The sequence below is a fragment of the Lonchura striata genome, chromosome 2 (genome assembly GCF_050655825.1).
Source record: "Lonchura striata isolate lonStrDom1 chromosome 2, ASM5065582v1, whole genome shotgun sequence".
In the NCBI taxonomy this organism is placed as follows: Eukaryota; Metazoa; Chordata; class Aves; order Passeriformes; family Estrildidae; genus Lonchura; species Lonchura striata.
The window spans coordinates 52,074,070-52,197,333 of record NC_140704.1 but is presented as its reverse complement, the minus strand read 5'-3'; the positions used below and the strand labels follow the sequence as shown (position 1 = coordinate 52,197,333).

Here is a 123,264-nt window from a genome sequence, read left to right as displayed (position 1 = left end):
GTGCACTCACCGCTTGCCCAAGGAATCCGGGGCCACTGTTACCCGCTGGGGCCTTTTTGTACCTGCCCCCACTGTGACACGTCCCCCACGATGTCACAACTGCCGCAGCACATCACAACCCAGCCAAGTCGATTCTTTGTCCCCAGCCCAGCTCAGCCCCTCCGAGTAGCCCTGGTGTAATGGTTAAGGGTGCTTTTGAGTGAACCTTCTTCAAAGAGCTTCCCTTGGTCTTTCTTTGGTCTTTCTTACCAGCTGCCTCCATCGGCAGTCTCATAGATATCCATGGTGGAAGGCACCCTTGGGATCACTGAGTCCAAGCCTTGACTCCACCCTGGTTGAATTACCCTTAAATCTCTGCATCTCCGAGGTTGAAAAAGTCCTTGAAGATCATACAGTTCTACTACAAACTTAACACTGCCTACTCCACCAATCAGCCAGGTCTCCAAATGCCACATGCCCAGGACTTCTAAAGCTTTCTGAGGGTGGTGACTCAGCCGTTGCCCTAGGCAGCCTGTTCCCAAGCTTGATATCCGTTTTGTTGAAGGAATATTTCCTGCAGATCCAATCTAAATCTCCTGTGGCACAGCTGGAGAAACTTTCCTCTGGTCATATTGTTTCTTCCCTGGGCGAACAGAATTCATCAATGGATCTGCTTGCTAGCACTTGTAACACTTGTGACACTGGTGGAATTGCGGAAGGTGAGAGTAGGCAGAAACAGTATGGAAAGACAATCAGCAGAACAAAAGGACATGCAGATATGACCAAAAAAGAGACAATGAGATAGAGAGAACAAAAAAAGGAGTGAAAGGCCCAGCCTCTTACACTCCTAAGAAGCCCTGTTAAGAGATTGTTTTCTATGCAAAGCTAGAGCGTTTTTTAATTCTTTCTCTCCTCCTACCTTTCCCTACTGGCCCTTCTTTGTGGAAATCAGTTGCTGCCTTTACTTTCAGGGTGCTTTGATTCCTACCTATCTAATTACTCTCTGAAAAAAATCTATTTCATACATGTCAGACCTGAAGAAAGATTCTGGGCCAGAAACTTGTCCTCCGTTCTCAGCTGTGCCTGTGTTGGCCTACCTACCCCTGCTGTCCCTTCTTCCTGGTAATTTTGCAAGAACCAAAGCTGTGCAATACCCATCCAACACTGGTGAAGCTTTATCGGTTCTGAAAGGTGCTTATTATTCATAGAGATCCCCTCTGCTATTTCCCCATGGAAGGAGAGACAGCCAGCATAAGACACCAGTATTACTATGGCCATGCAGGGGGGGCTATTGGTTGTTGCTTCTTGCTGGGCTGGCACTTTCCTCTGCACACTTGTCAGCACCCTAGGGGCCCAAGGCAGGCTGGCCACGCTTCTCACAGCCACCAAAGACTCTGGCCCCAGAGCAGTTTGCCCCTCAGGGTGGCCCGGGGCTGGCTGCCTGTCCCCGGCCAGCTGCGCCTGGGCCGCTGCCTCAGCCGTGAGGGATGCAGAGCCGCGAGAGCCCGTGGCTCTCTGCTGGGCCGCACAGCTGAGCTCCCAGCTCCAGCTGGCAGGGCCTCAGCACCCAGCCTGTGCCCTCCCGCCCCGACAGCCATGCCAGGCCCTGCTTGCTGCCCTGATGGTGGCACTCCCGGCCCCCAGCGCTCTCCAAGGGCTTCTCCTGGGGCACCTTCCTGCAGCCTCTCAGAGCCTGCACAAAACCCAGCAGAGGCCTGCGCTAGGGCTGCTTACAAGGGCCTGGAGGGACAGCACCAGGGGCAGCGGCTTCCCACTGACAGAGGGCAGGGTTAGGCTGGAGATGTGCAAGAAAGTGTGCCTCTGAGGCTGGTGACAACCTGGGCCACGCTGCCCATGGAAGCTGTGGCTGCCCAGTCCCTGGCAGTGTTCCAGGTCAGGTTGCATGGGGCTTGCTGCAATGTGGCCTGGTGGTGCAAGGTGTCCCTGCCCTTGGCAGCAGGCTTGCAACAAGACGGTGTCTAGGGACCCTTCCAAGCGGAGCCATGCTGTGATTCTGGGATCAGAGGGGGGTCAGGGGCACGTGGCCTTAATTGCTGATTAGAACCAATTCAGCACTGTTAGTTTGGTTGAGTTCGCAGAGACTGTTCACAAGCCCAGATTCCCATCGGGTGACTTCTACCAATACTATAGGTGTGGCTGAGATCAAGAAAGTCTCGCATGCTCCAGATTCTGCAAAAGTGCCTTTTATTGAAACAAGAGCACAGCAGATCCTTGCTTGCTCGTCATGCATGCGCTAACTATGGAGCATTACTACGCATCCAAACAGATCTATTAAATACTCAATTTATATTGTTCCATTGTCATATTCGTCATGATGATTTTTTAATTATATAACATTCCACATATTTAATAAACATTTAATTCTAAACATATTGTATAAAATTACTGTTTTGTAGTAAATACAATATGTGTGTGTATAATACATATTGTATACATATAACTGTACTATCAAAATCTTGCCTCCGAAAAATTCAGTAACTACAGAGTATGAATATGTGTCACAAGAGCCACAAATGACTCTGACATAATAGTGACATCATATACTTGCTATTTCTTTTTATAAAATAATATGATAATTTTAAAGATATTGTATTAAATTACTGTTTTGTAGTAAATACAATATGTGTATGTATAATACATATTTTATAAATATATCTGCATCATCAAAATCTCGCCTCTGATAAATGCAGTAACCACAGAGGATTAATATGTGTCACAACAGCCACAAATAACTGTGGCATAATAGTGACATCCTCTACTTGCTATTTCTTTTTTTAAGATAACGTGATCATTTCTAAACTATCGCTATAATATGTATCTATTAAAACACATCTGTTAGTAAAAATATTTGTATCAATATATACACACTATAGTTATATAGACAGATATCTATCTGTCCATGCATCCCATTCATTCCTGTCTTTGTCATGGAGCTACAAGCTGGTTCTCTGCCACCAGCTGCAAGCCCCGCGAGCACACGCATCCAAAGGAGGCCAGCAAGGCTGGTGAAGGCTTGGGAGCACAAGCGCTGTGAGGAACAGAGCTGGAGTTGTTTAGCCTGGAGAAATGGAGACTCAGAGACAACCTTGTCACTCCCTCCAACTGCGGGAAAGGTGGTTGTAGTGAGGTGGGGGTTGGTGTCTCTCTCCAGGCAGCAAGTGACAGAACAAGAGGACACAGTCTTTAGCTGTGCCAAGGGGAATTTAGGTTGGACGTTAGGAAAAATATTCTTACTGGAAGAGTGGTAAAGTACTGGAATCGTTTGCCTGGGGGAACTGGTGGAGTCACCATCCCTGGATGTGTTTAAAAAAAGGTTGGATATGGCACGCAGGGTCATGGTAATAGCTAAGGTGGTGTTAGGCCATGGGTTGGACTCGATGGTCTTAAATGTCCCTTCCAACCTAGTGATTCTGTGATTCTCTAATGCTGTGATTCTACGTGCCCCGCTAGCAGCGGCCAGAGGCCGGCACTCTTGCCAGGCGACGGCACAGATCAAGGCCTAGGGGTGGGCAGCCAGATCCTGTGGCAGGCCGTGGAACAGGTTGGATGGCCTAGCCCTTTGTGTATCTGGGGGCAAGCGGAACTCCTCCGGAAGCCTCTGGTTGCCCACTGTAAAATGCTCCAGGGGTTTGCCTTCCAGAGATAAGTGCAGCTGCTCCAGAGCATCCGACAGCTGCAGCAGGAAATGTCTCCTGTGCCTCTGCGACGCCGGTACGGTGCTCAGCAGGCGCGTGACATTGGTCTTGATGGAAGGGATGGAAAGGGCCTTGCGCGCAAGAACACGGGCAAGGAGCTGCAGGCATTTAAGGTGTGAGTCGTCCTGGGGAGCCGGCCTGGCCATGCGCCTCAAGAACTTTGTCTCTGCCACGCTGTAGGTCTCGGGCCACGTTGTGCTTGGGGTGTGGGCCCCTCGATGCTGGCTGCTGATAAAGATGTCTGAGGCGTGTTGCTGCACCCCAAACAGCACCTTAACCTGGAAGCTTTCTTGGCTGTTGCTCAGCCTGAGCTTGCAAGAGCGTTTGGAGGGCAGCAGCTCTAAACGCCAACTGCGTGACTGGGGCAAAAGCCGCCAGTTTTCTTCCACCAGCGCGCAGAACCACTGGACAGTTTTCTCCACGTCGAGGTAGGAGCCGGTGCACAGCGTGTCTAGGAGGTTGGGCTGGCGAGTCCTCCTCCTAATCACGTCAGGGTGGTGCTGGAAGCACAGCATGTTCGTGCCCTGGTAATCCCTGGGGCAGCTGCACTCCAGCTCCACAAGGACACGGAAATTCCTGCCAGGCTTCTGCTGGTCAGTGTCACGCTCCAGGTGGAAGATGTGGCCTTGGGGAGGAGTCAGGGGTACAAGCACCCGGTACACAACTTCCTCCTCACGGGCGGCCCAACCTTCAAAGGCACTGCCAAAACCAATGGCTTGTTGCAGCACCGGGTAGAAAGTCCCACTCAAGGCACGCCCGAGGACAGTTGTGAAATTGTCTATCAGGGCCACTGTCCTGTTGCAGCCTGTCTGCAGGTCCTCTACAGGCCCCTGTATGTGCTCCTCTAGAAGCCATCTCACATCATACACGCATGTCTCGCCCTCTACCTCCTTCTCCTGTTCCGTCTCCTCCTTGCCACCGAACTCTGCCCCACGACTTCTTGTCCTCCGCATAAACCATGCTGCCAAGAGAAGAACCAAGAGCCCAGCAAATGCCCAGACCTGCCAGGGCTGCAAGGCAGACCAGAGCAGGTCTCTCCAGGATGCGCCACTCTGCATCAGCGCCAGCTGCTCCACCTCCCGCTCCAGCCGAATCCTCTCCTCTTCCTGGAACTTTGCACGCAGCTCCATTTCCCGATGCGTCACCTCATCCAAAACATCACCCACGGGCTGCGGGTGCTGGACTACACGCAGCAAGAGCAGGAGCCACAACACGCAGAAATCCATGGTCTGCAGGAGGATGGAGAGAAGGCCTTGATGGGGAGTGGGGAGGGAGGAGGCTGCCAGTGGGAGCAGCAGGGACACGAATCCCAGTGATCTGAGGGCAGCAAGAACAGGGCCCCAGACAGCTGGGGGCAGGAAGGCCTGTCCCACTGGCCCAGCAGCAGCAGCAGCAGCAGCAGCACTGTACCGTGGCCAAGGCTCTGCCATGAGGGGCTCTCCCTCCATGCAGAGGGAGAACCCAGCCAGGGGTGCAGCGTTTCTAACCCCGCCCCTTGTCCCCAGCACGGCCTCCCTGCCACGCGTGTGCACTCACCGCTTGCCCAAGGAATCCGGGGCCACTGTTACCTGCTGGGGCCTTTTTGTACCTGCCCCCACTGTGACACGTCCCCCACGATGTCACAACTGCCGCAGCACATCACAACCCAGCCAACTCGATGCTTTGTCCCCAGCCCAGCTCAGCCCCTCCGAGTAGCCCTGGTGTAATGGTTAAGGGTGCTTTTGAGTGAACCTTCTTCAAAGAGCTTCCCTTGGGCTTTCTTTGGTCTTTCTTACCAGCTGCCTCCATCGGCAGTCTCCTAGATATGCATGGTGGAAGGCACCCTTGGGATCACTGAGTCCAAGCCTTGACTCCACCCTGGTTGAATTACCCTTAAATCTCTGCATCTCCGAGGTTGAAAAAGTCCTTGAAGATCATACAGTTCTACTACAAACTTAACACTGCCTACTCCACCAATCAGCCAGGTCTCCAAATGCCACATGCCCAGGACTTCTAAAGCTTTCTGAGGGTGGTGACTCAGCCGTTGCCCTAGGCAGCCTGTTCCCAAGCTTGATATCCGTTTTGTTGAAGGAATATTTCCTGCAGATCCAATCTAAATCTCCTGTGGCACAGCTGGAGAAACTTTCCTCTGGTCATATTGTTTCTTCCCTGGGCGAACAGAATTCATCAATGGATCTGCTTGCTAGCACTTGTAACACTTGTGACACTGGTGGAATTGCGGAAGGTGAGAGTAGGCAGAAACAGTATGGAAAGACAATCAGCAGAACAAAAGGACATGCAGATATGACCAAAAAAGAGACAATGAGATAGAGAGACCAAAAAAAGGAGTGAAAGGCCCAGCCTCTTACACTCCTAAGAAGCCCTGTTAAGAGATTGTTTTCTATGCAAAGCTAGAGCGTTTTTTAATTCTTTCTCTCCTCCTACCTTTCCCTACTGGCCCTTCTTTGTGGAAATCAGTTGCTGCCTTTACTTTCAGGGTGCTTTGATTCCTACCTATCTAATTACTCTCTGAAAAAAATCTATTTCATACATGTCAGACCTGAAGAAAGATTCTGGGCCAGAAACTTGTCCTCCGTTCTCAGCTGTGCCTGTGTTGGCCTACCTACCCCTGCTGTCCCTTCTTCCTGGTAATTTTGCAAGAACCAAAGCTGTGCAATACCCATCCAACACTGGTGAAGCTTTATCGGTTCTGAAAGGTGCTTATTATTCATAGAGATCCCCTCTGCTATTTCCACATGGAAGGAGAGACAGCCAGCATAAGACACCAGTATTACTATGGCCATGCAGGGGGGGCTATTGGTTGTTGCTTCTTGCTGGGCTGGCACTTTCCTCTGCACACTTGTCAGCACCCTAGGGGCCCAAGGCAGGCTGGCCACGCTTCTCACAGCCACCAAAGACTCTGGCCCCAGAGCAGTTTGCCCCTCAGGGTGGCCCGGGGCTGGCTGCCTGTCCCCGGCCAGCTGCACCTGGGCCGCTGCCTCAGCCGTGAGGGATGCAGAGCCGCGAGAGCCCGTGGCTCTCTGCTGGGCCGCACAGCTGAGCTCCCAGCTCCAGCTGGCAGGGCCTCAGCGCCCAGCCTGTGCCCTCCCGCCCCGACGGCCATGCCAGGCCCTGCTTGCTGCCCTGATGGTGGCACTCCCGGCCCCCAGCGCTCTCCAAGGGCTTCTCCTGGGGCACCTTCCTGCAGCCTCTCAGAGCCTGCACAAAACCCAGCAGAGGCCTGCGCTAGGGCTGCTTACAAGGGCCTGGAGGGTCAGCACCAGGGGCAGCGGCTTCCCACTGACAGAGGGCAGGGTTAGGCTGGAGATGTGCAAGAAAGTGTGCCTCTGAGGCTGGTTGTGAGAACCCCAGCCTTGCTCTGGGGTCTCATAAGGTGGTGAAATTCCTCCTCCAACCCGTGCTTCCAAAGAAGAACTCCTCAGGCTTTTGCTGTTCGGTCTCGAGGCAATTTATTGCTAGTTATCTAACAGATTATGTTCTTGGACTGCGGCTATTTGATCAGCGGCCTGGGTAGAGGCACACACACACACTGATATCCTCTCTATCTGCTGTCTTCTTCGTCTCTCCCCCTGCCCAGGGCTGCTGCTATCTTTTATATGATATATTACGTATTACATGTTTATAGTCTTCCCCCAATACCTACTACCTATATTACAAAGTGCTTTTCTACTCTAAACCAATCTGTGAGTGCCAAAATCACCAGGGTCATGGAGGCAAGGAAAAAGAAGGAAGAAGAACAGGGTCAGCCCACTTTCCTCCATCTTAGAACTCCTGACTCCCATGTACAAAGTAAAAACCCCCCTGTACATGTGCTAAAAAAATTTCCCCTCTACTTTGTAATTACTTTTACTATACTATGTAACCTTTTGTGACTGCTTGTTCCACCTCCAAAGTTGGTAACTCATTCCATGGCTCAAACTCAAGATCACAGCTGTTTCCAGCTGTCTGCCAGGGTCTAAAATGCTTCTGACCAAGGCCTGGAACCTCTAAAAATGTCTGAGAGACATTTTGAGTTCCCACAGCTGGTGACAACCTGGGCCACGCTGCCCATGGAAGCTGTGGCTGCCCAGTCCCTGGCAGTGTTCCAGGTCAGGTTGCATGGGGCTTGCTGCAGTGTGGCCTGGTGCTGCAAGGTGTCCCTGCCCTTGGCAGCAGGCTTGCAACAAGACGGTGTCTAGGGACCCTTCCAAGCGGAGCCATGCTGTGATTCTGGGATCAGAGGGGGGTCAGGGGCACGTGGCCTTAATTGCTGATTAGAACCAATTCAGCACTGTTAGTTTGGTTGAGTTCGCAGAGACTGTTCACAAGCCCAGATTCCCATCGGGTGACTTTTACCAATACTATAGGTGTGGCTGAGATCAAGAAAGTCTCGCATGCTCCAGATTCTGCAAAAGTGCCTTTTATTGAAACAAGAGCACAGCAGATCCTTGCTTGCTCGTCATGCATGCGCTAACTATGGAGCATTACTACGCATCCAAACAGATCTATTAAATACTCAATTTATATTGTTCCATTGTCATATTCGTCATGATGATTTTTTAATTATATAACATTCCACATATTTGATAAACATTTAATTCTAAACATATTGTATAAAATTACTGTTTTGTAGTAAATACAATATGTGTGTGTATAATACATATTGTATACATATAACTGTACTATCAAAATCTTGCCTCCGAAAAATTCAGTAACTACAGAGTATGAATAGGTGTCACAAGAGCCACAAATGACTCTGACATAATAGTGACATCATATACTTGCTATTTCTTTTTATAAAATAATATGATAATTTTAAAGATATTGTATTAAATTACTGTTTTGTAGTAAATACAATATGTGTATGTATAATACATATTTTATAAATATATCTGCATCATCAAAATCTCGCCTCTGATAAATGCAGTAACCACAGAGGATTAATATGTGTCACAACAGCCACAAATAACTGTGGCATAATAGTGACATCCTCTACTTGCTATTTCTTTTTTTAAGATAACGTGATCATTTCTAAACTATCGCTATAATATGTATCTATTAAAACACATCTGTTAGTAAAAATATTTGTATCAATATATACACACTATAGTTATATAGACAGATATCTATCTGTCCATGCATCCCATTCATTCCTGTCTTTGTCATGGAGCTACAAGCTGGTTCTCTGCCACCAGCTGCAAGCCCCGCGAGCACACGCATCCAAAGGAGGCCAGCAAGGCTGGTGAAGGCTTGGGAGCACAAGCGCTGTGAGGAACAGAGCTGGAGTTGTTTAGCCTGGAGAAATGGAGACTCAGAGACAACCTTGTCACTCCCTCCAACTACGGGAAAGGTGGTTGTAGTGAGGTGGGGGTTGGTGTCTCTCTCCAGGCAGCAAGTGACAGAACAAGAGGACACAGTCTTTAGCTGTGCCAAGGGGAATTTAGGTTGGACGTTAGGAAAAATATTCTTACTGGAAGAGTGGTAAAGTACTGGAATCGTTTGCCTGGGGGAACTGGTGGAGTCACCATCCCTGGATGTGTTTAAAAAAAGGTTGGATATGGCACGCAGGGTCATGGTAATAGCTAAGGTGGTGTTAGGCCATGGGTTGGACTCGATGGTCTTAAATGTCCCTTCCAACCTAGTGATTCTGTGATTCTCTAATGCTGTGATTCTACGTGCCCCGCTAGCAGCGGCCAGAGGCCGGCACTCTTGCCAGGCGACGGCACAGATCAAGGCCTAGGGGTGGGCAGCCAGATCCTGTGGCAGGCCGTGGAACAGGTTGGATGGCCTAGCCCTTTGTACATCTGGGGGCAAGCGGAACTCCTCCGGAAGCCTCTGGTTGCCCACTGTAAAATGCTCCAGGGGTTTGCCTTCCAGAGATAAGTGCAGCTGCTCCAGAGCATCCGACAGCTGCAGCAGGAAATGTCTCCTGTGCCTCTGCGACGCCGGTACGGTGCTCAGCAGGCGCGTGACATTGGTCTTGATGGAAGGGATGGAAAGGGCCTTGCGCGCAAGAACACGGGCAAGGAGCTGCAGGCATTTAAGGTGTGAGTCGTCCTGGGGAGCCGGCCTGGCCATGCCCCTCAAGAACTTTGTCTCTGCCATGCTGTAGGTCTCGGGCCACGTTGTGCTTGGGGTGTGGGCCCCTCGATGCTGGCTGCTGATAAAGATGTCTGAGGCGTGTTGCTGCACCCCAAACAGCACCTTAACCTGGAAGCTTTCTTGGCTGTTGCTCAGCCTGAGCTTGCAAGAGCGTTTGGAGGGCAGCAGCTCTAAACGCCAACTGCGTGACTGGGGCAAAAGCCGCCAGTTTTCTTCCACCAGTGCGCAGAACCACTGGACAGTTTTCTCCACGTCGAGGTAGGAGCCGGTGCACAGCGTGTCTAGGAGGTTGGGCTGGCGAGTCCTCCTCCTAATCACGTCAGGGTGGTGCTGGAAGCACAGCATGTTCGTGCCCTGGTAATCCCTGGGGCAGCTGCACTCCAGCTCCACAAGGACACGGAAATTCCTGCCAGGCTTCTGCTGGTCGGTGTCACGCTCCAGGTGGAAGATGTGGCCTTGGGGAGGAGTCAGGGGTACAAGCACCCGGTACACAACTTCCTCCTCACGGGCGGCCCAACCTTCAAAGGCACTGCCAAAACCAATGGCTTGTTGCAGCACCGGGTAGAAAGTCCCACGCAAGGCACGCCCGAGGACAGTTGTGAAATTGTCTATCAGGGCCACTGTCCTGTTGCAGCCTGTCTGCAGGTCCTCTACAGGCCCCTGTATGTGCTCCTCTAGAAGCCATCTCACATCATACACGCATGTCTCGTCCTCTACCTCCTTCTCCTGTTCCGTCTCCTCCTTGCCACCGAACTCTGCCCCACGACTTCTTGTCCTCCGCATAAACCATGCTGCCAAGAGAAGAACCAAGAGCCCAGCAAATGCCCAGACCTGCCAGGGCTGCAAGGCAGACCAGAGCAGGTCTCTCCAGGATGCGCCACTCTGCATCAGCGCCAGCTGCTCCACCTCCCGCTCCAGCCGAATCCTCTCCTCTTCCTGGAACTTTGCACGCAGCTCCATTTCCCGATGCGTCACCTCATCCAAAACATCACCCACGGGCTGCGGGTGCTGGACTACATGCAGCAAGAGCAGGAGCCACAACACGCAGAAATCCATGGTCTGCAGGAGGATGGAGAGAAGGCCTTGATGGGGAGTGGGGAGGGAGGAGGCTGCCAGTGGGAGCAGCAGGGACACGAATCCCAGTGATCTGAGGGCAGCAAGAACAGGGCCCCAGACAGCTGGGGGCAGGAAGGCCTGTCCCACTGGCCCAGCAGCAGCAGCAGCAGCAGCACTGTACCGTGGCCAAGGCTCTGCCATGAGGGGCTCTCCCTCCATGCAGAGGGAGAACCCAGCCAGGGGTGCAGCGTTTCTAACCCCGCCCCTTGTCCCCAGCACGGCCTCCCTGCCACGCGTGTGCACTCACCGCTTGCCCAAGGAATCCGGGGCCACTGTTACCCGCTGGGGCCTTTTTGTACCTGCCCCCACTGTGACACGTCCCCCACGATGTCACAACTGCCGCAGCACATCACAACCCAGCCAAGTCGATTCTTTGTCCCCAGCCCAGCTCAGCCCCTCCGAGTAGCCCTGGTGTAATGGTTAAGGGTGCTTTTGAGTGAACCTTCTTCAAAGAGCTTCCCTTGGTCTTTCTTTGGTCTTTCTTACCAGCTGCCTCCATCGGCAGTCTCATAGATATCCATGGTGGAAGGCACCCTTGGGATCACTGAGTCCAAGCCTTGACTCCACCCTGGTTGAATTACCCTTAAATCTCTGCATCTCCGAGGTTGAAAAAGTCCTTGAAGATCATACAGTTCTACTACAAACTTAACACTGCCTACTCCACCAATCAGCCAGGTCTCCAAATGCCACATGCCCAGGACTTCTAAAGCTTTCTGAGGGTGGTGACTCAGCCGTTGCCCTAGGCAGCCTGTTCCCAAGCTTGATATCCGTTTTGTTGAAGGAATATTTCCTGCAGATCCAATCTAAATCTCCTGTGGCACAGCTGGAGAAACTTTCCTCTGGTCATATTGTTTCTTCCCTGGGCGAACAGAATTCATCAATGGATCTGCTTGCTAGCACTTGTAACACTTGTGACACTGGTGGAATTGCGGAAGGTGAGAGTAGGCAGAAACAGTATGGAAAGACAATCAGCAGAACAAAAGGACATGCAGATATGACCAAAAAAGAGACAATGAGATAGAGAGAACAAAAAAAGGAGTGAAAGGCCCAGCCTCTTACACTCCTAAGAAGCCCTGTTAAGAGATTGTTTTCTATGCAAAGCTAGAGCGTTTTTTAATTCTTTCTCTCCTCCTACCTTTCCCTACTGGCCCTTCTTTGTGGAAATCAGTTGCTGCCTTTACTTTCAGGGTGCTTTGATTCCTACCTATCTAATTACTCTCTGAAAAAAATCTATTTCATACATGTCAGACCTGAAGAAAGATTCTGGGCCAGAAACTTGTCCTCCGTTCTCAGCTGTGCCTGTGTTGGCCTACCTACCCCTGCTGTCCCTTCTTCCTGGTAATTTTGCAAGAACCAAAGCTGTGCAATACCCATCCAACACTGGTGAAGCTTTATCGGTTCTGAAAGGTGCTTATTATTCATAGAGATCCCCTCTGCTATTTCCACATGGAAGGAGAGACAGCCAGCATAAGACACCAGTATTACTATGGCCATGCAGGGGGGGCTATTGGTTGTTGCTTCTTGCTGGGCTGGCACTTTCCTCTGCACACTTGTCAGCACCCTAGGGGCCCAAGGCAGGCTGGCCACGCTTCTCACAGCCACCAAAGACTCTGGCCCCAGAGCAGTTTGCCCCTCAGGGTGGCCCGGGGCTGGCTGCCTGTCCCCGGCCAGCTGCGCCTGGGCCGCTGCCTCAGCCGTGAGGGATGCAGAGCCGCGAGAGCCCGTGGCTCTCTGCTGGGCCGCACAGCTGAGCTCCCAGCTCCAGCTGGCAGGGCCTCAGCGCCCAGCCTGTGCCCTCCCGCCCCGACGGCCATGCCAGGCCCTGCTTGCTGCCCTGATGGTGGCACTCCCGGCCCCCAGCGCTCTCCAAGGGCTTCTCCTGGGGCACCTTCCTGCAGCCTCTCAGAGCCTGCACAAAACCCAGCAGAGGCCTGCGCTAGGGCTGCTTACAAGGGCCTGGAGGGACAGCACCAGGGGCAGCGGCTTCCCACTGACAGAGGGCAGGGTTAGGCTGGAGATGTGCAAGAAAGTGTGCCTCTGAGGCTGGTTGTGAGAACCCCAGCCTTGCTCTGGGGTCTCATAAGGTGGTGAAATTCCTCCTCCAACCCGTGCTTCCAAAGAAGAACTCCTCAGGCTTTTGCTGTTCGGTCTCGAGGCAATTTATTGCTAGTTATCTAACAGATTATGTTCTTGGACTGCGGCTATTTGATCAGCGGCCTGGGTAGAGGCACACACACACACTGATATCCTCTCTATCTGCTGTCTTCTTCGTCTCTCCCCCTGCCCAGGGCTGCTGCTATCTTTTATATGATATATTACGTATTACATGTTTATAGTCTTCCCCCAATACCTACTACCTATATTACAAAGTGCTTTTCTACTCTAAACCAATCTGTGAGTGCCAACATCACCAGGGTCATGGAGGCAAGGAAAAAGAAGGAAGAAGAACAGGGTCAGCCCACTTTCCTCCATCTTAGAACTCCTGACTGCCATGTACAAAGTAAAAACCCCCCTGTACATGTGCTAAAAAAATTTCCCCTCTACTTTGTAATTACTTTTACTATACTATGTAACCTTTTGTGACTGCTTGTTCCACCTCCAAAGTTGGTAACTCATTCCATGGCTCAAACTCAAGATCACAGCTGTTTCCAGCTGTCTGCCAGGGTCTAAAATGCTTCTGACCAAGGCCTGGAACCTCTAAAAATGTCTGAGAGACATTTTGAGTTCCCACAGCTGGTGACAACCTGGGCCACGCTGCCCATGGAAGCTGTGGCTGCCCAGTCCCTGGCAGTGTTCCAGGTCAGGTTGCATGGGGCTTGCTGCAGTGTGGCCTGGTGCTGCAAGGTGTCCCTGCCCTTGGCAGCAGGCTTGCAACAAGACGGTGTCTAGGGACCCTTCCAAGCGGAGCCATGCTGTGATTCTGGGATCAGAGGGGGGTCAGGGGCACGTGGCCTTAATTGCTGATTAGAACCAATTCAGCACTGTTAGTTTGGTTGAGTTCGCAGAGACTGTTCACAAGCCCAGATTCCCATCGGGTGACTTTTACCAATACTATAGGTGTGGCTGAGATCAAGAAAGTCTCGCATGCTCCAGATTCTGCAAAAGTGCCTTTTATTGAAACAAGAGCACAGCAGATCCTTGCTTGCTCGTCATGCATGCGCTAACTATGGAGCATTACTACGCATCCAAACAGATCTATTAAATACTCAATTTATATTGTTCCATTGTCATATTCGTCATGATGATTTTTTAATTATATAACATTCCACATATTTGATAAACATTTAATTCTAAACATATTGTATAAAATTACTGTTTTGTAGTAAATACAATATGTGTGTGTATAATACATATTGTATACATATAACTGTACTATCAAAATCTTGCCTCCGAAAAATTCAGTAACTACAGAGTATGAATAGGTGTCACAAGAGCCACAAATGACTCTGACATAATAGTGACATCATATACTTGCTATTTCTTTTTATAAAATAATATGATAATTTTAAAGATATTGTATTAAATTACTGTTTTGTAGTAAATACAATATGTGTATGTATAATACATATTTTATAAATATATCTGCATCATCAAAATCTCGCCTCTGATAAATGCAGTAACCACAGAGGATTAATATGTGTCACAACAGCCACAAATAACTGTGGCATAATAGTGACATCCTCTACTTGCTATTTCTTTTTTTAAGATAACGTGATCATTTCTAAACTATCGCTATAATATGTATCTATTAAAACACATCTGTTAGTAAAAATATTTGTATCAATATATACACACTATAGTTATATAGACAGATATCTATCTGTCCATGCATCCCATTCATTCCTGTCTTTGTCATGGAGCTACAAGCTGGTTCTCTGCCACCAGCTGCAAGCCCCGCGAGCACACGCATCCAAAGGAGGCCAGCAAGGCTGGTGAAGGCTTGGGAGCACAAGCGCTGTGAGGAACAGAGCTGGAGTTGTTTAGCCTGGAGAAATGGAGACTCAGAGACAACCTTGTCACTCCCTCCAACTACGGGAAAGGTGGTTGTAGTGAGGTGGGGGTTGGTGTCTCTCTCCAGGCAGCAAGTGACAGAACAAGAGGACACAGTCTTTAGCTGTGCCAAGGGGAATTTAGGTTGGACGTTAGGAAAAATATTCTTACTGGAAGAGTGGTAAAGTACTGGAATCGTTTGCCTGGGGGAACTGGTGGAGTCACCATCCCTGGATGTGTTTAAAAAAAGGTTGGATATGGCACGCAGGGTCATGGTAATAGCTAAGGTGGTGTTAGGCCATGGGTTGGACTCGATGGTCTTAAATGTCCCTTCCAACCTAGTGATTCTGTGATTCTCTAATGCTGTGATTCTACGTGCCCCGCTAGCAGCGGCCAGAGGCCGGCACTCTTGCCAGGCGACGGCACAGATCAAGGCCTAGGGGTGGGCAGCCAGATCCTGTGGCAGGCCGTGGAACAGGTTGGATGGCCTAGCCCTTTGTACATCTGGGGGCAAGCGGAACTCCTCCGGAAGCCTCTGGTTGCCCACTGTAAAATGCTCCAGGGGTTTGCCTTCCAGAGATAAGTGCAGCTGCTCCAGAGCATCCGACAGCTGCAGCAGGAAATGTCTCCTGTGCCTCTGCGACGCCGGTACGGTGCTCAGCAGGCGCGTGACATTGGTCTTGATGGAAGGGATGGAAAGGGCCTTGCGCGCAAGAACACGGGCAAGGAGCTGCAGGCATTTAAGGTGTGAGTCGTCCTGGGGAGCCGGCCTGGCCATGCCCCTCAAGAACTTTGTCTCTGCCATGCTGTAGGTCTCGGGCCACGTTGTGCTTGGGGTGTGGGCCCCTCGATGCTGGCTGCTGATAAAGATGTCTGAGGCGTGTTGCTGCACCCCAAACAGCACCTTAACCTGGAAGCTTTCTTGGCTGTTGCTCAGCCTGAGCTTGCAAGAGCGTTTGGAGGGCAGCAGCTCTAAACGCCAACTGCGTGACTGGGGCAAAAGCCGCCAGTTTTCTTCCACCAGTGCGCAGAACCACTGGACAGTTTTCTCCACGTCGAGGTAGGAGCCGGTGCACAGCGTGTCTAGGAGGTTGGGCTGGCGAGTCCTCCTCCTAATCACGTCAGGGTGGTGCTGGAAGCACAGCATGTTCGTGCCCTGGTAATCCCTGGGGCAGCTGCACTCCAGCTCCACAAGGACACGGAAATTCCTGCCAGGCTTCTGCTGGTCGGTGTCACGCTCCAGGTGGAAGATGTGGCCTTGGGGAGGAGTCAGGGGTACAAGCACCCGGTACACAACTTCCTCCTCACGGGCGGCCCAACCTTCAAAGGCACTGCCAAAACCAATGGCTTGTTGCAGCACCGGGTAGAAAGTCCCACGCAAGGCACGCCCGAGGACAGTTGTGAAATTGTCTATCAGGGCCACTGTCCTGTTGCAGCCTGTCTGCAGGTCCTCTACAGGCCCCTGTATGTGCTCCTCTAGAAGCCATCTCACATCATACACGCATGTCTCGTCCTCTACCTCCTTCTCCTGTTCCGTCTCCTCCTTGCCACCGAACTCTGCCCCACGACTTCTTGTCCTCCGCATAAACCATGCTGCCAAGAGAAGAACCAAGAGCCCAGCAAATGCCCAGACCTGCCAGGGCTGCAAGGCAGACCAGAGCAGGTCTCTCCAGGATGCGCCACTCTGCATCAGCGCCAGCTGCTCCACCTCCCGCTCCAGCCGAATCCTCTCCTCTTCCTGGAACTTTGCACGCAGCTCCATTTCCCGATGCGTCACCTCATCCAAAACATCACCCACGGGCTGCGGGTGCTGGACTACATGCAGCAAGAGCAGGAGCCACAACACGCAGAAATCCATGGTCTGCAGGAGGATGGAGAGAAGGCCTTGATGGGGAGTGGGGAGGGAGGAGGCTGCCAGTGGGAGCAGCAGGGACACGAATCCCAGTGATCTGAGGGCAGCAAGAACAGGGCCCCAGACAGCTGGGGGCAGGAAGGCCTGTCCCACTGGCCCAGCAGCAGCAGCAGCAGCAGCACTGTACCGTGGCCAAGGCTCTGCCATGAGGGGCTCTCCCTCCATGCAGAGGGAGAACCCAGCCAGGGGTGCAGCATTTCTAACCCCGCCCCTTGTCCCCAGCACGGCCTCCCTGCCACGCGTGTGCACTCACCGCTTGCCCAAGGAATCCGGGGCCACTGTTACCCGCTGGGGCCTTTTTGTACCTGCCCCCACTGTGACACGTCCCCCACGATGTCACAACTGCCGCAGCACATCACAACCCAGCCAAGTCGATTCTTTGTCCCCAGCCCAGCTCAGCCCCTCCGAGTAGCCCTGGTGTAATGGTTAAGGGTGCTTTTGAGTGAACCTTCTTCAAAGAGCTTCCCTTGGTCTTTCTTTGGTCTTTCTTACCAGCTGCCTCCATCGGCAGTCTCATAGATATCCATGGTGGAAGGCACCCTTGGGATCACTGAGTCCAAGCCTTGACTCCACCCTGGTTGAATTACCCTTAAATCTCTGCATCTCCGAGGTTGAAAAAGTCCTTGAAGATCATACAGTTCTACTACAAACTTAACACTGCCTACTCCACCAATCAGCCAGGTCTCCAAATGCCACATGCCCAGGACTTCTAAAGCTTTCTGAGGGTGGTGACTCAGCCGTTGCCCTAGGCAGCCTGTTCCCAAGCTTGATATCCGTTTTGTTGAAGGAATATTTCCTGCAGATCCAATCTAAATCTCCTGTGGCACAGCTGGAGAAACTTTCCTCTGGTCATATTGTTTCTTCCCTGGGCGAACAGAATTCATCAATGGATCTGCTTGCTAGCACTTGTAACACTTGTGACACTGGTGGAATTGCGGAAGGTGAGAGTAGGCAGAAACAGTATGGAAAGACAATCAGCAGAACAAAAGGACATGCAGATATGACCAAAAAAGAGACAATGAGATAGAGAGAACAAAAAAAGGAGTGAAAGGCCCAGCCTCTTACACTCCTAAGAAGCCCTGTTAAGAGATTGTTTTCTATGCAAAGCTAGAGCGTTTTTTAATTCTTTCTCTCCTCCTACCTTTCCCTACTGGCCCTTCTTTGTGGAAATCAGTTGCTGCCTTTACTTTCAGGGTGCTTTGATTCCTACCTATCTAATTACTCTCTGAAAAAAATCTATTTCATACATGTCAGACCTGAAGAAAGATTCTGGGCCAGAAACTTGTCCTCCGTTCTCAGCTGTGCCTGTGTTGGCCTACCTACCCCTGCTGTCCCTTCTTCCTGGTAATTTTGCAAGAACCAAAGCTGTGCAATACCCATCCAACACTGGTGAAGCTTTATCGGTTCTGAAAGGTGCTTATTATTCATAGAGATCCCCTCTGCTATTTCCACATGGAAGGAGAGACAGCCAGCATAAGACACCAGTATTACTATGGCCATGCAGGGGGGGCTATTGGTTGTTGCTTCTTGCTGGGCTGGCACTTTCCTCTGCACACTTGTCAGCACCCTAGGGGCCCAAGGCAGGCTGGCCACGCTTCTCACAGCCACCAAAGACTCTGGCCCCAGAGCAGTTTGCCCCTCAGGGTGGCCCGGGGCTGGCTGCCTGTCCCCGGCCAGCTGCGCCTGGGCCGCTGCCTCAGCCGTGAGGGATGCAGAGCCGCGAGAGCCCGTGGCTCTCTGCTGGGCCGCACAGCTGAGCTCCCAGCTCCAGCTGGCAGGGCCTCAGCGCCCAGCCTGTGCCCTCCCGCCCCGACGGCCATGCCAGGCCCTGCTTGCTGCCCTGATGGTGGCACTCCCGGCCCCCAGCGCTCTCCAAGGGCTTCTCCTGGGGCACCTTCCTGCAGCCTCTCAGAGCCTGCACAAAACCCAGCAGAGGCCTGCGCTAGGGCTGCTTACAAGGGCCTGGAGGGACAGCACCAGGGGCAGCGGCTTCCCACTGACAGAGGGCAGGGTTAGGCTGGAGATGTGCAAGAAAGTGTGCCTCTGAGGCTGGTTGTGAGAACCCCAGCCTTGCTCTGGGGTCTCATAAGGTGGTGAAATTCCTCCTCCAACCCGTGCTTCCAAAGAAGAACTCCTCAGGCTTTTGCTGTTCGGTCTCGAGGCAATTTATTGCTAGTTATCTAACAGATTATGTTCTTGGACTGCGGCTATTTGATCAGCGGCCTGGGTAGAGGCACACACACACACTGATATCCTCTCTATCTGCTGTCTTCTTCGTCTCTCCCCCTGCCCAGGGCTGCTGCTATCTTTTATATGATATATTACGTATTACATGTTTATAGTCTTCCCCCAATACCTACTACCTATATTACAAAGTGCTTTTCTACTCTAAACCAATCTGTGAGTGCCAACATCACCAGGGTCATGGAGGCAAGGAAAAAGAAGGAAGAAGAACAGGGTCAGCCCACTTTCCTCCATCTTAGAACTCCTGACTGCCATGTACAAAGTAAAAACCCCCCTGTACATGTGCTAAAAAAATTTCCCCTCTACTTTGTAATTACTTTTACTATACTATGTAACCTTTTGTGACTGCTTGTTCCACCTCCAAAGTTGGTAACTCATTCCATGGCTCAAACTCAAGATCACAGCTGTTTCCAGCTGTCTGCCAGGGTCTAAAATGCTTCTGACCAAGGCCTGGAACCTCTAAAAATGTCTGAGAGACATTTTGAGTTCCCACAGCTGGTGACAACCTGGGCCACGCTGCCCATGGAAGCTGTGGCTGCCCAGTCCCTGGCAGTGTTCCAGGTCAGGTTGCATGGGGCTTGCTGCAATGTGGCCTGGTGCTGCAAGGTGTCCCTGCCCTTGGCAGCAGGCTTGCAACAAGACGGTGTCTAGGGACCCTTCCAAGCGGAGCCATGCTGTGATTCTGGGATCAGAGGGGGGTCAGGGGCACGTGGCCTTAATTGCTGATTAGAACCAATTCAGCACTGTTAGTTTGGTTGAGTTCGCAGAGACTGTTCACAAGCCCAGATTCCCATCGGGTGACTTTTACCAATACTATAGGTGTGGCTGAGATCAAGAAAGTCTCGCATGCTCCAGATTCTGCAAAAGTGCCTTTTATTGAAACAAGAGCACAGCAGATCCTTGCTTGCTCGTCATGCATGCGCTAACTATGGAGCATTACTACGCATCCAAACAGATCTATTAAATACTCAATTTATATTGTTCCATTGTCATATTCGTCATGATGATTTTTTAATTATATAACATTCCACATATTTAATAAACATTTAATTCTAAACATATTGTATAAAATTACTGTTTTGTAGTAAATACAATATGTGTGTGTATAATACATATTGTATACATATAACTGTACTATCAAAATCTTGCCTCCGAAAAATTCAGTAACTACAGAGTATGAATATGTGTCACAAGAGCCACAAATGACTCTGACATAATAGTGACATCATATACTTGCTATTTCTTTTTATAAAATAATATGATAATTTTAAAGATATTGTATTAAATTACTGTTTTGTAGTAAATACAATATGTGTATGTATAATACATATTTTATAAATATATCTGCATCATCAAAATCTCGCCTCTGATAAATGCAGTAACCACAGAGGATTAATATGTGTCACAACAGCCACAAATAACTGTGGCATAATAGTGACATCCTCTACTTGCTATTTCTTTTTTTAAGATAACGTGATCATTTCTAAACTATCGCTATAATATGTATCTATTAAAACACATCTGTTAGTAAAAATATTTGTATCAATATATACACACTATAGTTATATAGACAGATATCTATCTGTCCATGCATCCCATTCATTCCTGTCTTTGTCATGGAGCTACAAGCTGGTTCTCTGCCACCAGCTGCAAGCCCCGCGAGCACACGCATCCAAAGGAGGCCAGCAAGGCTGGTGAAGGCTTGGGAACACAAGCCCTGTGAGGAACAGAGCTGGAGTTGTTTAGCCTGGAGAAATGGAGACTCAGAGACAACCTTGTCACTCCCTCCAACTACGGGAAAGGTGGTTGTAGTGAGGTGGGGGTTGGTGTCTCTCTCCAGGCAGCAAGTGACAGAACAAGAGGACACAGTCTTTAGCTGTGCCAAGGGGAATTTAGGTTGGACGTTAGGAAAAATATTCTTACTGGAAGAGTGGTAAAGTACTGGAATCGTTTGCCTGGGGGAACTGGTGGAGTCACCATCCCTGGATGTGTTTAAAAAAAGGTTGGATATGGCACGCAGGGTCATGGTAATAGCTAAGGTGGTGTTAGGCCATGGGTTGGACTCGATGGTCTTAAATGTCCCTTCCAACCTAGTGATTCTGTGATTCTCTAATGCTGTGATTCTACGTGCCCCGCTAGCAGCGGCCAGAGGCCGGCACTCTTGCCAGGCGATGGCACAGATCAAGGCCTAGGGGTGGGCAGCCAGATCCTGTGGCAGGCCGTGGAACAGGTTGGATGGCCTAGCCCTTTGTGTATCTGGGGGCAAGCGGAACTCCTCCGGAAGCCTCTGGTTGCCCACTGTAAAATGCTCCAGGGGTTTGCCTTCCAGAGATAAGTGCAGCTGCTCCAGAGCATCCGACAGCTGCAGCAGGAAATGTCTCCTGTGCCTCTGCGACGCCGGTACGGTGCTCAGCAGGCGCGTGACATTGGTCTTGATGGAAGGGATGGAAAGGGCCTTGCGCGCAAGAACACGGGCAAGGAGCTGCAGGCATTTAAGGTGTGAGTCGTCCTGGGGAGCCGGCCTGGCCATGCGCCTCAAGAACTTTGTCTCTGCCACGCTGTAGGTCTCGGGCCACGTTGTGCTTGGGGTGTGGGCCCCTCGATGCTGGCTGCTGATAAAGATGTCTGAGGCATGTTGCTGCACCCCAAACAGCACCTTAACCTGGAAGCTTTCTTGGCTGTTGCTCAGCCTGAGCTTGCAAGAGCGTTTGGAGGGCAGCAGCTCTAAACGCCAACTGCGTGACTGGGGCAAAAGCCGCCAGTTTTCTTCCACCAGTGCGCAGAACCACTGGACAGTTTTCTCCACGTCGAGGTAGGAGCCGGTGCACAGCGTGTCTAGGAGGTTGGGCTGGTGAGTCCTCCTCCTAATCACGTCAGGGTGGTGCTGGAAGCACAGCATGTTCGTGCCCTGGTAATCCCTGGGGCAGCTGCACTCCAGCTCCACAAGGACACGGAAATTCCTGCCAGGCTTCTGCTGGTCGGTGTCACGCTCCAGGTGGAAGATGTGGCCTTGGGGAGGAGTCAGGGGTACAAGCACCCGGTACACAACTTCCTCCTCACGGGCGGCCCAACCTTCAAAGGCACTGCCAAAACCAATGGCTTGTTGCAGCACCGGGTAGAAAGTCCCACTCAAGGCACGCCCGAGGACAGTTGTGAAATTGTCTATCAGGGCCACTGTCCTGTTGCAGCCTGTCTGCAGGTCCTCTACAGGCCCCTGTATGTGCTCCTCTAGAAGCCATCTCACATCATACACGCATGTCTCGTCCTCTACCTCCTTCTCCTGTTCCGTCTCCTCCTTGCCACCGAACTCTGCCCCACGACTTCTTGTCCTCCGCATAAACCATGCTGCCAAGAAAAGAGCCAAGAGCCCAGCAAATGCCCAGACCTGCCAGGGCTGCAAGGCAGACCAGAGCAGGTCTCTCCAGGATGCGCCACTCTGCATCAGCGCCAGCTGCTCCACCTCCCGCTCCAGCCGAATCCTCTCCTCTTCCTGGAACTTTGCACGCAGCTCCATTTCCCGATGCGTCACCTCATCCAAAACATCACCCACGGGCTGCGGGTGCTGGACTACACGCAGCAAGAGCAGGAGCCACAACACGCAGAAATCCATGGTCTGCAGGAGGATGGAGAGAAGGCCTTGATGGGGAGTGGGGAGGCAGGCGGCTGCCAGTGGGAGCAGCAGGGACACGAATCCCAGTGATTTGAGGGCAGCAAGAACAGGGCCCCAGACAGCTGGGGGCAGGAAGGCCTGTCCCACTGGCCCAGCAGCAGCAGCAGCAGCTGCAGCACTGTACCGTGGCCAAGGCTCTGCCATGAGGGGCTCTCCCTCCATGCAGAGGGAGAACCCAGCCAGGGGTGCAGCGTTTCTAACCCCGCCCCTTGTCCCCAGCACGGCCTCCCTGCCACGCGTGTGCACTCACCGCTTGCCCAAGGAATCCAGGGCCACTGTTACCCGCTGGGGCCTTTTTGTACCTGCGCCCACTGTGACACGTCCCCCACGATGTCACAACTGCCGCAGCACATCACAACCCAGCCAAGTCGATTCTTTGTCCCCAGCCCAGCTCAGCCCCTCCGAGTAGCCCTGGTGTAATGGTTAAGGGTGCTTTTGAGTGAACCTTCTTCAAAGAGCTTCCCTTGGTCTTTCTTTGGTCTTTCTTACCAGCTGCCTCCATCGGCAGTCTCATAGATATCCATGGTGGAAGGCACCCTTGGGATCACTGAGTCCAAGCCTTGACTCCACCCTGGTTGAATTACCCTTAAATCTCTGCATCTCCGAGGTTGAAAAAGTCCTTGAAGATCATACAGTTCTACTACAAACTTAACACTGCCTACTCCACCAATCAGCCAGGTCTCCAAATGCCACATGCCCAGGACTTCTAAAGCTTTCTGAGGGTGGTGACTCAGCCGTTGCCCTAGGCAGCCTGTTCCCAAGCTTGATATCCGTTTTGTTGAAGGAATATTTCCTGCAGATCCAATCTAAATCTCCTGTGGCACAGCTGGAGAAACTTTCCTCTGGTCATATTGTTTCTTCCCTGGGCGAATAGAATTCATTAATGGATCTGCTTGCTAGCACTTGTAACACTTGTGACACTGGTGGAATTGCGGAAGGTGAGAGTAGGCAGAAACAGTATGGAAAGACAATCAGCAGAACAAAAGGACATGCAGATATGACCAAAAAAGAGACAATGAGATAGAGAGAACAAAAAAAGGAGTGAAAGGCCCAGCCTCTTACACTCCTAAGAAGCCCTGTTAAGAGATTGTTTTCTATGCAAAGCTAGAGCGTTTTTTAATTCTTTCTCTCCTCCTACCTTTCCCTACTGGCCCTTCTTTGTGGAAATCAGTTGCTGCCTTTACTTTCAGGGTGCTTTGATTCCTACCTATCTAATTACTCTCTGAAAAAAATCTATTTCATACATGTCAGACCTGAAGAAAGATTTTGGGCCAGAAACTTGTCCTCCGTTCTCAGCTGTGCCTGTGTTGGCCTACCTACCCCTGCTGTCCCTTCTTCCTGGTAATTTTGCAAGAACCAAAGCTGTGCAATACCCGTCCAACACTGGTGAAGCTTTATCGGTTCTGAAAGGTGCTTATTATTCATAGAGATCCCCTCTGCTATTTCCACATGGAAGGAGAGACAGCCAGCGTAAGACACCAGTATTACTATGGCCATGCAGGGGGGGCTATTGGTTGCTGCTTCTTGCTGGGCTGGCACTTTCCTCTGCACACTTGTCAGCACCCTAGGGGCCCAAGGCAGGCTGGCCACGCTTCTCACAGCCACCAAAGACTCTGGCCCCAGAGCAGTTTGCCCCTCAGGGTGGCCCGGGGCTGGCTGCCTGTCCCCGGCCAGCTGCGCCTGGGCCGCTGCCTCAGCCGTGAGGGATGCAGAGCCGCGAGAGCCCGTGGCTCTCTGCTGGGCCGCACAGCTGAGCTCCCAGCTCCAGCTGGCAGGGCCTCAGCGCCCAGCCTGTGCCCTCCCGCCCCGACGGCCATGCCAGGCCCTGCTTGCTGCCCTGATGGTGGCACTCCCGGCCCCCAGCGCTCTCCAAGGGCTTCTCCTGGGGCACCTTCCTGCAGCCTCTCAGAGCCTGCACAAAACCCAGCAGAGGCCTGCGCTAGGGCTGCTTACAAGGGCCTGGAGGGACAGCACCAGGGGCAGCGGCTTCCCACTGACAGAGGGCAGGGTTAGGCTGGAGATGTGCAAGAAAGTGTGCCTCTGAGGCTGGTTGTGAGAACCCCAGCCTTGCTCTGGGGTCTCATAAGGTGGTGAAATTCCTCCTCCAACCCGTGCTTCCAAAGAAGAACTCCTCAGGCTTTTGCTGTTCGGTCTCGAGGCAATTTATTGCTAGTTATCTAACAGATTATGTTCTTGGACTGCGGCTATTTGATCAGCGGCCTGGGTAGAGGCACACACACACACTGATATCCTCTCTATCTGCTGTCTTCTTCGTCTCTCCCCCTGCCCAGGGCTGCTGCTATCTTTTATATGATATATTACGTATTACATGTTTATAGTCTTCCCCCAATACCTACTACCTATATTACAAAGTGCTTTTCTACTCTAAACCAATCTGTGAGTGCCAACATCACCAGGGTCATGGAGGCAAGGAAAAAGAAGGAAGAAGAACAGGGTCAGCCCACTTTCCTCCATCTTAGAACTCCTGACTCCCATGTACAAAGTAAAAACCCCCCTGTACATGTGCTAAAAAAAATTCCCCTCTACTTTGTAATTACTTTTACTATACTATGTAACCTTTTGTGACTGCTTGTTCCACCTCCAAAGTTGGTAACTCATTCCATGGCTCAAACTCAAAATCACAGCTGTTTCCAGCTGTCTGCCAGGGTCTAAAATGCTTCTGACCAAGGCCTGGAACCTCTAAAAATGTCTGAGAGACATTTTGAGTTCCCACAGCTGGTGACAACCTGGGCCACGCTGCCCATGGAAGCTGTGGCTGCCCAGTCCCTGGCAGTGTTCCAGGTCAGGTTGCATGGGGCTTGCTGCAATGTGGCCTGGTGGTGCAAGGTGTCCCTGCCCTTGGCAGCAGGCTTGCAACAAGACGGTGTCTAGGGACCCTTCCAAGCGGAGCCATGCTGTGATTCTGGGATCAGAGGGGGGTCAGGGGCACGTGGCCTTAATTGCTGATTAGAACCAATTCAGCACTGTTAGTTTGGTTGAGTTCGCAGAGACTGTTCACAAGCCCAGATTCCCATCGGGTGACTTTTACCAATACTATAGGTGTGGCTGAGATCAAGAAAGTCTCGCATGCTCCAGATTCTGCAAAAGTGCCTTTTATTGAAACAAGAGCACAGCAGATCCTTGCTTGCTCGTCATGCATGCGCTAACTATGGAGCATTACTACGCATCCAAACAGATCTATTAAATACTCAATTTATATTGTTCCATTGTCATATTCGTCATGATGATTTTTTAATTATATAACATTCCACATATTTAATAAACATTTAATTCTAAACATATTGTATAAAATTACTGTTTTGTAGTAAATACAATATGTGTGTGTATAATACATATTGTATACATATAACTGTACTATCAAAATCTTGCCTCCGAAAAATTCAGTAACTACAGAGTATGAATATGTGTCACAAGAGCCACAAATGACTCTGACATAATAGTGACATCATATACTTGCTATTTCTTTTTATAAAATAATATGATAATTTTAAAGATATTGTATTAAATTACTGTTTTGTAGTAAATACAATATGTGTATGTATAATACATATTTTATAAATATATCTGCATCATCAAAATCTCGCCTCTGATAAATGCAGTAACCACAGAGGATTAATATGTGTCACAACAGCCACAAATAACTGTGGCATAATAGTGACATCCTCTACTTGCTATTTCTTTTTTTAAGATAACGTGATCATTTCTAAACTATCGCTATAATATGTATCTATTAAAACACATCTGTTAGTAAAAATATTTGTATCAATATATACACACTATAGTTATATAGACAGATATCTATCTGTCCATGCATCCCATTCATTCCTGTCTTTGTCATGGAGCTACAAGCTGGTTCTCTGCCACCAGCTGCAAGCCCCGCGAGCACACGCATCCAAAGGAGGCCAGCAAGGCTGGTGAAGGCTTGGGAGCACAAGCGCTGTGAGGAACAGAGCTGGAGTTGTTTAGCCTGGAGAAATGGAGACTCAGAGACAACCTTGTCACTCCCTCCAACTACGGGAAAGGTGGTTGTAGTCAGGTGGGGGTTGGTGTCTCTCTCCAGGCAGCAAGTGACAGAACAAGAGGACACAGTCTTTAGCTGTGCCAAGGGAAATTTAGGTTGGACGTTAGGAAAAATATTCTTACTGGAAGAGTGGTAAAGTACTGGAATCGTTTGCCTGGGGGAACTGGTGGAGTCACCATCCCTGGATGTGTTTAAAAAAAGGTTGGATATGGCACGCAGGGTCATGGTAATAGCTAAGGTGGTGTTAGGCCATGGGTTGGACTCGATGGTCTTAAATGTCCCTTCCAACCTAGTGATTCTGTGATTCTCTAATGCTGTGATTCTACGTGCCCCGCTAGCAGCGGCCAGAGGCCGGCACTCTTGCCAGGCGACGGCACAGATCAAGGCCTAGGGGTGGGCAGCCAGATCCTGTGGCAGGCCGTGGAACAGGTTGGATGGCCTAGCCCTTTGTGTATCTGGGGGCAAGCGGAACTCCTCCGGAAGCCTCTGGTTGCCCACTGTAAAATGCTCCAGGGGTTTGCCTTCCAGAGATAAGTGCAGCTGCTCCAGAGCATCCGACAGCTGCAGCAGGAAATGTCTCCTGTGCCTCTGCGACGCCGGTACGGTGCTCAGCAGGCGCGTGACATTGGTCTTGATGGAAGGGATGGAAAGGGCCTTGCGCGCAAGAACACGGGCAAGGAGCTGCAGGCATTTAAGGTGTGAGTCGTCCTGGGGAGCCGGCCTGGCCATGCGCCTCAAGAACTTTGTCTCTGCCACGCTGTAGGTCTCGGGCCACGTTGTGCTTGGGGTGTGGGCCCCTCGATGCTGGCTGCTGATAAAGATGTCTGAGGCGTGTTGCTGCACCCCAAACAGCACCTTAACCTGGAAGCTTTCTTGGCTGTTGCTCAGCCTGAGCTTGCAAGAGCGTTTGGAGGGCAGCAGCTCTAAACGCCAACTGCGTGACTGGGGCAAAAGACGCCAGTTTTCTTCCACCAGCGCGCAGAACCACTGGACAGTTTTCTCCACGTCGAGGTAGGAGCCGGTGCACAGCGTGTCTAGGAGGTTGGGCTGGCGAGTCCTCCTCCTAATCACGTCAGGGTGGTGCTGGAAGCACAGCATGTTCGTGCCCTGGTAATCCCTGGGGCAGCTGCACTCCAGCTCCACAAGGACACGGAAATTCCTGCCAGGCTTCTGCTGGTCGGTGTCACGCTCCAGGTGGAAGATGTGGCCTTGGGGAGGAGTCAGGGGTACAAGCACCCGGTACACAACTTCCTCCTCACGGGCGGCCCAACCTTCAAAGGCACTGCCAAAACCAATGGCTTGTTGCAGCACCGGGTAGAAAGTCCCACTCAAGGCACGCCCGAGGACAGTTGTGAAATTGTCTATCAGGTCCACTGTCCTGTTGCAGCCTGTCTGCAGGTCCTCTACAGGCCCCTGTATGTGCTCCTCTAGAAGCCATCTCACATCATACACGCATGTCTCGTCCTCTACCTCCTTCTCCTGTTCCGTCTCCTCCTTGCCACCGAACTCTGCCCCACGACTTCTTGTCCTCCGCATAAACCATGCTGCCAAGAGAAGAACCAAGAGCCCAGCAAATGCCCAGACCTGCCAGGGCTGCAAGGCAGACCAGAGCAGGTCTCTCCAGGATGCGCCACTCTGCATCAGCGCCAGCTGCTCCACCTCCCGCTCCAGCCAAATCCTCTCCTCTTCCTGGAACTTTGCACGCAGCTCCATTTCCCGATGCGTCTCCTCATCCAAAACATCACCCACGGGCTGCGGGTGCTGGACTACACGCAGCAAGAGCAGGAGCCACAACACGCAGAAATCCATGGTCTGCAGGAGGATGGAGAGAAGGCCTTGATGGGGAGTGGGGAGGGAGGCGGCTGCCAGTGGGAGCAGCAGGGACACGAATCCCAGTGATCTGAGGGCAGCAAGAACAGGGCCCCAGACAGCTGGGGGCAGGAAGGCCTGTCCCACTGGCCCAGCAGCAGCAGCAGCAGCAGCAGCACTGTACCGTGGCCAAGGCTCTGCCATGAGGGGCTCTCTCCCTCCATGCAGAGGGAGAACCCAGCCAGGGGTGCAGCGTTTCTAACCCCGCCCCTTGTCCCCAGCACGGCCTCCCTGCCACGCGTGTGCACTCACCGCTTGCCCAAGGAATCCGGGGCCACTGTTACCCGCTGGGGCCTTTTTGTACCTACGCCCACTGTGACACGTCCCCCACGATGTCACAACTGCCGCAGCACATCACAACCCAGCCAAGTCGATTCTTTGTCCCCAGCCCAGCTCAGCCCCTCTAAGTAGCCCTGGTGTAATGGTTAAGGGTGCTTTTGAGTGAACCTTCTTCAAAGAGCTTCCCTTGGTCTTTCTTTGGTCTTTCTTACCAGCTGCCTCCATCGGCAGTCTCATAGATATCCATGGTGGAAGGCACCCTTGGGATCACTGAGTCCAAGCCTCGACTCCACCCTGGTTGAATTACCCTTAAATCTCTGCATCTCCGAGGTTGAAAAAGTCCTTGAAGATCATACAGTTCTACTACAAACTTAACACTGCCTACTCCACCAATCAGCCAGGTCTCCAAATGCCACATGCCCAGGACTTCTAAAGCTTTCTGAGGGTGGTGACTCAGCCGTTGCCCTAGGCAGCCTGTTCCCAAGCTTGATATCCGTTTTGTTGAAGGAATATTTCCTGCAGATCCAATCTAAATCTCCTGTGGCACAGCTGGAGAAACTTTCCTCTGGTCATATTGTTTCTTCCCTGGGCGAACAGAATTCATCAATGGATCTGCTTGCTAGCACTTGTAACACTTGTGACACTGGTGGAATTGCGGAAGGTGAGAGTAGGCAGAAACAGTATGGAAAGACAATCAGCAGAACAAAAGGACATGCAGATATGACCAAAAAAGAGACAATGAGATAGAGAGAACAAAAAAAGGAGTGAAAGGCCCAGCCTCTTACACTCCTAAGAAGCCCCGTTAAGAGATTGTTTTCTATGCAAAGCTAGAGCGTTTTTTAATTCTTCCTCTCATCCTACCTTTCCCTACTGGCCCTTCTTTGTGGAAATCAGTTGCTGCCTTTACTTTCAGGGTGCTTTGATTCCTACCTATCTAATTACTCTCTGAAAAAAATCTATTTCATACATGTCAGACCTGAAGAAAGATTCTGGGCCAGAAACTTGTCCTCCGTTCTCAGCTGTGCCTGTGTTAGCCTACCTACCCCTGCTGTCCCTTTTTCCCGGTAATTTTGCAAGAACCAAAGCTGTGCAATACCCGTCCAACACTGCTGAAGCTTTATCGGTTCTGAAAGGTGCTTATTATTCATAGAGATCCCCTCTGCTATTTCCACATGGAAGGAGAGACAGCCAGCATAAGACACCAGTATTACTATGGCCATGCAGGGGGGGCTATTGGTTGTTGCTTCTTGCTGGGCTGGCACTTTCCTCTGCACACTTGTCAGCACCCTAGGGGCCCAAGGCAGGCTGGCCACGCTTCTCACAGCCACCAAAGACTCTGGCCCCAGAGCAGTTTGCCCCTCAGGGTGGCCCGGGGCTGGCTGCCTGTCCCCGGCCAGCTGCGCCTGGGCCGCTGCCTCAGCCGTGAGGGATGCAGAGCCGCGAGAGCCCGTGGCTCTCTGCTGGGCCGCACAGCTGAGCTCCCAGCTCCAGCTGGCAGGGCCTCAGCGCCCAGCCTGTGCCCTCCCGCCCCGACGGCCATGCCAGGCCCTGCTTGCTGCCCTGATGGTGGCACTCCCGGCCCCCAGCGCTCTCCAAGGGCTTCTCCTGGGGCACCTTCCTGCAGCCTCTCAGAGCCTGCACAAAACCCAGCAGAGGCCTGCGCTAGGGCTGCTTACAAGGGCCTGGAGGGACAGCACCAGGGGCAGCGGCTTCCCACTGACAGAGGGCAGGGTTAGGCTGGAGATGTGCAAGAAAGTGTGCCTCTGAGGCTGGTTGTGAGAACCCCAGCCTTGCTCTGGGGTCTCATAAGGTGGTGAAATTCCTCCTCCAACCCGTGCTTCCAAAGAAGAACTCCTCAGGCTTTTGCTGTTCGGTCTCGAGGCAATTTATTGCTAGTTATCTAACAGATTATGTTCTTGGACTGCGGCTATTTGATCAGCGGCCTGGGTAGAGGCACACACACACACTGATATCCTCTCTATCTGCTGTCTTCTTCGTCTCTCCCCCTGCCCAGGGCTGCTGCTATCTTTTATATGATATATTACGTATTACATGTTTATAGTCTTCCCCCAATACCTACTACCTATATTACAAAGTGCTTTTCTACTCTAAACCAATCTGTGAGTGCCAACATCACCAGGGTCATGGAGGCAAGGAAAAAGAAGGAAGAAGAACAGGGTCAGCCCACTTTCCTCCATCTTAGAACTCCTGACTGCCATGTACAAAGTAAAAACCCCCCTGTACATGTGCTAAAAAAATTTCCCCTCTACTTTGTAATTACTTTTACTATACTATGTAACCTTTTGTGACTGCTTGTTCCACCTCCAAAGTTGGTAACTCATTCCATGGCTCAAACTCAAAATCACAGCTGTTTCCAGCTGTCTGCCAGGGTCTAAAATGCTTCTGACCAAGGCCTGGAACCTCTAAAAATGTCTGAGAGACATTTTGAGTTCCCACAGCTGGTGACAACCTGGGCCACGCTGCCCATGGAAGCTGTGGCTGCCCAGTCCCTGGCAGTGTTCCAGGTCAGGTTGCATGGGGCTTGCTGCAATGTGGCCTGGTGGTGCAAGGTGTCCCTGCCCTTGGCAGCAGGCTTGCAACAAGACGGTGTCTAGGGACCCTTCCAAGCGGAGCCATGCTGTGATTCTGGGATCAGAGGGGCGTCAGGGGCACGTGGCCTTAATTGCTGATTAGAACCAATTCAGCACTGTTAGTTTGGTTGAGTTCGCAGAGACTGTTCACAAGCCCAGATTCCCATCGGGTGACTTTTACCAATACTATAGGTGTGGCTGAGATCAAGAAAGTCTCGCATGCTCCAGATTCTGCAAAAGTGCCTTTTATTGAAACAAGAGCACAGCAGATCCTTGCTTGCTCGTCATGCATGCGCTAACTATGGAGCATTACTACGCATCCAAACAGATCTATTAAATACTCAATTTATATTGTTCCATTGTCATATTCGTCATGATGATTTTTTAATTATATAACATTCCACATATTTAATAAACATTTAATTCTAAACATATTGTATAAAATTACTGTTTTGTAGTAAATACAATATGTGTGTGTATAATACATATTGTATACATATAACTGTACTATCAAAATCTTGCCTCCGAAAAATTCAGTAACTACAGAGTATGAATATGTGTCACAAGAGCCACAAATGACTCTGACATAATAGTGACATCATATACTTGCTATTTCTTTTTATAAAATAATATGATAATTTTAAAGATATTGTATTAAATTACTGTTTTGTAGTAAATACAATATGTGTATGTATAATACATATTTTATAAATATATCTGCATCATCAAAATCTCGCCTCTGATAAATGCAGTAACCACAGAGGATTAATATGTGTCACAACAGCCACAAATAACTGTGGCATAATAGTGACATCCTCTACTTGCTATTTCTTTTTTTAAGATAACGTGATCATTTCTAAACTATCGCTATAATATGTATCTATTAAAACACATGTGTTAGTAAAAATATTTGTATCAATATATACACACTATAGTTATATAGACAGATATCTATCTGTCCATGCATCCCATTCATTCCTGTCTTTGTCATGGAGCTACAAGCTGGTTCTCTGCCACCAGCTGCAAGCCCCGCGAGCACACGCATCCAAAGGAGGCCAGCAAGGCTGGTGAAGGCTTGGGAACACAAGCCCTGTGAGGAACAGAGCTGGAGTTGTTTAGCCTGGAGAAATGGAGACTCAGAGACAACCTTGTCACTCCCTCCAACTACGGGAAAGGTGGTTGTAGTCAGGTGGGGGTTGGTGTCTCTCTCCAGGCAGCAAGTGACAGAACAAGAGGACACAGTCTTTAGCTGTGCCAAGGGAAATTTAGGTTGGACGTTAGGAAAAATATTCTTACTGGAAGAGTGGTAAAGTACTGGAATCGTTTGCCTGGGGGAACTGGTGGAGTCACCATCCCTGGATGTGTTTAAAAAAAGGTTGGATATGGCACGCAGGGTCATGGTAATAGCTAAGGTGGTGTTAGGCCATGGGTTGGACTCGATGGTCTTAAATGTCCCTTCCAACCTAGTGATTCTGTGATTCTCTAATGCTGTGATTCTACGTGCCCCGCTAGCAGCGGCCAGAGGCCGGCACTCTTGCCAGGCGACGGCACAGATCAAGGCCTAGGGGTGGGCAGCCAGATCCTGTGGCAGGCCGTGGAACAGGTTGGATGGCCTAGCCCTTTGTGTATCTGGGGGCAAGCGGAACTCCTCCGGAAGCCTCTGGTTGCCCACTGTAAAATGCTCCAGGGGTTTGCCTTCCAGAGATAAGTGCAGCTGCTCCAGAGCATCCGACAGCTGCAGCAGGAAATGTCTCCTGTGCCTCTGCGACGCCGGTACGGTGCTCAGCAGGCGCGTGACATTGGTCTTGATGGAAGGGATGGAAAGGGCCTTGCGCGCAAGAACACGGGCAAGGAGCTGCAGGCATTTAAGGTGTGAGTCGTCCTGGGGAGCCGGCCTGGCCATGCGCCTCAAGAACTTTGTCTCTGCCACGCTGTAGGTCTCGGGCCACGTTGTGCTTGGGGTGTGGGCCCCTCGATGCTGGCTGCTGATAAAGATGTCTGAGGCGTGTTGCTGCACCCCAAACAGCACCTTAACCTGGAAGCTTTCTTGGCTGTTGCTCAGCCTGAGCTTGCAAGAGCGTTTGGAGGGCAGCAGCTCTAAACGCCAACTGCGTGACTGGGGCAAAAGACGCCAGTTTTCTTCCACCAGCGCGCAGAACCACTGGACAGTTTTCTCCACGTCGAGGTAGGAGCCGGTGCACAGCGTGTCTAGGAGGTTGGGCTGGCGAGTCCTCCTCCTAATCACGTCAGGGTGGTGCTGGAAGCACAGCATGTTCGTGCCCTGGTAATCCCTGGGGCAGCTGCACTCCAGCTCCACAAGGACACGGAAATTCCTGCCAGGCTTCTGCTGGTCGGTGTCACGCTCCAGGTGGAAGATGTGGCCTTGGGGAGGAGTCAGGGGTACAAGCACCCGGTACACAACTTCCTCCTCACGGGCGGCCCAACCTTCAAAGGCACTGCCAAAACCAATGGCTTGTTGCAGCACCGGGTAGAAAGTCCCACTCAAGGCACGCCCGAGGACAGTTGTGAAATTGTCTATCAGGGCCACTGTCCTGTTGCAGCCTGTCTGCAGGTCCTCTACAGGCCCCTGTATGTGCTCCTCTAGAAGCCATCTCACATCATACACGCATGTCTCGTCCTCTACCTCCTTCTCCTGTTCCGTCTCCTCCTTGCCACCGAACTCTGCCCCACGACTTCTTGTCCTCCGCATAAACCATGCTGCCAAGAGAAGAACCAAGAGCCCAGCAAATGCCCAGACCTGCCAGGGCTGCAAGGCAGACCAGAGCAGGTCTCTCCAGGATGCGCCACTCTGCATCAGCGCCAGCTGCTCCACCTCCCGCTCCAGCCGAATCCTCTCCTCTTCCTGGAACTTTGCACGCAGCTCCATTTCCCGATGCGTCTCCTCATCCAAAACATCACCCACGGGCTGCGGGTGCTGGACTACACGCAGCAAGAGCAGGAGCCACAACACGCAGAAATCCATGGTCTGCAGGAGGATGGAGAGAAGGCCTTGATGGGGAGTGGGGAGGGAGGCGGCTGCCAGTGGGAGCAGCAGGGACACGAATCCCAGTGATCTGAGGGCAGCAAGAACAGGGCCCCAGACAGCTGGGGGCAGGAAGGCCTGTCCCACTGGCCCAGCAGCAGCAGCAGCAGCAGCAGCACTGTACCGTGGCCAAGGCTCTGCCATGAGGGGCTCTCCCTCCATGCAGAGGGAGAACCCAGCCAGGGGTGCAGCGTTTCTAACCCCGCCCCTTGTCCCCAGCACGGCCTCCCTGCCACGCGTGTGCACTCACCGCTTGCCCAAGGAATCCGGGGCCACTGTTACCCGCTGGGGCCTTTTTGTACCTGCCCCCACTGTGACACGTCCCCCACGATGTCACAACTGCCGCAGCACATCACAACCCAGCCAAGTCGATTCTTTGTCCCCAGCCCAGCTCAGCCCCTCCGAGTAGCCCTGGTGTAATGGTTAAGGGTGCTTTTGAGTGAACCTTCTTCAAAGAGCTTCCCTTGGTCTTTCTTTGGTCTTTCTTACCAGCTGCCTCCATCGGCAGTCTCATAGATATCCATGGTGGAAGGCACCCTTGGGATCACTGAGTCCAAGCCTCGACTCCACCCTGGTTGAATTACCCTTAAATCTCTGCATCTCCGAGGTTGAAAAAGTCCTTGAAGATCATACAGTTCTACTACAAACTTAACACTGCCTACTCCACCAATCAGCCAGGTCTCCAAATGCCACATGCCCAGGACTTCTAAAGCTTTCTGAGGGTGGTGACTCAGCCGTTGCCCTAGGCAGCCTGTTCCCAAGCTTGATATCCGTTTTGTTGAAGGAATATTTCCTGCAGATCCAATCTAAACCTCCTGTGGCACAGCTGGAGAAACTTTCCTCTGGTCATATTGTTTCTTCCCTGGGCGAACAGAATTCATCAATGGATCTGCTTGCTAGCACTTGTAACACTTGTGACACTGGTGGAATTGCGGAAGGTGAGAGTAGGCAGAAACAGTATGGAAAGACAATCAGCAGAACAAAAGGACATGCAGATATGACCAAAAAAGAGACAATGAGATAGAGAGAACAAAAAAAGGAGTGAAAGGCCCAGCCTCTTACACTCCTAAGAAGCCCTGTTAAGAGATTGTTTTCTATGCAAAGCTAGAGCGTTTTTTAATTCTTTCTCTCCTCCTACCTTTCCCTACTGGCCCTTCTTTGTGGAAATCAGTTGCTGCCTTTACTTTCAGGGTGCTTTGATTCCTACCTATCTAATTACTCTCTGAAAAAAATCTATTTCATACATGTCAGACCTGAAGAAAGATTCTGGGCCAGAAACTTGTCCTCCGTTCTCAGCTGTGCCTGTGTTGGCCTACCTACCCCTGCTGTCCCTTCTTCCTGGTAATTTTGCAAGAACCAAAGCTGTGCAATACCCGTCCAACACTGGTGAAGCTTTATCGGTTCTGAAAGGTGCTTATTATTCATAGAGATCCCCTCTGCTATTTCCACATGGAATGAGAGACAGCCAGCATAAGACACCAGTATTACTATGGCCATGCAGGGGGGGCTATTGGTTGTTGCTTCTTGCTGGGCTGGCACTTTCCTCTGCACACTTGTCAGCACCCTAGGGGCCCAAGGCAGGCTGGCCACGCTTCTCACAGCCACCAAAGACTCTGGCCCCAGAGCAGTTTGCCCCTCAGGGTGGCCCGGGGCTGGCTGCCTGTCCCCGGCCAGCTGCGCCTGGGCCGCTGCCTCAGCCGTGAGGGATGCAGAGCCGCGAGAGCCCGTGGCTCTCTGCTGGGCCGCACAGCTGAGCTCCCAGCTCCAGCTGGCAGGGCCTCAGCGCCCAGCCTGTGCCCTCCCGCCCCGACGGCCATGCCAGGCCCTGCTTGCTGCCCTGATGGTGGCACTCCCGGCCCCCAGCGCTCTCCAAGGGCTTCTCCTGGGGCACCTTCCTGCAGCCTCTCAGAGCCTGCACAAAACCCAGCAGAGGCCTGCGCTAGGGCTGCTTACAAGGGCCTGGAGGGACAGCACCAGGGGCAGCGGCTTCCCACTGACAGAGGGCAGGGTTAGGCTGGAGATGTGCAAGAAAGTGTGCCTCTGAGGCTGGTTGTGAGAACCCCAGCCTTGCTCTGGGGTCTCATAAGGTGGTGAAATTCCTCCTCCAACCCGTGCTTCCAAAGAAGAACTCCTCAGGCTTTTGCTGTTCGGTCTCGAGGCAATTTATTGCTAGTTATCTAACAGATTATGTTCTTGGACTGCGGCTATTTGATCAGCGGCCTGGGTAGAGGCACACACACACACTGATATCCTCTCTATCTGCTGTCTTCTTCGTCTCTCCCCCTGCCCAGGGCTGCTGCTATCTTTTATATGATATATTACGTATTACATGTTTATAGTCTTCCCCCAATACCTACTACCTATATTACAAAGTGCTTTTCTACTCTAAACCAATCTGTGAGTGCCAACATCACCAAGGTCATGGAGGCAAGGAAAAAGAAGGAAGAAGAACAGGGTCAGCCCACTTTCCTCCATCTTAGAACTCCTGACTCCCATGTACAAAGTAAAAACCCCCCTGTGCATGTGCTAAAAAAATTTCCCCTCTACTTTGTAATTACTTTTACTATACTATGTAACCTTTTGTGACTGCTTGTTCCACCTCCAAAGTTGGTAACTCATTCCATGGCTCAAACTCAAGATCACAGCTGTTTCCAGCTGTCTGCCAGGGTCTAAAATGCTTCTGACCAAGGCCTGGAACCTCTAAAAATGTCTGAGAGACATTTTGAGTTCCCACAGCTGGTGACAACCTGGGCCACGCTGCCCATGGAAGCTGTGGCTGCCCAGTCCCTGGCAGTGTTCCAGGTCAGGTTGCATGGGGCTTGCTGCAATGTGGCCTGGTGCTGCAAGGTGTCCCTGCCCTTGGCAGCAGGCTTGCAACAAGACGGTGTCTAGGGACCCTTCCAAGCGGAGCCATGCTGTGATTCTGGGATCAGAGGGGGGTCAGGGGCACGTGGCCTTAATTGCTGATTAGAACCAATTCAGCACTGTTAGTTTGGTTGAGTTCGCAGAGACTGTTCACAAGCCCAGATTCCCATCGGGTGACTTTTACCAATACTATAGGTGTGGCTGAGATCAAGAAAGTCTCGCATGCTCCAGATTCTGCAAAAGTGCCTTTTATTGAAACAAGAGCACAGCAGATCCTTGCTTGCTCGTCATGCATGCGCTAACTATGGAGCATTACTACGCATCCAAACAGATCTATTAAATACTCAATTTATATTGTTCCATTGTCATATTCGTCATGATGATTTTTTAATTATATAACATTCCACATATTTAATAAACATTTAATTCTAAACATATTGTATAAAATTACTGTTTTGTAGTAAATACAATATGTGTGTGTATAATACATATTGTATACATATAACTGTACTATCAAAATCTTGCCTCCGAAAAATTCAGTAACTACAGAGTATGAATATGTGTCACAAGAGCCACAAATGACTCTGACATAATAGTGACATCATATACTTGCTATTTCTTTTTATAAAATAATATGATAATTTTAAAGATATTGTATTAAATTACTGTTTTGTAGTAAATACAATATGTGTATGTATAATACATATTTTATAAATATATCTGCATCATCAAAATCTCGCCTCTGATAAATGCAGTAACCACAGAGGATTAATATGTGTCACAACAGCCACAAATAACTGTGGCATAATAGTGACATCCTATACTTGCTATTTCTTTTTTTAAGATAACGTGATCATTTCTAAACTATCGCTATAATATGTATCTATTAAAACACATCTGTTAGTAAAAATATTTGTATCAATATATACACACTATAGTTATATAGACAGATATCTATCTGTCCATGCATCCCATTCATTCCTGTCTTTGTCATGGAGCTACAAGCTGGTTCTCTGCCACCAGCTGCAAGCCCCGCAAGCACACGCATCCAAAGGAGGCCAGCAAGGCTGGTGAAGGCTTGGGAACACAAGCCCTGTGAGGAACAGAGCTGGAGTTGCTTAGCCTGGAGAAATGGAGACTCAGAGACAACCTTGTCACTCCCTCCAACTACGGGAAAGGTGGTTGTAGTCAGGTGGGGGTTGGTGTCTCTCTCCAGGCAGCAAGTGACAGAACAAGAGGACACAGTCTTTAGCTGTGCCAAGGGGAATTTAGGTTGGACGTTAGGAAAAATATTCTTACTGGAAGAGTGGTAAAGTACTGGAATCGTTTGCCTGGGGGAACTGGTGGAGTCACCATCCCTGGATGTGTTTAAAAAAAGGTTGGATATGGCACGCAGGGTCATGGTAATAGCTAAGGTGGTGTTAGGCCATGGGTTGGACTCGATGGTCTTAAATGTCCCTTCCAACCTAGTGATTCTGTGATTCTCTAATGCTGTGATTCTACGTGCCCCGCTAGCAGCGGCCAGAGGCCGGCACTCTTGCCAGGCGACGGCACAGATCAAGGCCTAGGGGTGGGCAGCCAGATCCTGTGGCAGGCCGTGGAACAGGTTGGATGGCCTAGCCCTTTGTGTATCTGGGGGCAAGCGGAACTCCTCCGGAAGCCTCTGGTTGCCCACTGTAAAATGCTCCAGGGGTTTGCCTTCCAGAGATAAGTGCAGCTGCTCCAGAGCATCCGACAGCTGCAGCAGGAAATGTCTCCTGTGCCTCTGCGACGCCGGTACGGTGCTCAGCAGGCGCGTGACATTGGTCTTGATGGAAGGGATGGAAAGGGCCTTGCGCGCAAGAACACGGGCAAGGAGCTGCAGGCATTTAAGGTGTGAGTCGTCCTGGGGAGCCGGCCTGGCCATGCGCCTCAAGAACTTTGTCTCTGCCACGCTGTAGGTCTCGGGCCACGTTGTGCTTGGGGTGTGGGCCCCTCGATGCTGGCTGCTGATAAAGATGTCTGAGGCGTGTTGCTGCACCCCAAACAGCACCTTAACCTGGAAGCTTTCTTGGCTGTTGCTCAGCCTGAGCTTGCAAGAGCGTTTGGAGGGCAGCAGCTCTAAACGCCAACTGCGTGACTGGGGCAAAAGACGCCAGTTTTCTTCCACCAGCGCGCAGAACCACTGGACAGTTTTCTCCACGTCGAGGTAGGAGCCGGTGCACAGCGTGTCTAGGAGGTTGGGCTGGCGAGTCCTCCTCCTAATCACGTCAGGGTGGTGCTGGAAGCACAGCATGTTCGTGCCCTGGTAATCCCTGGGGCAGCTGCACTCCAGCTCCACAAGGACACGGAAATTCCTGCCAGGCTTCTGCTGGTCGGTGTCACGCTCCAGGTGGAAGATGTGGCCTTGGGGAGGAGTCAGGGGTACAAGCACCCGGTACACAACTTCCTCCTCACGGGCGGCCCAACCTTCAAAGGCACTGCCAAAACCAATGGCTTGTTGCAGCACCGGGTAGAAAGTCCCACTCAAGGCACGCCCGAGGACAGTTGTGAAATTGTCTATCAGGGCCACTGTCCTGTTGCAGCCTGTCTGCAGGTCCTCTACAGGCCCCTGTATGTGCTCCTCTAGAAGCCATCTCACATCATACACGCATGTCTCGTCCTCTACCTCCTTCTCCTGTTCCGTCTCCTCCTTGCCACCGAACTCTGCCCCACGACTTCTTGTCCTCCGCATAAACCATGCTGCCAAGAGAAGAACCAAGAGCCCAGCAAATGCCCAGACCTGCCAGGGCTGCAAGGCAGACCAGAGCAGGTCTCTCCAGGATGCGCCACTCTGCATCAGCGCCAGCAGCTCCACCTCCCGCTCCAGCCGAATCCTCTCCTCTTCCTGGAACTTTGCACGCAGCTCCATTTCCCGATGCGTCTCCTCATCCAAAACATCACCCACAGGCTGCGGGTGCTGGACTACACGCAGCAAGAGCAGGAGCCACAACACGCAGAAATCCATGGTCTGCAGGAGGATGGAGAGAAGGCCTTGATGGGGAGTGGGGAGGGAGGCGGCTGCCAGTGGGAGCAGCAGGGACACGAATCCCAGTGATCTGAGGGCAGCAAGAACAGGGCCCCAGACAGCTGGGGGCAGGAAGGCCTGTCCCACTGGCCCAGCAGCAGCAGCAGCAGCAGCAGCACTGTACCGTGGCCAAGGCTCTGCCATGAGGGGCTCTCCCTCCATGCAGAGGGAGAACCCAGCCAGGGGTGCAGCGTTTCTAACCCCGCCCCTTGTCCCCAGCACGGCCTCCCTGCCACGCGTGTGCACTCACCGCTTGCCCAAGGAATCCAGGGCCACTGTTACCCGCTGGGGCCTTTTTGTACCTACGCCCACTGTGACACGTCCCCCACGATGTCACAACTGCCGCAGCACATCACAACCCAGCCAAGTCGATTCTTTGTCCCCAGCCCAGCTCAGCCCCTCCGAGTAGCCCTGGTGTAATGGTTAAGGGTGCTTTTGAGTGAACCTTCTTCAAAGAGCTTCCCTTGGTCTTTCTTTGGTCTTTCTTACCAGCTGCCTCCATCGGCAGTCTCATAGATATCCATGGTGGAAGGCACCCTTGGGATCACTGAGTCCAAGCCTCGACTCCACCCTGGTTGAATTACCCTTAAATCTCTGCATCTCCGAGGTTGAAAAAGTCCTTGAAGATCATACAGTTCTACTACAAACTTAACACTGCCTACTCCACCAATCAGCCAGGTCTCCAAATGCCACATGCCCAGGACTTCTAAAGCTTTCTGAGGGTGGTGACTCAGCCGTTGCCCTAGGCAGCCTGTTCCCAAGCTTGATATCCGTTTTGTTGAAGGAATATTTCCTGCAGATCCAATCTAAATCTCCTGTGGCACAGCTGGAGAAACTTTCCTCTGGTCATATTGTTTCTTCCCTGGGCGAACAGAATTCATCAATGGATCTGCCTGCTAGCACTTGTAACACTTGTGACACTGGTGGAATTGCGGAAGGTGAGAGTAGGCAGAAACAGTATGGAAAGACAATCAGCAGAACAAAAGGACATGCAGATATGACCAAAAAAGAGACAATGAGATAGAGAGAACAAAAAAAGGAGTGAAAGGCCCAGCCTCTTACACTCCTAAGAAGCCCTGTTAAGAGATTGTTTTCTATGCAAAGCTAGAGCGTTTTTTAATTCTTTCTCTCCTCCTACCTTTCCCTACTGGCCCTTCTTTGTGGAAATCAGTTGCTGCCTTTACTTTCAGGGTGCTTTGATTCCTACCTATCTAATTACTCTCTGAAAAAAATCTATTTCATACATGTCAGACCTGAAGAAAGATTCTGGGCCAGAAACTTGTCCTCCGTTCTCAGCTGTGCCTGTGTTGGCCTACCTACCCCTGCTGTCCCTTCTTCCTGGTAATTTTGCAAGAACCAAAGCTGTGCAATACCCGTCCAACACTGGTGAAGCTTTATCGGTTCTGAAAGGTGCTTATTATTCATAGAGATCCCCTCTGCTATTTCCACATGGAATGAGAGACAGCCAGCATAAGACACCAGTATTACTATGGCCATGCAGGGGGGGCTATTGGTTGTTGCTTCTTGCTGGGCTGGCACTTTCCTCTGCACACTTGTCAGCACCCTAGGGGCCCAAGGCAGGCTGGCCACGCTTCTCACAGCCACCAAAGACTCTGGCCCCAGAGCAGTTTGCCCCTCAGGGTGGCCCGGGGCTGGCTGCCTGTCCCCGGCCAGCTGCGCCTGGGCCGCTGCCTCAGCCGTGAGGGATGCAGAGCCGCGAGAGCCCGTGGCTCTCTGCTGGGCCGCACAGCTGAGCTCCCAGCTCCAGCTGGCAGGGCCTCAGCGCCCAGCCTGTGCCCTCCCGCCCCGACGGCCATGCCAGGCCCTGCTTGCTGCCCTGATGGTGGCACTCCCGGCCCCCAGCGCTCTCCAAGGGCTTCTCCTGGGGCACCTTCCTGCAGCCTCTCAGAGCCTGCACAAAACCCAGCAGAGGCCTGCGCTAGGGCTGCTTACAAGGGCCTGGAGGGACAGCACCAGGGGCAGCGGCTTCCCACTGACAGAGCGCAGGGTTAGGCTGGAGATGTGCAAGAAAGTGTGCCTCTGAGGCTGGTTGTGAGAACCCCAGCCTTGCTCTGGGGTCTCATAAGGTGGTGAAATTCCTCCTCCAACCCGTGCTTCCAAAGAAGAACTCCTCAGGCTTTTGCTGTTCGGTCTCGAGGCAATTTATTGCTAGTTATCTAACAGATTATGTTCTTGGACTGCGGCTATTTGATCAGCGGCCTGGGTAGAGGCACACACACACACTGATATCCTCTCTATCTGCTGTCTTCTTCGTCTCTCCCCCTGCCCAGGGCTGCTGCTATCTTTTATATGATATATTACGTATTACATGTTTATAGTCTTCCCCCAATACCTACTACCTATATTACAAAGTGCTTTTCTACTCTAAACCAATCTGTGAGTGCCAACATCACCAAGGTCATGGAGGCAAGGAAAAAGAAGGAAGAAGAACAGGGTCAGCCCACTTTCCTCCATCTTAGAACTCCTGACTCCCATGTACAAAGTAAAAACCCCCCTGTGCATGTGCTAAAAAAATTTCCCCTCTACTTTGTAATTACTTTTACTATACTATGTAACCTTTTGTGACTGCTTGTTCCACCTCCAAAGTTGGTAACTCATTCCATGGCTCAAACTCAAGATCACAGCTGTTTCCAGCTGTCTGCCAGGGTCTAAAATGCTTCTGACCAAGGCCTGGAACCTCTAAAAATGTCTGAGAGACATTTTGAGTTCCCACAGCTGGTGACAACCTGGGCCACGCTGCCCATGGAAGCTGTGGCTGCCCAGTCCCTGGCAGTGTTCCAGGTCAGGTTGCATGGGGCTTGCTGCAATGTGGCCTGGTGCTGCAAGGTGTCCCTGCCCTTGGCAGCAGGCTTGCAACAAGACGGTGTCTAGGGACCCTTCCAAGCGGAGCCATGCTGTGATTCTGGGATCAGAGGGGGGTCAGGGGCACGTGGCCTTAATTGCTGATTAGAACCAATTCAGCACTGTTAGTTTGGTTGAGTTCGCAGAGACTGTTCACAAGCCCAGATTCCCATCGGGTGACTTTTACCAATACTATAGGTGTGGCTGAGATCAAGAAAGTCTCGCATGCTCCAGATTCTGCAAAAGTGCCTTTTATTGAAACAAGAGCACAGCAGATCCTTGCTTGCTCGTCATGCATGCGCTAACTATGGAGCATTACTACGCATCCAAACAGATCTATTAAATACTCAATTTATATTGTTCCATTGTCATATTCGTCATGATGATTTTTTAATTATATAACATTCCACATATTTAATAAACATTTAATTCTAAACATATTGTATAAAATTACTGTTTTGTAGTAAATACAATATGTGTGTGTATAATACATATTGTATACATATAACTGTACTATCAAAATCTTGCCTCCGAAAAATTCAGTAACTACAGAGTATGAATATGTGTCACAAGAGCCACAAATGACTCTGACATAATAGTGACATCATATACTTGCTATTTCTTTTTATAAAATAATATGATAATTTTAAAGATATTGTATTAAATTACTGTTTTGTAGTAAATACAATATGTGTATGTATAATACATATTTTATAAATATATCTGCATCATCAAAATCTCGCCTCTGATAAATGCAGTAACCACAGAGGATTAATATGTGTCACAACAGCCACAAATAACTGTGGCATAATAGTGACATCCTATACTTGCTATTTCTTTTTTTAAGATAACGTGATCATTTCTAAACTATCGCTATAATATGTATCTATTAAAACACATCTGTTAGTAAAAATATTTGTATCAATATATACACACTATAGTTATATAGACAGATATCTATCTGTCCATGCATCCCATTCATTCCTGTCTTTGTCATGGAGCTACAAGCTGGTTCTCTGCCACCAGCTGCAAGCCCCGCAAGCACACGCATCCAAAGGAGGCCAGCAAGGCTGGTGAAGGCTTGGGAGCACAAGCGCTGTGAGGAACAGAGCTGGAGTTGTTTAGCCTGGAGAAATGGAGACTCAGAGACAACCTTGTCACTCCCTCCAACTACGGGAAAGGTGGTTGTAGTCAGGTGGGGGTTGGTGTCTCTCTCCAGGCAGCAAGTGACAGAACAAGAGGACACAGTCTTTAGCTGTGCCAAGGGGAATTTAGGTTGGACGTTAGGAAAAATATTCTTACTGGAAGAGTGGTAAAGTACTGGAATCGTTTGCCTGGGGGAACTGGTGGAGTCACCATCCCTGGATGTGTTTAAAAAAAGGTTGGATATGGCACGCAGGGTCATGGTAATAGCTAAGGTGGTGTTAGGCCATGGGTTGGACTCGATGGTCTTAAATGTCCCTTCCAACCTAGTGATTCTGTGATTTTCTAATGCTGTGATTCTACGTGCCCCGCTAGCAGCGGCCAGAGGCCGGCACTCTTGCCAGGCGACGGCACAGATCAAGGCCTAGGGGTGGGCAGCCAGATCCTGTGGCAGGCCGTGGAACAGGTTGGATGGCCTAGCCCTTTGTACATCTGGGGGCAAGCGGAACTCCTCCGGAAGCCTCTGGTTGCCCACTGTAAAATGCTCCAGGGGTTTGCCTTCCAGAGATAAGTGCAGCTGCTCCAGAGCATCCGACAGCTGCAGCAGGAAATGTCTCCTGTGCCTCTGCGACGCCGGTACGGTGCTCAGCAGGCGCGTGACATTGGTCTTGATGGAAGGGATGGAAAGGGCCTTGCGCGCAAGAACACGGGCAAGGAGCTGCAGGCATTTAAGGTGTGAGTCGTCCTGGCGAGCCGGCCTGGCCATGCGCCTCAAGAACTTTGTCTCTGCCACGCTGTAGGTCTCGGGCCACGTTGTGCTTGGGGTGTGGGCCCCTCGATGCTGGCTGCTGATAAAGATGTCTGAGGCGTGTTGCTGCACCCCAAACAGCACCTTAACCTGGAAGCTTTCTTGGCTGTTGCTCAGCCTGAGCTTGCAAGAGCGTTTGGAGGGCAGCAGCTCTAAACGCCAACTGCGTGACTGGGGCAAAAGACGCCAGTTTTCTTCCACCAGCGCGCAGAACCACTGGACAGTTTTCTCCACGTCGAGGTAGGAGCCGGTGCACAGCGTGTCTAGGAGGTTGGGCTGGCGAGTCCTCCTCCTAATCACGTCAGGGTGGTGCTGGAAGCACAGCATGTTCGTGCCCTGGTAATCCCTGGGGCAGCTGCACTCCAGCTCCACAAGGACACGGAAATTCCTGCCAGGCTTCTGCTGGTCGGTGTCACGCTCCAGGTGGAAGATGTGGCCTTGGGGAGGAGTCAGGGGTACAAGCACCCGGTACACAACTTCCTCCTCACGGGCGGCCCAACCTTCAAAGGCACTGCCAAAACCAATGGCTTGTTGCAGCACCGGGTAGAAAGTCCCACTCAAGGCACGCCCGAGGACAGTTGTGAAATTGTCTATCAGGGCCACTGTCCTGTTGCAGCCTGTCTGCAGGTCCTCTACAGGCCCCTGTATGTGCTCCTCTAGAAGCCATCTCACATCATACACGCATGTCTCGTCCTCTACCTCCTTCTCCTGTTCCGTCTCCTCCTTGCCACCGAACTCTGCCCCACGACTTCTTGTCCTCCGCATAAACCATGCTGCCAAGAGAAGAACCAAGAGCCCAGCAAATGCCCAGACCTGCCAGGGCTGCAAGGCAGACCAGAGCAGGTCTCTCCAGGATGCGCCACTCTGCATCAGCGCCAGCTGCTCCACCTCCCGCTCCAGCCGAATCCTCTCCTCTTCCTGGAACTTTGCACGCAGCTCCATTTCCCGATGCGTCTCCTCATCCAAAACATCACCCACGGGCTGCGGGTGCTGGACTACACGCAGCAAGAGCAGGAGCCACAACACGCAGAAATCCATGGTCTGCAGGAGGATGGAGAGAAGGCCTTGATGGGGAGTGGGGAGGGAGGCGGCTGCCAGTGGGAGCAGCAGGGACACGAATCCCAGTGATCTGAGGGCAGCAAGAACAGGGCCCCAGACAGCTGGGGGCAGGAAGGCCTGTCCCACTGGCCCAGCAGCAGCAGCAGCAGCAGCAGCACTGTACCGTGGCCAAGGCTCTGCCATGAGGGGCTCTCCCTCCATGCAGAGGGAGAACCCAGCCAGGGGTGCAGCGTTTCTAACCCCGCCCCTTGTCCCCAGCACGGCCTCCCTGCCACGCGTGTGCACTCACCGCTTGCCCAAGGAATCCGGGGCCACTGTTACCCGCTGGGGCCTTTTTGTACCTGCCCCCACTGTGACACGTCCCCCACGATGTCACAACTGCCGCAGCACATCACAACCCAGCCAAGTCGATTCTTTGTCCCCAGCCCAGCTCAGCCCCTCCGAGTAGCCCTGGTGTAATGGTTAAGGGTGCTTTTGAGTGAACCTTCTTCAAAGAGCTTCCCTTGGTCTTTCTTTGGTCTTTCTTACCAGCTGCCTCCATCGGCAGTCTCATAGATATCCATGGTGGAAGGCACCCTTGGGATCACTGAGTCCAAGCCTCGACTCCACCCTGGTTGAATTACCCTTAAATCTCTGCATCTCCGAGGTTGAAAAAGTCCTTGAAGATCATACAGTTCTACTACAAACTTAACACTGCCTACTCCACCAATCAGCCAGGTCTCCAAATGCCACATGCCCAGGACTTCTAAAGCTTTCTGAGGGTGGTGACTCAGCCATTGCCCTAGGCAGCCTGTTCCCAAGCTTGATATCCGTTTTGTTGAAGGAATATTTCCTGCAGATCCAATCTAAATCTCCTGTGGCACAGCTGGAGAAACTTTCCTCTGGTCATATTGTTTCTTCCCTGGGCGAACAGAATTCATCAATGGATCTGCTTGCTAGCACTTGTAACACTTGTGACACTGGTGGAATTGCGGAAGGTGAGAGTAGGCAGAAACAGTATGGAAAGACAATCAGCAGAACAAAAGGACATGCAGATATGACCAAAAAAGAGACAATGAGATAGAGAGAACAAAAAAAGGAGTGAAAGGCCCAGCCTCTTACACTCCTAAGAAGCCCTGTTAAGAGATTGTTTTCTATGCAAAGCTAGAGCGTTTTTTAATTCTTTCTCTCCTCCTACCTTTCCCTACTGGCCCTTCTTTGTGGAAATCAGTTGCTGCCTTTACTTTCAGGGTGCTTTGATTCCTACCTATCTAATTACTCTCTGAAAAAAATCTATTTCATACATGTCAGACCTGAAGAAAGATTCTGGGCCAGAAACTTGTCCTCCGTTCTCAGCTGTGCCTGTGTTGGCCTACCTACCCCTGCTGTCCCTTCTTCCTGGTAATTTTGCAAGAACCAAAGCTGTGCAATACCCGTCCAACACTGCTGAAGCTTTATCGGTTCTGAAAGGTGCTTATTATTCATAGAGATCCCCTCTGCTATTTCCACATGGAAGGAGAGACAGCCAGCATAAGACACCAGTATTACTATGGCCATGCAGGGGGGGCTATTGGTTGTTGCTTCTTGCTGGGCTGGCACTTTCCTCTGCACACTTGTCAGCACCCTAGGGGCCCAAGGCAGGCTGGCCACGCTTCTCACAGCCACCAAAGACTCTGGCCCCAGAGCAGTTTGCCCCTCAGGGTGGCCCGGGGCTGGCTGCCTGTCCCCGGCCAGCTGCGCCTGGGCCGCTGCCTCAGCCGTGAGGGATGCAGAGCCGCGAGAGCCCGTGGCTCTCTGCTGGGCCGCACAGCTGAGCTCCCAGCTCCAGCTGGCAGGGCCTCAGCGCCCAGCCTGTGCCCTCCCGCCCCGACGGCCATGCCAGGCCCTGCTTGCTGCCCTGATGGTGGCACTCCCGGCCCCCAGCGCTCTCCAAGGGCTTCTCCTGGGGCACCTTCCTGCAGCCTCTCAGAGCCTGCACAAAACCCAGCAGAGGCCTGCGCTAGGGCTGCTTACAAGGGCCTGGAGGGACAGCACCAGGGGCAGCGGCTTCCCACTGACAGAGGGCAGGGTTAGGCTGGAGATGTGCAAGAAAGTGTGCCTCTGAGGCTGGTTGTGAGAACCCCAGCCTTGCTCTGGGGTCTCATAAGGTGGTGAAATTCCTCCTCCAACCCGTGCTTCCAAAGAAGAACTCCTCAGGCTTTTGCTGTTCGGTCTCGAGGCAATTTATTGCTAGTTATCTAACAGATTATGTTCTTGGACTGCGGCTATTTGATCAGCGGCCTGGGTAGAGGCACACACACACACTGATATCCTCTCTATCTGCTGTCTTCTTCGTCTCTCCCCCTGCCCAGGGCTGCTGCTATCTTTTATATGATATATTACGTATTACATGTTTATAGTCTTCCCCCAATACCTACTACCTATATTACAAAGTGCTTTTCTACTCTAAACCAATCTGTGAGTGCCAACATCACCAAGGTCATGGAGGCAAGGAAAAAGAAGGAAGAAGAACAGGGTCAGCCCACTTTCCTCCATCTTAGAACTCCTGACTCCCATGTACAAAGTAAAAACCCCCCTGTGCATGTGCTAAAAAAATTTCCCCTCTACTTTGTAATTACTTTTACTATACTATGTAACCTTTTGTGACTGCTTGTTCCACCTCCAAAGTTGGTAACTCATTCCATGGCTCAAACTCAAGATCACAGCTGTTTCCAGCTGTCTGCCAGGGTCTAAAATGCTTCTGACCAAGGCCTGGAACCTCTAAAAATGTCTGAGAGACATTTTGAGTTCCCACAGCTGGTGACAACCTGGGCCACGCTGCCCATGGAAGCTGTGGCTGCCCAGTCCCTGGCAGTGTTCCAGGTCAGGTTGCATGGGGCTTGCTGCAATGTGGCCTGGTGCTGCAAGGTGTCCCTGCCCTTGGCAGCAGGCTTGCAACAAGACGGTGTCTAGGGACCCTTCCAAGCGGAGCCATGCTGTGATTCTGGGATCAGAGGGGGGTCAGGGGCACGTGGCCTTAATTGCTGATTAGAACCAATTCAGCACTGTTAGTTTGGTTGAGTTCGCAGAGACTGTTCACAAGCCCAGATTCCCATCGGGTGACATTTACCAATACTATAGGTGTGGCTGAGATCAAGAAAGTCTCGCATGCTCCAGATTCTGCAAAAGTGCCTTTTATTGAAACAAGAGCACAGCAGATCCTTGCTTGCTCGTCATGCATGCGCTAACTATGGAGCATTACTACGCATCCAAACAGATCTATTAAATACTCAATTTATATTGTTCCATTGTCATATTCGTCATGATGATTTTTTAATTATATAACATTCCACATATTTAATAAACATTTAATTCTAAACATATTGTATAAAATTACTGTTTTGTAGTAAATACAATATGTGTGTGTATAATACATATTGTATACATATAACTGTACTATCAAAATCTTGCCTCCGAAAAATTCAGTAACTACAGAGTATGAATATGTGTCACAAGAGCCACAAATGACTCTGACATAATAGTGACATCATATACTTGCTATTTCTTTTTATAAAATAATATGATAATTTTAAAGATATTGTATTAAATTACTGTTTTGTAGTAAATACAATATGTGTATGTATAATACATATTTTATAAATATATCTGCATCATCAAAATCTCGCCTCTGATAAATGCAGTAACCACAGAGGATTAATATGTGTCACAACAGCCACAAATAACTGTGGCATAATAGTGACATCCTATACTTGCTATTTCTTTTTTTAAGATAACGTGATCATTTCTAAACTATCGCTATAATATGTATCTATTAAAACACATCTGTTAGTAAAAATATTTGTATCAATATATACACACTATAGTTATATAGACAGATATCTATCTGTCCATGCATCCCATTCATTCCTGTCTTTGTCATGGAGCTACAAGCTGGTTCTCTGCCACCAGCTGCAAGCCCCGCGAGCACACGCATCCAAAGGAGGCCAGCAAGGATGGTGAAGGCTTGGGAGCACAAGCGCTGTGAGGAACAGAGCTGGAGTTGTTTAGCCTGGAGAAATGGAGACTCAGAGACAACCTTGTCACTCCCTCCAACTACGGGAAAGGTGGTTGTAGTGAGGTGGGGGTTGGTGTCTCTCTCCAGGCAGCAAGTGACAGAACAAGAGGACACAGTCTTTAGCTGTGCCAAGGGGAATTTAGGTTGGACGTTAGGAAAAATATTCTTACTGGAAGAGTGGTAAAGTACTGGAATGGTTTGCCTGGGGGAACTGGTGGAGTCACCATCCCTGGATGTGTTTAAAAAAAGGTTGGATATGGCACGCAGGGTCATGGTAATAGCTAAGGTGGTGTTAGGCCATGGGTTGGACTCGATGGTCTTAAATGTCCCTTCCAACCTAGTGATTCTGTGATTCTCTAATGCTGTGATTCTACGTTCCCCGCTAGCAGCGGCCAGAGGCCGGCACTCTTGCCAGGCGATGGCACAGATCAAGGCCTAGGGGTGGGCAGCCAGATCCTGTGGCAGGCCGTGGAACAGGTTGGATGGCCTAGCCCTTTGTGTATCTGGGGGCAAGCGGAACTCCTCCGGAAGCCTCTGGTTGCCCACTGTAAAATGCTCCAGGGGTTTGCCTTCCAGAGATAAGTGCAGCTGCTCCAGAGCATCCGACAGCTGCAGCAGGAAATGTCTCCTGTGCCTCTGCGACGCCGGTACGGTGCTCAGCAGGCGCGTGACATTGGTCTTGATGGAAGGGATGGAAAGGGCCTTGCGCGCAAGAACACGGGCAAGGAGCTGCAGGCATTTAAGGTGTGAGTCGTCCTGGGGAGCCGGCCTGGCCATGCGCCTCAAGAACTTTGTCTCTGCCACGCTGTAGGTCTCGGGCCACGTTGTGCTTGGGGTGTGGGCCCCTCGATGCTGGCTGCTGATAAAGATGTCTGAGGTGTGTTGCTGCACCCCAAACAGCACCTTAACCTGGAAGCTTTCTTGGCTGTTGCTCAGCCTGAGCTTGCAAGAGCGTTTGGAGGGCAGCAGCTCTAAACGCCAACTGCGTGACTGGGGCAAAAGCCGCCAGTTTTCTTCCACCAGTGCGCAGAACCACTGGACGGTTTTCTCCACGTCGAGGTAGGAGCCGGTGCACAGCGTGTCTAGGAGGTTGGGCTGGCGAGTCCTGCTCCTAATCACGTCAGGGTGGTGCTGGAAGCACAGCATGTTCGTGCCCTGGTAATCCCTGGGGCAGCTGCACTCCAGCTCCACAAGGACACGGAAATTCCTGCCAGGCTTCTGCTGGTCGGTGTCACGCTCCAGGTGGAAGATGTGGCCTTGGGGAGGAGCCAGGGGTACAAGCACCCGGTACACAACTTCCTCCTCACGGGCGGCCCAACCTTCAAAGGCACTGCCAAAACCAATGGCTTGTTGCAGCACCGGGTAGAAAGTCCCACTCAAGGCACGCCCGAGGACAGTTGTGAAATTGTCTATCAGGGCCACTGTCCTGTTGCAGCCTGTCTGCAGGTCCTCTACAGGCCCCTGTATGTGCTCCTCTAGAAGCCATCTCACATCATACACGCATGTCTCGTCCTCTACCTCCTTCTCCTGTTCCGTCTCCTCCTTGCCACCGAACTCTGCCCCACGACTTCTTGTCCTCCGCATAAACCATGCTGCCAAGAAAAGAACCAAGAGCCCAGCAAATGCCCAGACCTGCCAGGGCTGCAAGGCAGACCAGAGCAGGTCTCTCCAGGATGCGCCACTCTGCATCAGCGCCAGCAGCTCCACCTCCCGCTCCAGCCGAATCCTCTCCTCTTCCTGGAACTTTGCACGCAGCTCCATTTCCCGATGCGTCACCTCATCCAAAACATCACCCACGGGCTGCGGGTGCTGGACTACACGCAGCAAGAGCAGGAGCCACAACACGCAGAAATCCATGGTCTGCAGGAGGATGGAGAGAAGGCCTTGATGGGGAGTGGGGAGGGAGGCGGCTGCCAGTGGGAGCAGCAGGGACACGAATCCCAGTGATCTGAGGGCAGCAAGAACAGGGCCCCAGACAGCTGGGGGCAGGAAGGCCTGTCCCACTGGCCCAGCAGCAGCAGCAGCAGCAGCAGCACTGTACCGTGGCCAAGGCTCTGCCATGAGGGGCACTCCCTCCATGCAGAGGGAGAACCCAGCCAGGGGTGCAGCATTTCTAACCCCGCCCCTTGTCCCCAGCACGGCCTCCCTGCCACGCGTGTGCACTCACCGCTTGCCCAAGGAATCCAGGGCCACTGTTACCCGCTGGGGCCTTTTTGTACCTGCCCCCACTGTGACACGTCCCCCACGATGTCACAACTGCCGCAGCACATCACAACCCAGCCAAGTCGATTCTTTGTCCCCAGCCCAGCTCAGCCCCTCCGAGTAGCCCTGGTGTAATGGTTAAGGGTGCTTTTGAGTGAACCTTCTTCAAAGAGCTTCCCTTGGTCTTTCTTTGGTCTTTCTTACCAGCTGCCTCCATCGGCAGTCTCATAGATATCCATGGTGGAAGGCACCCTTGGGATCACTGAGTCCAAGCCTCGACTCCACCCTGGTTGAATTACCCTTAAATCTCTGCATCTCCGAGGTTGAAAAAGTCCTTGAAGATCATACAGTTCTACTACAAACTTAACACTGCCTACTCCACCAATCAGCCAGGTCTCCAAATGCCACATGCCCAGGACTTCTAAAGCTTTCTGAGGGTGGTGACTCAGCCGTTGCCCTAGGCAGCCTGTTCCCAAGCTTGATATCCGTTTTGTTGAAGGAATATTTCCTGCAGATCCAATCTAAATCTCCTGTGGCACAGCTGGAGAAACTTTCCTCTGGTCATATTGTTTCTTCCCTGGGCGAATAGAATTCATCAATGGATCTGCTTGCTAGCACTTGTAACACTTGTGACACTGGTGGAATTGCGGAAGGTGAGAGTAGGCAGAAACAGTATGGAAAGACAATCAGCAGAACAAAAGGACATGCAGATATGACCAAAAACGAGACAATGAGATAGAGAGAACAAAAAAAGGAGTGAAAGGCCCAGCCTCTTACACTCCTAAGAAGCCCTGTTAAGAGATTGTTTTCTATGCAAAGCTAGAGCGTTTTTTAATTCTTTCTCTCCTCCTGCCTTTCCCTACTGGCCCTTCTTTGTGGAAATCAGTTGCTGCCTTTACTTTCAGGGTGCTTTGATTCCTACCTATCTAATTACTCTCTGAAAAAAATCTATTTCATACATGTCAGACCTGAAGAAAGATTCTGGGCCAGAAACTTGTCCTCCGTTCTCAGCTGTGCCTGTGTTGGCCTACCTACCCCTGCTGTCCCTTCTTCCTGGTAATTTTGCAAGAACCAAAGCTGTGCAATACCCGTCCAACACTGGTGAAGCTTTATCGGTTCTGAAAGGTGCTTATTATTCATAGAGACCCCCTCTGCTATTTCCACATGGAAGGAGAGACAGCCAGCATAAGACACCAGTATTACTATGGCCATGCAGGGGGGGCTATTGGTTGTTGCTTCTTGCTGGGCTGGCACTTTCCTCTGCACACTTGTCAGCACCCTAGGGGCCCAAGGCAGGCTGGCCACGCTTCTCACAGCCACCAAAGACTCTGGCCCCAGAGCAGTTTGCCCCTCAGGGTGGCCCGGGGCTGGCTGCCTGTCCCCGGCCAGCTGCGCCTGGGCCGCTGCCTCAGCCGTGAGGGATGCAGAGCCGCGAGAGCCCGTGGCTCTCTGCTGGGCCGCACAGCTGAGCTCCCAGCTCCAGCTGGCAGGGCCTCAGCGCCCAGCCTGTGCCCTCCCGCCCCGACGGCCATGCCAGGCCCTGCTTGCTGCCCTGATGGTGGCACTCCCGGCCCCCAGCGCTCTCCAAGGGCTTCTCCTGGGGCACCTTCCTGCAGCCTCTCAGAGCCTGCACAAAACCCAGCAGAGGCCTGCGCTAGGGCTGCTTACAAGGGCCTGGAGGGACAGCACCAGGGGCAGCGGCTTCCCACTGACAGAGGGCAGGGTTAGGCTGGAGATGTGCAAGAAAGTGTGCCTCTGAGGCTGGTTGTGAGAACCCCAGCCTTGCTCTGGGGTCTCATAAGGTGGTGAAATTCCTCCTCCAACCCGTGCTTCCAAAGAAGAACTCCTCAGGCTTTTGCTGTTCGGTCTCGAGGCAATTTATTGCTAGTTATCTAACAGATTATGTTCTTGGACTGCGGCTATTTGATCAGCGGCCTGGGTAGAGGCACACACACACACTGATATCCTCTCTATCTGCTGTCTTCTTCGTCTCTCCCCCTGCCCAGGGCTGCTGCTATCTTTTATATGATATATTACGTATTACATGTTTATAGTCTTCCCCCAATACCTACTACCTATATTACAAAGTGCTTTTCTACTCTAAACCAATCTGTGAGTGCCAACATCACCAAGGTCATGGAGGCAAGGAAAAAGAAGGAAGAAGAACAGGGTCAGCCCACTTTCCTCCATCTTAGAACTCCTGACTCCCATGTACAAAGTAAAAACCCCCCTGTGCATGTGCTAAAAAAATTTCCCCTCTACTTTGTAATTACTTTTACTATACTATGTAACCTTTTGTGACTGCTTGTTCCACCTCCAAAGTTGGTAACTCATTCCATGGCTCAAACTCAAAATCACAGCTGCTTCCAGCTGTCTGCCAGGGTCTAAAATGCTTCTGACCAAGGCCTGGAACCTCTAAAAATGTCTGAGAGACATTTTGAGTTCCCACAGCTGGTGACAACCTGGGCCACGCTGCCCATGGAAGCTGTGGCTGCCCAGTCCCTGGCAGTGTTCCAGGTCAGGTTGCATGGGGCTTGCTGCAATGTGGCCTGGTGGTGCAAGGTGTCCCTGCCCTTGGCAGCAGGCTTGCAACAAGACAATGTCTAGGGGCCCTTCCAAGCGGAGCCATGCTGTGATTCTGGGATCAGAGGGGGGTCATGGGCACGTGGCCTTAATTGCTGATTAGAACCAATTCAGCACTGTTAGTTTGGTTGAGTTCGCAGAGACTGTTCACAAGCCCAGATTCCCATCGGGTGACTTTTACCAATACTATAGGTGTGGCTGAGAGCAAGAAAGTCTCGCATGCTCCAGATTCTGCAAAAGTGCCTTTTATTGAAACAAGAGCACAGCAGATCCTTGCTTGCTCGTCATGCATGCGCTAACTATGGAGCATTACTACGCATCCAAACAGATCTATTAAATACTCAATTTATATTGTTCCATTGTCATATTCGTCATGATGATTTTTTAATTATATAACATTCCACATATTTAATAAACATTTAATTCTAAACATATTGTATAAAATTACTGTTTTGTAGTAAATACAATATGTGTGTGTATAATACATATTGTATACATATAACTGTACTATCAAAATCTTGCCTCCGAAAAATTCAGTAACTACAAAGTATGAATATGTGTCACAAGAGCCACAAATGACTCTGACATAATAGTGACATCATATACTTGCTATTTCTTTTTATAAAATAATATGATAATTTTAAAGATATTGTATTAAATTACTGTTTTGCAGTAAATACAATATGTGTATGTATAATACATATTTTATAAATATATCTGCATCATCAAAATCTTGCCTCTGATAAATGCAGTAACCACAGAGGATTAATATGTGTCACAACAGCCACAAATAACTGTGGCATAATAGTGACATCCTATACTTGCTATTTTTTTTTTTAAGATAACATGATCATTTCTGAATTATCGCTATAATATGTATCTATTAAAACACATCTGTTAGTAAAAATATTTGTATCAATATATACACACTATAGTTATATAGACAGATATCTATCTGTCTATGCATCCCATCCATTCCTGTCTTTGTCATGGAGCTACAAGCTGGTTCTCTGCCACCAGCTGCAAGCCCCGCGAGCACACGCATCCAAAGGAGGCCAGCAAGGCTGGTGAAGGCTTGGGAGCACAAGCGCTGTGAGGAACAGAGCTGGAGTTGTTTAGCCTGGAGAAATGGAGACTCAGAGACAACCTTGTCACTCCCTCCAACTACGGGAAAGGTGGTTGTAGTCAGGTGGGGGTTGGTGTCTCTCTCCAGGCAGCAAGTGACAGAACAAGAGGACACAGTCTTTAGCTGTGCCAAGGGAAATTTAGGTTGGACGTTAGGAAAAATATTCTTACTGAAAGAGTGGTAAAGTACTGGAATCGTTTGCCTGGGGGAACTGGTGGAGTCACCATGCCTGGATGTGTTTAAAAAAAGGTTGGATATGGCACGCAGGGTCATGGTAATAGCTAAGGTGGTGTTAGGCCATGGGTGGGACTCGATGGTCTTAAATGTCCCTTCCAACCTAGTGATTCTGTGATTCTCTAATGCTGTGATTCTACGTGCCCCGCTAGCAGCGGCCAGAGGCCGGCACTCTTGCCAGGCGACGGCACAGATCAAGGCCTAGGGGTGGGCAGCCAGATCCTGTGGCAGGCCGTGGAACAGGTTGGATGGCCTAGCCCTTTGTGTATCTGGGGGCAAGCGGAACTCCTCCGGAAGCCTCTGGTTGCCCACTGTAAAAGGCTCCAGGGGTTTGCCTTCCAGAGATAAGTGCAGCTGCTCCAGAGCATCCGACAGCTGCAGCAGGAAATGTCTCCTGTGCCTCTGCGACGCCGGTACGGTGCTCAGCAGGCGCGTGACATTGGTCTTGATGGAAGGGATGGAAAGGGCCTTGCGCGCAAGAACACGGGCAAGGAGCTGCAGGCATTTAAGGTGTGAGTCGTCCTGGGGAGCCGGCCTGGCCATGCGCCTCAAGAACTTTGTCTCTGCCACGCTGTAGGTCTCGGGCCACGTTGTGCTTGGGGTGTGGGCCCCTCGATGCTGGCTGCTGATAAAGATGTCTGAGGCGTGTTGCTGCACCCCAAACAGCACCTTAACCTGGAAGCTTTCTTGGCTGTTGCTCAGCCTGAGCTTGCAAGAGCGTTTGGAGGGCAGCAGCTCTAAACGCCAACTGCGTGACTGGGGCAAAAGACGCCAGTTTTCTTCCACCAGCGCGCAGAACCACTGGACAGTTTTCTCCACGTCGAGGTAGGAGCCGGTGCACAGCGTGTCTAGGAGGTTGGGCTGGCGAGTCCTCCTCCTAATCACGTCAGGGTGGTGCTGGAAGCACAGCATGTTCGTGCCCTGGTAATCCCTGGGGCAGCTGCACTCCAGCTCCACAAGGACACGGAAATTCCTGCCAGGCTTCTGCTGGTCGGTGTCACGCTCCAGGTGGAAGATGTGGCCTTGGGGAGGAGTCAGGGGTACAAGCACCCGGTACACAACTTCCTCCTCACGGGCGGCCCAACCTTCAAAGGCACTGCCAAAACCAATGGCTTGTTGCAGCACCGGGTAGAAAGTCCCAATCAAGGCACGCCCGAGGACAGTTGTGAAATTGTCTATCAGGGCCACCGTCCTGTTGCAGCCTGTCTGCAGGTCCTCTACAGGCCCCTGTATGTGCTCCTCTAGAAGCCATCTCACATCATACACGCATGTCTTGTCCTCTACCTCCTTCTCCTGTTCCGTCTCCTCCTTGCCACCGAACTCTGCCCCACGACTTCTTGTCCTCCGCATAAACCATGCTGCCAAGAGAAGAACCAAGAGCCCAGCAAATGCCCAGACCTGCCAGGGCTGCAAGGCAGACCAGAGCAGGTCTCTCCAGGATGCGCCACTCTGCATCAGCGCCAGCAGCTCCACCTCCCGCTCCAGCCGAATCCTCTCCTCTTCCTGGAACTTTGCACGCAGCTCCATTTCCCGATGCGTCACCTCATCCAAAACATCACCCACGGGCTGCGGGTGCTGGACTACATGCAGCAAGAGCAGGAGCCACAACACGCAGAAATCCATGGTCTGCAGGAGGATGGAGAGAAGGCCTTGATGGGGAGTGGGGAGGCAGGCGGCTGCCAGTGGGAGCAGCAGGGACACGAATCCCAGTGATCTGAAGGCAGGAAGAACAGGGCCCCAGACAGCTGGGGGCAGGAAGGCCTGTCCCACTGGCCCAGCAGCAGCAGCAGCAGCTGCAGCACTGTACCGTGGCCAGGGCTCTGCCATGAGGGGCTCTCCCTCCATGCAGAGGGAGAACCCAGCCAGGGGTGCAGCGTTTCTAACCCCGCCCCTTGTCCCCAGCACGGCCTCCCTGCCACGCGTGTGCACTCACCGCTTGCCCAAGGAATCCGGGGCCACTGTTACCCGCTGGGGCCTTTTTGTACCTGCCCCCACTGTGACACGTCCCCCACGATGTCACAACTGCCGCAGCACATCACAACCCAGCCAACTCGATTCTTTGTCCCCAGCCCAGCTCAGCCCCTCCAAGTAGCCCTGGTGTAATGGTTAAGGGTGCTTTTGAGTGAACCTTCTTCAAAGAGCTTCCCTTGGTCTTTCTTTGGTCTTTCTTACCAGCTGCCTCCATCGGCAGTCTCACAGATATCCATGGTGGAAGGCACCCTTGGGATCACTGCGTCTAAGCCTTGACTCCACCCTGGTTGAATTACCCTTAAATCTCTGCATCTCCGAGGTTGAAAAAGTCCTTGAAGATCATACAGTTCTACTACAAACTTAACACTGCCTACTCCACCAATCAGCCAGGTCTCCAAATGCCACATGCCCAGGACTTCTAAAGCTTTCTGAGGGTGGTGACTCAGCCGTTGTCCTAGGCAGCCTGTTCCCAAGCTTGATATCCGTTTTGTTGAAGGAATATTTCCTGCAGATCCAATCTAAATCTCCTGTGGCACAGCTGGAGAAACTTTCCTCTGGTCATATTGTTTCTTCCCTGGGCGAATAGAATTCATTAATGGATCTGCTTGCTAGCACTTGTAACACTTGTGACACTGGTGGAATTGCGGAAGGTGAGAGTAGGCAGAAACAGTATGGAAAGACAATCAGCAGAACAAAAGGACATGCAGATATGACCAAAAAAGAGACAATGAGATAGAGAGAACAAAAAAAGGAGTGAAAGGCCCAGCCTCTTACACTCCTAAGAAGCCCCGTTAAGAGATTGTTTTCTATGCAAAGCTGCAGCGTTTTTTAATTCTTCCTCTCATCCTACCTTTCCCTACTGACCCTTCTTTGTGGAAATCAGTTGCTGCCTTTACTTTCAGGGTGCTTTGATTCCTACCTATCTAATTACTCTCTGAAAAAAAATCTATTTCATACATGTCAGACCTGAAGAAAGATTTTGAGCCAGAAACTTGTCCTCCGTTCTCAGCTGTGCCTGTGTTGGCCTACCTACCCCTGCTGTCCCTTTTTCCCGGTAATTTTGCAAGAACCAAAGCTGTGCAATGCCCGTCCAACACTGGTGAAGCTGTATCGGTTCTGAAAGGTGCTTATTATTCATAGAGACCCCCTCTGCTATTTCCCCATGGAAGGAGAGACAGCCAGCGTAAGAACCCAGTATTACTATGGCCATGCAGGGGGGGCTATTGGTTGTTGCTTCTTGCTGGGCTGGCACTTTCCTCTGCACACTTGTCAGCACCCTAGGGGCCCAAGGCAGGCTGGCCACGCTTCTCACAGCCACCAAAGACTCTGGCCCCAGAGCAGTTTGCCCCTCAGGGTGGCCCGGGGCTGGCTGCCTGTCCCCGGCCAGCTGCGCCTGGGCCGCTGCCTCAGCCGTGAGGGATGCAGAGCCGCGAGAGCCCGTGGCTCTCTGCTGGGCCGCACAGCTGAGCTCCCAGCTCCAGCTGGCAGGGCCTCAGCGCCCAGCCTGTGCCCTCCCGCCCCGACGGCCATGCCAGGCCCTGCTTGCTGCCCTGATGGTGGCACTCCCGGCCCCCAGCGCTCTCCAAGGGCTTCTCCTGGGGCACCTTCCTGCAGCCTCTCAGAGCCTGCACAAAACCCAGCAGAGGCCTGCGCTAGGGCTGCTTACAAGGGCCTGGAGGGACAGCACCAGGGGCAGCGGCTTCCCACTGACAGAGGGCAGGGTTAGGCTGGAGATGTGCAAGAAAGTGTGCCTCTGAGGCTGGTGACAACCTGGGCCACGCTGCCCATGGAAGCTGTGGCTGCCCAGTCCCTGGCAGTGTTCCAGGTCAGGTTGCATGGGGCTTGCTGCAATGTGGCCTGGTGCTGCAAGGTGTCCCTGCCCTTGGCAGCAGGCTTGCAACAAGACGGTGTCTAGGGACCCTTCCAAGCGGAGCCATGCTGTGATTCTGGGATCAGAGGGGGGTCAGGGGCACGTGGCCTTAATTGCTGATTAGAACCAATTCAGCACTGTTAGTTTGGTTGAGTTCGCAGAGACTGTTCACAAGCCCAGATTCCCATTGGGTGACATTTACCAATACTATAGGTGTGGCTGAGAGCAAGAAAGTCTCGCATGCTCCAGATTCTGCAAAAGTGCCTTTTATTGAAACAAGAGCACAGCAGATCCTTGCTTGCTCGTCATGCATGCGCTAACTATGGAGCATTACTACGCATCCAAACAGATCTATTAAATACTCAATTTATATTGTTCCACTGTCATATTCGTCATGATGATTTTTTCATTCTATAGCATTCCACATATTTAATAAACATTTAATTCTAAACATATTGTATAAAATTACTGTTTTGTAGTAAATACAATATGTGTGTGTATAATACATATTGTATACATATAACTGTACTATCAAAATCTTGCCTCCGAAAAATTCAGTAACTACAAAGTATGAATATGTGTCACAAGAGCCACAAATGACTCTGACATAATAGTGACATCATATACTTGCTATTTCTTTTTATAAAATAATATGATAATTTTAAAGATATTGTATTAAATTACTGTTTTGCAGTAAATACAATATGTGTATGTATAATACATATTTTATAAATATATCTGCATCATCAAAATCTTGCCTCTGATAAATGCAGTAACCACAGAGGATTAATATGTGTCACAACAGCCACAAATAACTGTGGCATAATAGTGACATCCTATACTTGCTATTTTTTTTTTTAAGATAACATGATCATTTCTGAATTATCGCTATAATATGTATCTATTAAAACACATCTGTTAGTAAAAATATTTGTATCAATATATACACACTATAGTTATATAGACAGATATCTATCTGTCTATGCATCCCATTCATTCCTGTCTTTGTCATGGAGCTACAAGCTGGTTCTCTGCCACCAGCTGCAAGCCCCGCGAGCACACGCATCCAAAGGAGGCCAGCAAGGCTGGTGAAGGCTTGGGAGCACAAGCGCTGTGAGGAACAGAGCTGGAGTTGTTTAGCCTGGAGAAATGGAGACTCAGAGACAACCTTGTCACTCCCTCCAACTACGGGAAAGGTGGTTGTAGTCAGGTGGGGGTTGGTGTCTCTCTCCAGGCAGCAAGTGACAGAACAAGAGGACACAGTCTTTAGCTGTGCCAAGGGAAATTTAGGTTGGACGTTAGGAAAAATATTCTTACTGGAAGAGTGGTAAAGTACTGGAATCGTTTGCCTGGGGGAACTGGTGGAGTCACCATGCCTGGATGTGTTTAAAAAAAGGTTGGATATGGCACGCAGGGTCATGGTAATAGCTAAGGTGGTGTTAGGCCATGGGTGGGACTCGATGGTCTTAAATGTCCCTTCCAACCTAGTGATTCTGTGATTCTCTAATGCTGTGATTCTACGTGCCCCGCTAGCAGCGGCCAGAGGCCGGCACTCTTGCCAGGCGACGGCACAGATCAAGGCCTAGGGGTGGGCAGCCAGATCCTGTGGCAGGCCGTGGAACAGGTTGGATGGCCTAGCCCTTTGTGTATCTGGGGGCAAGCGGAACTCCTCCGGAAGCCTCTGGTTGCCCACTGTAAAAGGCTCCAGGGGTTTGCCTTCCAGAGATAAGTGCAGCTGCTCCAGAGCATCCGACAGCTGCAGCAGGAAATGTCTCCTGTGCCTCTGCGACGCCGGTACGGTGCTCAGCAGGCGCGTGACATTGGTCTTGATGGAAGGGATGGAAAGGGCCTTGCGCGCAAGAACACGGGTAAGGAGCTGCAGGCATTTAAGGTGTGAGTCATCCTGGGGAGCCGGCCTGGCCATGCGCCTCAAGAACTTTGTCTCTGCCACGCTGTAGGTCTCGGGCCACGTTGTGCTTGGGGTGCGGGCCCCTCGATGCTGGCTGCTGATAAAGATGTCTGAGGCGTGTTGCTGCACCCCAAACAGCACCTTAACCTGGAAGCTTTCTTGGCTGTTGCTCAGCCTGAGCTTGCAAGAGCGTTTGGAGGGCAGCAGCTCTAAACGCCAACTGCGTGACTGGGGTAAAAGCCGCCAGTTTTCTTCCACCAGTGCGCAGAACCACTGGACAGTTTTCTCCACGTCGAGGTAGGAGCCGGTGCACAGCGTGTCTAGGAGGTTGGGCTGGCGAGTCCTCCTCCTAATCACGTCAGGGTGGTGCTGGAAGCACAGCATGTTCGTGCCCTGGTAATCCCTGGGGCAGCTGCACTCCAGCTCCACAAGGACACGGAAATTCCTGCCAGGCTTCTGCTGGTCGGTGTCACGCTCCAGGTGGAAGATGTGGCCTTGGGGAGGAGTCAGGGGTACAAGCACCCGGTACACAACTTCCTCCTCACGGGCGGCCCAACCTTCAAAGGCACTGCCAAAACCAATGGCTTGTTGCAGCACCGGGTAGAAAGTCCCATTCAAGGCACGCCCGAGGACAGTTGTGAAATTGTCTATCAGGGCCACCGTCCTGTTGCAGCCTGTCTGCAGGTCCTCTACAGGCCCCTGTATGTGCTCCTCTAGAAGCCATCTCACATCATACACGCATGTCTCGTCCTCTACCTCCTTCTCCTGTTCCGTCTCCTCCTTGCCACCGAACTCTGCCCCACGACTTCTTGTCCTCCGCATAAACCATGCTGCCAAGAGAAGAACCAAGAGCCCAGCAAATGCCCAGACCTGCCAGGGCTGCAAGGCAGACCAGAGCAGGTCTCTCCAGGATGCGCCACTCTGCATCAGCGCCAGCAGCTCCACCTCCCGCTCCAGCCGAATCCTCTCCTCTTCCTGGAACTTTGCACACAGCTCCATTTCCCGATGCGTCACCTCATCCAAAACATCACCCACGGGCTGCGGGTGCTGGACTACACGCAGCAAGAGCAGGAGCCACAACACGCAGAAATCCATGGTCTGCAGGAGGATGGAGAGAAGGCCTTGATGGGGAGTGGGGAGGGAGGCGGCTGCCAGTGGGAGCAGCAGGGACACGAATCCCAGTGATCTGAGGGCAGCAAGAACAGGGCCCCAGACAGCTGGGGGCAGGAAGGCCTGTCCCACTGGCCCAGCAGCAGCAGCAGCAGCAGCACTGTACCGTGGCCAAGGCTCTGCCATGAGGGGCTCTCTCCCTCCATGCAGAGGGAGAACCCAGCCAGGGGTGCAGCGTTTCTAACCCCGCCCCTTGTCCCCAGCACGGCCTCCCTGCCACGCGTGTGCACTCACCGCTTGCCCAAGGAATCCGGGGCCACTGTTACCCGCTGGGGCCTTTTTGTACCTGCCCCCACTGTGACACGTCCCCCACGATGTCACAACTGCCGCAGCACATCACAACCCAGCCAAGTCGATTCTTTGTCCCCAGCCCAGCTCAGCCCCTCCGAGTAGCCCTGGTGTAATGGTTAAGGGTGCTTTTGAGTGAACCTTCTTCAAAGAGCTTCCCTTGGTCTTTCTTTGGTCTTTCTTACCAGCTGCCTCCATCGGCAGTCTCATAGATATCCATGGTGGAAGGCACCCTTGGGATCACTGCGTCTAAGCCTTGACTCCACCCTGGTTGAATTACCCTTAAATCTCTGCATCTCCGAGGTTGAAAAAGTCCTTGAAGATCATACAGTTCTACTACAAACTTAACACTGCCTACTCCACCAATCAGCCAGGTCTCCAAATGCCACATGCCCAGGACTTCTAAAGCTTTCTGAGGGTGGTGACTCAGCCGTTGCCCTAGGCAGCCTGTTCCCAAGCTTGATATCCGTTTTGTTGAAGGAATATTTCCTGCAGATCCAATCTAAATCTCCTGTGGCACAGCTGGAGAAACTTTCCTCTGGTCATATTGTTTCTTCCCTGGGCGAACAGAATTCATCAATGGATCTGCTTGCTAGCACTTGTAACACTTGTGACACTGGTGGAATTGCGGAAGGTGAGAGTAGGCAGAAACAGTATGGAAAGACAATCAGCAGAACAAAAGGACATGCAGATATGACCAAAAAAGAGACAATGAGATAGAGAGAACAAAAAAAGGAGTGAAAGGTCCAGCCTCTTACACTCCTAAGAAGCCCTGTTAAGAGATTGTTTTCTATGCAAAGCTAGAGCGTTTTTTAATTCTTTCTCTCCTCCTACATTTCCCTACTGGCCCTTCTTTGTGGAAATCAGTTGCTGCCTTTACTTTCAGGGTGCTTTGATTCCTACCTATCTAATTACTCTCTGAAAAAAATCTATTTCATACATGTCAGACCTGAAGAAAGATTCTGGGCCAGAAACTTGTCCTCCATTCTCAGCTGTGCCTGTGTTGGCCTACCTACCCCTGCTGTCCCTTTTTCCCGGTAATTTTGCAAGAACCAAAGCTGTGCAATACCCGTCCAACACTGGTGAAGCTTTATCGGTTCTGAAAGGTGCTTATTATTCATAGAGACCCCCTCTGCTATTTCCACATGGAAGGAGAGACAGCCAGCATAAGACACCAGTATTACTATGGCCATGCAGGGGGGGCTATTGGTTGTTGCTTCTTGCTGGGCTGGCACTTTCCTCTGCACACTTGTCAGCACCCTAGGGGCCCAAGGCAGGCTGGCCACGCTTCTCACAGCCACCAAAGACTCTGGCCCCAGAGCAGTTTGCCCCTCAGGGTGGCCCGGGGCTGGCTGCCTGTCCCCGGCCAGCTGCGCCTGGGCCGCTGCCTCAGCCGTGAGGGATGCAGAGCCGCGAGAGCCCGTGGCTCTCTGCTGGGCCGCACAGCTGAGCTCCCAGCTCCAGCTGGCAGGGCCTCAGCGCCCAGCCTGTGCCCTCCCGCCCCGACGGCCATGCCAGGCCCTGCTTGCTGCCCTGATGGTGGCACTCCCGGCCCCCAGCGCTCTCCAAGGGCTTCTCCTGGGGCACCTTCCTGCAGCCTCTCAGAGCCTGCACAAAACCCAGCAGAGGCCTGCGCTAGGGCTGCTTACAAGGGCCTGGAGGGACAGCACCAGGGGCAGCGGCTTCCCACTGACAGAGGGCAGGGTTAGGCTGGAGATGTGCAAGAAAGTGTGCCTCTGAGGCTGGTTGTGAGAACCCCAGCCTTGCTCTGGGGTCTCATAAGGTGGTGAAATTCCTCCTCCAACCCGTGCTTCCAAAGAAGAACTCCTCAGGCTTTTGCTGTTCGGTCTCGAGGCAATTTATTGCTAGTTATCTAACAGATTATGTTCTTGGACTGCGGCTATTTGATCAGCGGCCTGGGTAGAGGCACACACACACACTGATATCCTCTCTATCTGCTGTCTTCTTCGTCTCTCCCCCTGCCCAGGGCTGCTGCTATCTTTTATATGATATATTACGTATTACATGTTTATAGTCTTCCCCCAATACCTACTACCTATATTACAAAGTGCTTTTCTACTCTAAACCAATCTGTGAGTGCCAACATCACCAAGGTCATGGAGGCAAGGAAAAAGAAGGAAGAAGAACAGGGTCAGCCCACTTTCCTCCATCTTAGAACTCCTGACTCCCATGTACAAAGTAAAAACCCCCCTGTGCATGTGCTAAAAAAATTTCCCCTCTACTTTGTAATTACTTTTACTATACTATGTAACCTTTTGTGACTGCTTGTTCCACCTCCAAAGTTGGTAACTCATTCCATGGCTCAAACTCAAAATCACAGCTGTTTCCAGCTGTCTGCCAGGGTCTAAAATGCTTCTGACCAAGGCCTGGAACCTCTAAAAATGTCTGAGAGACATTTTGAGTTCCCACAGCTGGTGACAACCTGGGCCACGCTGCCCATGGAAGCTGTGGCTGCCCAGTCCCTGGCAGTGTTCCAGGTCAGGTTGCATGGGGCTTGCTGCAATGTGGCCTGGTGCTGCAAGGTGTCCCTGCCCTTGGCAGCAGGCTTGCAACAAGACGGTGTCTAGGGACCCTTCCAAGCGGAGCCATGCTGTGATTCTGGGATCAGAGGGGGGTCAGGGGCACGTGGCCTTAATTGCTGATTAGAACCAATTCAGCACTGTTAGTTTGGTTGAGTTCGCAGAGACTGTTCACAAGCCCAGATTCCCATCGGGTGACTTTTACCAATACTATAGGTGTGGCTGAGATCAAGAAAGTCTCGCATGCTCCAGATTCTGCAAAAGTGCCTTTTATTGAAACAAGAGCACAGCAGATCCTTGCTTGCTCGTCATGCATGCGCTAACTATGGAGCATTACTACGCATCCAAACAGATCTATTAAATACTCAATTTATATTGTTCCATTGTCATATTCGTCATGATGATTTTTTAATTATATAACATTCCACATATTTAATAAACATTTAATTCTAAACATATTGTATAAAATTACTGTTTTGTAGTAAATACAATATGTGTGTGTATAATACATATTGTATACATATAACTGTACTATCAAAATCTTGCCTCCGAAAAATTCAGTAACTACAGAGTATGAATATGTGTCACAAGAGCCACAAATGACTCTGACATAATAGTGACATCATATACTTGCTATTTCTTTTTATAAAATAATATGATAATTTTAAAGATATTGTATTAAATTACTGTTTTGTAGTAAATACAATATGTGTATGTATAATACATATTTTATAAATATATCTGCATCATCAAAATCTCGCCTCTGATAAATGCAGTAACCACAGAGGATTAATATGTGTCACAACAGCCACAAATAACTGTGGCATAATAGTGACATCCTCTACTTGCTATTTCTTTTTTTAAGATAACGTGATCATTTCTAAACTATCGCTATAATATGTATCTATTAAAACACATCTGTTAGTAAAAATATTTGTATCAATATATACACACTATAGTAATATAGACAGATATCTATCTGTCTATGCATCCCATTCAATCCTGTCTTTGTCATGGAGCTACAAGCTGGTTCTCTGCCACCAGCTGCAAGCCCCGCGAGCACACGCATCCAAAGGAGGCCAGCAAGGCTGGTGAAGGCTTGGGAACACAAGCCCTGTGAGGAACAGAGCTGGAGTTGTTTAGCCTGGAGAAATGGAGACTCAGAGACAACCTTGTCACTCCCTCCAACTACGGGAAAGGTGGTTGTAGTGAGGTGGGGGTTGGTGTCTCTCTCCAGGCAGCAAGTGACAGAACAAGAGGACACAGTCTTTAGCTGTGCCAAGGGGAATTTAGGTTGGATGTTAGGAAAAATATTCTTACTGGAAGAGTGGTAAAGTACTGGAATCGTTTGCCTGGGGGAACTGGTGGAGTCACCATGCCTGGATGTGTTTAAAAAAAGGTTGGATATGGCACGCAGGGTCATGGTAATAGCTAAGGTGGTGTTAGGCCATGGGTTGGACTCGATGGTCTTAAATGTCCCTTCCAACCTAGTGATTCTGTGATTCTCTAATGCTGTGATTCTACGTGCCCCGCTAGCAGCGGCCAGAGGCCGGCACTCTTGCCAGGCGACGGCACAGATCAAGGCCTAGGGGTGGGCAGCCAGATCCTGTGGCAGGCCGTGGAACAGGTTGGATGGCCTAGCCCTTTGTGTATCTGGGGGCAAGCGGAACTCCTCCGGAAGCCTCTGGTTGCCCACTGTAAAATGCTCCAGGGGTTTGCCTTCCAGAGATAAGTGCAGCTGCTCCAGAGCATCCGACAGCTGCAGCAGGAAATGTCTCCTGTGCCTCTGCGACGCCGGTACGGTGCTCAGCAGGCGCGTGACATTGGTCTTGATGGAAGGGATGGAAAGGGCCTTGCGCGCAAGAACACGGGCAAGGAGCTGCAGGCATTTAAGGTGTGAGTCGTCCTGGGGAGCCGGCCTGGCCATGCGTCTCAAGAACTTTGTCTCTGCCACGCTGTAGGTCTCGGGCCACGTTGTGCTTGGGGTGTGGGCCCCTCGATGCTGGCTGCTGATAAAGATGTCTGAGGCGTGTTGCTGCACCCCAAACAGCACCTTAACCTGGAAGCTTTCCTGGCTGTTGCTCAGCCTGAGCTTGCAAGAGCGTTTGGAGGGCAGCAGCTCTAAACGCCAACTGCGTGACTGGGGCAAAAGACGCCAGTTTTCTTCCACCAGCGCGCAGAACCACTGGACAGTTTTCTCCACGTCGAGGTAGGAGCCGGTGCACAGCGTGTCTAGGAGGTTGGGCTGGCGAGTCCTCCTCCTAATCACGTCAGGGTGGTGCTGGAAGCACAGCATGTTCGTGCCCTGGTAATCCCTGGGGCAGCTGCACTCCAGCTCCACAAGGACACGGAAATTCCTGCCAGGCTTCTGCTGGTCGGTGTCACGCTCCAGGTGGAAGATGTGGCCTTGGGGAGGAGTCAGGGGTACAAGCACCCGGTACACAACTTCCTCCTCACGGGCGGCCCAACCTTCAAAGGCACTGCCAAAACCAATGGCTTGTTGCAGCACCGGGTAGAAAGTCCCACTCAAGGCACGCCCGAGGACAGTTGTGAAATTGTCTATCAGGGCCACTGTCCTGTTGCAGCCTGTCTGCAGGTCCTCTACAGGCCCCTGTATGTGCTCCTCTAGAAGCCATCTCACATCATACACGCATGTCTCGTCCTCTACCTCCTTCTCCTGTTCCGTCTCCTCCTTGCCACCGAACTCTGCCCCACGACTTCTTGTCCTCCGCATAAACCATGCTGCCAAGAGAAGAACCAAGAGCCCAGCAAATGCCCAGACCTGCCAGGGCTGCAAGGCAGACCAGAGCAGGTCTCTCCAGGATGCGCCACTCTGCATCAGCGCCAGCTGCTCCACCTCCCGCTCCAGCCGAATCCTCTCCTCTTCCTGGAACTTTGCACGCAGCTCCATTTCCCGATGCGTCACCTCATCCAAAACATCACCCACGGGCTGCGGGTACTGGACTACACGCAGCAAGAGCAGGAGCCACAACACGCAGAAATCCATGGTCTGCAGGAGGATGGAGAGAAGGCCTTGATGGGGAGTGGGGAGGGAGGCGGCTGCCAGTGGGAGCAGCAGGGACACGAATCCCAGTGATCTGAGGGCAGCAAGAACAGGGCCCCAGACAGCTGGGGGCAGGAAGGCCTGTCCCACTGGCCCAGCAGCAGCAGCAGCAGCAGCACTGTACCGTGGCCAAGGCTCTGCCATGAGGGGCTCTCTCCCTCCATGCAGAGGGAGAACCCAGCCAGGGGTGCAGCGTTTCTAACCCCGCCCCTTGTCCCCAGCACGGCCTCCCTGCCACGCGTGTGCACTCACCGCTTGCCCAAGGAATCCGGGGCCACTGTTACCCGCTGGGGCCTTTTTGTACCTGCCCCCACTGTGACACGTCCCCCACGATGTCACAACTGCCGCAGCACATCACAACCCAGCCAACTCGATTCTTTGTCCCCAGCCCAGCTCAGCCCCTCCGAGTAGCCCTGGTGTAATGGTTAAGGGTGCTTTTGAGTGAACCTTCTTCAAAGAGCTTCCCTTGGTCTTTCTTTGGTCTTTCTTACCAGCTGCCTCCATCGGCAGTCTCATAGATATCCATGGTGGAAGGCACCCTTGGGATCACTGCGTCTAAGCCTTGACTCCACCCTGGTTGAATTACCCTTAAATCTCTGCATCTCCGAGGTTGAAAAAGTCCTTGAAGATCATACAGTTCTACTACAAACTTAACACTGCCTACTCCACCAATCAGCCAGGTCTCCAAATGCCACATGCCCAGGACTTCTAAAGCTTTCTGAGGGTGGTGACTCAGCCGTTGCCCTAGGCAGCCTGTTCCCAAGCTTGATATCCGTTTTGTTGAAGGAATATTTCCTGCAGATCCAATCTAAATCTCCTGTGGCACAGCTGGAGAAACTTTCCTCTGGTCATATTGTTTCTTCCCTGGGCGAATAGAATTCATCAATGGATCTGCTTGCTAGCACTTGTAACACTTGTGACACTGGTGGAATTGCGGAAGGTGAGAGTAGGCAGAAACAGTATGGAAAGACAATCAGCAGAACAAAAGGACATGCAGATATGACCAAAAAAGAGACAATGAGATAGAGAGAACAAAAAAAGGAGTGAAAGGCCCAGCCTCTTACACTCCTAAGAAGCCCTGTTAAGAGATTGTTTTCTATGCAAAGCTAGAGAGTTTTTTAATTCTTTCTCTCCTCCTACCTTTCCCTACTGGCCCTTCTTTGTGGAAATCAGTTGCTGCCTTTACTTTCAGGGTGCTTTGATTCCTACCTATCTAATTACTCTCTGAAAAAAATCTATTTCATACATGTCAGACCTGAAGAAAGATTCTGGGCCAGAAACTTGTCCTCCATTCTCAGCTGTGCCTGTGTTGGCCTACCTACCCCTGCTGTCCCTTTTTCCCGGTAATTTTGCAAGAACCAAAGCTGTGCAATACCCGTCCAACACTGGTGAAGCTTTATCGGTTCTGAAAGGTGCTTATTATTCATAGAGATCCCCTCTGCTATTTCCACATGGAAGGAGAGACAGCCAGCATAAGACACCAGTATTACTATGGCCATGCAGGGGGGGCTATTGGTTGTTGCTTCTTGCTGGGCTGGCACTTTCCTCTGCACACTTGTCAGCACCCTAGGGGCCCAAGGCAGGCTGGCCACGCTTCTCACAGCCACCAAAGACTCTGGCCCCAGAGCAGTTTGCCCCTCAGGGTGGCCCGGGGCTGGCTGCCTGTCCCCGGCCAGCTGCGCCTGGGCCGCTGCCTCAGCCGTGAGGGATGCAGAGCCGCGAGAGCCCGTGGCTCTCTGCTGGGCCGCACAGCTGAGCTCCCAGCTCCAGCTGGCAGGGCCTCAGCGCCCAGCCTGTGCCCTCCCGCCCCGACGGCCATGCCAGGCCCTGCTTGCTGCCCTGATGGTGGCACTCCCGGCCCCCAGCGCTCTCCAAGGGCTTCTCCTGGGGCACCTTCCTGCAGCCTCTCAGAGCCTGCACAAAACCCAGCAGAGGCCTGCGCTAGGGCTGCTTACAAGGGCCTGGAGGGACAGCACCAGGGGCAGCGGCTTCCCACTGACAGAGGGCAGGGTTAGGCTGGAGATGTGCAAGAAAGTGTGCCTCTGAGGCTGGTGACAACCTGGGCCACGCTGCCCATGGAAGCTGTGGCTGCCCAGTCCCTGGCAGTGTTCCAGGTCAGGTTGCATGGGGCTTGCTGCAATGTGGCCTGGTGGTGCAAGGTGTCCCTGCCCTTGGCAGCAGGCTTGCAACAAGTGTATTGTATAGGGACAGGCGAACTGAAGATTTCTGGATGTGAGGGACCGTAAGACCCTTCCCCGTCACCCTGTAATACGTGATCTATTACCCTCAAGACACGCAACCTCACCTAAGCCAGTAGTTTTCCACTCCTTAGTAATCCCAGGAGAGCCTACCTTTTTCCTTTGACGTAGTAAAGTCCTCCTTGACTATTTAACCCCATGAGATAACATAATAAACGCCATTTGACCATCCACCACATTGGTGTCTGTGCATGTCTGTGGCCCGAGTGGCCTCGGCCAGGCCAGGCTGCCATGCTGTTCCTTGCAACCAGGTCGCCTTGGCTTTCCCTGAAGGCAACAAACAAGGAATCATGTAAGCCAAGAAATGCTCTCCTTTTCTGGGGCTTCCATGGTACTGGCAGCACAACTAAGAGCCCTTCCTCAGCCTCTGCCTTCAGCAAGCCCCCAGTTTGGACAAAGTCTGAATTCCCTAGCTCTCTTGCTCATGACCCCAGGTTTGCCAAAGCTGTTTTGTCTTAGCCCAGGCAAGAGCTGAAAGAAGCCCTCGTCTGTCTTAATAGACCCCTGAGACGAGCAAAGATGATGAATGTGCAGAGAAGAGCCCATCACCACTGCACAACAGCTTCTCTCAGCTGAAAATCACAGAAAATTTGAACACGAAAGTTATGGTTTGGGGTCTGTGTTGTGTTTTGTTTGGAGCCTTTTCTCCCCACAGAACAACCTGTGGCATTTTGCATGTTGCACACTTGTATTGGAGTGGTCCACTCTCAGTGCTGCCTAGATCCAACTCAAAATTGTTCCTTTGCTGTTGCAGAAGATAGATAAATATGATTATCCATAAATAATACAGCCAGGATGAGAACAGTTCTCCCAGCTAGCCAGACAACGCCCCTGCCTTTGGATGGGTCCTGGGGTCAAGCAGATTGTTCCATCTCACCCCCAAAAGATGTATGGTTCACCCCGCACCTCTGTCCCTTCCCTAAAACATCAAGTGCCTGTAACCCCATTGGCCCGAGCCTTGTTCCAGCCCACCTTGAAGGTCCTTGAAAAGGGGGCTTCAAGGGGCCACGCGGTCTCTTGGAACTTCCTCCCCTCTCTTGGAACTCCCTCCCCTCTCTTGGAACTTCCCCTCTCCTTGAGCATCCTTTTGTCTCTCCCCTCCCCCACCCTCTCAAGCCCTGCCACGTGCTGCATCTGGGAGCACGAGGCAGGACCTTTCTGCATCCCCAATAAACCTCATTCTCCAAGAGCAGCCTTGAGAGATCTCTGTCTACATTCACCCAAACCGCCCTGGAGAGGCAGAAATTTTCAACACTTTGCCCCTCTCTTTCCTCTGTTATGAAATGTCATTTCAAGGGGTTTATGGGTAACATAACACCATTTCTCTTTCCTCATCTTGTGCTCAGGAACTGGAAGAGCTGCCGATCCCCCTCCCCTGCCCCAGCTTGACCGTAGAAGGTTTCTACTGGAGGGTAACATTGCCGTTCCGTCCCCACTCAGCTGCAGATGACCACTGACCAGCCCCGGCCAGCTCCACCAGTGGTGGATGGACAGCGAGAGGCACTCCCGGCTGGACCCTTGCAGGCTTTAGGGAGTGCCTATCTGAGTTCAAAGGCTGCTGAGCCCAGTGGCAATGAGGAGGCGACTCTCTCTTGGTGATAAATCCAAGTTTATTCGGGCTCTGAGGGAGACCCCCAGAATCCAACAAAACTGAAACAGCTCCAGCAACAGAGAGCAAAGGGGTGCAGTGAACCCTTATAGGGAGGGAGGGGGAAAACAAACCAGCCAATAAAGGAAGGCAAGGGTATGGCTCTCTTGGGGATAGACACCCTGGGCAACCAGTTAGGGAGAGACAGGGGAGGGACTCCAGGCCCTCGTCTGTTGCGGATGATAGATAAATATAATTGTTCATAAATAATACAGCTAGGATGAGAACAGTTCTCCCAGCTAGCCAGATGACACCCGTGCCTTTGGATGGGTCCTGGGGTGAAATGGACTGTTCCTTCCCACCCCCCCAAAAGATATATGGTTCACCCCGCACCTCTATCCCTCCCTTAAAACATCAGTGCATGCAACCCCATTGGCCATGCCTTACTCTAACCCACCTCAAAGCCCCTTTATAAGGAGGCTTCGAGGGGCCACGCACTCTCTTGGAACTTCCTCCCCTCTTGGAAACTCCTCCCCTCTCTTGGAGCTTCCCCTCTCCTAGAGCATCCTTTTGTCTATCCCCTCCCCCACCCTCTCAGGCCCAGCCATGTGCTGCACCTGGGAGCACGAGGCAGGACCTTCTGCACCCCCAATAAACCTCTTTCCTCAAGAGCAAACTTCAGAGATCTCTGCCTCCTTTCATCTACACCGTGCTGGAGACTGATATTTTCCACACTTGTCCAATCACCCAATGCACTTTGTGGAAGCTTCCAGATAGATGGGAAGGGACGCCAAGTGTCAGACAAGACACCTGGGAGGGGACAGGGGAATGACTAAGCAGTTCTGGGGTTGATAAACACATGAGGGCAGGCGGGAAAACTCAGGGATAAACCAAGGGGGATACAGGGGGGTACATGGGAATGAACCATTAGAGAATGAGAATACAATAAAACGTAAAATACAACTCCACATTAGAGCTGCCGATCCGCCCCCCCCGCCCCAGCTTGACCCTAAAAGGTTTCTACAGTAGGGTAACGTGGTCATGTTGCCAGTGGCTCAGCTGCCAGCACCACTGGCAGAGCCCAGATCTCCTTCCACCACTGCAGGAGCTCTCCAACCCCCATCTTGTCCAAATCTGGAGCGCATTTGAATGTTGGGGTTTTTATCTAGCTGCCTGGATAAATAAACAATCCTATGGCAAAGGCAGCTTGAGGCTGTAATTTAAGAATCAAAAAGCAGGTAGGGACAGGACTGGTTTGAGGTAACCTAACTAACATAATCTAACTACAGGTGTTGTGGAAAGAGGCAGTTGTGACATCCTGTTTTGCTGTGTGTTGTGCCACTTCCATTAGTTTTGGGATCTGATTCATTTGGAAAGAAGGTGGAGTTTTCTTTTTTCTTTTTTTTTTTTTTAATTGACAAGATTAATTATGAGTGAACAGGTCCCACATCCTGTAGATCTCGTAGCTGTGCAAATAGGAGCACAGTTACTGAATTCAAGGGCTCTGAGTTGCACCTACCTCTAATCACTTCCATATGCAGTCTTTTGTATGTTCTGCTATGTGTTAGTGTTTCCTATCATGTGCTAATTGATTCATTACTTTGTGCTAAGCATACAGTCACGTGCTAGTCATTAACTGTCCCACATGTCAAATTCATTATGTATATGCTTAAATATTGTATCCCCTGGTCTGCCAATCCTTCTTTATGTAATACCACACATATGTTGAAAACCTTCAGACTTAAAACTTCCTGCTCATTAGTTTTGTGTATGATTTGTCAGTTACTTTTTGGAGCTCCTCCTTATTTCAGTTGAGCGACAACTGTAATTAAAGCTGTTGAAGCATAATAAGTGCTTTAGCCTATGGTAATACAATGTGTTTGAGAGGGGATGAAAAGAGTTATTTGAAACAACCAGCATAGTAATGTCATCAAAAATCCTTTGTGGAGTTGAAGTTATGTTAGACTGCAGAAGTTTTACAATAGTTAAAACTTCATAACTGGCTCAGAAAATGTCACGCTGGCAAATAAAATGTAGCTGGGAGGAGGCTGAGTTCCTGTAATCTTTCTGATGAGAAGTTCACAGGTCAGAAATGAGAAAATAGGGAAAGAAGAGTGTGTCACTCTCAAAATCCCAACCTGCAGAATTTTAGAATAAAACTTTTAAAGAATACAGGGATGCACTGGATTTATAATTTCTATAGGAAGAAGATGGGCTTGTTTTGGTACAACTACTTTACACAGCATACTCTAAGATTTAACAGAAACAAGTTGACTTGAGCATACTTGTGTGCAAAACAAAAAAACCAAAAAACCAAAAAAACCCCCAAAAAAGCCCCCCCCAAAAACCAAACAAAAACAAAAACAAAAACAAAACCACAAAAAAACCCCAAAAACCCCAAAAAACCCCCAAAAAAACCCCCAAAAAACCCAAAACCCGAAAAAACCACCAACCAACTTAACAAACAAACAAAAGGTTCTTCAGAGGTATTTCTACTGTATGTTTGAGATGGGTACAGAATTTTATTAAATCCATTGTACCTGTAGTCCCAATGTTACACAGTTTTAGGTTCTACTATATGAATGCCCACCATCAGCATGGTGTAGAAAGATCTGTGGAATTCAGACGAACCTCATTTCATACATTGTTCATTGCAGGAACTACTGGTCTGGGGGGAAATAGCTGTACCCTCACTGGCTTTTATCTTCCAAGCCCCAAAAGAAGCAGCTGAAACTCCTGTTGCATGTAGATAAGAAATGGCAAGTAAAGAGGCTGGGAGTAAGAGCTGGGTAAAAGGTGTCTCTCCTAGGAAAAGCTAGTGCTTATGCACAGTATGTTGTCTGCCAGGAAGCAATCCCAGTAGAAAAGGAGGCAAATAGTCTTGAGTAAGAGCTTGTTGAACACCTGGCCTGGGGTATCATAGCTGCTGCTCTCTGCATGCCTCCTGCTTGGGTAAACCAGGCACATGGAGATTTCTTTCCCACTTGGCAGTCTTGAAACTCCCAATTTCCGGAGCACAGATGCGTCCTGCAACATAAAGCCTATGGCTGCAGCTGGGCAGACACAAGCACTGCTGGTGTACCAGTGTCTGCAAACCACTGCACGAGGGGGCTCTGGGAGTGTCTGGCTGGGGCTTTTGCCCCTAACATGGGCTCCTTACCTGGTGTGCAATTCCAATTCACACACAGAGAAGAGGAATCTCTATTTCTTTATTCTAGTTTGTGCAAAGTAAGGAGTTAGGTGATAACCCACAAAATGCTAGCTCCCTAATCACCAACACTTTACATTATTTATATGTTTTTGCAAACAAAAGTATCAGCATTCATTGGCTAGAAATTGCATAGTTCTCTCTCTCATTAATTAGTATTATATCTTCTTAGCTCAGTTTGGTCAGAGCATGGTGCTAATAACATGAAGTTTGTAGGCTCAATCCCCATATGGGTCATTCACTTGAGAACTGGACCTCTTAATCCTTGTGGGTCCCTTCCAGTTCTGAATATTCTGCAATTCTACTGGTTAAGTGATTCTCTCACTTATGTTAATTACTCCACATGTTCAGTCTCCTCCTCTTCTTGAGTTAGTGAGTTTCTAGATTTTGTGGGCAGTGAGTCAGTGTTTTCACTCTTCCCCCCGGCCAAAATCACTTTTCACCCAGTTGGCACTTTAGACTGATGAGTTGTCCCTCTTTATTCCTCCTTCTGGCCCTATCTTGGGCGTTCTGCCAAGCATCCTTGTGGTCTGTCAGTTCAGTATTCTATTGTGATTTCGATACATATGTAATCCTATATTCTTTTTTTCCTATTCTTTCTCAACAGTTGCAGCTCCTGAGGCATGTTAAGTGTAATAAACAGGGTTTATTGATATGTAGTGTATGAGTTTGGAAACCTTACATTACCGGGACCACTGCGCTTAACCGCGGGAGGGGGGAGTTCTTGCCCACGTCCCTGGGGAGGTGCTAGCCCATTGCTCGCCCCGTGCAGCTCTCTGGGTGTTTCCTGAGAGGAAGCTCCCAGCCTCAGCGCCTGCACCAGCTGCCTCTGCCTTCAGCCCGCCCCTGCAGTGCCTTATTGGATTGCCGGCCGAGGGGGTGTTGCCGCCGCGACAGTGACGGGGCGTGCGGGCGGTGATATGCCGGAGCTGCGGAGCGTTGTATAAGAAGGAGCTGCAGGGAGCGGAAGAGAATTAAAAGGGACCACTTTTCTCCTCTGTGAGCTGAAGAGGTTAGTGACTATTACTTAATCCCTGCTAGCTGTAATTAGGATTTGGAAGCAGCGCTTTCGTTTTCTGTTCCTCCCCTCCCCAGGATTGCTCGTGACACCGGCGTTTCCTCCTCGGTTGTGGAGGACTGGGGGAGTCCTGCAAGTCACGTTGTCCTGGCTGCTCCAAAGACACCCTCCACACCAGCGGGGACGGGCCACCACCTGGGGAGGGGGAAGCAGAGAGAAAGGAAAAAAGGGGAAAGCCCTTTGTTTGGAATAATGTCCAGGCTGCAGTGAAGCAGAGTACTAGCCTGTAAATGATGTGGAAGTAGCCAAGTGGCATCTTCGAGTGGCCAGGGCACTGCATGGTGAGAGTGTTAGAGGTCATGTAAAACCTTTCCTAGAAACTGGACTTCTTTTTAAAAGTGCTGAGCTTCCTTCCAATCCTGTGAAAGTCCACTTTTACTGTAGCTATTTGATGCTGCCTTCTGAAACACCGGACCATCAAGCAGGCTGTACCTCGGTTTACTCATGTGTAAAGTGAGAATGAGAATATTTTCCCTTTGTAAAGGGACATGGTGGGGCCATGTTTCAGGCAGCTTTTGGTTGGAGAAATGTCATTATTATGGTCTCAGATATGGTATGGGATCCGTGTATATAACACACTGACTCTTAATTATGTTCTAGTCACAGCTATCACTTATCTCTAGGTAAAAAAAAAAAGAAAAAATATGCATCAAGGGCTCAATCTACCCACAGTGAAAAAACAAGCTCTGCCTTTATGTAACTCCTGACATCCTGCTGAACTTTTGTGTTGGAGCTTGTTAAAAAACCCCAAATAACCAGTGTTAATTAGGGCAGCAGTTTAATGAACTGATTTTGTGTGAAACCATTTTTTTCCAATTTCTTGCATTGATTTGCCAAATTATTTTTTGTGGAATAAAGATAGTCTTTCAGCTGTTGGATCTATGGTTACAGATATGATGAACACAGAACGACATTGTGCTAAAAATCAATAACATAGTGTTTGAACATCTTTCTGTCATTTGTGTTGATAAATAAGAAAATGAAGACAAATGTGTTTCAATAATGTAAATCCAACTTGAGGTTTAATCTTCATAATATAAAGAGCATTGGGTTAGTATTTTAAATAATTTTCATCATATATAAGAAAGCCTTAGTCATACTAAAAACTGTCACAAGGGCTGCATACCACTTAGAGAGTAATTATTAATAATTAAATTATAACTAAATATTATTAATGTAATAATAATTGATAGTAAAATACTTTACAATTTCTTACTGTTGTGTCAGGAAACTTACCTTATTCTGGAGTGCTGATTTTTCTGGACTCCTCTTCCTGGGTTTACATCCACATGGTCAAGAAACTTTTTTACTGATCTAAATCTCTCAGTTTCTTTAAAGAGTGAACTGAGTTACTGTTTGTGAAGAACTGGAGTTTAATTCAATTAAGTATGGTTTGTGCTATTCTTAAAGGACTGGCAGTGCTTATTTTGTAGAGCTAAAAAGGAGATTCAACCTTTGTTGTTTTCAACTTCTTATTCTTAGTGTCCTCATTATTTTCCCAGTTGTACTAACTGGATGTTTCAATACCCACTCCTCACCCCCCAAACCTAATGAGCCAAAAAGACCACTGCATTAAGGTCTAAGCAACTTCATGTTAAATGTCAAAGGGCAGACTTGTTCTGGGTGGTTTTCTTTTGTCATTATGAATATCTGCTGTATCCACTGACTTTGAAAACTAAGCTCAGCAGAACAGGACCGCTTTGCTCTCTGGACTAAAAATTAACTGACATTGTCAAAGCAAGTGAAGATAAATGGATAAATTAATGATCCAGTTTTCAAATTAAAATGGGAATTGTTTTCCATCTTACACTGTGGTGTCAGGACTTTAGTAAGATGCAGGACTAGAACACACATTGGCATTTTTGCTTTTCAATGATGACTGTAAAGTCACCTGAGTTTGGTCCATCTTGTAGAGGGAATATTGTACTCTATGTTGTGCAGATTAGTTGTAGGTGCCATTTCTACTACTCTGGTCCATTGAAGCTGTCTCTGTACTGCCATCCTTGGCTAGGTAAGTAGAGTCAAGCAACAGGAGATAAAACTAAACAAAGTTGGGAAAAAACTAAAAGAGTTTGGGTGGATGTGGCAGTGGGACAATAATGCCCTGAGGAAGGAGTTCCTGTGTTTTACACAGCAGTATGGTAACATCAACATGTGCAGGATTGTGGATAACTTTAACCTCGAATTTTCAGGCAACTATAATTTTTCTGAAACTTGCAGGTAGAGCTCAGTGTGTTAACATACATTATGCTCATAGTGCACCTTATTAAGTGAGGCATTAAAAAGGTTTCTTCACTGAGCAGGGAAACAGTGGGACTTAGGAAAGAAAAACAGTCTGAAAGCCAAGACACTCTTGCAGTTTATTGCTGTAGTAAAAAAAAAAGAAACAACAAACCAAAATCAACAAAACCCCACTCTGGATAATCTATGCCCTGTTGTAACTTAGCAGAACAAAGGTTGCTGAGGAGCTGTCTCATGCCTCTGGAGCTGGCCTTGAACCTTGGCAAAAGTTCTCATGCCTGTTAAAGCCAAAGTGTGGGATTTATATCTTAAAACCTTATAAAATATGTGCAACTATAATAAAAAGATAAATATACATTTGATTTGTTTCCTCTCTACTCTCTAAGGAAGAAGAGCTTTGGCTTCATGTCTAACTGAACTTTAGTGTTCCTTAGACTAATATTTGCAACTGGGAGATCTACTGTGCTAATTAGTAAACATTGCAGAAAACTCACCTGACTGGGAAAGATAATGAAATGCATTTGCTAATCCTGTTCCTCCAGATGAGTACAATCCACCACTTTAACTACATGAGTTGAACAACTAGCATAAAATAGATTTCTACTTTTTCTTTTTTTCCTTATCATGGCCCTATTAACCAGTTAAAAGGAGCCTGTTTGTGGCAGCTAATGTTCCTGTTATAGTAACTAACCTAAATACTAAATTAAAAGCTGCACAACACTGGCTAATAAATAAAACATAGCTCAAGAAATGTTACTGTGTTTATTAACCTTCCCTCTCAGTGAAATGTACAATGTAGGTACAAAGTAATCTTTATCATCTAGTCATTACCTCTGTTCTATGAATGAGAGGAGAGAAAAGCTGTCAGAAAGAACATGGATTATTGAATAATCCCTAAATAACAGAAATGAAGCAGTAGTACAGGATGTGAGGGGTAACTTGAGACCACAGTCATTCTAGTTAAAACGTCAGGGGTGATTCTTTGCTATGCTAGAAGTGATACAACTTTGTAACCCTTTCTGTTGCTAGGGAAAGCAGCCCTTAGTCGGTATTTACTGTCTCTTGCAGGCTGTGACATGGATTAGCAACAGACTGGTTAGTCTGTTATTTGGTGATGAACATAGAGGTCTCAGTGGTGGCTTGCTCGTACTTGTTTTTGGAGCAATTAGCTGATTTTTCTCAGCACAATTGTGTGCAGCTGGAATTGAGATCAGCATGTTGATGGAGATCTCTCTGTGCTTAGTGTTTGGTCTTGGTGACAGAAGATACAAATGTATGAAGGATTGTGGGGCATGGGTTGTGGATTGCTTGTTTATTTTGGTATTGTTTTTGGCATTAAACCAGATTCATAACATTTGAGTGGAGATGGCAGATGAATTCCTGGTTTTTGTCTTTCTCTAAAGCTTTGATTCTTTAGTGACAAAATTCTGTGTAGGACTCAGATTGGAATGTCATAAGGAGGAATTCTGTACTGTTGATAATTCACTGTTAAGTGATGAGGCTATAAAGCAGAGTGGTACACTTCTGACATTGGAGGTCATAATGGGTTTTGTCTACTTTCATTCTTGTTCAGTGTAAGACAGAGGTAGGCCTGTTTTGGTAAGTATGGAGTACTTGGATTTGCAGTCCTGGAGTGCTGTATCTGTTAAAAACAGTCCTGAGGCATCCGAGATGTCTCGTGTTTGTCATCCAAAAGTCAGGATAACTAATCCCAGCAGTTTTGTTTGCCATAGGAAATGTGGTTTTCATTTGGATTTTTTTTAAGTCTATTTTACATTTACTTACTTGCTTAGATAAGTGAAATGGCTATCCATGCATTTAGCCCAGTATTTGCAAATTAAAATGTACTGCCTGTTCTTATATGCCTGTCATCTGAAATGAGACCTTAAGGTTGAGGGGTCTTGAATAAATATTTTCAAAATAAATAGGTGATTTGCCTGACTCTACTTACTGTTTAAAAATAATAATCTTCTGTGATGTATTTCCAACCCGGTCCTTGTCCTGGTGACAGCCTGACCTAGTAATATTCACAATAGAGATACAATAGCGATACAATGAAGACATAGCAAAAGAACCATAAAAATAGCTGTATTATATGGTAATATAAAGGGGGCTTAAAGTGACTGGGCCTTTGTTTTAGTGTAGATAAGAGCTTCTTTTCTCCTCTTGCCTTGCAAACAGGGGATATGGCCATATAATTCTCTAGACTGCTCTGAGGCCAGTTTTTCTGATAAGGCTTCATCAGAAAGGATTCTTCTTTCAGGAACACAGCCTTAATTCCCTGGTATCTTTGAAAAAGGCAGAATTTTGCACCAGGGAAGTGTATGAGGCATCTTTATTCCTTTTTTTTTTTTTTTGTTTTGTTTTGTGGTTTTTTGTTTTCTTTTTTGTTTGGTTGGTTTTTTGGGTTTTTGTTTGTTTGTTTGTTGTTTTTTTTTTTTGTTTTTGTGTTCACATACTCAGGCAGAGAGAGCACCTTTCAGAAACAACTGCTGTTCTGCTGCATGGTACCCATGCCTGTTGCTTGGGATAGCCAGACCTTCCCACCATCAAATGGCCTATAATATCAGAAACAAAATCTTTCTGTCTTTAAGCACAGGAGGGAAAGTCCTCCTGTCGTAGGTGCTCTTAAGTTATCAACTCCTAAGGAAGCATGATGGTGTGGATAACTCCAGAGTTGAAGTTACTTTTGGTTAAATGACTACTAAATGAGATGCCAACTCCTCATCTTTTGCCCATACAAAATGATCTCATACAGCCATACTGGCAGTGGCCTTTTTCATCATGAGAACCATTAGGAACAGGAAGAACTGATGAAGTTGCCAAGTCACTCTCCATGATATTTGGAATGTCATGGCAATCAGTTGAAGGCCCCAGCGACTGGAAAAAGGGAAACATCACACGCATAGCAGCGAGGTTGGACTAGATGATCTTTAAAGGTTCCTTTCAAACCAATCCATTCTGCTGTTCTAAGAAAAAGAACTGCAAAGTACATTCCTTTCCTACGTGCTCCTGATTATTATTTTTATTATCCGGCTCTGACATGATCTTAGTTTTGCTTATATGCCTGTCTGGAATAAACTTTCCTATTCCAGACTGCAAAACAAATCCATCAGGAGGAAAAGCCATCCAGTCTTAAAGCAAGTGTAGTCAAATGGCTTGTGATTTTTAAGTTTGACTCAAGCTGTTATTTGGCCACACTATTACATTCTTTGTTCAATTCAGTTTGATCCTAAACAAAACCAGTGGATCTGAGGATGGATTATTGCAGACATTTGTCATTCACATTTTCTGAGCTGCTGAGGCTCTGCTTCTGCCTTTGTGTTCTCAAGTTTGACCATGGGAGGGAAGAACAGAGATTTAGTATCTAATGTCTAAGATGGGCATCTATAAAACAGCAGCAGCTTACAGATGCCCACCTGTATGTTTGTGTTTATTATATTAATGTAAGGTGTTTTCCATTTCTAATGATAAATAAAGAAATTTTCTGTTTAAAGCTATTTTTGTGGAGGGGCCACAGTCATGCCTGAGATGGCTTAAATAATAAATATTAGAGCTCACAGCCTTCTTTCCCGGAACCTCAAGATGCTTTCTTGAGTTTAATTAGCAGTAGGTATGAAGAAGGGATTTAGATGAACATTTTAAAAAGGAGCTAGGCTGAATAAACAGGAACAGGGTTCCTGTGACATTTTAGAATTGCATTTATGTTAATATTGGTGGCACAGGATGGGGGTAGTTCAGTAAAGCCACTCTTTTCAGAACTCAGTGGCCTTTTTGGCTGTTTAAAGGAATGGTGCAGTTAAGGACATGAACTTGAGGTGGGGACAAAGCACTTCTCTTACAAAAGTAACTGTTGAATCATTTCACCAGAATATTGCAGAAAAAATGGGGTGGATACAATCTAGTAAAATCAGGGAATAAGAGAGAAATGTTTGCATTATGTTTCAAACGGAAGCATTCATTCCTGGAAATCTTCTACTTCCAGGATCCAGGTATTTTTCTGCCCCTTTTAAAAGGTATATTTTCCTCTTCCAGTGCCCAGACTATTGTCTGCTGATGAACCTTTGCAAGAGCTGTTTTAGTTATTTCAAAATTAGGTATTTGTGTGCTTGATAAAACTGCCTGTGATAGGATATTATCCATTTTATAACAACCACAGTTGTTCTAAATAAAGTAATAGTCCACATTGATTTGGCAGAGGAAAGAAGAGTGATACTGTATTCTCTTATCCCAGTTGCATGGCCATGCTGGTTCTGAGTAAGTTGTGTATTTAAAATACTCCTCTGAACAGACAGCTTCACTAAAACCTTCTAGCTCACATCTTTGAAGGCAGACTGCAAGGAAATAAAGAAGGCAGGGATTGTGTTTAAGTCTATTACCAACTTATAGTTATTTTTACACAGATTTTTTGGAGAGGGTGTTTGAAGTTGCCAGCAGCTTCACTGGTCCCAAACTGATGAGATTTAACAAAGTATGTAGAAGCTAAGATGCCATTAATATCCTGGCACAATCCATCCTGTATCCTTCTTCGGCTAGTGGCACTGTGTGAACTCAATCATTGAGTTGATTTATAATTTGAATTTTGTATTCATTGCACATTCACGTTCAGAAGCTGAAATAAACATTCATCTTTTTAGACATGTTTTAAATATAGGTAGCTTTTGAGTGGCTTTAGCCAAGTAGAAGCTTCTACTTTGCTTGAAGTTGGACCAATTTGTTGACAGTTTTTTGGGGTCCTTTTTGAGACTTTATGCAACAATCACTCTGGTGATAGTTAATCTGTAAAGAGGCAGACAGTTGTAAATGGGAACCAATTTATAGGTCATTCTTTTGCTTGTTTATTAACCCTGATCCTGAGTATGTAAATTTCTACCTTGGCATGCTTGAAGGTTCAGGTTTTGGCATGCTCAGAGTTGACCGACTGTACAATCAAATCAGAACTAGCAGTGTTTTAGCCATCATCTTGGTATATAAGACTACATCTTCTCTTTCAGGAATTGCAGGGTTTGATGTGAATAAACCTAGGAATTGGGAGATGTGGGGTTTGCTTATGCATTGTATTCAGTTATATACAAATAAATCCTTGTTCTTCCAAAAACACATTGCATGAACTCTAATGTGCAGCTGCAGTACTGTGGGAAATATGCTTTTAGAGGTTTTCTGTAACCTTCATGATGTTTTTTGTTTGTGTGGTTGTTTTGTTTTGTTTACATTTTTATCAGGTTTTTGGTAATATACCAAATACCCCCTCTGGTGGCTGATAACCTCGGAAAAGGTGTTTGCTTTCTTAGGACAATTTTAACAGATGAGTAGCACTTTGCAATTATTTCACTGCTAAAGTACATTGAATTGCAGACTATTAATGAGAGAGAGGCTGGCCTTTGTGATTCTTAAGTGTTGTGTTGCCCACTAAGATGAAAAATACTGAGCTCAAAAGTCAGAAGGGAGTAGCTGCAGTTGTTACTCTTCATTCAAAACCTCTGGTTTTTCCTGCTCTCAAGAAATTTATGACATTGATAGATTTCCAAAATGTAATGGGAATGGACAGCAACCATTGCATTTTGTAGGCCCTACTGAGTGGTAGATTGATAAAATGACAGAGGTGATAGAGCATAATTTTTAAGATTACAACTTTGCGCAAAAGTTTGATAAAATGACAGAGGTGATAGAGCATAATTTTTAAGATTACAACTTTGCGCAAAAGTTTATCTATTTCCTAAGTTATCTCAATCTAGTTATTAATGAAAAACAATTTTATATCACTCAACTTATTTTAGAAGAGTGAACACTTCTTTTTTTTCTGGGATAAAGCTGACAAAAGTACTTGTCTGATTACCTAAATTCTGTGTGTATATTGTTTTCTTTGAAGAGAGTATGAGGCAGGCCTTCAAGTGATATGAGTTGCTGTCATGCTAGCAATGCAGGCAGAGGATTTCATCAGCCATGGTAAGCAGTGTCTTTATAGTGACTGCAGTGTGTAGTAGGAGTGCTTTATTCATTTGGGGAATTCTCAAAATAGATCAGCCTGGTAGAGATCTGGGATGCAGTGACCTTTAGTGGACCGGAAGATAAGTATCATCTATTGGGTTGAGTCTGTAATGATATTAAAAGAACCTACTCGTAGCTGGATATGTGTTTTGTTCTTGTGCATACTAATATTACAGTCAACAGCAAGAGATCTTTCTTAATGGGCTTGTAGGAGTATTCTCATTGAGATCAATGGGATTACTTGCGACTAAAGCTAGGCAAGCATATAATTCCCTTTAGGATTTGGGTTTCAGATTAATTTAAGAACAAGAGAAGGAAAAGAAGAAACCTATAGTTTTGTTGTTTGTTGTAGGGCATTGTTTTATATAGATATTTCAGTACAAACTTTAGTTATAGTTATATTTTCTAAATGTCTGATCTGTGTGGGATTTCCTGTCATGATGAAGAGAGGTTGTAATAATACCTACTTCTCACTTTGCACTTATTGTCAGGAGGTCTGAGAGTGCTTTACAGAAGAGATTCCCACTGTTCTGGAACTGGGGACTGATAGGGAAATGGGGTATGATTTGCTTGCCTTGGGTCAACCAGTGAACTCTGTGAGAAAGTAAGAATACAGCCTGGAAATACAGCTTTCCTGCTTCTGCCCAGCCCAGCTCTACATTCTTTCAGCCCTCTGAAGAAGAGCAAGCTTGTAGAAAGGACTGCAGTAATTGGCAGGCAAATGCAGGGGCAGATGTGGTGAGAAAATATTGCAGAACATTTTTTTGTATTTGCTTACCATCACTTTCAGTTGTGTTATAGAAAAAGGTTGGAAGCCTTTATGCAGTTTATCTGCAAAGCACTTGTCTGTAGTGCTCAGTTGCAGCCACAGGATAGAGGTTTCCCGGCTGGCACACTCCCAGTGACCAGAGAGCAGCACCAGAGTGGCTGCCCCCAGATCTCTTCCGAGACCTCTTGTAGGGTGGCAATGCTCACGGGGAGTTGCAGCTCCCTGCAGCAAGCTGTGGCGTGTGTGACACAGCTACCGAGCAATGCTACCAGCCAAGGCAAAGGAACAGAGAGGAGCCCCTTGTATGAGTTCCAAGGCAGTTTATTACCAAGGAGGGGTCAAGGACAAGTAGGCACAGGACTGAGGGTTGCAGCATCTTTAAAGAGGGGAGGGTATGAGGCATGGAAACAACTGTTACCCAATAGGGAAGCTTTAGGGGAGGAGAACACAATTGGGGTAATCCAATGAAGGCAGCACAGGGGAGGGAGCAGGCTTGACAGAGTTCAGCTTCATGATAGCTTCAGTGTTTATGCAGATGTTAAGTCAAAATTGTAGAGAATAATGTTTTTTCATGCTTTTTTCCCCACCTTTTTTTAATTAGTACCATTTTTAGCTTTATTTGGGCTTATTTTCTCAGGCACAGATTGGTAGTGTAGCAATACTGTTGTTTGGTCACCTGGAAAATTAGGATTTGTGAATCACTGATAGCTCCAAAACACTCCATTCTCCTGAATGGACTTTACTGTCAAGGAATTGACTTGCTGCTTGTTAAAATTCTCTCCCTCTCCCCATTCACTTTCAAAAACTGTTATAGAACATTAAAGCCTGAGAGAAATTTTGGGAACATTTTGTGGCTCTCTTTGCTTAGGCATATACTAATTAGCCACATAAAAGCAGACTTTTGCTTAAAAAGTAGCAGTGATGAGGCTGCAGTTATATGCAATTGTTTATTTACCCACCAGGAGTTTCACAAGACATTCTGCAATTCAGTCCAGAGCGGTTCCTGGAAACTTATGATAAGTTACAGTTTAATTTTTTGTAAGGGCATATTTTTATAAAATAAAAACTGGAGTCCTTCATATCTATCTCAAATTAATTTTTCAGGTGCCCCTAAGCAGGCTCAATGCTTTCTTGGATAGTTTCAAAATTAGCAGTGTAGGTATATTGAAATGTAATTTGAATTTCAAACAAAATTAGTCTGACTGAAGATAGGTCTCGGAGATATGTAGAGAAGCTGTTTTAAAAGTGTTCTTCCTCTTCAGACTAGCAACCAAATCTGAATCACAAAGGGTGACTACAGACAGGCAAGAGAGCAGGACAAAATGGTCATTCTTGGCATGCATGTATGTTACAGAACTTCTGTTTCAATCCTCCACAGTGTGAAATATGTCACATACTAAAATCAGATCTTCATATTTTTTCAGTACTTCTCATGATTTTACATTACTTTTGTGGGATGATTTTGCTTCAAATAGGGAGTTGCAGGCTCTGGAAGGCAGTCATGTTATGGATGTCAGGACTACTGCAGACTCTGGGGTTAGCAGAACTGTGTTTGAATAAAAGCTTTCCTCCTGCTCAGGTATTAATGCTGGAGACAGCGTATCTTTTACTACTGCAGTTTTTTTATTATCTACCATCTGCTGAATAGAATAAAGGTGCTTGTTTGGCAGCTTAACACAGCATCTGTCCATATATCAATGTAATTATATCAACTTCAACTTTGGCAGTCAGCTGGAAAACCATAATTTAATTGGTGAACCTGCATATAAATGTAAAACAATGCAAGCATATTGTTCAAGTGGCATTTAAAAGCCAGGAAGAAAAGTCCCATTTGGCTGCTTCCAAAGTACAGTGGTGCCAGTTAGAATGAGAGATTGTTTTCTGCTGGCAAACCTCTGTGAGTGTTGGTGCCTTGAAGTTATAACTCACTCAGCAGAGCCAATGTGCTTGTCAGAAGGCTGTGGCCTGGCTTGTGATAGCCAGAGATATGGGTGGGGAGAGATGAAGAGGTGCTGGCAGGGGTAGATATTTATGTCCATAACAAACGGCTCTCAAGGAAAATCTACATGGTTGCTCTCCTATTTCCAGGTGCTGCTGTTTTCCTCTGAAATGTGGACACTGTAAATGGTCCTGACAGGTTTTTGAGAAAATTTCTGATTCTCATTTTGTGCTCAATTAAGGTATTAAAGAGAGGTGGTGAAGAGCATTGGGGGTTACCTTTCTGGCTGTCTTTTTCTTGAAGAGGAGTTTACTTTTCTCTCTAGGTTTCAGTAAAAGCAGAGCAAAATAATCCATCATGCTAACTGAATTCAAACAATAATTTTTTTGCCTTTCTATTTAAGATCTTCAATTGGGAACCTGTGCAGGGTCTCTTTCCAGGAGGTACTTCAGCATATACAGAAGTTAAAGTGCGTAACTGGTTTCCTGCAGGAAAGAAAAAGGTATTTATGTCTTTGAATAGGCTGCTAAATTTGAGTATCTGTGATTTTTTTCCTTGGTAAAAGGAAACACAGCACTAACAGAATCCACTCTGTTCAGCTTCTGCATTCTATGCTCTGGGCAGATGTTTCATGCTAAGGGTAGACAATGAGAGCACAATATGGTGGCACAGGTTGTAGTAGCATGTACCAACACTCTGAATACAGCATCTGCCAGGTCTCTGGGTATTTGAAATCAGAAAGTTAGGGCTGAGAGAAACTTCAAATTTTCATCTTGGTGATTTTACAGTGAATGCTTTTGTCTATCTGGTATTTCCCTGTAGACTTCTGTTGAGGAAGGTGCCGCAACCCTCATCTCAAGGCTCTGCTGCAGTAAGAGAGAAAAAATATTTTATATTATATGTAAACAACAAATCCATTTGAAGAATTTGAAGGGAGCTCTGGAAAACTTCCTCAGTCTGTTACCAAAAATCAGAAATAATAAAAACTCCTTAACGCCAGTGTAGCATTATGACGCTGGCATTCTTTATTTGACCAGATGCACGAGGGGATATCTCCTTCAAAAATCATGCATGTTGAATACAGAAGAGGTCCTCTTTATATACTATATTTTACATATATGTTTATTGATTTTCTCAGAATAAACATACATATGATAATAATTTCCCAGAAATCATTAACATATTTTCCCCCCCCTTTACATATGCAATCTTTTGTCCTGGGGTCTCATGAGTGGTCCCTGATCCCTTGACAACATTATTTTCAGATTAAATACTTATCTGTGAGGTTTCTTAACATACATGTGGCACTTGAAGCAGTACACTTTATAACACCAGGCTGAGATTGCTTCAGGAAAACCTCCTTCATCAGTGTTATGCTATCATCTGTGACATTAACTATAAAATATTTTAATTTCTGATGTGAGTCATTCATATTTTTGGGAACAAGAGTTTGTAGACTGCAGGGAAAATTCAGTGGGCTTACTGAAATTCTTTATATATCATGGGAGAAAGGAGCTTGTACTCATTCTGTAACATCTAGGCATGCCGTGAGAAACTTTATTGAAGGGGAGATAATTTCTAAGTTTTGTCTTTTAGCTTGCTTCTGCAGTCCTTTGCATGGCCTTAGTGGTGTTGCACAAAACAGAGGTAAGCCTCACTTCCCTCAGGCTTATCCCAGTGAGTGTTAGCAGTTTTGAGATGTAGGATCCCCCTTGTGATTGCGCTGGGGAGGTGCACTGGTGCTGGGTGATGGATTTCTTTGGACTTACTCCATTGTTTGTTTTGCTGCTAAATATTCCATTTTGCTGCTAAATTTTGCAAGACTATTTGGGTATAAACCAGTTCTATATTTTGTTTTTGTTAATTACTATGGGGTACCCTTGATCTAATGCAGGAAATATGCAGCAGAAGCACAGAAAGCTCAAGAGCAGAGGGGCAATAGTATGATGATCTTTTGGTATAGAATAAATGATCCTCTTCAGCTATTTGCCTTTCTCAGCTCTTTCTCTGTGTCACGCAGGGCTCATCTCCCTTGGTAAGAGGAGCCACTTGTGTTGGCTGTCAGTGGGGAAGAGCTTCCACAGCAGCAGTGTCAGCCACCATCCCCTGTCCCAGTTCAGAGGGGACTATGGTGAGCCTGGCAGAGCTGCCTGCAACCCGGCCAGGGTGGGTGGTGCTATGATGTGAGAGACATTCCTTAGTCACAGCATGTGAGCATGAAAGACATTTCCTAATCTTCTCATCAGCTCTCTTTGCTTTCATGCAGCCAATTAGGAAAGGTTGGAGAAAATGCTTTTGGATAGTGTTGCATCACTTACAGTATGATTTTTTTTCAGTATGACAGGAATCAAAGCTCAGCAGCCTTGAAAATGCCTTTGAAATATTTTTTTATTAAAGCTTTAGCAGAGATCACTGATTTTAAGAAAAAGATGTGAAAGGCAGGCAGAGCAGTTTGTGATTTGGGTTTCCTACTTCATCATTTTTTACTTGAAATATTATTGTGGCTGTTATCCTCTTGTAAAGGTTTGAAAAAAAAGGTAAACTTTTATATATTCATCTGGACTCCCAGATGAGAATTCTCTATTCTGGTCTTACCTGGTTTGTAACAGTTCTGAAAAACACCTAATTTACTTTTCCTCCCTGAGCAGCTGCAGATTTTGGTGTGTGAGCAAAATGAGGGTAATAAAAAGCCGCAGCAGGGATGCAAACACAGCAGTTTCTCTGTTAGCTACGTGTGTAAGCAAAGGTTCCGGACCATACATTTAATAGCTCTCTCTTTCAGTGTATTAGCCACTGAACCCTTGACCTGGACCAAATGGTTGGTTGCTATGGCAACAGGTTGCACAGTAACAAGTCTTGTTCTTAGGTTGAAATCTTCTTGCTACTCTTAAACGTTAGTTTTGAGGAGATCAGAAGAAACCAGGAAATTCTTTTTGGAGGAGAGGCAAAAATATTGATATTCAGCTACCTGAGCATCTGCAGAGAGACATTCTTTGTTCCCTGAAGAAGGTAGTCAGCTCCCCCACTTTCTCTCCTTTGCTGGAGCAGAGGTCAGCAGCTCAACAGCAAAAAAAAAAAAAAAAAAAAAAATCAAAACCAAACAACAACAAAAAAGTAGTTCTTGGAAACAACATAACTGTAGGAGGTTCAGGGGAATTTGTTTGCTGTACAACTCAACTCCCGATCCCGCTGAAGGCAGTGGGAAAATATTAACAGCTCAACACTCCACTAACCTTGAAAATTTCTGAACTTAAAGTAAGCTCCTGATCAGCTCTTTTTAAGCTGGACTTTTGAGAGACTGGAAAGATTGATGTCTCGAGATGTGATGGGCTGTATGTGTGTGGAGGAAGGGGCAGTGCCCTGCCCTGTACACCCCCACCCTAGAGCCTGTATCCCAGCCTGGCAGTGGCTGCCAATCCCTGGCACAGTAGAGGCGATGCTCCACGCCCACCTCTGGGACCCCTAGCTCAGCTCCTGAGTGGCCAAATGACAAAAGTCCAACCTGGGGGAAGGGCCCAGGAAGGCCAAGGGGTATTTAAGGCCTAACACAAGGCAGTCAGATGTCTTGAATGTACTGCCTCTTGGAATGTATGTCTATGCACTGCTGGAACCCAGGAGCTGGTAGCTATGTTTGTTTTTTTCTATATCTCTTCTATTTTTCTTTCTTTCTTGCTTTCTCTTCTAACTCCCTCTTCTTGGACTTTTGAGTAACTTAAAATTGAGCTGTCTTTGAGTTTGCGAAGTTGAATGAGCCAAGTTAATGCTTTAAAAAGTGTTATCTGTTGATTGAATGTTGCCCTAAACTTGCCAAATTTGTCTGATTCTCTAAAGCTACCAGTAAAATACTTTTTGTTGTTTTGACCTCTTGAGAGTATCTTCTTGGTATTTCTCCTGTGCATCTAACTCAGAGTACATGAACAACCGTAAGCCCTTTTAAAAGTCTCATTGATCATGGTTGTTTGGAGCCTTACAATACTAAAAAAACTTCCTTGCTGTGGCAGTGGTCAAACACTGTGGCAGGGGCATGGGACGCTGAAGGATTGCCAGCCATGGGGGCAGTCAGCACTCAGCATGGTTCTGATGCAACTGAGTGGGATTTGGATTGAGTGACCTTCTGGGGCTCCTTCCAGCTGAGGTCATTCTGCAAGTCTGTCTCTTTTTCTCTGTGGCCACAGAGAAAAGGAAATGTGATGGAGAGCCCAGACTAAGACTCTGCCTGTGTGTGGTACTGAAAATGAGTTTTGTGGTTACATTGCCCTCCCTTACCCCACCCCCTGCCCCTGTCTTACACACTTCTTTTTCCTGGTGAATAGTGTCACCATGTCATACCTCAAATACTTGGTAATAAAATGTCGCTGTAATTCCCCATGAGAACTCTTTGATATATCACTAATTTATTTTCTTACACAAAACATGCTGCTCGGTGTTTTACCTTTGTGTCTTTTTGGCATGTATAAAGTGAGGGGCATTCAGCAACACAGGCAGGAGCTTAAAGGAAAACCAAAATACAGACATGGCATGTGATTGGAGAGGGGTGACACTGTTGAGCCAGGGATGGGCAAAATGACTTGTAAAATTTCAGAAGGCAAATGAATGTTTATTCAAAAGCACCTCTCTCTTTTATAGAGAACATCGTGAACATTAATTCCATTGGTCTTAAAATAAAAACAAACATTTCACCTCATTGGTACACTGGACTTAGGTCAGTGTGGTAGAATATATCTATAAACAATATGAACGGAAAGCAAGATAATAGATTGTTTACATTCCTCTCCAACTTTTTCCCAGGCTTAGCCTGGCAGAAATCTTTCTCTTTTTCTCTCTGACTGAACTGAGAATATCCACAGAGGGGATCTTTTTTCCTTTGTGCCAGCAGCTCTCAACCTCTTGCACTGCCAGAACAGTCACTTATGTCTTTGCTGCTGCACTGTCATCCTGTCAGACAAGAGGCACAAGGAGGGCTTAAGTGGGGTTGTCCATTTACCCATCTCAATCTCAGAAAGATGTGAAGGACTGCAGCCAAGCAATGTAAACAATTTAAAGAGTTCACTCAAGTGAAGGGATTGGCAGTGGCAGGAAGAAGACTGAAACAGAAGAAACAGAGATTGAAGGGATGTTTTCATGAGACAGAAGGAACAAAAACTGAAGAGAGTCTGATCTGACCTAGCATATTTTAGGCCATTTTCCTGTAAATCTTCAAAGTGTTGCTAGTCCTCAGGATGCTGGAACAGTGCAGGTTTGAAAGGTTTCATCAGTTGTCAAGTGCTTTCACAGATGAGCAGCAGATCATAAAACCAACAGAATTTATTGCCAGAGGCCCAGCAGCCCAGCCAGTGAGTGCAATGCCTGTCTCAACTTCCATATTATGCGGTTGTGTCAGCAATTTCATTTAGGAGATGTAAATCTTAGAGATGCGTACTTGTCATTAAAGAGATGGCAGAGCTTTCTTTGGGCATGGAAATGTCAAGCAAGCATCTTGATAAAATTCAGTGGTTGGTTACAGCTTGGCATTGCAGGATGTGTTGATGGTTACATGGGGAACACAGAGATGCTCTCTACTTCCTGTCCCAAAATATTCCTGTTATGCTGCTGAGCACTAGGACTGTCTGTGTGGCACCGTGCTGCAGACGCTCAGGAAGTCAGCAGGCTTTATATAAAGCTCTGCTGGGTTTGCAGAATCTTTTGGCTCCTTTCCAGCTTGGAAGTGGCGATATAAATAGAAGAATGTCTCACTTTTGAAGTCTGCTTTCTATTCACAGAAAGGAAGAACTTTGCTGGAGCTGTGATTTAATAGCTGTTAAATACAAATATCAAGACCGGTCCTATGACAGGCTGAACTGGTGGATCCCATTTCAATGGATATGAGTGAGCTCACTAGCCTATAACATCACATCTCTGTTAGTTGGTTGCTGACACCTGAATAATGCTATGAAAGCAGGGTTCAAGAGTATCCATTCTCACACCTTCCCTCCAAGTTGCACTTGACCCTGTTACCAAAAAAAAAAAAAAAAAGTTGCCTTTTTTTTTCTTTTGGACAGATTAGCAAAATGTTTGGGACAGTGGTGGTTGGAGTTGGAATTGCTGGCTTGGCACGAATCCGAGACTTGATGAATCCGATGCCTTCTAGTCCTTCTGAGCACCTGAAACTCTTTGGATTTGTATCCAGGTTAGAAATTTTATCTTAGCATGTCTAATATGTATATTGCAGTGGTTTATTCTTCTTTTTTAAGCCAAAAAGGGAAAGGTCATGCAAATGCACCTGTCATTCTGAGTGGCAGCTCAGAGGTGATTTCAGAAAGCTTTGCAAGAGGGAACAAATAGGTTACCTTAGTGAGATATCTTTCAGAAATTACTAAAATAAAAACTGAGAGATGTTCTTGCTGTAGAATCTGTGTGATAAAAATAGATTGTCTGACTGGAATTTCCTGTAGATTTAAGGTAGTGCAGACAATAAGTGCACTAATGATCTCGTGTCTGCATGACACTTCTAGAAATGTTAAGAAAAAGGTTTTACAGAGTTTTAAAAAGTTATTTTGCAAAAACATGTTTTAATGCCCCCAATACTCCAAATTCATAATAAAATTCTAGTATTTTTTAAACCAGGTATTGAACCTGTAGATATCTAAAGAAAATCCCATTATTTGCTACATGCAATATGGTTGCTTTTTATCCTTCTTACGCTTCTTAGAGAAAATGAGTTTTTCTCACTAGTTTGGAACTGTGGAAATTTAGTATGGATCTCCCTCTGAGCATTCCTGCTGGACTGTTTGACCCATTACAGTGGAGCAGAAAAGTTTGAAATAGGCAGTACCTTTAATGGGTCTCAGATTGTGAATGTGTTTTTCCAGCTATTTTTAAATTGTGCAGGATTGTTTGAGACAGAAAGGATTGATCAGGTAACCCACTTTAATTCCTACCATATACGCTTCTGTTTCTCTGATGCCTCTGCTAGTGCTACAGATAGCCTTGAAGAGCAATGAAGATAGAGTTTCTACCATTGTCTTTTTTTGAGGAGCAATGCTTTTGAAATGCATGATTCACAGTAATCTTCCTTGGATCCCAGTCACACACAATCACCACCTCTCTTTGCTTTCAAGTCCTGCTTGTGGCCTGCCTTCCTGCCCTCTGTCACCTATCCTAGCACTGTCAGGGTGCCTGCTCCAGTCAGTATTAATGCAAGGGACTTTTGGAGCGATTGTGTGTTTCATTTTCAGCTGGAGCTGTGCTCAGCTTGCTGCCCAAGAGAGCTTTCCCCTTAGCACTGACATGCTGTGTGTGTTGCAGGGTTAACCATCATAGCCAAGCATCTGCTTGGTCCCTCTCCTGCTTGTCTGTACTTGCAGTTGTGTGCATCCCTGCCATCTCAAGTGCTTTTGTCCACATTGTCCAGGATGGTGGGGAGACGTTCTCCCATAGCGTCACTCTTTCACAACATCTCTTATTAGAAACTGAAACACTAAAATCAGAAGGACTTGACAGTTCAATAGCAGGCCAGTTTCTGGACTGATACCCCCACCTGCATACTGGTCCATTTTTTTTTCTCTTCTCCGTTCCACTTTTGTCTGTAAGTGCTCATGCTCTTCCTGGATAGGAAATTGGTTGTTATACCCTGGTTGAACTCAGTGGTCCATGAGAACAATTTTTGAGTACTGCTAGTACAAGGACAGTGGTCCATGGGAACAATTTTTAAGTACTGCTACAAAACATGTGGTTGGGAAAAATGGATCCTGATAGTTATACTCTGGTTGTATTTATGCTAAATATACAGGAGAAGTTTTGGCAATATTAATGAAGCTAAGCAGATTAGCCTGGAAGATGCTCTGAGAAACAAAGACATCCATGCAGCCTTCATCAGCACAGAGAACAAAAGCCATGAAGAAACCATCAGGTATTTGGGGGGTTTTCCCTTGCTCTTTTCCCCATTTCCCTTATATTTTAGAAGCACAGAGGAGCTGTGTAAAGCTGTTGCAGGAGAAGATATGAACACTGAGGAAAGACTGCCAGATTAGAGGCCTGAAGTGAATGATAGTGAGTTCCCTAGAGCACCAATAAGCCCTGGAAGAGAGTAGGATTTAAGATGTATTAATTTCTCAAGTATTTCCATTTCCACACCTCTAGGTCTGTGTTTGATGGACAGGCAGCTTTAAACAGGATTTAAAGCCTTTCCTCATAGATTATGTTGTGGAAGGGTAGTCCAGTGCCTCACTCCAACTGCTTGCAAGTCTGTAAGTCATAAATTGCAGTGCTGAATGCTGTAGCATTTTAGTGACTTGTTGTAGGTGAATGAGGGAATTTTGTGGCAAAAGAAGAATTAAAACCCTGCTCCTCTGCTGTTTAAATGTGTGATGTAGCCACTACACCATCCTTCCTAGGAAAGTTGCCATTTATTTCTGTTACTCCATGTTGTGCATCTCTCCATGTGAAGCTGGCGGTGGGAATGAGAAGCAGCTTGCACAGTGAGAGAGGATTAGGATAATATTCTTTTTAATGGCTGATCTTTTATCCCTTTCAGAATGTTCTTGGAAGCTGGGAAACATGTCCTTGTTGAGTACCCCATGGCACTGTCTGCAAAGGCAGCCCATGAGCTCTGGGAGATGGCTGAGCAGAAAGGTAACACATTTGTTCCCAGGAGTGTAAGCAGTCTTGCCTGTTGGGTCTGAACTCAAAGGCAAGTCCCCAGCCTACTTTTAGTCATCATGTAAAAGGGAGTATGACTGTCTCAGAGATGTGCCAGTCCAGGATGTAAGACTTGTGCCAACAGGGGAACAAACACATAAATGTCAATGCTAAGAGTAAGCTATGTTTGCCCTCACAAAAACTCTAGCCTCTATTTGTGATGCTTGGAATGCAGTTAAAGAGGAAAAACTTTTGTCACTGTGATAGTAAAACATTGGATGAGTGCAGCTATTAGACTTGTGCAATCTCCTGTCCTCTCTCTCCTGGAAATGAAACTGTAAACAGCTCTCCTAGCTTCTAGCATTTGTGATGTGCTAGCCACACACAACTGCTCATGCAGTAGGCCAGCAAGGCATCCCTGTCTGAAAGACAGCTTGTCTCTAAGCAAAATCTTTTTATTTCCAGAAACCATGTGGTCCCATCCCGGTGGTGCAAAGGGATGAATGGGGCTGCAAGGGGCAGAGCAGTGCTGGTCAGAAGCAGAGTGCAAATCATTTGGACAAGCTGCACTTTTTATACGAGTGCTTCTTAAAGATCTGCTTTGTGACTTTTGTCCTGAAACACTGGAGGTGTAGGATTTCTGCTTTCCTGTTTCCCTGTACCAACACATTACTGCCTTGTTGCTCACCAAATGGTTTCACATTGAGCAGAATTTATGGCTCTTTTCTTGAAGTAGCAGCAGTTATTATCAGCAGCCTATAGTGATTCTCCTGGAAATCTTCCAGAGAAACACATACTGAATGAAGGACATATTTAAGTTGTATTGGATAACCTCTATTTCAAAGTAGCCCAATTAATTGCAATTGGAGGGAGATATTCCTTAAAAAATTGTTCCAATCTGGGTCTGAGCATTATGCTTTATTTCCACCCCTTCCTTTTTCTTTCTTACTGCCCTGGGATGAAAAATGCAGAGCAAGGAAATGTGAGGGGAAAGAAGCCAAGAATTAATCCATCTGTTACTCTGAAGACTCATGTTTCAGGCTTAGCTGGATACTGGGTTTCATTACAGAGTTTCTGTTAAATGTAGTGGTTACTGTCCCTGCAGTCTCTGTCTTTGTTGGCTCCTGAAAATCCTTAACCCAAATTGATACTTCAGCACAGGGTCCATGTTTCCATGTTTGATTTTCTTCCTGACATCACTTTCTGAGAAATGAATGAATATTTCTGTGTGAGTTCACACTGGTGGCTAGTGAAGCCTTTACTGTTTAGACATGACTTTGGTTCACACAGAAAACTTTTATTTAATCTGTCCTGATGTTTTTTGTGGTTTTGTTTTGGTTTTTTTAATGGCAGGTAAAGTACTCCATGTGGAGCACATTGAACTTCTTACTGAAGAGTATAAGCAGCTGAAAAAAGAGGTGGCTGGGAAAGACCTGGTGAAGGGAACTTTGCATTTCACAGGTCAGTAGCTCTGAAGAAATCAAAGTCCATCTGTATTTGCTCCCTAGGGATGCCAGTGCTTCCAGGCTTCATTCACTCCTTTCACACAAAACTCTGTCTATAAACTGAGTAGATACACAGGTACTGGTTCTGGATAATTCCCTTGTTGAATCCACATACACCCTTCTGTCCTCACCGTGTCCTGAAGGGTTTGTTGTATATGTACTTTGTGCAGCCCTCTGCCATAGCTCATCAACTGATCCATTTCGACATTAAATGTGTTTATTGACTTTCCTACTCAGTCCATCCACTGACCTTTCTACACCCTGATCTTTAACCCTGCAACACTGCAGTTTCTTCATCCTTTCCTATGCAGAAGGCATTATTCTATTTCCTGGTCCTCAAGAGTTTCTATTCCACCAGGTAGTGTCCTTGATGAAAACAAATCAGGATTCCCAGCTTTCAGTGGAATTGCCCGTCTGACGTGGCTAATTGACCTCTTTGGAGACCTCACTGTTACCTCTGCCACCAGAGAGAAGCAGAAGGATAAGAATTATTCCAGAATGACTGTTCACTTTCAGACGGCAAACAAGAAGTGAGTAATGTCTATGTCACCACATGAACCAGGCTCCTCATCATCTGCAGAACTTCTGCCTGCAGGAGTTCTGCATTCTCTTCCCCTCTTGTGGAAACAGCATGGGTGGAGGCTACCATGAAAGTGTACATATCTTTTAAAGATGCATTTTATAATATTGAGTTTTATCTCCTTTTCATATGCAGTGACAATATCCTTCCTATCAACTAGAATATTTTTAATAGCCTTGCTAAAAATTGGTATATCATAACTACAAAGTAAATCCCCAATATTTCATTCTGTCGCTTGACTACTCAGCTTGGTCCAGAGAATGGTGGAAACTCTCAGGTTTGGTCATTCTGGGCCATCTGTGCAAAGTTCACGTCCTTTCAAATAAGTTGAAGTTACTTACAACATCAGTTTAAAGCAACCAGATACAATTTGAGAATTATCTGATATGAAAAGGTAGAGAGAAATTATCCAATGGTGATGTTTTTGGGTTTTTTTAGATTGCAGATATGCTGATAGACCTCTTAAAAAGCCCAACCCTAACCCAGCGTTTTAGATAAATTTGTAGTTAAAGTAGTAACCTGAAGGACTATTTGGGGAGTGACTAATCAGGGCTCCTTTAAACTCTTAATTTCACCACAGGTCTGCTTAAGCATTTCATCAGCTGCTCTATGAACCCCATTGCAGTTTATCATGGGATTATCATCTTGTCTTAGCAATCTTCCTCTCTCTTTAAATAAAACAACATTTCCAATTCCTTTTAAAATGCAGTTGTGAGAGGACAGAACTCTGTATGCAAGCTCTGTTTACCCTCTTAGCAATTTGCTAGTAACATAAGTAGCTGTAAAGATCTAGATGGGGTGAGATTTTGAACTAATTCCAGCAGATGGAACTAGTGGGTGGTTTAAACATTTCCCTGGCTGTCCTGTCTCCTGGGTAGTCCTTAGCTGCTATTTATTATATTTGCTGGATACAGAACTGGTTCTGGATTATTTTTTTTCCCTGCTCCTCAACACTAACCGATATTTGCTTATCTTGGCCACTACTATTTGTATGGATCAGTGTTTTCTCACCATAAGTATTTTAATAACTTTGGGGACAGTCAGTTTTATGCCTCTGGGTTAATTTAGGGTGGGTGGAAAATTACATAGCGTTCCTGTATTGTGTTCAGTGCTGGGGCCATATTTCCTGCTGACCTTCCCCCACTGACGTCAGGGGAGTTACTGCAGTAGAGAATTTGGCCCACTCTCTGTCAAGTGAAGTTATAACCTAGCAGTAATGATGGTGGTGTTACAGATCTAATTTGCCCAACCTTTATTTTGCTGAAGGATGGGAAAGGTCTGTACCTTTCATGAGAGCTATCCCATCCTTTTTTGAAAGACATGAATTCAGTAACCTTAAGAAATCAGGTTAATTCATCCTATTTCTGCCTTGGAAAATACAGCAGGTGCAGAATGCAGGAACCTGCGTTCTGCTTGTTAAGCAGGGATTTGTGTAAAGGGTATAGTCTGTCTCCACTGCACAGCCCACCCTCGCTGCTTGTCTGGCTCTGGGTGGATTTTGGAGGTGTGTTAATGCCTGCACCCAGCTATTTGAGAGATGACCTCTGCCTCTGTTGTGTGTCCAAGACAGCTGAGCTGACAGCCTCTCTTGACTAATCCAGGAAGAGCCAAACCTCTACTGACAGCGCGTCTGTTTTGGGACTGCAGTTCCTGTCCCAGGATTACAGAGCTTGGATTCAGTAAACGTCAGAAATCAATTTTTAGTGCAAGCTGGAGAGATAATGATTTGGGCAGCATTTCTTTTAATGCTAACTAGGGATAGGGTCCAATTGTCTAATTCTCATGCAGGCTAAGGGAGCCTCTCATTGATTTAATGATAAATTAAAAATATTGGCATTTTCAAAGAGTTAAAAGGAAAATGTTTAAAAGAAGTTGAAGATATTTCCTAAACATATACTGACAAGAAACATTTGAATTTCCATTTTTATGGAGAGCTAAGCTTACAGAGTCTAATAAGATATCTTCAAATTGAACATTCTTAGAAAATGATGTAATAGATGCTTTCTGCAGAAGTTGCTGCATGAAATTTTAAGCTGAGTGGACCCAGAATTCTTTCAAGCATGAAACCAGCTTAATTTTTGTGGCGGTACAAAGAATATTTGCTTCATATTGGTTTGTTGAGCTATTGCAGTCCAGCAAGGTCCACTCATTATTTGAGGGAAAAAGGAATCAGAAAAGCAAAAAGTCTTTTTCAATGTAGCTGAGAAAATGCTATCAGTTTACAATTTGGAAAGACAAAATGACCATAGAAAATCAGGGTATTTTCTTCACTGCAGAATGTTTGCTTTGCAAATAGTCAGTATAAAGGTGGTTTGTGTGCTTGATTAAATTTTCTTTTTCTTTAACTACCCAACATATGTAACCTGGCTTTATTCAGATATCAAAAACGTTGGATTTGTTGCTTGTAAGTAACTCTACTAACACTTCTAAATAACTAAATATATCTGTAACTAGTTAATACTTTGATACAAATTTTAATGAAAGTGGGTAAATTGTCTATTTACCCAAAAAAAGCTACAGCCCTTCACAATTTTCTGACATAAAATACAAATCTGTTCCTTAAGCTACAAAACTGCTTAAATACAACATACTTATCATTATAGCAAAACAAGAGGCTTATTTCAGAGTAGAAGTTGTTAATTAAAAATGAATACATTTTGCTTACCAATCAAGTAGAATAAATCTCTCTTTGGGACTATGACTAAAAATCCAATTGCAGAAGAAGATAAATCTATTAGTAAATCCAACATTTTCCTGCTCACTGATCTAAATCAGTCATTCTAATCACTTTGGTTAAATTCTTCCCACTCCGCATGTTTGTGCTTCTGGTTCAGTGGCTTCCCAAGCTAGAGCAGAAATCATAAACTTGAGTCTGATCACTGGTGTGCATATGCTCTAGATCACCCCAGGGAGGTGATCCTGCACCGACAGGGCCTGTTTTGGATCATACCAAGAGCTCCTTGCTATTACATGATGTAAATCTTTGCCTGTGCTTGCCCAGTGGTTTCTTCATGCCTACCCACCTGAGATAAAGCAGCTTTGAGTAAAAGCGGCCTCAACCCTCTCTGACTCTTTACTATCATAGGAATATAAAACCAGCTCTGTCAAGTCAAAGCAAAGCCCAGCTTGCTCAGCAGCCTGCCTCTTACCCAGATCAACAGCCTTTACCTCAGGGAAGTAGGATGGGAACGTGGAAAACACTGAGCAATATGGCCCCTAAACACCCTTCCGGCTTGCAGTGACATGTAGCTCTGGGACTTCCTAAAACACATGCTGCCTTTGCATTTATTAGTCCTCTGAGAATTTTTTTGTTCATTCTTGTAGGCTGTGATTTGGATATTCCCCACCCCCTCCCCCGTTCTTTCATTCTGTTCAATCAGGTTCATCTGGCCATACTTAATTTGTAGGGGGAGGTGGTGGAGATGTGGAAGTACAGGTGAGGAAAGAATAATTGATATGACTATGTAAATATAGAAACTGATTCCTAGAGCATAAAATATGAGAGGGGCAGAAACATTAAGCTGAGCACTCTGCAGAATGTGTTCAGGGCAGATTGATAAGGACTTTCTTTCCAGATCTAATGATACTGAAGATTTCATGGGCAGTACTTGGAGACAGAATTTATTCTTCCAGGCTATTGATGCCTTCATCATTTGTGAGTGGCAGACTAAAGTAGGCTATAAAGAACTGTGGAAGGGCCATCAATAACCAAGTAAGAAAAATAATGTGCATCCTCTAAACAGAGGCAGTAGTGAGTGCTGATGAATGAGCTGCAGAAAGGCAATGGTGTGGTTCAGGCAGTTGACAAAAGACCAGGAAGGGAGCATTGTGACTGTGGCTGATGTTGAGGGCCATTCCTCAAAGGCGTTGCAGTGTTGGGTCAAGGACTGTGTTAAGACCCATGAAGTGGCACAGCATGTCCCATGGCTCCTTTCCCCTCAGCCAAGATGGGAAGTTGGGAAGGACTGTGTTAAGACCCATGAAGTGGCACAGCATGTCCCATGGCTCCTTTCCCCTCAGCCAAGATGGGAAGTTGGGAAGGAAGGTGTGAGCTATGCAAGTCAATAGCCAGTTCCCCAGCCTTGGTTTGGAGACTGTGCTATCCTGTTGGTGTAAGACAGGACTCTGCTCTGATTAAGAAAGCCCTTCTTGAGAGTCTGTGTAGGTATAATTTTTAGGATCAGCACAGTGCTCCCAGTGATGAGAATGAAACATTTTAAAAGTTCAGAGAGTATGGACACTTGTGTCTGTGTCAGTGAATTTGTCCACTGGAGTCCAGCTCACACAGTAGCACCTGGGTCATGATTATGTACCTGTGTGACTTAAATCTATTCTTGCTGGAGGAATGACTAGACATTGAGGGCCATTTGAGTTTAGCTGTGACTGAATTATATACAAAATTTTTGGACATTTAACTGCACTTTCCATACAAGTCCACAAACAGCCCACAGACTTACCTCTTCCTTATGACGTGGCTTGATGTTGCTTGCTTCACATTGTGCATAGGGAAGACAAAGCTGGACAGAGCTTAGATGGTGTGCTGAATGTCATAGGATGAAACAGTGGCAGAGTTAAGACTATTACCTGCTGTTGAGTTCTATCCACAAGGCATGTTGGTCAGGACACATTGCCTAAATGTGCAATAATTGATATTTTAAAATGGTGCATTTATTAGAGCATTTTCTGCAAATACTGAGAAAACAACCTAGAATTGTTGATTCAATTTCTTAATTAATACTTTTTTTCTGCTCCTTCACACTAGACCCTTGACTTGGATTGAAGAAAGGGGACCAGGGATGAGACGTGAAAAGAAAATCAACTTCTGTTTCACAAGTGGTTGCCTGGAGAATTTCCCTGAAGCCCCAAGGTCTTCTGTGGGCCTTTTCATGCAGGATCAGAACCTCTTTGCCAAGAAACTGCTGGGCCAGGTCTCCAAGGAGGAGCTGGCTGCTGAGAAATGGCGAATTTTGCGGTGTCTTGACCTTGCCGAGGTGATCCAGCAGTACTGTGAAGAACCAGAGAAAATCTATTCCTGAGACTGCTCTTGGGGAAGGAAGAACAAGGCAGGCAGAAAAGCTCTGTTGTCATCAAGCAGTTGCTATTTGTTTCATTACCTTCTTTTTGACCACTTGTGATTCTTGGGCTCACCAGGTATTCTGGGAGAGTCTGGGATATACCCTGTGCCTTCTGGTTTGCACCAGACCAAAGCAATTCCCCTGCTCTGATGCATCCCTGTTTTTTCAGGCAGTTAGGAGCCTAGCAACAACCAGCTTTCCTGTGATTCAGCTGGGAATATCCCTGACAGTAGATCCTGCAGGACTGTAAATACTATATATAATTCTCTCTCCCAGGGTCTGTCCCCCCATTCTAGATATGTCTGAAAATGAACATGTCTCAAGACTATTCCTGTACTATTTTCTAGAATGAAGTTCCAGTTCAGTTTTCCACCTCTTTACTTGAAATACATAACTTGTGCCACCACAGTCTTGACCTTTTCTTCCAATTGCCCTGAATTGTTCTGTGCATTTACTCTAATTAGTAGTCTTGCCTGTTAGATATTGGGGAGTGGGGGGTGGTTTGTGTGTTTTGTGCTTTTTTTTTGGGTGTGGCTGGTTTTCACACTGGAGGTCAACTATCATCAAATTAAATCTCTATTGGTATCAAACCAGAATAGAAGAGTCTTGTCTCTTGATAGAGAAATGTTGATTTCTTTCAATTTTTCTGGTGCCCTGTGCCAACATAGAAATCCTTTCCCAGCAGAGATGAGAAATGTGCATTGAACTAATGCATTGCCTGCCTGCTCTGTACTGAACCTAAGTATTTTTGGCTTTGTACTTGAAGCAGCATATTATTCTCCTTCATTTATGTTCTAATTCGGCATGGGAGTGGATCATAGCAAAAATAATAAATATCTTGCATTTAAGAAAAGAAAATCACTAATGCATTTCTGGAGACAGAGAAATTAATTTGGAATAGTGATAAATTCAGAATAGCATTGTAGAAAACAGCAATTTGCAAATATACCCGTGTGTTTATGTCATGGTTCAACCCTAGCTGGCAACTAAGCACCAGGCAGCTGCTTGCTTATTGCACCTTAGTGGGATGGGGGAGAGAATCAGAAAGGTAATAGTGAGGGGGGAAAAGGTGGGTTGAGATAAAGGTGGGTTGACAGTTTAACAGATAAAACAAAAACTGCACGTGGAAGCAGAGCAAAACAGGGAATTCACTCACTGCTTCCAATGGGCAGGCAGGTGTTCAGCCACACCCAGGACTTCAGAGCTGCATCACATACGACAGCGATTTGGGAAAACAAGTGCCATCATTCTGAATGTCCCCCCCTTCATTCTCCTTCCCCAGCTTTATATGCCATATGGTATGGAATATTGCTTTGGGTCAGCTGCCATGGCTGTGTCCACTCCCAAATTCTTGTGCACCCCCAGCCTACTTGCTGGTAGGATGGGGTGAGAGCAGGAAAGGCCTTGAGGCTGTGCAAACACAGCTTAGCAATAACTAAAACATACCAGTGTTATCAACACTGTTTCCAGCAAAATCCAAAACACAGTCCCATATGAGCTACTCTGAATCAAATTAACTCTACCCCAGCCAAAACCAACCCAGGTTATAGCATAAGACACCTGTGGGAATGGGTCTTTAGCATTTTTACTGTAGTCAAAGGATCACATGAAAACATTATCACTTCCCTAAAGAAGCATTTAAGTTTTAGAAGCCTAAGAACTGCACAATGCTATTAACAATTCCTCTGGTTGCCTTTTACTTTCTAATTACAGCATTTGCTGATGCTGTATTAATATAGAAGCCAACTTCAGTGTGTGCAATTGTTCTTTCAAACCAAAACAATCTTTTTTTTTTTTTCTATTTTATTATATGGGCAATTTTTTAATAAGTGAGCACATATGTTGTGAATGCATGCATAATTGCAGCCAGTCATTACTGACAGTTAAGAGTCTTCCTTTGGGTAAATCTTCATTCAGAATCTGGATACAATTCACTCTGCTGGAAACAAGAAAGAAAATCCTGTACAATTTTCTTCCAAATCAGTTGGATTTTAGCAATGACTGGAGCTTGATGTGTGAATGAATTCTGCATGTGACATTTGTTTAAATCTCCCCTGTCAAAATCAGTGAAAATTCTCCTGTTGCCTTCAGTGGATTGAGACCCATGTGAACTGGCAGCAGATTTCTGCAGGTAGATCCTGTGCTTGTCCACCCAAATGGATACCTTACCGAGCATTCATAGGGATTTCTGTGCCACTGTGTTGGACATGGCATGGGCAGATCTGATGCTCTGTGAGGGGGAAATGTGGATTTGTGGCAAAACACAAACAGTCCATCTGGAATTAGAATGAATAGGAATCTCCTGTGTGTGTCTGCTAGGTATGACAGCCAGTGAAAATTCCTGTTCCTTGACAAACTCCTAATCTGTGAATATGGGGTGAATGCCACTCGCTTACATGCTAACTCATAATGGGTAGCTGGTGAGAGGGGGGAAAAGGAAAGGAGATTCACACATCTCTAGGCATCAGAATTAGTGAGCACATCTCCCTGAGCATGCTTTGCAATTGCTGGTGGGAGCAGTATTTCCCTAGGAAACAAATTCATGGGAGCTGTGTAGAGCAGCAGTATAATATTGTGCAGTGAATTGTCCTCTGGAGAAGCTTGCTTCTATAGAGAGCACCTGGGGAAATTAGCTGGTTAATTTGAGCTAGGGAAGGTAGATGCCTAGAGCTTGGATATCCCACACTCCTTCATTCCCCTCCCATTCCTTCCAGCTGATTTGCTTACCTACTACTGTCTATCTGCTCCTGGCAGCCTGCATCATCTAAATGGCTTTTCCTTCTGCCCTGTGAATTTGCCAAGGTACCATGGTCATTTGTATATGGAAGCTACTGGATGTCTGGTTCTAAATGTATGTATTGTTTAACTAGACGTCAAACTCATCAGTAAAATACTGGAGCTCATAATCATTCTTTTCTGTTCCCTTTGTCCTTCATTAGCAGTTCCCATTGCCTGTGCTGAAAGTGTCTCTGTTGCAACTGGTTTTTTTTCCCTTTTCACTCCTCAAGGTCTGTGAAATCCTGCCAGGGTGTATAGGCTGTGGTAATATCCTAAAGACCTCAGCTGCGTCCTTCTCCTGTTTCAAAGTTCTGAATACAGCTGTGGTAGGATTTTTGACCTTACCTCACCTCATGAGCTCTCCCACAAAATTTCTGAACCCAGGCAGTTTTAGAGATACAAAGGTATGGAAAGTATAAGATATGACATGAGCAATTATTACATTTTGTTCTTTAGATGTAGCTGATTTTCCACTCATTCTGCTGGAAATCAGCCTGCTTCTCTGGAACACTCCAGGAATTCCTTTGGAGGAACCTTATTAACTGTCTGATGCTATGAATTTTCCTGGAAAGTGCTATGATACACAGTGCTCCCACATGGAGGAGAGATGTTCCTTTCCTGACAGAGACTGGAGATTGACTCTGGCAGATGAGAGGTGTGGAATCACTAACTGCAGCAAGATAGCTGAAACCTGGAAAAAGTAGTTTGATCCAAAGCCCTTCTCAGAGAACTAGAGGTCATGGGAATGGAAAATTTCCAAAAAGCAAAGAAACTAGATATTGGTATGAGGAGCTGCAAAGCTGTTTGAGAAGTTCTGGCTGAGATGGAGAGATATGAGTATCATTCTGGGATCAGCCTGAGAGCTTCTTCTGTCCTGGGAACAGGGTCTGAATTACCTTTGTGATTGCTTAGGGTTATCTGCAACAGTATGGGAACAGGGGACCCCACAGGAGTTGCTTGAGCTGGGATTATTTATGAGGAGAATGTCATTGGAACCTTCTCCCAAGCAGATCAGAGAAACAAGGAAGGGGGAAGGCAAGGGCTGGCAGCTGTGCAGACCGGGGCTGCTTTTCAAATACATCAAAACCAGGTTTTAAAAATGAATAGCATGTTCAGAATGGCATCTGAGTAAAACTGCAGGGCTGAGTTGGGATTGCAGCTCCTCCAGCAGTTTGCAGAGGGGTCATAGTGGTAAAGACTGAACTGGACATCTGTTTTCAGCTGTCATTCAAGATGTTTGAGTCCTTCAGGTGGATGTTTGATCCAGGGCCTTGGACATCCTCACAGGTTGCCAGTGAGTGATGCACCAAAGGGAAACTGGCAGCACCCCGTGCTGATGTAGTTCATGCAGTAGCACTTACTGCTCCCCAAGGCATGTGATGTGTTCTGTGCAACAGCAATAAAACACAACACCAGAAAGCTAAGGATCTGCAGGAAAATAACTCCATGTTTTTGACAGAGAGATATTTGGTTAGCCTTAGTGCTGTAAGCTGCTATTTATAGAGCCTAAACTAAATAAGGTTACAGGATTCTGTTGAGAAACCCATCAGAATTTTTGTTTAAAGAAGGCATGTAGCAGAGGTATTATCAGTATCAGACTTCATCCCTAATCCAGAAGAACCAAGCCCTGAGATGGGAAGACAGAAGATGTCCATGCAGTACAGTTTGGTTCAATAGAAAGCACTGGAGCCAGCTCTGGCTCAACTACCCCTGTTAGCACAAGGGCTGGCTTGCAATGTAATTTCATCTGACCAGATGTGCACAGCTTCTCAGCAGAGCTGGGTGGCCCAAGTGGAGCACTGGGCTAACTCATCAGGCCAGGGAAACACACCCACAGCTCACCTGAAGTGCCCCTTTGGCTCCTGGCCTTAGCCGCATCAACAGTAACTTCCTCCAGTTTACAATTTACCTTTTGGATTACAAAGGGAACTGAAACACAGCTTCCAACCTGTGCTATCTACTTTCTTGCTGACCCCACCTTATTAAAGCAGACAGCTTTTTTCTCACCCTTGAACAAGACATAAGTGACAGGGATGCCTGCGTTGTGATGGCAACAAAACTGCAGGGACCATTGTGGTGTTACCAGTTACAAAGCCCCAGGTTTAGTGCTTGTCTTCCACGTCTTGGCAATAAACACACCTTGCTGGAGCCCAGCTGCATGCAGGTCAGTAAGCAGAGAAATTTCAAACTAATAATTTAAGTAAAATTACCATCATCAGAAGCTCTGAATAGTAGCCTGCAGAAATGCATGCTAGTACTTATAAAAATAAATGAGTCCTGATCTAATAAAAATCACTTGGTCTAGGTTACTACTTCCAAAAACTTTTCTAAAACTTCTTACTCAGAGAATCTTAGATCATGTTGTGTGTGAGCTGACTTTCTGATTTAGCTGCTGCTGCTGTAACAACCTGACTTCTGGAGTTCCTATTTACCACATCTGGTATATTGTGCCATCCTGCCTGACCTCCAGTGAGTCATCCCTTTTCCCTGATAAAATTCAACCAACAAAGAATCCAGTAACATGTCTCTAAAAGAGCTAGATTGCCTCAAGCCAGTGAATAAGTAATTAACAAATTAGGGCTTGCTGATGTTCTGTGCATGGGTGTTATTTAAGTAACAAATAAGTAAAAATAATTTTTAAAATGCTAAGTTAATCATTAGCAGAAATTCAAGACAAGCTTGACAGATTAACAATATTAATAACAGTAACAACAACAAAAATAATAATATGAACAATAATATTGTCTGAAATAATGTCCTTTTGTGAATATTCTGCCTTTTGGGAGTTCTAAAACACCCCAGAAACAGATAGGATAAAGCTCTGTATTAGTAGAAAGCAGTGAGTGAACCATTAACTCTTCTTTTTTCTTACATAATTCAAATGTTGTCTGCAATTCAAATATAGTTCTAATTCAAATAGTCTCTTCCAATAATTTGGGAAGCAGTGCTTTGGCAGCATTTGGGTTTTTATTTGATGATTGATTTATCCCTGGTGTCTCAGTCTGAGTAGGCAGTATCCTCCTGTGTGACTTTTCAAGGAGCTGTTTATATCTGTTGTCTCTCTCTTCCTCTCATGTACATCAAGGGCTCCTCTACCTTTTAGAAACTATGCAATTCCCTTGTAAGTAGTCATCTCTCATTTATTCTGTCCCTTATTATAAAAAGTACTTGTAGATAGCATGGCTTTGCAAAGACTTGGTGAGTTTTTAAATTAATGAGTTTCCCTTTTCTCAGTTTCCTCTGATATGAGTTTTCATTTTATGAATTCCACCTCTGGTGGATTTGTTATTGAGTTCAGCAGTTTTAAGCATTTTCTTTCTAGTATGGAAGCAAAATACACATTTATTATAGAAAAGGCCTGGATGCTGACATTATCCTGTCATTGACTGTACATGCATTTTAATATTGCATTTTTGCATATGGGGACTGTTTTAATTACTAATTTTGTTCACATAGACAGTGTTCATGTTTAGACCTTTTCTTTTACTATGCTGAAACCTATTTGTCTCCAGACTTCAAATGTTACAGAAATTTCTTTAAGAACTGTTAAGATCAGGAGTTACAAATGACTTATCATCATCTGTATCTTATTCTGACCTATGGTAAAATCCAAACTATCTGTGTTCCTGTTTCTACCTGTATGGCTTGATCTTGCCTGCTAGTCGAGCTGCATTGACCTCAGGCCAGATGGGTTTATGTGTGGGTCTGCTTGCACCTTGCCTCTCACCAGGCATGCTTTTTGCTTTGCACTGTGCAATCCACCTCTGCTGCAAACCTGCTGTGTTCTAACATTTGCTTCTCTTGTAATAGCACATCCTGCTGCTGTACCCTCACCTCTGTGGGCTCATGAGACTGTTGCTCATATCTGCTTTATTACAGATACCTGTTTTATTACATGGCCATGTAGGTCATAACTGCACACCAGAGTACTCCAGTGTGCTGTTTATATCTTGTTTTTCTGTGTTAAATTATCAGCCGTTAGACTTTTCTCTACATTTGCTTTTGAGCTTGATTTTATTAGGAGCTCATCTTTCAGTCTGTCATCCCAGCTTGCCAAGGCACAGTCATTGTCATCTGCAGCCAGGTTACATACTCATGAATCATTTTGGAATGTCCTTGATTTCACTCATCAGAGTGAAAATAATGGGCTTTGTGTAGCTCAAGCAGTGGACCAAAGCTTTTTCTTCCCCTATTCTATGCCTTATTTTGTTGATTCCAAATCCTTTTGCAGGCACAATGATCTCAGAAATTCAGCACTATGCCTGGCAGAGTGTAGCTGTGGTGTTTTAGGTGAGCAATTTGGCACACACTTATTTGGGCAGGACCACCAAGCAACCACCACTTGTCCCTGTCAAGCTGCCTCTATGCAACTGTGGTGCTTCCATCTTCTACTGCTTTACCTGTTAAGGTTCCTTGCTAATCACACTAAGGAGATTAACAAGAGGATCAACAGGGGGCTGTAAAGAAAGCAAAAGGCAGCAGTAGTTCTCCATCCAAAATCTGGCCAATAGTGGTAAGGATGAAGCATACTGTGGAGGGAGGAGGGAGAAGGCTGAGCAGTCACTCTCAGTCACCACTTCACCAGCACCCCCACAACAAGGTAGAAAGGTAGACTCAGCTAGGCAACCTCACATTCCAAGCTCTTTTCCTTCTCCTTGATGTCCTACTAGGAGTGATTTCAAAGGGGCCAAGTGTCTGTGACACCAGTCACAAAGAGAAAGCTGGTAAAGGAAGGCTCCCTTTGCCACTTACCTCATACACACCTTCCTCAAACATGCCTTGCTTTTTTTTGAATTGTAGCAAAGAGCCACATTCCTTTTAGCATCTGTTTCAAGAGGCTCCTTTTTGCCAGCCCACAGCACCATCTGGGTTTTGGAAAGCAGGTGAGATAGGAGAGCAGCACAAAGTGAGGTCCAGCACCATGCCTGCCTTTCGATGCTCTATGTGAGAGTTACGCCTCACTGGGAGAGCAAGGAGAGTGATGGAGGAAATCCACCCAGGAGCTGTGAAACTCTCTTTTTCTGCCTGCTAAGTTCCTATCATATGGTCTGCAGTAGTAAGGGGTTGTCCTGTGGCTTTGGAAATCCTTGAGTGGAGAACTTAGAAATGTTCACATGGGGTGAAGCTCCTGGCACAGTACAGGATTGGGCCAGTCACAGTCAGTTTGGCTTTTTCTTACCATCTTTTCAGCAGCAGGATTTGTACCTTCTCTTTCTCATAGCTTTGCTAGAGTCACCTTCTGAAGGAAGCAGCGATGCCTTGACTGGCTGCATGGGTCTGAACAGCCATGCTGCTGCCTCAGGAAAGTCCAACAATCTACCAACTCCCTTGGGGAAGCATTGGAATTTGATCTGTAGCATCACAAATATTACAAAATAGTGAATGTAAACCTCAATATTTTCTTACTCCATTGTATGTAGGCCTCTCTCTCTCTTCACAAGTATTTTGTACAGATTCAAGTGCCAGCCCCAGTACAAAGGTGAAACCAGTGGTTCTGGAGAATGATTAGTTGCTACAATACAGATGTATGGGAAAAGAATAAAAAAGTGAAAATTAAATAATTCCAATAAAGAAAAAGTAGGGGAATTTTTACCTCTACTCTCAGTTGCCTCAGTAAGATACTCTACAAGGTTCATTTATCCTCTGCATATGCAGCTGAAAGGATTTTTTTCTGTATTCATATTCAGTTTGCAACAGCTTATAAGAAGATGTCACTCACTATACTCTGGTCCCTGAGTATGTTCAGGCTTGTTTATTAGGCAGAAAACTGCAGTAAATCATAATCAGGTAGCTATTACTGGCAGTGTAATATCTTGCTATTAATGCAGCTCTGATCTCTTGGAAATTCAGGACACAAACGAAGATATATCAACAACTCAGACTCAGTCCTGTGAACATATCCCGCTGATTCTTAATGCATTAAATAATCACAGTTTAATCTGCCTGTCTGCTTTTGGCTATTCATGTCAGGAAACAGATTTGTTTTAAACAATGTCTTGCAGCTATTTTATTTTTGACAGTTCAGTTTATTCAGACTAAAGCAAACAGTTTTCACGTAATGAAAGCCTCACACAGGAGTCCCTAACTGTGCAAAAAGAATACAAAGTGTAACAACAACATCAAAATGTACTGCATCTCACCCACTTTCTTCGAAGTGCAAAACAACAGAGAGCCTCTTGAGTTGGTGCTTGTCGATTTGAGCTTCTTCTAAGACCCTCTCAGAGAAGCTGTGCCATTAACCTGTCAGAGGAAAAGACAAAAGCAAAGCTGGAGGGACATCTGTTGATTAGAGGTGCAACAAAATTTGTCCCAGCAGCATCAAGGAGTGGGATTTATTCAAGGGAGGTGTTCAGTGGTAGTGTGTGGATGCAGAAGTGGAACCATGTCATTTGTCTGGCTGTCACAGAATAAACACAGAGCAAATAAAGGCCAACCTGAGCATGTCTGGGGCAGAGCTGGCAAGAGCATAATTCAATATCGTGGCGCCAGAATGGATTTTTTTCCAGACTGGGAGAAAGCAGAATTTCTGACCCATTTTTGCAGACTTGGAAAGTAAGTTTGAATAGTGAATGAAATCTCTAAACTATAAAGTAACACTTTGCCTCATTTACAACAGATCTGGGTTTTTTCTTCTTTTTCTCAGATCACTTTGAGTCAGGCAGAACAAACAACTCACAGGACAGGTTTTTTTCTTTCAATGTAGACTTTATGACTGTCAGGAAATAGTCTTATTAAATGAAACAGAAAATAGAAAAAAAGCTCTATCTGGAAATTGAGAAGTACTTTTCTGGGATTGAGCAACACCATGTGTGATGTCATTTTTTTCAAGCCAGCTCATTGTATGAAGTTCAGGGGTGGTAGACAAAAATAGTTAAATTACTAAAGTCAGATTTTAAATTGAAAAAAAAAAACCAAACATAACAAAAACTTAAAATTTAAATCTGGCAAAAATTGCTTTTTAAATTAAAATGCAATGCCTGTCATTATTATGTAAGTAAAATTAAATAATGAGATAATATCAACCAAAAAAAAAAAGCATATTTTCCACCTAAGTTTAAGAAAAAGTTTCTGAAATAGGGAAAAACTCTTGGCAAAATGACTAGGGCCAGAATTTTCTGAATTAGTAAAATAGATTTCTATGGCCCTGACTTCTCACAGAATGCTTTTTTCATTTTACTCCATTTATTTCAGTATACCTGCCTCCAAACAATGACTAAGCAGTAACTAACAAACAGACTAGAAGTTTATAAAGCAGAAATACTTGCTTGGTTCTTTAGGTCTAGGCTTACAAACAGAGTTTTTTATTACTGCTCTTATAAACTAGAATAGAGCACATGCCATCCAAAGCAAATCACAAGTAAAGTACTGATAGCTCAGTAAATAAGAAATGCCATTTGTTCTAAAATAATAAAATGCTCTCAGTGGGAATCTGGACACATACACTGTAGGTATATGAACATGCCTTGCATTCTATCCTCCAGAGTAACATACAATAAGTAAAAGTGAAATGTAACTTTTACAAAAAGTTATTTATGTTCTCGTCAGTGGTTCTGCATTGATGCAGTTCAATTCTGGTTTCAAAAGTAGGTACAAAGTACATATTCAACACGTTTAAAACCTAATATTTACGTTGAAGTGATTTGCCTTACTGAATTAAATCCAAATTTTCAGAGTTTTAAAATACTTTGATACCAATATATTATTAATTTGTCACTTGATCAATATATATATATATATATAATAGACAATCTTTTTAGTTCCCTGACAGCTCAAACCACTCTATGATAGTAGCCTGTCATGTGTCTAGTATCTAACTGAAATTTGTTGGTTTCCAGGTATGCAAAGAGATGGAAAATTCTCCAGAAGAGTCACCTCAGTGATAGCCCAAACTCTGAATTTTGGCCCCATCATATTTTTCCCTGTGTCCCTAACCCCCAAGTGAGATACCAGGGTGTTGGTGTATTTGGGATATTTCCACTGCTTCCAGAGAAGTTGTAGAGCTTTTACAGGTTCTGTGCAATACATGGAAACATACAGCAAACACATGGAAATACTTACCTGGAGAAAAGGAATGCATCCTGCATGGTGTGAAAGAAAGACACTATCAGAGATGAAACTTAACTTTGGTCTATTTCCTCTTCACCACAACTGACAATTCAAGGTTCCTTCTGCCCCACAAGGAAGTCATCTTGATGGAAACCAGAACTGGGACATGACAATTAATCTGGAGCTACACAATGAGGTGTTTACAGGTCTGGCTTTGACTGCAGTCATGGTCCAGGTTTATGCTGTGGGAAAATGTAGAGTGTAAGTGAAAAGTTTAATGTTGTAGACTAGGAAACTGCAGTTATTATTCTTTTTTTGAAGGAGTTGCTGTTCTTGAAGTATGACAACCTTCCTGTTGCCCACCTGAGGGAAGAGAGGAGAGGAGTGAGCACAGCCAGGATTTTGGGAATGCATGGGCTCCTAAAAGGCTTCACAGCCTCTTTCTTGTTCTGACAGTAATCAAGAGAAATGGTAGCTAGAATCTGGCAGAGGAAAGGGATGTAAAAATGTTTCCTGCCTTTGTCATCCAGACCAAGCAAAAGTGGAAAGCAGGGGGACTATTCATCTTGTTTTGGAAAATGGCAGTGCATGCTTTTAAATATATCTGTAACCTATGTATTCCTTCATGACTAAAGATATATCTCCTCTTAACCATATGTTTATATTCTGTTAAGTGACTGTGGCATCAAGGATTTCCAACTTTCCTGCCCTTCTCTGAGATCAAGCTGATTTCTTTCATTCAGACACCTGCCTCTCTTAACCCCATCTGCCAAGTGCTTCTCTCCTGGCCTGCCACTGCTTGACATCACCCCATGGGTTGTGTCCAGCTGTGCCCTCCCCTGTGGCTAACATGGGCCATCTGCTACAGACTCCTTTCCATCCTAACACCCAGCATCCAGCAGAGAATGTGGGAGAGGAAGGAAAGGTTTGCCACCTCTTCATCAGTCAGGCTGAGCCCAGGACACATTTGGGTGCTTTCCTCTTCACTGTTTAGTGAAGAAGCATTTCTTATGCCAAAGCTGCACTGAAGGGAAGGGCAGAAAACCACCCAGCAGACCAAGCAAGTCATCTGGGTCCTGTGAGAAAAAGATTTCCTCTGTAGATTGGGGCTGGCTGGAGTTATGCAATACCTTCCAAATGGCTCGTAATGTTTGATGTGTTAAATGTAGGAGTGGTGCTGGCTTACCTGTAGTTCCTCATACTTGTGGTTTTGTGTGGGGTTTAAGTAAAGAAACCTCAGCTGTAATTATTTTGCATGGGAGAGGTCCCTAGTTTTGAAGAAAGACTCAGTGTGGGGGTTCACATTATGATCTTCAGGATGTTCATTTATGAGCACACTTTTTCTGAAGAATGGAGGTAGAAGGACAGGAAACCTGAAGAATCACCTAAATTCTATAAACTTCCTATGTAGCTGTGCCACTCTGTAAAAAACTTGTTTTTGAAAATGGAAGTCCAAAAGGATGTTTTATTTTTCCCAAAGTGTCAAAGTTGTTTTGTTTAAAACAAGCATATGTAACATTTGTAAAATAAGGAGAAAAAAGGAAAAAAATAGGAGAATTAACATCTATAATATTACTTGAAATACAAATCTACCATTGATTTCACTCCCTGAGTGCAGCAGTTCACTGTGTTTTACAAGAAGGTTCAGGCAGAACAAGGATTGAATTCATTATTTTAATTTATTAATGCTTGTTTTGTTATACAGAAGTGAGGGAGGAGGAAGGGGCAGAATGGATGCTCCTTCTTCATGTGGGAAAAAGGACATCTGAAAATCAGCTCTGTTTCCAAGCTGGGAGCTGACTCTTCTCCCCAGGGAAGTATTCCTCCATCTGCATTGCTACTCTCAATCAGCAGAGCTTCAGAGTAACTGGAAGAGCATGTGGCTGGGGAGAGATTAGAAGAGCAAGAAGCAACTTGATGTTGCCTTAGGGACAATGCAATCTTCAGCAGCAAAGACCTGAAGGAAACTAATCTGCACTTGAAGCATGGTTTTTGTTACTGATGCTACCAGCATGCCACTAGAAATCATTATCAAGAAGAGCACTGTCCAAAGCTAGGTAAAGCTGGATGGTGCTAAGTTACTTTTTTTGGGAGATGAGATGTGTCCAGTGTTACTAAAACCTCCTCACCTCCTGAGCTGTACTATTTCAGCCTTAGGCAACGTCAGAGTTGAGGTATGAGAGCCACGTTTCCTGCCTGCTGACTTAATTTAAGTTCACTTTATCAACCTTATTGGGAATGCAGCCCACAGGCTGAATTTCCATCCTCAGAGACAGTCATGGTTCACCTTGACCCTGACTGGCTGTAAGGTGACATCTCAAAGCTCCGTGCAAAACAAGAACATCGTGGATTGGCAAAGTCAATTTGTTGCACTTGTCACATGAAAAGAAAATTTTTCTTGCAGTCCAGCATGCTTCCCCTGCAGTGTGTAAGTCTGAAATTATTGATCCTATTTCAAGTTATATGCAAATCCAGGAACCATCCTAGGTTTAGAATAGCAATTGCTAGTGTTAAGTGCTGTGGGCACCACATTCTTCTCTGACACTTCAAACAGGTAATACCTGTGTATTCTACAACTGGATTAAACCTCTTTGTTGAATGGAAACAACCTAGGAATGCTAGTAGAACAGAATAGTCTGGTTTAATCCACTGAATTAGTTTATTTTTACAAGATTTTTTGAACTTGTGAATCCAGTTTCTTTGGAATATAGATAGCACATCCTCCAAACATCATTCATATCTTAAACTGCTAAACTGCCTCCTCTTGCTGGCATCATTTTGCTTGTTATCTTACAATAAAATCAGAGTCTGTTTACTCAGTTTGTGCAAGATCCTTTGTAATTGCTGTAGCAGTATGTACGTTCAAGTTGGACTGACTTTTAGCATCTGTCTTAGTGGTGTTTGTTGAAGCGCAAAGTTTAGAGTTTGCAGGAGGGTCTTAGAGATGAAACAAGACCAAAAAAACACATGAAACATTCAGTGCTTTTAGAGCACATGGAGTTTCTAAATCAAAAGGAAAAGAGATGCAAAATGCTGTACTGAGCTGATATCATCAGAATACCTTCCTCTTCTGTTGGTTGTGCCCTATAGCTTTGTGTTGGTCTCGGTAGAGCAAATCCCCTGATATTGTCTCTTTTTTATTAAATGAGCTGTCCAAGAATGGGCAGGGATAAAATAGTGTCAGTGGAACAGTCACTCAGCCTTTGAGAAACTATGGTCAACATCTTTTTGAGACTGATTAAGTGGATGCTTCTGAATATGAGCTACTGAATGTCCTGGCTGGCCTTGCAGCAGCAAAAGACTTGAAAAGAGCTGAGCATGAGTGAGGAAAGGGCTCAGTGAACTAAATACAAGATGAGATTTGCAGGTGGATTTAGGATTTTGACAGAGAGAAGAATGTTTGAGGGAAAAGCTGGTGAAAGCAAACCTTAGAGGACATGTCAGAGAAGATGAGGTGAATCTCAGAGAAGAATCTCTAGATTCTCAAAAGGAGAATCTCAAAAGGAGAATCTAGAGCTGGGTTTGGAAGAGGAGAGGGAGCCTGAGAGAGGGAAAGTATGGGTGAAATGGCTGGGCAGGAGAGTGAAATATTGTGTGGAGAGCAGTGATGAGTGGTGTTCCTCAGGGGCCAAATATTGGGACTGTATAATATCTTTGTCAGTGACATGTACAGTGGGATCAAGTACACCCTCAGCAAGTTTGCTGATGACACTGAGCTGTGTGGTGTAGTCAACACACTCAAGGGAGGGAATAATGGCATCCAGAGGGACCTGGATCTGAGAGGTGGACCTGTGTGAACTTCATGGAGTACAAGGCCAAATGCTAGGTTCTACACCTGGCTTGGGCAATCCCAAGCACAAATAGGCTGGGCAGAAAATGGACTGAGAGCAGCCCTGGGGAGAAGGAGTTGGGGGAGTTGGGTGACAAAAATCTTGACATGACCCAATGTGAACTTGCAGCCCAAAGATCCAGTCGTGTCCTGAGCTGCGTCCAAAGCAGTGTGGCCAGCAGGGCCAGGGAGGTAATTTTGTTCATCTACTCTTGTGAGACTACTCTGAATTCTGCATCCAGCTCTAGGGGCCTCAAGATGAGAAGGACATGGACCTGCTGGAGCACATCCGAAGTAGGGCCACAAAACTCTCAGAGGGCTGAAACCTCTTTCCTCTGAACACAGGCCGAGAGAGCTGGGGTTGTTCAGTCTGGAGAAGAGAAGGCTCCAAGGACACCTTAGAGCAGCCTTCCTGTACCTAAAGGGAGCTAAAAGAGAGCTGGAGAGAGACATTTTACAAGGGTCTGTAGTGGCAGGACAAGAGGGAATGGCTTTAGATGAGATATAAGGAAGAAATTATTTTCTGTGAGGGTGGTGAAACATTGGAGCAGGTTGCAGAGAGAAGTTGTAGATACCCAGTCCCTAATATTGTTCAAGGCCAGACTGGATGGTCCTTGAGTAACCTCGTCTAATGGAAGATGTCCCTGCCTGTGGTGGGGTATTAGGTCTAGGTAGTCTTTACAACCCCTTCCAATCCAAACTGTTCAATGATTCTACACAGGAAATAGAAGAAGCAAACAATTTTAAGATGGAAAAAACTGAAGTTGGAATGATTTGCATAAAAATAGTAATCAGGTAAAAATGGGAAAGAGCATGTGTTTTGGTGGAAATTGGGAAAAAGCAAATTTGTCATCCTCAAAAGAATAAATTTTTACAGAGAAAGGAAGAGAGAGTCTTGTGGGAATAATAGGAAATATAATGGGCTTGGAAGTGTTGATGAGAGATGGAGTTTTAGGGAATTAAAACAATATTGGGAAAGGAGGAAGAGGCTTTCATCTCAGAGGCAAAATGGGCTTGCAGAATACAAGGACAGGATATGAATGTTGCAGAAGGGACAGGATCACCCAGGGAGCAGAAAGGAGCAAAGACATAAAATGAAGAGCAAAGTAGCAGAATTCAGAGGAGGATGAGTTTTTAGGGGAGAGAACAGGATACACTCCTTCTCAATAGAATTTCTCTTCTGCCATCCTATTGATACCTGTTGTTTTGTTATCTTCATTGTCTATCCATGTTTCTGTTTTTGCCATTTGCTCCATCCATCCATCCATCCATCCATCCATCCATCCATCCATCCATCCATCCATCCATCCTCACTCATAAGGAAGAAGTTCAGAAGGTACTTTCCCTGTGTAATTTTGACCTCAGGTAGAATTCAGCAGATAACTTATGCAAATATTCAGCAGATATTTTGACTTCTGGTATGTTGTAGATGGAGCACTCTGATTTTCTACTGACCATAGTGTTTTGTTTACTTCCTGGGAAATGTCTCTGCCTCTTCACTTGAGACAGGTGCTTCTCTTCCAAACAACACTGGATTCTTGAATGCTTTTTCCAGCATCTCTTTACAACATTTACAAAGAGCTGAAAGTCCTTCTGTGTTGAGGGAAACCTCATCAGTCTCTAGCAAGTTCAATAAAAAGAGACCACTTGTGTACAATGATCAATAGATGTGAATGAAATTGTAGTAAGTGTGCATCATGAAGGAAGGGGGAAAGGCTAAAGCAAACCACTGAGTGAGAATGCCACTTACACTGGAAAACCCTATTATGTCTTTTGCTAGAAAAGACATAATTCTTTGCAATGCAAAGTAATCATAACTGACCAAAGTTAATGGGACCTACTGTGGCATTGAAAGGGTTAGACATTGCTATTGTTGATGCAGGAATGTAAAAAGTTTGTAAAGTTAGCAAGGCACAAGGAGGTCAAGACTGATGATCCCAGAGGGACACATACACTGCTATTTGCACCCAGTTTTCAGACTGGCCTTTTATTGATCTCAAAAATATGAACTAGAGTTATTGGGAGCAGATGGTAAGGGATGTGGGATACTAGGTCCTCTGGAAAAATGCATGGGTAAGTATTTGGCAGCACCAGGCATTGAATCCTTCTGAAAAATTATTATATAAATGAGTCAAAGGATTTGAAAGAGGCTTGGAAATCCCTACATCTTTAGCAGATGTGTGTGTGTGTGTGTGTGTGTGTGTGTGTATGTTTAAGCGTGGGTTGGCCATCTGGGGCTTTTTTTCATTGGTTGTTTTTTTTAACAACAGAACAAGATTGACAAGAAAAGACCACCACTTCATTTGTTCAGGGTTTTACAGATGCTAACTATGGCTAAAGCAGAGCCAAAGGAGGCCTTGAAAGAGGATGTGAAATGTTCACCATAAAGACACAAAGGTGAAAATTAGAAACTCAAGCCAAAGATCACAGAAATGAAAGCTGATACATTATACAGCTTCTGATATCCTGGCAGAAAAAGCTGAGAAGCACTGTGACTTATCAAGGAAGGAGTTGGGTAATTTGGGGCTACTGGAGAGTATATGGAGGGTGGAAAGTTCACAGAAGTTGTTACAAGGTAGAAGTCCTAGAAAGTAAATGCATTCACCCAGGAAACTGATGTTTGTCAAGAGACAACTCCTTCAGTAGTCAGTCAGAACTGCCATCACTCTTTTCCTGCTCACTTGGTAAAATCAGAGAGGAGAAAATGTGACTGTATAGGGGAGGCATGAGTACTGCCACTGGGATGAGGCCATGGAGTTTGTTATGGAGTGCTTAAACACAGTGCAGAGAAAAAACTGGCTTTCTGACTTCATTAGAAGGGTAGGATTCAGGTCAGATAATCCTGTCTGGAAAACAATCTATCCACAGCCACTCTTGCATTCAGAATCCACTAACACAGGAATAGATTTGTAACACATCACAGTGGGTATCCTGCAGATACTCCTAAATAATGACAGCTCCTGAGAAACGATGGAGAAAACTGTAATAATGTCTCCTTGATAATGCCAAAGAAGAACCTAAGGATGCTGCCGAGCTTGGTGGAGATTGAATGGTTGTGGGAAGGCAATGTATGTTGTACTGCTCAACTCAAATCTAGAAATAGGTACAAAATTTTCAACACATTTTTTCTTTTTCATGAGCATTTTATCCCAGAATGTCCCAATAGGCCCAAATACAAAACCTAATAGGCCCAAATACAAAACCTAATGTCCAGAAAATGCAGAGCAAATGTGACTTTTTATAAAAAAAAGGAATAAACCAGAAGTCACTCTGCATATAGAGGAGAAAAAACAAGCTGATGTATCACTTCATTAAACTATTTATTAAGCAATTTTTAATTTTAATTCTTGAAAATTGCTTAATGAACTATTAATTTATTAATATGGGTTTTGTACAATAAAAAGATTTCTTGGCAGTTAAAAATTGGGGAATTTAAAAATTGGAAGTCAGTTGATGCATTATACCTTATGAAACCTTTTATCTTTCCATAGGGAAAAGCCTCAGCAGCCTCAATATTCTTTCTTAGAGCAATAGTTTTTTTCAAGATGAAGTAGTTCCAGTAATATCTGAAGCTTATGAAGAAGAAAATCAGGTAACAGATGGAAAAATACTTGCATGTGCTTCATTTGAAGTTAAAATCAGAAAGGAAATAAAATGTTCTCCCCACACCTAAGCCTCGTTGCCTAATAAAAATAAGGAAAATCCATGTGCCACTAATGGGAGGCTGAGCCAGATTCAGAATAGGTGTTTGTAAGTCATATGAAATCAGAGATAAAATTAGTGAATGAAATGTCTCTACAGCAGCACAGATGTGCATGAAATACCTGGCTCTGCCAGGCTTGCATAGAGCTTCTGTGTGCTCCAAGGAGGGGAGCGCAGGATTGTTAGTGCCTACCCGAGTTTCATGTTGGCGTTATGGACTATCTGATTTGTGTCTAGCTCTATCATCAGCATGCATTTATTTGACTGTAGTTGAGCAAAATGTGAATGTTAACAAGGAATACCCTTCAAAAATGTTGACAACAGCTATTGTATGACATTTTTAAGGTATTTTTTAAGATGTGTGCAAAATTGATTGCGTTCCCTTGTAGCCCATCCTCTTAAGTTCATCCACCAGCTGAGCCAGAAATGTATTAAAGGCTTTGATCTGCTCTAAGTCTGCTGCAGGCATGACAGAAAAGCACCCTCCTTGATCAATGCCCTGAAGCAACAGCAACTTGATGTGGAAGTTTTCTTCCAGATGACAAACATTGACTGAACAGAGCAGCGGGATTTGGCAATGGAATAAGTTTTAAGTAACTGGGAGCATCAGAACATGTTTAATAATATGCAGATTTTCAGGTTATGTATAATGTGAAAACCTGACAAATTTCAAGTTGCCATGACAGCTTTGTCATAGAAACTGTACACTTTCATATGGAAATGGTGACAGAAGTGATGTGTGAGTTTTAAGTAATCAGT

General features: G+C 47.1%; 13 protein-coding genes across 18 annotated transcripts; 1 reads left to right on the top strand and 12 right to left on the bottom strand.

Annotated features, from left to right (window-relative positions):
* Positions 1–3,113: 3,113 nt before the first annotated feature.
* Positions 3,114–4,921, bottom strand: LOC146768242 (inositol 1,4,5-trisphosphate receptor-interacting protein-like 1). Its single transcript, XM_085561229.1, has one exon. It carries the CDS (start codon positions 4,919–4,921, stop codon positions 3,500–3,502), a length of 1,422 nt encoding a protein of 473 aa, XP_085417355.1. The 3' UTR covers positions 3,114–3,499.
* Positions 4,922–8,441: 3,520 nt separating this feature from the next.
* LOC146768241 (inositol 1,4,5-trisphosphate receptor-interacting protein-like 1) lies at positions 8,442–10,908 on the bottom strand. The gene has a single exon (XM_085570170.1). The coding sequence runs from the start codon at positions 10,830–10,832 to the stop codon at positions 9,411–9,413; it is 1,422 nt and encodes a 473-aa protein (XP_085426296.1). The 5' UTR covers positions 10,833–10,908; the 3' UTR covers positions 8,442–9,410.
* A 3,441-nt stretch (positions 10,909–14,349) lies between these two features.
* LOC146768240 (inositol 1,4,5-trisphosphate receptor-interacting protein-like 1) lies at positions 14,350–16,816 on the bottom strand. The gene has a single exon (XM_085570161.1). It carries the CDS (start codon positions 16,738–16,740, stop codon positions 15,319–15,321), a length of 1,422 nt encoding a protein of 473 aa, XP_085426287.1. The 5' UTR covers positions 16,741–16,816; the 3' UTR covers positions 14,350–15,318.
* A 3,895-nt stretch (positions 16,817–20,711) lies between these two features.
* LOC144245972 (inositol 1,4,5-trisphosphate receptor-interacting protein-like 1) lies at positions 20,712–22,552 on the bottom strand. Its single transcript, XM_077781766.2, has one exon. The coding sequence runs from the start codon at positions 22,550–22,552 to the stop codon at positions 21,227–21,229; it is 1,326 nt and encodes a 441-aa protein (XP_077637892.2). The 3' UTR covers positions 20,712–21,226.
* A 3,616-nt stretch (positions 22,553–26,168) lies between these two features.
* Positions 26,169–28,639, bottom strand: LOC146768239 (inositol 1,4,5-trisphosphate receptor-interacting protein-like 1). Its single transcript, XM_085570159.1, has one exon. The coding sequence runs from the start codon at positions 28,557–28,559 to the stop codon at positions 27,138–27,140; it is 1,422 nt and encodes a 473-aa protein (XP_085426285.1). The 5' UTR covers positions 28,560–28,639; the 3' UTR covers positions 26,169–27,137.
* A 3,939-nt stretch (positions 28,640–32,578) lies between these two features.
* On the bottom strand, positions 32,579–34,563 carry LOC146768238 (inositol 1,4,5-trisphosphate receptor-interacting protein-like 1). Its single transcript, XM_085570147.1, has one exon. The coding sequence runs from the start codon at positions 34,470–34,472 to the stop codon at positions 33,051–33,053; it is 1,422 nt and encodes a 473-aa protein (XP_085426273.1). The 5' UTR covers positions 34,473–34,563; the 3' UTR covers positions 32,579–33,050.
* Positions 34,564–38,689: 4,126 nt separating this feature from the next.
* On the bottom strand, positions 38,690–40,431 carry LOC144245991 (inositol 1,4,5-trisphosphate receptor-interacting protein-like 1). The gene has a single exon (XM_077781789.2). The coding sequence runs from the start codon at positions 40,381–40,383 to the stop codon at positions 38,962–38,964; it is 1,422 nt and encodes a 473-aa protein (XP_077637915.2). The 5' UTR covers positions 40,384–40,431; the 3' UTR covers positions 38,690–38,961.
* A 4,423-nt stretch (positions 40,432–44,854) lies between these two features.
* LOC146768237 (inositol 1,4,5-trisphosphate receptor-interacting protein-like 1) lies at positions 44,855–46,385 on the bottom strand. Its single transcript, XM_085570139.1, has one exon. The coding sequence runs from the start codon at positions 46,292–46,294 to the stop codon at positions 44,873–44,875; it is 1,422 nt and encodes a 473-aa protein (XP_085426265.1). The 5' UTR covers positions 46,295–46,385; the 3' UTR covers positions 44,855–44,872.
* A 4,398-nt stretch (positions 46,386–50,783) lies between these two features.
* Positions 50,784–52,109, bottom strand: LOC146768236 (inositol 1,4,5-trisphosphate receptor-interacting protein-like 1). The gene has a single exon (XM_085561215.1). The coding sequence runs from the start codon at positions 52,107–52,109 to the stop codon at positions 50,784–50,786; it is 1,326 nt and encodes a 441-aa protein (XP_085417341.1).
* A 4,585-nt stretch (positions 52,110–56,694) lies between these two features.
* Positions 56,695–58,020, bottom strand: LOC144246007 (inositol 1,4,5-trisphosphate receptor-interacting protein-like 1). Its single transcript, XM_077781808.2, has one exon. The coding sequence runs from the start codon at positions 58,018–58,020 to the stop codon at positions 56,695–56,697; it is 1,326 nt and encodes a 441-aa protein (XP_077637934.2).
* A 3,896-nt stretch (positions 58,021–61,916) lies between these two features.
* LOC144245931 (inositol 1,4,5-trisphosphate receptor-interacting protein-like 1) lies at positions 61,917–63,242 on the bottom strand. Its single transcript, XM_077781524.2, has one exon. The coding sequence runs from the start codon at positions 63,240–63,242 to the stop codon at positions 61,917–61,919; it is 1,326 nt and encodes a 441-aa protein (XP_077637650.2).
* Positions 63,243–67,228: 3,986 nt separating this feature from the next.
* On the bottom strand, positions 67,229–69,248 carry LOC146768235 (inositol 1,4,5-trisphosphate receptor-interacting protein-like 1). Its single transcript, XM_085561189.1, has one exon. It carries the CDS (start codon positions 69,246–69,248, stop codon positions 67,827–67,829), a length of 1,422 nt encoding a protein of 473 aa, XP_085417315.1. The 3' UTR covers positions 67,229–67,826.
* An 8,006-nt stretch (positions 69,249–77,254) lies between these two features.
* On the top strand, positions 77,255–104,740 carry BLVRA (biliverdin reductase A). Of its 6 annotated transcripts, XM_085570068.1 has the most exons (9): positions 77,255–77,371; positions 77,455–77,718; positions 88,778–88,876; positions 94,413–94,540; positions 96,143–96,262; positions 96,887–96,984; positions 98,344–98,451; positions 98,854–99,025; positions 103,838–104,740. In XM_085570068.1, exons 2-9 carry the CDS (start codon positions 77,716–77,718, stop codon positions 104,109–104,111), a joined length of 1,002 nt encoding a protein of 333 aa, XP_085426194.1. In that variant the 5' UTR covers positions 77,255–77,371; positions 77,455–77,715; the 3' UTR covers positions 104,112–104,740. The 6 variants fall into 6 exon arrangements, with proteins under 6 accessions (XP_085426194.1, XP_085426208.1, XP_085426214.1 ...); XM_085570082.1 differs by lacking the exon at positions 77,455–77,718; XM_085570088.1 differs by lacking the exon at positions 88,778–88,876.
* Positions 104,741–123,264: the final 18,524 nt, after the last annotated feature.

What these genes read in the sequence shown, in the direction of transcription:
- LOC146768242 (XM_085561229.1), bottom strand. Translation starts at nt 4,921, where the DNA reads ATGGATTTCTGCGTGTTGTGGCTCCTGCTCTTGCTGCGTGTAGTCCAG.
- LOC146768241 (XM_085570170.1), bottom strand. Translation starts at nt 10,832, where the DNA reads ATGGATTTCTGCGTGTTGTGGCTCCTGCTCTTGCTGCATGTAGTCCAG.
- LOC146768240 (XM_085570161.1), bottom strand. Translation starts at nt 16,740, where the DNA reads ATGGATTTCTGCGTGTTGTGGCTCCTGCTCTTGCTGCATGTAGTCCAG.
- LOC144245972 (XM_077781766.2), bottom strand. Translation starts at nt 22,552, where the DNA reads ATGGAGCTGCGTGCAAAGTTCCAGGAAGAGGAGAGGATTCGGCTGGAG.
- LOC146768239 (XM_085570159.1), bottom strand. Translation starts at nt 28,559, where the DNA reads ATGGATTTCTGCGTGTTGTGGCTCCTGCTCTTGCTGCGTGTAGTCCAG.
- LOC146768238 (XM_085570147.1), bottom strand. Translation starts at nt 34,472, where the DNA reads ATGGATTTCTGCGTGTTGTGGCTCCTGCTCTTGCTGCGTGTAGTCCAG.
- LOC144245991 (XM_077781789.2), bottom strand. Translation starts at nt 40,383, where the DNA reads ATGGATTTCTGCGTGTTGTGGCTCCTGCTCTTGCTGCGTGTAGTCCAG.
- LOC146768237 (XM_085570139.1), bottom strand. Translation starts at nt 46,294, where the DNA reads ATGGATTTCTGCGTGTTGTGGCTCCTGCTCTTGCTGCGTGTAGTCCAG.
- LOC146768236 (XM_085561215.1), bottom strand. Translation starts at nt 52,109, where the DNA reads ATGGAGCTGCGTGCAAAGTTCCAGGAAGAGGAGAGGATTCGGCTGGAG.
- LOC144246007 (XM_077781808.2), bottom strand. Translation starts at nt 58,020, where the DNA reads ATGGAGCTGCGTGCAAAGTTCCAGGAAGAGGAGAGGATTCGGCTGGAG.
- LOC144245931 (XM_077781524.2), bottom strand. Translation starts at nt 63,242, where the DNA reads ATGGAGCTGTGTGCAAAGTTCCAGGAAGAGGAGAGGATTCGGCTGGAG.
- LOC146768235 (XM_085561189.1), bottom strand. Translation starts at nt 69,248, where the DNA reads ATGGATTTCTGCGTGTTGTGGCTCCTGCTCTTGCTGCGTGTAGTCCAG.
- BLVRA (XM_085570065.1), top strand. Translation starts at nt 88,467, where the DNA reads ATGTCCATAACAAACGGCTCTCAAGGAAAATCTACATGGTTGCTCTCC. An exon ending in GGTTGCTCTCCTATTTCCAG is followed by an intron (nt 88,524 to 88,777) that starts GTGCTGCTGTTT and finishes TTTCTATTTAAG; the next exon opens with ATCTTCAATTGGGAACCTGT. An exon ending in GGAGATGGCTGAGCAGAAAG is followed by an intron (nt 96,985 to 98,343) that starts GTAACACATTTG and finishes TTTTAATGGCAG; the next exon opens with GTAAAGTACTCCATGTGGAG.